Source organism: Anas acuta, chromosome 4 (genome assembly GCF_963932015.1).
Source record: "Anas acuta chromosome 4, bAnaAcu1.1, whole genome shotgun sequence".
Taxonomy (NCBI): domain Eukaryota; kingdom Metazoa; phylum Chordata; class Aves; order Anseriformes; family Anatidae; genus Anas; species Anas acuta.
In genome coordinates, this window is record NC_088982.1 from 41302429 (window position 1) to 41441809 (window position 139381).

The 139381-nt window shown below is 36.8% G+C and overlaps 1 protein-coding gene across 2 annotated transcripts; it reads left to right on the forward strand.

The window, feature by feature from the left end:
* The first annotated feature begins 47529 nt into the window (after nt 1-47529).
* Nucleotides 47530-119796, forward strand: HHIP (hedgehog interacting protein). Of its 2 annotated transcripts, XM_068680847.1 has the most exons (13): nt 47530-48329; nt 54764-54959; nt 62293-62449; nt 63036-63237; nt 98725-98876; nt 99319-99492; nt 100575-100718; nt 101630-101751; nt 103792-103915; nt 104609-104739; nt 105331-105412; nt 115672-115820; nt 118310-119796. In XM_068680847.1, the coding sequence occupies exons 1-13, from the start codon at nt 48063-48065 to the stop codon at nt 118501-118503; spliced, it is 2094 nt and encodes a 697-aa protein (XP_068536948.1). In that variant the 5' UTR covers nt 47530-48062; the 3' UTR covers nt 118504-119796. The 2 variants fall into 2 exon arrangements, with proteins under 2 accessions (XP_068536948.1, XP_068536949.1); XM_068680848.1 differs by lacking the exons at nt 47530-48329; nt 54764-54959 and adding an exon at nt 61468-61626.
* Nucleotides 119797-139381: the final 19585 nt, after the last annotated feature.

Sequence of the window (139381 nt, forward strand, 5' to 3'; positions counted from 1 at the left end):
TGTATCAGTCCATAGGTCTTTATTCAGATGGAGTCCAGACAGTGTTTTCAGATAATAAGCCTTCAATGTGAATATGTTTCCTCTTGAATAAGTAGCAAAGGTCAATGGGTATCTCCAAGGGGAAAAAGATGGCAAAGATGGAACTGCAACATAAGGTTTAAGAATCTCTCTGTCTTGAATTCGTATTCATGGAAAAATGGAAAAGCAAGGCTCAGAATATTAAGGAAATCATACTCTGCCCTCTTGTAATGCAGTGAAATGGTTCTTGTGTACACTAGAAAAGAACAGCAAACTTACTGGGCACTTTCAGCAAAATTCCTGTATCTTAATTACTGCTAAACAATTAAAGCAATGAGCAACAGACTTAATTTAAAATGAAAAGAAGATAGAAAATGCCTCATAGCTTCTTTTACAATCTCCCTGAAACCATGAAGACAGATATTAAAATACTTCCCCAAGTAAAATTAAAGAAAATGTCAGTTGACTTTTACAAGACTTTTTTTTTTTTCCCTGTATCATCAACAAAATAGCCAAAATAGCCATTATTTTTGTTGTTTCCTGCAACGCTGCTTGCTATGAACAAGGACCAGTAAAGCCCCCACCTGTATGTAAGGGCACAGCATGACCTCTCATTGGCATCTACCACATGGTACTATACTGATTGGTGGTGCTGGACAAACTACAGCTCCCCATTCTCACCAAATAGGTATACAAAGGTCTGCTTAGGGGGAAACGGTTATTTCAGTGCACCGCAGGAATGGCTCTCTTACATCAGGTAAAAGAACAACCCATGTCTCTCCTGCCCATGCCTCATGTAGTTGCTGCCACATTTAATTCTGCATTTAAATTCAAGACAGTCTCCAGTCACAGTTTGTCATTGTAGATCCCCTTTAGAGTAACTTAATGAACTTTTACTTACTATTTACAGCTAAGAAGTCATGATTAGATAATTTTCATTGGAGATTTCCTTTGAACCTCTTGGGCAGAGAAAAGTTTTATCGCAGATGTCAGTTTAATCCTCCTTCTCAGAAGTTACTGGGTTTTATACTCTTTGATCTTTTCTTCAGCATCATCCTCCCAGTAGCCCGGTGTCTAACATCCTTAATGGACGAGTCTCTAGCATTCTTAAAGTCCCTTCCTGCAGCCTCCAATGGAGATCAGCAAAATTCCTTGTGGGTAGCAGCTCTCTATTCTATCCCACCATTCCTCAACCAAATGCTGGCAGTCAGACAAATATTCATTCCATGGTGATTCCTAGCAAGCAACTTTATGGAAACTTTTGATGATAAATACCAACCATGAGTTTCATTTTCCACAATCCTATGTAGAAATACATGATTAACTCACCACTTTACCTAACAGTCTTCTCACCTTGCTTGCAAATATAAATTTAATTGCCAGATGCTAAGAGTTAAGTAGCTCTTATGTAAGAGCTAAGTAGCTGCATATCAGTAATAAGATTCAATAAAAATTAACCAGAACTCAGAAAAGAAGTGTGATACAGTGAAAAGAAGCTAAAACCATGATTCAGGAGTCTTTCATTCCAGAGGGAATTGCATGAAGCTGCCACAGGGGAGGTTCAGGCTGGATGTCAGGAAAACGTTCTTCACCGAGAGGGTGGTCAGGCACTGGAACGGGCTCCCCAGGGCAGTGGTCATGGCACCAAGCCTGACGGAGTTCAAGAAGCATTTGGACAACGCTCTCAGTCACATGGTTTGATTTTTGGGTGGTCCTGTATGGAGCCAGGAGTTGGACCCAATGATCCTTGTGGGTCTCTTCCAAGTCAGGATATTCTGTGATTCTGATTCTACATTCTAATCCTATCTCTATACCTGATATGCTAGATGAACTTCCTCATTTCTTGGCTCCCTCTTTTAGGATTTGTCTAGAGCATAAGTTCTGTACTATGGCTTAAATAGAAAACACTTATTTAACTGTTTTTTTTCAACTTTTCTGCTGTTTCCAAGACTGCATACAAAGTGACACAGCGTAAACAGGTCACAAATGAGTGGTAGAAGCTACAGAAACAGGCGATAGTGATTGGAAGAGATCGGCACTGTCACATTTGTGGTATTGCCCAAAAGCAAGGAAATTTTTCAAAAGGAAGCTGCTGGAGAAAAAGTCATCAAGGTGAGGTCATTCTGTAAGGACTGATTAAGCCAGTGGAAAGAGTGCTGCACTAAATGTATTTCTCCATATATTCATCAAATTCCACAAACACAGACTTTTCGGGGTTAGGTAATGTCTATTTAAGCCAATAGTTCTCAGTCATTTTAGATAGCAATATACTTCAAAATAGGTTTCAAGTACTAAAGCATCATTTTCCTGGTATAAAAGTCTTCAATCAGAAAGTATCTTATTTAAAAGTGAATGTCTTCTCTAATTTCCAGAAAGGCTATAAGCAAAGCTATAACACATATATAGTAAATGGATTTACATTTCAGTCTGATATGCCTGATAATCTTCTCCTTATAAAAGATCCTTTTCATAGTAGTGACTCAGGAACTGCTCTCAAAAAATCTACAACTTCTCCTTAATGGAGTTCTCCCACAAACTTTTGTTTGTTTCAGAGCATTTTAGTGACTCTTCACATTTTGCCATTAAAATTTATATTTATAGTGAAAATATGAAAAAATAGTATTTTAAGCCATTTTCAGAGGCAACGATCTTCACCAAATATTTCTTCTGATGTATAATCCTGAAGAAGGACCTAGTTAAACAAAATTGGAAGGTAACTAATAATCTCTTTTGACGAAGAAAGAATCTTATGTCTGAATTATGTTTTCCTCATGAGAGAGAAAATACTTGGTGATACAGTTTCTTTGGTGGTTTCAGAGAAGCTGAATCTCCAGAGTTTTTTTACAGTATTGTTTAATTTTACAAAATAGTAATTTTTAAAATGTGAGGAAAGTTTTTGATAAAAAAGGTTCATTCCGCAATTACCTCCACACTCCACTCCTGTGAATGTTTATAAGTTTAATATATTCTCATCCTTGAAAATTTCCTTTGTACCAACCACAATAAGTGTATTTGTGAAACAACTTCATTGGCCTGACAGAAGCTTAAGTCACAGTGGAGGTGATGCTAGATCTTTGGGAGGGAAAAAACAAGATTCCATTGCACTTGAGCATGACCTAGTGGCTGGTTCATTGAGTGGCATTTATGGTAGAAACAGAAAGACTACTTGTTTGCTCTCCAAGCAGCAGCGTAATTAATGTGTATGCAGCTGCTTATTGAGGATTGGATAAAAGGAAAAAATAGTGGCTTGGAATGAGGTGTGGAGATGCAAGACCCACACTCCCACAGAAATTAGCCAGTTGGGACTCATGTGCCTGGTGCTTGGACCCACCAAATGCACTCTATTTTGTGACTAAACAAAATGTTCTAACAGATTTTGCACTGAGGATCAAAATCTATACACTTTCTCATTCTTTCCAAAATATTTAATATAAGACCTACTTGAACTATATAAAGGCTTAATCGACTAAAAAAATAGACTTAATAGCACACAGTTAATATCGCTGTTAAACCAGAGGTTGGTATTTTTTATATTCTGTATTTAAGTTGTATACAATTCTAGTTAGACAAGTGAAAATTCTGCTAGTAAGATAAATGGTAAAACACAATACACAATCTATTTTATGTGTTCAAATCATACCTATAGTTTCCCCAGAAAGAGCGTACATGCGTTCTTTAAACCTATGAAATAGTTTCCTCAAAGTCAGCCAAGCTGTTACTGAACTTGAGTACCCTAGTTAAACTATCTGGTACATGAAGCAATTGACATATGTGCCTATTCAAGCTTTATTGATGCTACTTACACCATAAAAAATTAATGTGATTGCCTTCAATTTGGAAAACATTAGTTTGTCTTAACCATGAAATAACCCAATAGTATACTCTACACATTCAAGGCAATAAAATACAAAGCTGTTTGACCTATATTAGTCAAACCAAAACAGTAAATGGGAATATGTATTATGTTTTCATTACTAATTTTTAGCTAAATCCCTTGAAATGTAAAATAAACTCACATTACCGAAGCTGAAACAACTATAATACTGCTGTGTCAACAGATTTTGAATGCCTGTTGATGATGACTGACAGATACAGAAAGATAAATATTTCCAACATAAAATGTTGTAAGCCCCCCATCCTCTTTATCCATGTCTTATAATATCTAATTGGCTTCTGTACCTCTTCATTTTAGTGGTCAAACACTTAGACTTCCAGTCATTAAAAAAATTACTTAAATGGCCATTACATTGAGCTACCTCTCCAAGTACTCCTTGACAGTCATTCAACCACAAAACATTTGCCTTGCTATCCAAATCTGATTCCCAGTGAAGATGAAGATCTTTGTTCTGATCTACCCTTCTGTTCATTTTGCCATGTTCTCCCTTAATAAATCAAGAGGACTCAGAAAATGAATACATTTAATGGTTCAGTCACACTTGTCTATATTTTAGCAAGATACAGTTTGACCTCATGTTGACCCTTAGTTTGAAAACTCACAAGCAAAATGAGTAGCTGTATAATTCTGCTTATAAATCACTAAAACCCTGACCTATTACTTTGACTGTGAGCTCAGATTTTAATCTCAGAATTTTCTTTCAGGCTGCCAGAAAACACTTCATATTAACAGAAAATACACCATTATAGTGATTAGTATACTCCTTTCTGAGTAAACATGTGTCATTTTAAAAAGGACAGAACACGTTGGGAGCGAGTAAATATATTCCAAAAAGAACTAAAATAACATTGTCTTTGGTCCTGATTCCTGAATGGGACACATTGAAAGTCTGGGGAAAAAAAAAAAAGAAAAAAACAAACAACAAAACATTCACTATGTCATCTCCTGTTTAACTAATGAAAAAAATATCCTTAGTTGAGATAATTCTCCATAACACCACCCTACAGAGTTCATAAGTCAAATTTATATGCAGCCTTTTTGGATGAGCAAACTGCACAAGGCTACTTACTGTACACAGGCTGCAAATACGTCAAGGAAGGGAAAGGCAAGCCTACTGCACAAAGCCACATATGAAAGAGGAGAAACCTCCACAACAGGAAGTTGTGGAGCTGCCTGTGGGGTGGAAAGCTCATGGAACTAAACTCCATGCCACCCACACACTCAAGTTTTACTGGAGCCAGGTACAATATCTTGTATGATTTCCTTCTGTGTCAGTGCTCCAGTAGCTTTCCTGCACAGGCCTGCATGTATAAAGGACCTAGTCTGTTAATTTGCTTAGGGGATGAAGAGAAAGAGGAACATTTTGTGGTAAGGAATAATACCTTCATTTCCCTTCTCTCCCTCACTCTTTCCCCAACTATCATTTTGTTTTAGTTGGATTTGTTATAATGAAATAGCCGATACTCTTCTGCACAGAACATCCACAGCTATGTAACCCTCAGCAGTCTCCAGGTTTCATATGAACAGGATTAGATCAAACCAGCAAATCCATCTCAGTAAAGGAAACCCTAGGTGCCTGTGGTGACAGACCTATACTGACATTTAGGCACTGCATAGCTGTTACTAAAAGAGAGATGCCCACACCTGTGTTACCTGTATAGTCCCCTGTGGTTTTGCCCAGTTCCTCCACATCTTAAAGTATGCGCTCATTTGCTCTTTGAACCCAGGCTTAACTTGCAGTTGGTGGCAAGAATTAAAGATCACACTGTGCTTTTCCTTGTGCTGGACCCCCCATGCTTACAGTAAGGATGGCCTTCCAATACCTTGTTCACACTTCTTACCAGAAGACATACGAGTTCTTCTGCAGCAGAGCTAAATAACTGCAAAAGAATCCTGGTGTGTCCGCACAAAATCAGAGGGCTGTGTAGACCGCCCAAATAAGAGAACATCGGTGCTTTTGTGTAAATGCATGAAGCCTGGCTAACTTGTTCTATAGACCCTCACAACTGCTATTTACTTGAGCAAGTGGTTAGCTGGGCAGCCGTATGTCTTTCTGCTCTAAAAAGACAGTAGGAACAGAAAGAGGATGAGAAGAAAGCAACCGCAAATGAGCAAGAACTCTGATTCATGAATGAGAAAACACTGATCTTGGCAGTGTTACAAAAGTAATATTTTCACTAGAATGAACTGTTCTCAAACAATTTCTCCAATATGTTAGATACAAACAAGTTCTCCTTCAGTATTAGGCATGCATGTCTTCTCTTTCCACCTCTTTTTTTCAGTTCCAAAACCAAATTTATTGTGGCCAAAAGTTCTTTAAAAATCCCAGTCTCTGTTTGTATTTTAGCTATGTTTCTCTCTGATGGTATACCAGAGCAGTGACGCAGTACGGGATCTCATTCCAGAACAATATTTCTCTTTCTCTATCCTTCTCTTTTAATAGTCCCTTGCCATAGAGAAACTACTGGCAGTTAGTAAGTTTCTATGCCAGTAGTACTCAATTTTGGAAATGAATGAGATTTTCTTTGTCTCTCAGTGATATTAGTAACTCAAAAAATACTAATGCTTTGACAAACTCATAGTAACCAATAATATGTTATGGATTACTTAAACCACAAGTGAAACATAACTGCCTGTGGGAGGAAATGTGGCAATTGTTAAACAGTGGTTAGCTTCAGAAACACTTTTAAAGTTTAGACAAGAAGCAAAGAACCAAACTTAACTGAAACTAAAAAGGGGATGCACACAGGCAAATCTAACCTGGAGCCTGGCCATAATTAATCCCCCTGCTTTTGCAGATACAGTTTAATAACTCCATATGGTGAATGCCACCAGTTTAGACTTCTGAGGAAATCCAGATCAACTTGTTATCTAAAGGGATTCAATTCCAACTGTTTTCAGGGGAGACCGAATACAGCCCTGTATTAGGTGACTTACTTAGCTAGTGATTCAGATGACAGACCTGAAATTAGCACTGCTGCTCAAGGGCAGCCTGGGGGATCTCCACTTAAAGACTGTGTATGTAAAAATTATGTACTATTTCTTCATTGCCTTGGGAAGACAGAAGCACTAGCAGCAAACAGCTTCCTGTTGGATATCATTGGTGCAGGTGCTAATTACTTTTTGGGGTAGAGGGCTGGGGTAGAACTACTGGGGAAGTGCTCATACGCCACTGTTTTGGCTAATTCTTCACCACTGTATTAGGGAGCCATTACTAGAAACACTGTAATCCACGTAATGTTCTGGTCTAGCACTGAAAACAGGGTTCAAATTTCCTTGTTTTAAGGGAGAGCAGACGTTTTACCCTTCCTCCCCAAAATAAAAAGCACTTTAACAGTACTTAATGTTAAGAATATAAAATAAGGAACTTACAAAGCTAGCAATAAATATAGCCAGCAATTCAATTTCAGTGCTCAGAGGAACTAAACTGACAGCCCTGGCCTGCTACTGTCCTGTGTTATGCTACCTTATAGACAGCTTTAATACTAAGACTTTTGTCAATTAAAAATTTAAACAAACCAAAGCATTTATTACGATGGGAAGACTTTGTACTACGTTTAAAATATACATTGAATCCTGACACTGAAAAAATTCTAAATATCAGAATAATGACATCAAAAACTGCCACTCTTCTGAGATCATACAGAAACATCTAAATTATTTCCCAATTTCAAGACTTCCGAGATTCGTAGAAGCTCCATAAAGCAAGTATTTCTACTGAGAATGAATCTGCTGTCCTAAAAAACCATGACAAGAACCTGACTGTTAGCCATTATATTATACTGATAGCCAAAGTCTCTTTTCATTGCATACAATTTCCATGTATGACTTGAAAAACTTAGACACTAGGGTAAGTCTTAAAACATCTCTTGTAAGAAGACAATAACTCTAAAAATATTTTAGTGTAGTATAGTTTTTGAACACTGGGTTTTCATTGACACCTTCAGTTCAGCTCCATCCCTATCTTTTCTGTATCAATATTATCTTTAAATTGAAAATAAAGTGGCAGAATAGAATAGAGCAGAATAGTTCAGTTGGAAGGGACCTAGAAAGACCACCTATTCCAACTGTCTGACCACTTCAGGGCCAAAGAAAAGTTAAAGCGTGTCACTGAGGGCACTGTCCAAACGCCTCTTGAACAATGACAGGCCTCACCTGTTCAGGGGCACCAAGCACCTCCATAGGAAGCCTGATCCAGGGTTTGACCACACTCACAGTAAAGAAATGTTTCCTAATGTCCAGTCTGAACCTCCCCTGGGGCAGCTCTGCCCCATTCCCATGAGTCCTGTCATGGGAGACCAAGGGGCAGAGACCGGCACCTCGCTCTGTGCTTCCCCTTCTCAGGAGCTGCAGAGGGCAGGGAGGCCGCCTCTCGGCCTGCTTTGCGCCACACTGGGCAAACCCACATGTCCTCAGCCTCCTCACAGGACGTCCTTCCAGCCCTTCCACCTCCTTAGCTGCCTTCCTCTGGATGCTTTCAAGTACCTTAACACCCTTTTTATGCCGTGTGATTGTTTTGTAAGAAAAGAACATGTTCTGGCCCTATAGAATTCATAGTTTTAAGCCCCAGTCATGTAAATGATTTGGAGCAAGCAAACCTTTACGCCAAAATACTCTGAAGTAACTGTGAGACTCTGTTACATCATGACTCTACACTAAATATATCTGAAGCTTTACAAGATTTGAAGAGAACAGGACTATTAGAAAATTAGATGAAAATGGGCAAATGTGCCAGTATATATATACAACCTGAACATTTACTCTTTATTTATTTATTATGTATAAGTCTTTTAACTATATTTATGTGGGCAATATCAGGAAGTAAACCTTGGCAGAGGGAAGTTTTAGTGCCAATGACTTCAGCAGTTGGACACAAACTGAAAGGAGCAAAAGGTCAGTGAAAAAACGTGAGACCAAGAATGCAAAGAAATGCACAGTATTAAAACAGGATTTTAGAGAGTTGCCTGCTTGCCTGTCAGTGAATTTACATTGCCTTTGTTAAGATCCCCAACAATAGAAATCTCAGAGGTAAAAGCAAAAGAAGTTAGTATTGTCTTACTCTGCCCTTGAGTTAGCACTACATCACCCATATAACTACTAGTTGAGATTATGAGCTCTTTATATACACTAATAAGGAAATGACTGAATATTATAATTGAAAATCATTATTGTGAGATCCATGAAGTACAGGTTCTCAGAATTTTGGCTAGAGTCTTCCAATGTTGTATAACAGCGATCTACCACATATTTTCCTGGCTATGTAATAGCAAAATGAATGGTAATACTTGACATCACTGCAATTTAGCATTTTGCATTGCTGAACAATAAACATAGGGTAGAAAGTATGGCATAAATTCAAGAAGGAGTTTTGTTGTCTAGTTTCCATAGTATACTTAACACAGCAATCTCACTAGAAACTTCTGAAGAATAATAGCTAGCATCTCTATCCACAGGAATAGCTTGTGAAGTGTGTGAGCAAATTTAATGAAGCAGAAAAACGCATACAAAAACCTACAGACAGAAGTAAGAATCTTATTTGTCACTTCCTGACATTTCATATGCTATCATCATTACCCTTCTGATTATGCAAGTCCACTCAAGCAGTGTCTTGGATTAAAATTGTATTTTCCTGTATATGAAGTAAAATACATTGCACATGTGCCAAGTTTGTATCATTGTACATAGATTGCAAAGACCAACCTTGCACCTGCATCTCTTACACAACTGGACAAAATTCACTCCTGGACCTAATTTTCCACAATGGGCCAGGAAGGAATGAGTCAGACCATTATTTGGAGTATATTTCTAGTCATGTGATACAATAGGGACCAAGGGACACTCAGGAAATACAGTGGCTAGCTTGTACTTGCTCGTTGCAAGTTACTGCAAAATCATTAAGAAAGAGATGAGGTGGAAGTTATTGAAATTAGTTATTCTAATATTGGGAGTAGAAGTCTGGTCATTCAGGACACTAACAAGACTCTTCAGAAGTGAGACCTTCTGGAGCATATATCTTATAAGCTTTTGAGAATCATTTAACATACTGTGCAAGTCATTAATGGTCAATTCCTTCCAAGCACGAACAGAAAAGTCTAGAGACTGTAGCTATAGATTATACATACAAATGTAGGAAATAATGTTCTCATTCAGAAGGTCTTTTGAATAAAGGAAACAATTTGACAAAGTGATAAAGGCAACAGCAGATTACTTTATCTCTCTTTCTCTCTCCAAGCATACACATCCCAGGAGATTTTTTAATCACCAGAGCCTTTTAAGGTCTGAGTGTTTGTACGCTCTCTTCACTGAACCTGTTCCACTTTGCATTAACATCTAAAATTAAAGTGAGAAAAAGTGTTCCTACAGTCCCAGAGACTATGTGGAACTCAACAAGGAAGAGATGCCATTCCCTCCATGGCAATGGCAGTGCAGGTTCTCAGGCCCAGGAGGCAGGACCAAGCGAGCAATAACTGTTTTATAAATCCTGATGGGATGTTAGCACAAGCAATGTACCTAATTAGGTACAATGTACCTAATTTAGGACGGTCAAGACTCAGGCAATTCTAGACTTGAACAGAACAAATATTCAGAAGATTTTAGAGGGGAAAACTCAAGTGGATGGGAGTATTATACACTATTAACAGTAGCAAAAGCTAAGGGCTTTGACTATAAAAACTTCAGATTGAGTTAACAGAAGTGAGCTGCTAACAATAAGACCACAAGAAAATACAAAATGCTTTACAGGGTCAGAGAATGGTCCACCAAGGCCACTGTTCTGCTTTCAACAATGGTAGTAACAGATGCTATTTCATGAGAGTACTCAAGCCTGGTCCCTGTCTGTAGGTACCTTTTTTAAGGCCTTACTTAATGGCATTATCAATATTGCATGCTGTTATTTATTAAGTCAGAAGTTGGAAAGAAATCATGCATGATTCTAAAACACAAATCAATGTGTAGTACAAAGTAAAAGGATAGCTGTTTCCACTGAAACTTTGTGCGAGCAAAAATTAGCCTTATAAATATAAACATAAATATAAAAAATACAATCAAAGATTGATCTGGTAACAAATATTTGAAAAGCACCTACGTGAAAGCAGCAGGAATAGTTTAATAACTTCTGGGTCATAAAGATATACTTAAGTTCTGAACAAACAAATACACCCTGACTTAACTCATCTGTTATTGAAATCAATTGGGAATTCTTGTGAACATCCCACTTATAACAGAACAATTTCACCAGCCCATCCTTGTCTCCAAAAGCCAGAGTTCCAGTGCAGTAGCTTGGTGTTATGATTTAAATATTTCCATAAAACAAAATGTCAGAGGATTTTTTGACAGCAGAATATGTAGTGAAAATTGAAAACATGTTATAAACAGACTGAATAACTGTGTAATTATGATTTCCATGAAGACAGCTTGCAGGCTAGTTAGCATTTTAAAGATGCAGAAATAATAAATAATGGAATTGTTCATGTAATCGGTTCCCAATACAAACCTGTTCACGCAGATCCAAATGAAATATATCCAACATTTTATGCCATTTTTAAATCAGTATTTCTTAGCTTTTAATTCCATCTGCTTTATCAAAAAGCAGTAGAGTATGAAAATAGTCTATCAATGTGAATTCTTAAAATAGTGTGAAATGAACAGAATACTGTGGAACTTCCTGTTGAACAGATTAACAAGTGCAATTGGCAACACATGGGGGCACAGAATATTTTCCAACTAATGCTCGTTATAAACATACCACTTGCTTTTACATTCTGTCTCTGTAAAATCTGAATGCACTCTTCCTGGTCTGATCATGCAAGCATACATTCAGTGAGCTCTGCTGAATCAGAAACCTGGAGTTAAAGAATACTATATGCTATAAGGTGTAGTACAGAGAAACGCTTAAGGCTTTCTCTGCTATATTTTGAGTTGCCTTCTCCCCCTGAGAATCTATCTGTGTAGAAGATTTTACTTAGCTGAACTGTTAACAAGATGACATTGTTGGATTTGTTTGACCTGACTAATCTCACTCCCTTGCTCTTGGCAATGAACAAGGATCATCCTTAAGATGCTAGTTACAAATGATTACATTACATTGTTTAAAGATTTCTTTATTGCTAAGAATGAGTCTGCAATTTAATAAATTTAAGTTCTAGAAGAATTGTAGGAATGGAAAATAATGATCAAAGTTTACAGATATAAACTGATTATTCCAATGATGAACTGACTGCAAATTCTCAAGCCACCTTCCTTTCAATTTCAAAACAACCTCCTTCAAAATGATCACATAATTTTAGTGGATATAAGCCTTAGAAAAATTTTAACATCACTAAAATACTTTTTTTTTTCAAGCTTAAAATTATACATAACAATAAATAATTACCAGTGCTTATGCTCTTACACATGAAAGAGATGAGTTACGGTCTTTATTTCACTGCATGGAATTCTAATTTATGGTGCTGAGGTTGTTCAGGTGAATAATTTGGACTTATTACTATGTGCAGCACTTTGCTTTTAAAATACTGAAATAAATGAAAAGCATGTAACACCTTAATCCTGACATTTTATTAAGGCCATGAAATACCACAGAAAATGATGACTGGAAGGTGCAGCAAGAGGAGGCTGTAAAGTACCTGTCATGGTAGCATGCTGGTTTTTACACATCTCAGGAGATTCATTATACTCACAATAGCCTGTCCCTACCAGACCAACTTCCATATATCACCTTTTCCTACAGAGAGATGTCTGATCAACTGCAAATGCTATTTCTTTCTGTGAGATGATTCAGAATTAGATCCTCCTGTACTTATATGTGAAACCAAAAGCATAAATTAGGAGTGTTTGCATCAAAAGGTTCAGGTACTGAATTGATTAATCACAGAATTCAAGGGAGTTTTATAAATCAAGCCCTTTAGGCAATCACACCACAAATGTCTCTTAGGGACAATATAAAGGTGGCCATTGTTGTCCATCTGCCTCTGACAAGCACAGAGCAACTTGTCTTTTCATAGGCTTAGAATCATAGAACAGCTCAGGTTGGAAAGGACCTTAAAGATCATCTAATTCCAACCACGTGCCATGGGCAGGGATGCCACCCACTAGATCAGGTTGGCCAAGGCCCCATTCAGCCTGGCCTCGAACACCTCCAGAGATGTTACAGTACCTCACCACCCTTACAGTGAAGAATTCCCTCCTAATGTCTAGTCTAAATCTATCCTCTTTTAGTTTAAGACCATTCCCCTTTGCCTTATTATTATCTACAGGAGTAAAGAGTCCATCTCCTTCTTTTTTATAAGATCCCTTTAAGAATAGAAAGGGCACAATGAGGTCTCCCCAGAGCCATCTCTTCTCCAGGCTGAACATCCCCAACTCTCTTGGTCTTTCTTCATAGGAGAGGTGTTCCAGCCCTCTGATCATCTTTGTAGCCCTCCTCTGGACTCACTCTATTTTTTTAATTTTTTTTTACTTGAAAGCAAGAAAATGTGCAGGTACATATCACAATTAAAAACAGCTCTGTGCAAAACATGACAAGATATATCAGAGCACATAGGAGAAAAATATAGCATCCTGCCAGAGCCAAGAAATACCAAAAATATTCTGAGATACCCGAAGTACTTCTACACGGACCACCAATTTACGTATTTCACACATCTTCGATAAGGGGTTAGTGAATCAACAAAAATATATTCCAACAATTAGCTGTCAGATAACAGTTAAAAATGTGGTCAAGAAGTGATATCCCTTTGAAAGATGGGTGAGGAAAAGTAGAAAAACCTACCATTGTCCTAATGACAAGCCAAATGCAGCATGGAAACAGAATTTTCTCTTCCTATTGAGCAATGAAGAACAGGAATTTCTGCACCTTCTGGGCCTTTCTGAAGTTGAGAACAACTGCATCAGAGAACCTGAGCTGTCTGCTTTTACTCATTTGTATGTATTCTTTCAAGCTTCTTGTTACATTACAGCTTTGTGAGAAGTTGTCCTGGTTTCTGTTAGAACAGAATTAATTTTCTTCCTAGTAGCTGGTGGAATGCTGTGTTTTGGCTTAGAAGAGTTCTGATAACACCCCGATGCTTTAATTGTTGCAGAGCAGTGCTTATACTAAGCCAAGGACATCTCAGCCTTTTGCTCTGTCCTGCCAACGGGCAGGCTGGGGGTGCAGTAAGAGCTGGGAGGGGACAGACCCAGGACAGGTGACCCAAACTAGCCAAAGGGGTATTCCATACCATCTGACGTCATGCTAAACAATATATAGGGGTGGCTAGCCGGGGGGAGGGGGCTGGACTGCTCGGGGTTAGGCTGGGCATCGGTCAGCGAGTGGTGAGCAATTGCATTGTGCATCACTTGTTTGTACGTATTATTATTATTTTCCTATTATCACCATTGTATTATTATTATTGTTATTATTATTATTGTTATTATTATTTTCCTGTCTTATTAAACTGTCTTTATCTCAACTCACGGGCTTCACTTTCCATTTCTCTCCCCCGTCCCAGAGAGGGAGGGGAGAGGGTGAGCGAACGGCTGTGTGGTGTTTAGCTGCTGGCCGTGTTAAACCACGACAGAAGTAAAATGTGGCAACACCTTGGTTCATCTCCTTACCATGACAAAAAACAAATACAAAATGCATATATGATCAAAAAAAGATGTTCGGTTCTGCAAAATTGTGCTGACACATGGAAAGAAAATGTAAAATTTCATTTTAAAAATACTGTCTACCTTGGTTCAATGCTTTCACAACTTGCTTTTAAAATAACAGCAGGTATCAACAACAGCAAGACCTCTATCTCTACAGTGGTCATCCATTAGATGAACTGATATAAAAGTTGGAATGATTTATTACCAACATTGCCTTGATACTTAGTCAGAGTGATATCATAGTTTTAATAACATTTTCCTTCAGTTCCAAACTCCAATTATTCATTATAAAGGCATTCTGACAGAGATTAAAATCACACTCCATATCAATTGCTAATCTAAAGACTGCCTGACAGTGATTGGCTCAGTATTTCAAAACTCTTCTTAACAGCGGATACTAAACATAATGAGGTCATGATTTTTTTCATGCAAGATAATTATTCGTAGAGTATCTCCTTTATCAACACAAGGAAACAGATGAAAAGAGTTATACATGTTGGTAAATATTAATGGACTTAGGGTTCTAATTATATTTATGTCTCTCCAGAAGTGTTTCATTATGAAAGAATGACTAAAATTTGGTATACTAAAGCCCCTCATCTCTTAGTATCATGTATCCTGGTTAAGCCTGACAATTTTTCAGAAGTATTTTAAAGTAATTTTCTGTCACCTCAAAGAATCCGTTGTCAGTGGTGAATTCAAAACACCAAAAATTGTTTGTTTTAACGTAGAAGTTATTCCACCTCTCATTTGCATATTTTGTTATGTCCTTTTTAACTTCCAAATTTATAACAAAATGATAAATAGATTCTCCTAAGGGATTTATTTCAATTAAGCTTGGCTTCAGGGTGGTCCTTATTTCAGTCAAAACTAGAAAATTGATGCTTGATTTCCAAAGCAAAAGCCACACCAAGTTGCACAAAAATAATTCATTCTAACATTTTCCAGAGTTTCACTGATGTGTATTCATGGTATGTTCCATATTTTATTAATTGTTTATGTATTTTAGTTCTGTATTTTCAATGATCTATAAAAACTCTTTAAATGTGGCTACAAGAAATAGCACAGCACAGTCGACATGTCCTTTAATTTCTTTTTCTTCCAACATAAAATTTTTTTGGTGATACTTCTTTTAAGCTTATATGACTTTTCTTTTTTAAGAAAAAAATAAAAGTAATGCTGTTACAGAATACTACAAAGTATTCAAACCATTAATGTAAATACAATGAGAATAAACCATCAAAACTTTCTTTTTTAGTCAAGTATCACCAGAAAAAGAACAAGCATAAGGAATCATACTAGCAATTTTAAGAGATCAGAATACTGGAAATATAGTTTAATGTTTAAATAGAAAGGGAATGCAGAAGGTTTTCCAGCTTATTTTAAAACCGAACATTACATATCATGAAAATGTTTTTGAGGAACCATGATGGTTTTCAAATAATTTATGATGTTTCTAAAAATCTCATTTACTTCATATTTGTCACATAAGTAGATATCAGAAGTTACCCTTCCTGTTTCCTTCTGGTACAATATTTACAAATTTGTTGTAATCAGGAGCTCAGATTGGAAAATGCCAATGCAATAAAAACTACCTCAGCCTCTTCAGTCTCAATTGCATTGCAAGTGAAATAGTAACAGTTGAGACATACTAATACCTCTTCTTATGTAAAGTAAATATATTTGTTGAGATGCATTTTAATACATTATTTAATAATGTCACCTATTATATTTGCAAATCAGTCTTACTTGTCACCTGCAACCATTTGATGAAGGAAAGCCATCTGAAATTTGTCCTTCTTTAAAGAATAGTCACTTCTTCCCCAAAACGAAGAACATAAAGTTGCCACCAGAAATTGATATATATTGCACATGTTGCTGAATCCTCCTATCCTTCATCTACTAGGATAGCTCTGTATATGTAAGTGTTTCACTTGAGGTTGCACGTATATTTCTTTGTGAGCTCAGAGGTTGTCCAATCTTTTGGACCAACTTCTCTAATGTGGATTAAAGATGTTCAGCACTTTCAGAAAGCTATTGCTAGTTCCCTCATAGACAGTTCCAAAATGCTAGCAGGTACAAAGAGAATGAGAAGACAATAGTGTACAAAATATTTTATATAAAGGGCCATTCCTATGGCCAAATATAGCTAGTTTAGAGCTTTCATGGATCTTAAAAAATACTCTGTGGAGTTGTAGAAATATGTTTGAAAGTATACATAGTATACACATATACACAGTATGCACATTATGTATATGTACATACTTACTACTGACATGAAATATATTTGCTTTTTAGCAGCTGTGTCTCTGACTATCAATTCATAGCTTATTGTTTTGCATACTCACATAATTGCTTTATATCTTGGGGCAGGGGAATAGCAATTTCAGTCTCCTGCATCACTACATCTATACACATCTAAAGGTGACTGTCTGAAGTAATAGTGAATCCCACGATGGTCACAGAACATAGTAATACAAAGCAGCAATTCCTGTTCCTGTGATGACATCCCTTCTTTCTTTATGATGAAGCAAGTTAATTATATAGCTTTTTTTTTTTTTTTTTTTTTTTTTCTCTCTCTGCATCCTTTAGAAATTGTATTAGCTTCAGGAGAAAGCTTGGCAACATGAATGAAGTTGAGGTGACCAAAACCTTTTAGTTTTTTCTCTTACTGCTTTTAGATTAATTTTACTGAAGTTAGCACCATGTTTCATATTGGAAACACGTGGGTGCAAATGCTCATATTTGGACTTAAGCTAAAAACATATGAGTACAGTCAAAAAATTAAGCTTCCGAATGTGATCATTCACAAAACCAACTGATTTTATTTCCAACTTGTCACCCAGAAAAATGTATGCTGTATTTTAAAGAAATCAGGTTCTTCAAGTTTAAACATCATCATTCTAGAAAGTAATGGTAAGTTTTCAGAGAAAGGACTAACATAGAATTGCAGCATTTACTGGTGTCAAAGAAGTGATATTATCAGTTTATGTCTTGTCACAGTTTGTAGAACAATAAGCAAATTACTTGTTTATAATGTAGCCAAATAAATATTTATCTAACTTTTTGTCAGTTGAAATAGTCTTTCCAGGCATCTTCAATAATTTGATTTACCATGTAATACTCTTTCTGAAAGCAAATATGAAAGATGCTGAAGAAAGTATTAAAGACTTGAACAAATGTAGCATTTTTTGTGAAATGAACAAAACAGAACTTGTAAGTCATTTTCTGTTACTCCAATTTATTTCAAAAGCACAACATGAAGATTTGGAGTAAGAGATGCAAAACTCATGGATGTTGTAATGTTATTGCCTCAGAAAGTTCTTACTCAAAATAATCATGCTAGTCATGCTAGAATCTGCTAGTCATGAATAAAGAAACAGGCTTCAAGGAGTATTACTTACTGTTTGACATAACTATACATCAAGTTCCTGGACACTGGAGAAATGTTGTCTACCCTGGTAATTAGTAACTGCATGACATTACAAGCAGTAATTTCCATCAGTTCAATTTCAGCCAAAGGAAACAAGAATTACGTTTCCAGATAAAAATTAAAACAGTACCAGTGTGTCCTATGATATAAACAGAGCACGCTACAAGGCATGCTACAAGGAATGGATGATGTTGCACTCATGTCTCAAAACTAATCCTGAACAAAATAAGTCCCTTACAGTTCTTAATTACAATCTCAGAGCCCAGTCTAACAGGACTGAAGGCAATTATGACAAACATCAATTTAACTGGGAGAAGTAACATGCCCAAGATATGCTTTAAAATATTTTTCATGCCCTAGTTCCACATAAACCATACAATTATATGATCAGTAAGACTGTGTAAAATCAGTCCTCTTTGAGACATCAAGAAAGCTCAACAGGACAGAAGGCAGTGTACCCAAGTCAGTTATAAATATGCCAGAGGAATGGACCCCATTAAAATGAAAATGTTGTTTCAGCACCTCAAGCTATCTGCTCCCTCAACATCTACGTATAGAGGACACTCTCCATTTACCTCTCTCACTACACTTTGCATGCATAGTCCAGAACAAAAGTGCTCACCTTAGGAACTCTACCAGAGTACCTGTCTCAGCAGTGACCCAGACTAAATCATGCCAGTTCTATCTGCTTGCTACATGGGAGAGGTAATGGGCTGTCCTTCATCTTAGGTGTGCCTAAAACATCTTAATTGAAAAGCGCATTGCATTCTTACTGTACAGTTAGGATTCAAGTAGATGAGATGATTTGACTCAATATGAACAGAATATAGCTTTATATACTAAGACAGCTTTTTAAACTAAAACAGTAGGCCATTTTTAACTGCCAAATAAATCCCTTCTTTCTCCACTTACAATTTATTTCCCAGTCTTCCAATTCCAAGATGTGAATCATCACCAGAGTCTGATTTCCAGGCTCTTTCACTGGTCAACTCAGAGTCACAGCCCACCCCTACTTCTGAACAGAGCCACAGGCACTCTTTCTTCTCCCTAGCCCTTTGTTACTTCTGGACAATGCATAGCGCTTACATACATCCTTGTCTTACCCTGGTTTCTGCTGTTCCTTCCCTGTAGCAATTCCATATGAACTGGCGGTGAGCTCTGAGAGGAAACAAGTGGATGTAACCATTTGCCTAAGAGGGTTCTTGAAGGAAACTTGCTAATTAATACACAAACTCCTACGAACATCCTCCACTGACAACACAGAGAAAACCAAAATGATGGTCTGTATACAACTCTGTCCAATAACACAGGCAGGAAACTGAGATTAGCCACTTCACAGCAAAACATGCCACCTTGCTGACAACTCCAAGACACAAAAATCACGTAGGAGGGCCATGTATTTAGGACCAGCTGCTCCAGTTCATGATACACTGCCAGACAATCATCAGAAAGGTCAAGGACTTTAAAAGGTGTCACAGGAACTTATGCTACTTGGCTAGATGCCATAGGATAAAGTACACAAAAAAAAGGAGTAAATAGCATAGCCTGACTAGAATGAGGAAACTGCCTTTGAAACAGAAATTTGCAGCACTGTGTAAAGCCTACTGTGATGACTTAACTCCAGAAAAGGGACTCTTCATGCCATGGGTGGAAGAACGCATGAGAAAAAAGACTGAGGCCACAGAATGGTGTTTTTCCTATGTTTGATAAGCCTTCTCTTTCACGTAACATAAGAAATATCTGCAAAACAACATGAATGCAGGTAGCCACACAGTTTGCCCTATTTTATGTAGTTCAAAAAGATTTACGTTAACAGATAACGACAGCTTTCCCAGCATGACCATTGCCTCCTCCCATTCATTTCCAGGAAAGTATGTCTTTAGTAGCCTATTGTGAAGAATAGTTCTGGTGGATGATATGTTCATACTCCAAGGATAGGCAACAGAAGCTACTGTCTAATAAAATGTGCCTAGGAAATGATACCGTTGTACACATCACATTTTTGCTACCTGAGAGCAGATGAATAGAGCGGCAGAATAGCTGGAAATGTCTGCTGCCTGGAAAGCACTAGCAAAGATAAAACTATTGGAGAACTGTCCTTGGCTCAAGCATGTTTCATGGGCTGGAAACAGATTGTATGCAGATCCTAGAAAGGGCACACAGATGTATATAAAACAGAGGCTAGTACAAGAGATGGTAATTATATTCATACCATATGTCTACTACCGCATGACAAAGGCACAGCTGGGGTTAATGGAGCTTTCTAATATTTATTCAGATCCTGCTACACGTCCATGCCATCCTCAAAAAGTTGCCTGAAAAATCTTGTACAGCCAGACCTCAGTTTTCCAAGTCCCCAAGGAACTTGATTTGTTCCTCTTAATATTTACTAGCTTTTTTTTAATTTTCCAAGTATCCTACAGGCTATGGATTGGTCAATGTGGACTGATAGGCAGTACAGTTAAATAAGCCAGTGGACCAAGGGCAATATTCATCAAAGACTTTGATGGAGGTGGCCAAAGGCATCACAGAACTGAGGGTGGGCCTGTCCCACAACTAAGCACTGCATAGCCTCAGTCTACTCAGTAATTCTTTTCAATTCAAGCCTCCCCCATGAGGCTAAGAAAGCTGGAGTAGGTGGCCTGATGGTCCCCTGCCAAGTTTGTTTCCCCAGCTCCTCCAAATGACCAGACACAACTAAGGGGAAACATACTGGCTAAGTAAGTCTGGTTTCCTCTATCCTATTCACCCACCGGCCCTTTCTGTCCCATACTTCTGACCTCAGTTGAGTTTCTCTTGTATCCTGTCCTCCCACCCTGGTTGTCCCCTGTGTGCTTCACATCTTCCCCCTCATGTCCCTGATAAATCTATTGCTGTTTCCTAGTCTATCCCATCTCTCCTAACACATACTTTCTGTGCCTCTGCTCCAAATGTCTGCTAACCCAAAGGCCTGGATGAGCATGAGGGAATAATGGCTTTTATACTGGTGGGCGAGCCTTGTTCCCAGTTTGGGAGCCTTGGTTGTGATCTTCCTGGGTGGGCTAGTCATGACCCTGTCTTGACAAGAATTAAGGACTTTCCACATGGGTTGGGCAATATTTAGGCACGCGGCATGAGGGAAATGAATCAAAACAGGGATGGGTGGAGGACAGAAGGCTAAGTTGGCAGGGGAGAATCATATGAATCTGAGAAAAGCAACTGAGAAGGCCAGAGAACTTTATAAATCTAATTCTGGATGGCTATCAGATGAGTAGGGCACCCTTGGAAGGTGGATTAAGGAAAAGAGGAAAAAGGAAAGTAGATAACATGGCTGGCAAGGCTTAGCCACTGACCTTCACCTAACTAGCTAAATGAGAGAATCCTAAAGTTAATTTCAAGAATCTTTGGCAGGAAAGCAAATTACTCACTCAGCTGCATTGAAAGTATATAATCTTATCTTTTACATAATTTCTGCAACCCAGCTTCTTCATTGTACTCTTCAAGGTTTCTGGAAATTTGGTGCTTAGAAGTGAATTGCAGTTCTCCAGGTTAAATAAATACTATAATCTCCCTCTCTCCACCAAGATATAGAGAATGATTAAAATAACTAATTGTGATTGCATCTGTATTACATTCACCTGAGCAAGTACTGCCACTATGGCCCAGGAACTAATTTTAAACTTAGTATCAGTGAAAATAAAAATGTAAATGTTCGCTTTATAAGTATTTGCAACAGAAAATGGAATTTAAGCAAATTACAGCATGTATTTGACCAGGACACACAAGTAATAATGTATAACTTACCTGACCTCTACTAGACAAATAAAAAAAAAATTAAAAATATTTTTTTCAAACAGCAAGCCATACTATACTTTGTACCTATGATATGCTTTGTTACTGGCTTCAGTTTCAAATAACTATATTTAAGATCACTTCACTTGTTAATGCATATTCAGTAACAAAATTTTTATTTGGCAAAATTCTTGCTATTATTTTTCTGTTAGCTATTCATTTTGAAACATGTTACTATCAAGCAGGAATTAATCCACTTTATACTAAAAACCTGATAGTTTTTCTATGGACTCTTAAGAGAACTGGATTAGACCCATGGAGAAGAAACAATCCCTCCTCACTCCATGATAAACAGAACTGAATGTTTTGTTTCCTACAAACACTTCCCCTGATTATGCAGTACCCATTTACAACTTGTTAGTTCATTTTTTATTTCTCCATCCTCTCTAGAGCATGCTGTTCATCACAATTCAGGCACAGTTTCACAACTAGGATATTTCACAATCCACGTCCACGCTGCCACCAAAAGGGAAAGTTCTCTCTATTTCCTTGAGCCCTTGTCCCCTCCTTTGTGCCAGTACTAGGTTGCTGGGATCAGATAGATTGACTCTATTCAGCTGAAAACTACCAAAATTCATTAATTAGTTTTCAGGCAGATCAGCTCTCAGATCCAACCAATTACACAGCTGCATGAATGCTGGTGCCAGCAGAAGGCATTATAACCCATTGCCTGGAGCAGAAAAGTGGTGGGACAGTAGCAGAATAGACTTAAACTGGTTTACACCGATTGTGAAACTGCAGCCTCAAAATCACATGTAACATAACCGAACACGCTGATCACCATTTTCTTCAATAATGGGGACAGTAAATAAAACTGGAGCTAACACTGATCCAGGCAAAAGGGCACTTTGAATATTGCTAATATTCTGTCAATTAAATAGTTGTTAATGAGACAGGGCAAATCTCTAAGACTAGTTCTTAACATATGATTTTAAGAAGCACTATGTAACTTATTAAAATGCATACTATTCTATATTCATCTTTGTTTTGTAATCTTACTGAAAAGTGAACCTTTTAGATATATTTTTGCTCAGCTACTTTTTTCTGCTTCAAGCAATAAATATTTATACCTTCTTATTAATATTTATCTAACAACAAATGCTGGGATTGCTCTTTCATCATACATTGAAAATGTTGAATAAATTTTACCCTCATCATCTGTCAAGCCAGTTCCCTTAAAAATTATCATTACCACTACTATATGCATACTTGCTATATCCTTTATAAAAAATTGGGATACATATTGTTTTGATCAGTCCAATATTCGTTCATATATCCGTGAGCAGGCTTCATCTACTTCCTCACTGTCCATATGTTTTGCTTTATTTGCTTCCATTCATTTTAGCCCTACTGAAAAACCCAGCAGGTAAACATAGATGTTGGATATGTAAAATACGACAAACAAATCAAATAATTTAATTGAGTGAGAAACAGGACAGTAATTTTCTAGAAATGTACTATTCATATCTCTTGAAACTATTTTGCTCCTAAAATATTTTTTTTAAGTAGGTTCATATTCTTTTTTTCCCCTTTCTTTTTATGTTAACCATACAGTGCTCAAGATAGAGCATTTCCAGGGATTCACTACTGGCATCTGCTCAGCTCAGCTCTGGACTGTCAACTTTAGCCTGTCAATAATTTTAAATCAGCACCACAAAATGTTATTGCAGACCTCTGTAGAAAAATCAAAGTGAGTTTTCTCAAAGAATATTCAAGACTATTATCTGCTATTACATATTACTGAGGAGAAGTTTGTCCCATTAAAGTGATGAGATGAAGAAATCACTACCTTCCTTCTCTTAAATATCACACTCCTAGCTATTCCATCAAGATCCTTGACTTGCTTATCCCTCCCTTGGGCCCTCCAGACCACACTACCTTATACTTAAAAATGACAAAATTACTCGACAGTAACTGGCATACTTCTACTCTACCCAATTCCAGTACAAGCCTCCAAACTTCCACTGATATCACCATACTGCAATCAGGCATTAAAAAAAAAAAAAAAAAAAAAAAAAAAAAAAAAAAAAAACAGCAGAAAAGAGGCATTCTGGCTGTAGTTTTTCCATTTCACCTTAAAATGCCAGAAGTCATTTGTCACTCTTACAGAGTTACCTCATACATGTTCAAAGTCCGCCAAGTCTTTTTCACTATTATTTCCATCAGCCTTTTGATGTGATGACTAATCTGCTGCAAAATTACATGATGTAACACAATGGTTAAAAATAGTAAGGAATATCTTTGCTTTCTTTTATTGCCAGTCACTACTAGAGTTCTTCATGCCCTCACCTAACTTTGTGTTCCTCACAGCTTACAAAAGAAAATTTTATGTTGTTCAGTAAGACCAATTTGTTTGCTCACACCATACAGTATAAATATGCATGCATATGTATAATTATACACAACAAGACATTAAAAGAATATTAAGGCTACAACCTTAATTACTGAAAAGTTAGCAAATACTGGACTTAGGGTTGTTTGGTGCAACCCTACCTAAAATGTTAGAGCAACAGAGGCCTTACAAAAATCTCTGAAGAAATGAATAATTCTGCCTTTGGATGAGGATTTAAAATGTCTGCAGTAAGTAGGGCTTCAGGCCATGCATGATAAGGGTAAAGCAATATATTTAATAGCTGCTCATTAAGTGCATCCTGCATGAGGTAGGAATTCTGTGGAAAAATAGTGTAATCTCATAATTAAATGTAAACATATGAGGGACCAACTTTACTCCATCAAAAAAAGCTCCCAGGCTCTTTCTCCTTCTTTTTCTCCACATACAATCACAGTTCTTTTATCCCCACTGTCCATCCCTCTCTTCTCTTGTCCCAGTTCATTCCTTGTATTTATATATGCTTATTTATATATGTTTACCTGCCCCCCCCCCCCCGCCCCGCTTATGTCCCCAAAAGGCAACTCCTCTTCCATGTTTCCTGGGTTCTGCATGGAAGTATGAAGGAGCATATGCAACAGCTTCCCTGACCTGCTCCAGTGACTGGACCTAGATCCCTTCAGCTTAAAACACTGCAGGGATGTTTATGTACAAAGCAAGAGTTGTATTTAAGGTTACTGTCTAAAGAACAAAAAGGAAAGTATCATTTTCTTATAGCTTGTACTGAGCAACTTTTGGAACATGCAGTACTATGAGCTTGCTTAAAACAGCAGAAGTCATGCCTTAGTATGTGTTTGCCTGCTCTGAGCACTGTCAGATAAAATGTGTGTGGTCATGTAATTAAACATAGTGCATACACAGAAGCTCAAATCCATCTGCACAGGTCATGTTAACATATTAATTCCTATTACGTGCTTGCTGAACTTGACAACATCCACAGCATTATTTAAATATAGCTCACGTGTGTGTGTCTATGTCGGCATGTGATTTCTCTTATCATAAAATTGAATTCAAACAACAAATAAATAAATAAATAAATACTTAAAAGTATTTACAATAAAGCAAACTCATAGTAATGTGGCTTGACTGTATGACAGAAGAGAAAGACCTGATCTCTGCTTGACTAAAGGAGGAGGATAAAAAGAAAGAAAAGCAGGGCTGATAGGGGTAGTGCAGAGGTTCACAGGAAATCCCCAAACAAGCTATCATAGAACTAATAATGAACAGAAACCACTGGAATCAAATGGGCATGTGATATAGTTTTCCTTATTTCTGTCTGCAAGAAGGTAGATAGCAATGTCCTACAAACGCTGAAGTACAGAGATATTAGGTATTGAAATCATGCATAAAGAAAACTGATGGGTCTAAGGAAAAAAGAAGTGAAAGCATAATGTACTGGCCGTACTACCTAACAGCTTTCATGTTCTAAAATTCCATTTCTTATTCCTAAAGATTCCATTACCGTTAGACCAAATAACTTCATTTTTGTAAAGCAAACATAAGCACCATCCTATTAATATCCTGAATACCTTGTGGCTAAGAATGAGAAATTTTAGATGTGGACAAGAGCTGACTTAGAGTGAATGCTGCTGACAATTGTTTTACTGCATGATATTTGTTGACTCTGTAGCTAGGCGGTAAACAGTTCCTTTCCTGTGAAATTCTGAAATCTCAAAAATATTTCTGCTCCATGTTACAATTAACCTCAGAAGTTTCAAAGTTTTTCCATAAAATTAGAGCAAGGAAGACAGACTCAGTAATACCAAAGAAGCATCACTGTCTGCCTTTATTTTAGCATCAGAGCAGGGATTTAAAACTTGACCTTCTGTCACAGTGCCCCATTCATTTTTCATTCATTTTTTCTCTCTTCCTCATTCCCAATAAAAGTATTAACGAATTAGCATTTCCAGCGAAGATCATCATCATCACTGTATCATTTCCTACAGTTTTCACAGAAACAAAAAGGAAAAATAGCCAGAACTTTTGCTTGTTCTTCCTATACCAAGCAAAAAACAGTATGTCAAAAAGCAGTATGTCCAAAACCTTAATAGTTTGCTTGACAAAAATATAATTTTTTAAGCAACTTGATAATAATCACCTCATCTGTTCTAAGATGCAAGTAGTATAAGAATGCAAACCATGCTGTTGAATAAGATATTCAAATAAATCAACATGCTATTAGCAACTATTTCAAATATTTTATATTAAATTGGAAGTGAAGAAATCAGACTAACATTATCAGCCAAAAAAATTTACCAATCTTATGAATTTAAATTATTTAAGCCAGTTTCAACATTTGAAGAATTTTCCTACTCTCAGGGGAGGTATTAAGCATATATGCCCGTAATTCTCTGATTGCTGCTGCTGCTAGTCATCATTTAATTCCACCCAACTAAGATTTCGCTTAAAATCAAAATCATTTTATTCACTACAAATATCTCAAAATCAAACAGAAAAGAAACAATCTTATTAATTGCAGACAAACTAAAACAATGCATTTCCTTTAGGAGAAAGGGAGGCACCTGATTATCCAAATTATCACAACAGCAAACTGAACTAATTTACCTAGTAGCAAAGAGCACATAGCTGTTATTACAGCTTCCTGAAGCATTTGCAAACTGAGCTGAGCTGACTGAAACTAGTGTCTAGAGAGCAAAGAATATGACACAACAGGGAAAAGGGAATAGTACAAGCAGGGGGGGATAATAATAAACATTTGAATGCAATTTATAGAAGTATACAGTTCAGTACAGTTTATAGAATCATCTAGGTTGGAAAAGACCTTCAAGATTATCAAGTCCAACCATTGACCTGACTTACTGAGCTCCGTCACTAAACCACGTCCCTTAATGTCATGTTCACGTCTCCTAAATACCTCTGGGGGGATGGTGATTCCACCACTTCCCTGGGCAGCCTGTTCCAATGTTTGATCACCCTCTCTGTGAAAAATTCTTCCTAATGAAGAATTAGGACCAATCAATCTAGGCTGTTCAGATTCCTCTGCAAAACCTTCCTACCCTCAAGCAGATCAACAGTCCTGCCTAACCTGCTGGTGCCCACGAAATTACTGGGGGTGCACTTGATCCCCTGATCCAGATCACTGATAAGGATCATTTACATTTGGTGTGAGGAAAAACCCAGGGTCATACCGTGGCAAAGAGTTTGGTTATCTCCATTTCCCATCCTTCATACATTTTGGAGCTACTGTAATGCTGCACTGTTCCCAAAAGAAACATGATGATGAGAAACTTTAATGACCTTTATTTTATGTCAAGACTCAGATACACATTGAAAGTTTCAGCTGATTTTCTTTTTCCAGGAAAAAAAAAAAAAAAAAGTTTTCTTCTCCTAAAAACTCCTGTTCTATGGATAAATCTGGAAATGTCTGTACTGTTAGTCAAATGATGGTTAGTCAAATGATCTCTAGGAGTCTTCTAAACATATATGCCATTACACACTTTGATTTTATGATTTTAACCCCATTTCTGTAAAAGAACCAATAAAAAGGCTAAATTATACAGTTCTGCTTGTGTTAAAAAATTCTTACAGCTGTTTCACTGAGAGGGTCTTCAGCCTTCTTTCTCTGAAGAAAGGAATTAAAATCTGGCAGGATGTTTTTCACTGTCATTATGCAGTCTCACCCTGTTTGGACAAGCTATAAACTTCTGACAAATATCATGTTCAATGAAAGCCTGATAGTGGGTATCAAGAAACATCCCTTATGGAATCTGCCTTCCCATTTTGTCTTCCAGAACTGAACAGAGCTTTTTCTTGCAACAGCTCCTCATAGCTGCCAGAAACAATTATGGCACTGGGCACTGAGCAGTGGAACAGAAAAGAGGTGAACAGTCTTCCTGTGTTCTCAATGTTCCTCTTGTTACGCACACAACTCAGAAAAAGAATGACTTGAGTTGGAAGACAGTGTTCATAAGAAAATGAGTGAAAAGAGAATCAGTGTGGATGGGAGGGTTTGACAGCAGACAAAGGACTACCAGAAAAGATTGCTGTGAGATATGTTAATGGACAAGAGCAGAAAGGGCAAAGTAGTGGGAAAAGTGTGCAGAAAACTAATTAGTACAAATACTTCCCACAAGAACCTGAAAGAGGACACAGTTCTCAATTTTCAACATCCCTCTGCTGTAGGTATATGGTTGAGAAAGTCACTGCTAAATTGCATGCATCTTCTCTATGCTGTGGCCAAGCCACAAAAGACATTACAGCTTATGACTGTTGCCAGATACTCTATTTGAAGACATGCAAGAATCTGTGCTACAGGTCTGTAAAATCTCTGTTAATACCAATGTAGCAGTCCATATAGTTCCACCTAATGACAATTCTGTTTTTCAGGAAGGTCTTACTTTGTTTACTTTATTCTACCTTGTAAAACAGGATGGTACATTAAAATCTGTACAAAGTATGACACATGCTGCAGTCTTACTCAAAATTTAGAACATATCAGTATTAAGCTCACCTGTTCAACCTTTGATTCCTGTATGCATAATGACTTATTTTTTACATTAATATATTCTGTCCTGATTATTCCACAGTCAGGAAAGACACTGTTCCTGGAATGACTAAGACTTAAGCTTTGAATAAGGATATTTTTGTTAGACATTGGCCTCATTTGCTCCAGAAGGCAGATGGTGCCCTGGAAGCACCAGGCAAAATCAAAGATCAGTCCTGTCATCTGAATGTGAATTTAAAAGTCTGTTCAGCTGAACAGGAGGTGATCCAGGGGGAAGGAGCAGCACTATGGGTAATGAGGGAGTAGAGTCTGTCAAGAGAAAGACAAGAGAAGAGAAAGCAAGGTCTTACTAATGCAATGGAAGGCTGCTTTATTGGAACTGTGTTCTGCCTCTGAACTCTGCCAGAAGACGTGAGTTCTTACAACAGCAGCAGAAGTCAACAAGAGCTTTGTTTTTCACACTTCAAGCTCTATAAGCAGCTCCAAACCATATAAGCAATCAGGCCTAAAGTCTCCTAAATTCTAAGCAGTGGACATTCTTGACAAAGAGGATCTTTCAGTGTTTCAAGTACATGCATATTTCTGCAGGGACACAGACAGCAGATCATTTCACAAAATAAATTATTTTTTGTTTGCAGAGAACTCATTTAATATAGTAATAATCACGTAGAAAATCCCACATGGAAATTAGCTACTCAAAGCAGGGTTTGGCTAGAGGTCACAAACAAAGCAAAAGGGGAAAACATTAATTATGCAACCAAGAAGTTATGCTGTGTTGTCAACTCAATTGAGGTATATTTAACTGGAGCAACACAGTACCATATACGGACAGACAAGCTTGCTCTGAATGATATGCACTGCTTCCTTTGGGCCAAAACACCCTACTGCTCAACAGCTATGAAGATTAAACATTCCTGAATTCATTAAAGCAAACTTATTGTCCAGAATTTATTGACATTCCTGTAAATAACAGGTGTATGCTAGGAACTAGGATGTAGGGCTACAGGAACACAAAAGGAGTAAGACATCCCCAGCTCCCATGTGCATTAATGGGACCATCAGTTCTGAAGTAGCCAGGAGCATAGGGTTCTCAAATACTATTCCCTTTTTGCACATTTAGTTTGGAAGCAGATGAACCCTTAGCTCTTTAGCCTAAACTATAAGACGCTGCATCAGAACCCAGAACTGCACCATGTTTTACTTCCAACTTGAATAACTTTGGAGATACAGTATAGATTACAATTTTCACTTTCTCTTTTGGAGAGCTCATGAGATCCTTGTAACTCCTTGAATGCAGAGCTACACTTGAAGAGCACAACCAGCAACTGATTCAGTAACGCATGTCACTAGGACAGGACTGAATTCTGCTTCTTGCAGAAAGTTCTGAACTCACAGAATGTTAAACCTACGAAGCACTGTCTTCATGTCTGAGGATCGGATCATTAAGGTCCAGCCTGCACAGAAGTTGCTTACATGGGTCTTGGCTCAACTGAGGGACCACAAACGTTGTGTACTATGGAACCACTCAACATGATCTGAAGAGAATATTTCCTTCAGTGCAGCTGCAAAATACCATAAATAGGCATTCCCTCTGCTTCATTACAAAGAACAAAATCTCAGACTTGGCTCGGTAGATCATTTGCTTCACTTGTGGGAGAGAATCCCCTTCATTTCTTTCCTACCACCATGAACATGTAATAGAAGTAATATAAAGGAAAAATAAACCAACACATAATTTAAAGGAGAGGTCTACACTGCACTCATCTTTTCTGTCCTTACTTGTATCTGTAAAAAAGCTGACAGCTCCATGATGGAGGATTTTCCCTCCCCATATACTCTAAAAGAAAATTTAATGCACAGTAAGGAAGGGGACAGAACAGCATGAAAAAGCAGAGAGCTGCTGTAACCATTCCCTGTCCTACCTGATCCAAGCTAAGGAAGTTGTTTTTTTTTCCCTATCAAGTGGCTATTGCTTTGAACAGATTCACAGGTCATGAAAATTGTTTAGGTATATACATTATAAAGTAATAAGTGATATACATGCATGGTTCGATCAGATCCTGAGACAGCTTATACTTACTGTGCCTGTAACTATCCAAAGTACAGTACTGCCTGTTCTTTTTCCCTTATCATCTTTAAACTGCTATAAAACTGAATCATTCCCATGTTAAAATAACACTACTGTAATTAACCTCCAATATGCAATCTCTTCCCAGATAAAATGCTCCTTAGTTTTTTTTTAAAGAGAAATTTTTAATCCATTTTATTTTTCTCTTCCTTAAGAGAACAATTGAAAACAATTAACAGAGAAATATTTATTACTCTTCATTCTTTATGTATAAGTCCCACAGACACTGGTGAGAATTCTTCAGCACAGCAAGCATAGGCTACAGTACTATGTATTGTCTTCCTTTCTATCCATCTTCACCCCTAAGTTGGGTTTTCTCTAAAATGTTGCATGCTTTGTTTATCATAGAATCATAGAATCATAGAATATCCTGAGTTGGAAGGGACCCTTAAGGATCATCAAGTCCAACTCTTGACACCGCACAGGTCTACCCAAAAGTTCAGACCATGTGACTAAGTGCACAGTCCAATCTCTTCTTAAATCAATAGGGGTCAATAGGGGATAAGAGAACAAAGGGGTTTCAGAATAACTGCTAACTATTACAACTGCTGCATGTTTTATTTAAGGATACGCTTTTTTCATCTTTGTTTAATGAAACTCACAGTACTCAGGTGTGTGACACCATTTTCTTGCACAGCATTTCCAGAAAATGTGGCTTTCAAGCTGAAAAACATTCTGGCCACAAATGTTATGTCATCAAATTATTCACTTTGCTGGGAAACTACAGACGATGCATTGGTGTTACTGTCAGGTTTTCACCAAACAATACGCTCTGATAATGCACACCACCTAAAGATAACCTTTGCTAACCAAACAGGCATGACTAGCTTTTTATAAATGCTGAAGAAGATAATAAAATACAATTATATTGAAAGTTGATTCCTTGAGCATACTGCAATTGAAAAGCTTGTTACATTTTTATAGGATGACTACTCCAGCCATGGCAATGGCTGGCTAGATTCTTCCTGTGGCTGGGATTTCCCTATATGAGGGTAACAATTCTGTGAATGCATTTTTGTTCAGAAAATATGAATACAAGTAACAGAATCTAGACAAAAACTTTGGATACTATCACAAGGAAATTTTAAAATACTGAGAAACCATTATCTAATGGATAAGTATGACCTAAATTCCTCTAGTTGAATACTTTCTACTATCCAGACCAGGGAGAATTTAATCAGTGTGCACCATACCCCCTTTGAAGCCCACTGGCTTCCTAGCACTTCACTGTCTTATCAAGATAGTTTAGTGTCCTGCTTGAAATTACTTCAATGAATAGTGTGTCTGATACCCTCAGTTGGCTGGTTCTGCTGCCATTTCCATTGCTCCTGTTTTTTCCATCTTCTGTAAGAAAATAATCACTGCTTGTTCTCAGTTCTGTGCTACTTTTTCTGTTTTTCAACCTGTTCCAAATACTTGATGCAAGTCTTTATTGCCTCTGATTCACCATCTTTTCATACTTCACGTATGACCACATAGTTTCCTGGTCTTATTTCTCTGTTTATTTCTTTCACTAGCCTCTCCTTATCCTCCAGTGCCATTTCTTTCTCTATAAACATTGCCATGGACATGCATCCTACAACTAATAGCAACATTTTTTTTGCCTCTATGTAAGCTTTATCTATTTTTAAGTAAGCTGCCACACAGTCCTTCTACAACATCACCAACTGCAATTTTCAAGTAAAATCCAGTTTCACTAATGAATAATTAGCCATGAACAATTACGCTTTCTTTTTTTCTGTGGTTCTCATTTGATGCTTTTTTCAATTATTTGTTCCTGAACAAAAGCCTTCTCTGAAAGTTAGCTTATGTCTTAATTCCTTCAGCTGTTGTCTTCCCTTCCTCTCTTCTGTCATCATCAGTCATCTCTCAGATGTTAGATTAAATTAAGGGATAAAAAGATAAACAAAAAGAGGTGCAGGACAGAAAGCAAAGTGAATAGGGCAAAAAGAAACAGAAAAAGTCAGATTGAAAGATATACAGAGAAAATTAGAGAGGGGAAAAGGAACACCACAGACAAAGGTAAATCAGTATGAAAGACACCAGATGAGCATTAAAGAGGAAAAGAAGGAAAAGGAAAGAAAGACATAAGGAAAACATAGTAACTATAGATAGCATAAAGAGTAAGACAGAAGACAGTAAGAAAGAACAGACAGAGAGGAGACAGAAAACAAAGGAGATTAATCAAGACAAAAAAAAAAAAAAACAAAAAAAAAAAAACACCCTGGAGAGATGATCTGTATCAGAAATAAGGGATTTTTTTAACCAAAATTGGAGATGCAGAGTAGAATGGGGAACACTACAGACCAGTGTAGAGGGCCTAGGACAATAAACAGAAGAAATATTTCAAAATAAATGAGCACAGACTGAATAGAGCAGTTGTGCACTCTAAACAGGAAAGGGGTTATAAGTTATGAACATTAATCTGGTGTTTTCCTACAACTTAAAAGGTAGCAGGATGCTAAAAGGCATTAGTATAAAACTGAGATAATGTATTTTTTTTATGTTTCTACTATATGCTTTTTGATAACCCCACGTGCTACAGTGTTTTGAACCAGGATACTTAAACTGGCAGAGCTCTGCTGTCATCACTCAGTGATACATCGTTATAGTAAAAGTACACTCGGGTAAATTGCTCCTGATTGCTTATTTCAGTCTTTTGCCAAGCTGTAGTCTGTTCTGTTCCGGCTAAACATTATAAATATTTTTAATAGAAATGGAATACACGTCAAAAGACATGATATTATTGTTTTATGATGCACTGGTTAGAGCTCATGTTTAGTCATGCTCATTTTGCTACAGAATGGCTACTCTTGTACAACATAATGCAGTACGTGGGATAAGTTCAGCTTGTGTGATAACTTCTTATGAGGAATTGCATGTTCACAGATGCACTTAATTCAAGTGAGGTACCCACGTACATCTGAACATAGAATATTCTCCAACAAAAAGGTAAATAAACAATAGCTAAATTAAATCCTTTTGAATTGTATTGTCAATCAGACAAAATATAGTTGGTTTTTACACTGATTTCAATGCACTCTGCTTGGTTATTATCCTTATACTCATCTTGCCTAAGGAAAAAAGATAGAGTGAAGTGACAGAAAGCACATGTAGAAGTCAACTGCAAATCCAGTAATGGTACCATGAATTAATAATACTGTTTTTGTTGAGGTTGATACTGAAATTCTAATCAGCTCCAGCTGATCTGGGGCTTAGGTTTTCCTGTCAATCTAACCAGGAAAAACAATGGTGGACCAGCTTTTTTAGGTACAGGTGCTAGTTTGCACTTGTAGCAGCCCCTTTGAAGATTGTTTTAAAAGAACAGCTAGCCCCTCTAGACATTTGGCTATGCTCAGGAGAAAGGATAATTCTAGTCCCAATCTCTTTTTCTGTGTGGACATGGCACAACAGTTGGACTTTAAGCATGGTTATGTATCTGAGCAATAGGTAATATTTGCTTGTGAGGGCAGCGCATACCCTTACAGGCATTTCTTAGCTCCTCCTTGGCAAATGCAGCAGGCCAGATGGAATTGTTCCTTGGGCTGCCAGTTGGACCACCCTGGTTTGCACCAAACAGGATTTTAAAAAACCCAAGGGGATGGAAAAAGTCTGAAAATTAGCAACTAAAAATAAACAGGAAATGAAGGCAGAACTGTTTCACATGAAGGGCCATAAGTACATGAAATAGAGTTGTCCAGTTAAAATTATCAAAATGATGGATTTAAGCAAAAACATTGGGAACAGTGAAAATAATGCCAGGGCAGAGGGGAAAGGAAGAGTTCTATGTAAACAGAAAAAGCCCCTAAACAGCCACAGCTACAACAATGCTATCACTAGAACCATGCACGAATATCTCCAGCGAAAGGTAAAGGCATGTGTCCAGAAGTATAGAATTCTGAAGATCTGTAACATGTTAACTTTGACAAGATTCTTGTAACCTCCTTTGGAATCCTTATTTGTTAGAGCAGCTATGGTTTGTAGCTTCAATTGTTCTTCCTTGAAGGCATAGCTTTGAGGTGTTAAGACTCAGGCCCAGTAGACATTGGGAGCTTGTATTCTATCACTTCTGCTGTATAAGTGAGAGCAGTTAGACAGGAGAAAGTTGTCGCATGATAATAATAACAATAATAAACACTTTACTAGTTATCCAGTATCAGTTCTTAAGATGTAATGGATATTATTTTACCATGTGGATATAATATGCTGTCTGTCTGTGAAGACACATTATTTTCAATACACATTATTTAATGAAAATGTAATGCCAAATAGAAATAGTATCACCCATGATTTGATGTTACTGTTCAAATCTGGGAAAGTCAGAAGAATCTCTCAAAAATACAGGGCACAATCCTCTATTGCCAAGAGAAAACTTTGATGATCTACACTACCTTTTCCTTCCGTAGACTGCTACTGTAAAGAGCTATGAAACTCAATCAATAAAAATACAGAAAATAAAGTATAAACACATTATTTAAACATGGTACCATGTATGCTAATACTGAGATATTAAATAAAATACTGCAATATGCAACTCCTTTAGGTATTTTACTCCTCTAAGACCTTGAGATATGAAAGACTGCATTTTCTTATTCTGGAGTTTTACACAAATGTGGGCACTGGAGCACTTTTGTTATCTAAACAGTTCCCCAAAAAATTTAAACACAGTGAAGCACAATCAAGCCTTATCAGATAGATTATTAAGTAGGACTTGCTAGGATACTTAAACTGCTAATGAAAACAACATATGCAGCACATGTTTGTGCAGCAGGCTAGAAGCTTTAAAACGTCTTCCTGCCCTGCAAAGTGAACTCTACTGAATAACACTTTGTTCCTGGGGGGGGGAAAGGGATATTTCTTTCCTGCAGGACATATGGAATGTGAAGCATCCAGGACAGCAATGGAGAAGTATCACTTTGGAGTTCTTTGGATTTGGTGAACTCTCCCTACAGTTAAGGCCAGCAAAACAGCCAAAGTTCTAGGTATTTCCATGGCATCTTTAAGTCACCACTTTTTTAGGCGGCTGTCTCTTAAGTGGTGCCACAGAAATGACAGTGATCTTTATCTCTTAGTGAATGTGCTTGTGTACCAAAGCTTTTAATTTTACCAGTGGAACAGCTTGAGATTCCTTTTTCTAAGTCCTAATGCTACAAGTACAATCTGAAAAGGATGCTACATTTTTCTGGTTCACTTGCCTTACTGGTAATAATAATATTACTATATTTGGAATTTAAAGCAACAAATATAGTAATTCAGTACAATAGAGTCTGGTTAGCAAAGAAGGCATTGTAAGACCGTCAAAGATGGTGGACAGAAACTGGATCCCCCTTCGGATGGCAGGATTAAACTATACCATCAGGATTAAACCATACCACTACACTTTCATGTTCTAAAAGAATAATGCACAAGATGGAGCACAAGTCAATTTTTTGTTGTTTCAAAGGTATGGTTTTGCCTTTCAAAGGTGACAGCACTGAAGGGTCTTTACAGAAAGAACCTGGGGCAGATTCCAACGTAGTAGAAGTTATCATAACTGAAATCAACAGACAAGACGGTTTCAAACAGCTGATGAGCCTCCTCTTCTTTTTTTAGGAGTGGATTTTGAATATGGTCAGAAAAGGATCACAGAAAGTCCCGTCACAGATTTTCCATGCTTCATACTTGTCTCTGCTAAAGGTTTTAGCAAATGTGCTACTGATTTTAACAAGACACAGCTATTTTTACTTCTTTAATTGTTAGAGCATGAACACTTCAAAAGCTTAGAATTTTTCAATTTTTAGTAACTTAGAAAATTTTAATCTCTTAGAGATGTAAAGGGGTATGATTTCTTCTTCCAAATTTAAAATTCACTTTAGAATCTGGACAAGCAATAAGTAAACGATTGAATGTATTCATTTATAATTTCCCTTTTTTCATTACATGACATCTTTGCTCATTTACTTTGAATTATTTATAGCACAAAACCAAGAAATAACCATTCTGAATATTGTCTGTAGGTCAGAGCTCACACCAGAGTTCAACAAGTCTCAGTTGCTACCTACTTAGGTTTAGTAACAGAAGGAAGCATGTATTTTCTCCATATACAACACTAATAAATGTTACTTCTACAATCTCTGTACTTCCACAGTTTCTTTAAAATATAGTCTAATATTTCTCTGTTGACTACCATAATATGAATTAGATGACAAAATCAAATGTAGATTGCTGCTGTGCAAGGCAACATATAAACAAATACAGATTACAGATGGTGGATTCAGTTCCAAGAGGCTTAAAAGAAAAGGCTAGAAATATATTAAACTGGCAGATAATAAAGACTCTGAGAATAATTGTATTCAGCTATTTCATTATGTGCCTTATTCCAGTATCATCACTGTAATCAGTAAATTTCCCAAAGCTAGGTGATTCAGACAGTTTCATCCATAATTCAAAAATTATTTTTGATGCACATTGTACCAGAAACTCAATATGGGTTTTACAAATAGCCTTCTGTAGCAATACCTGCATTTTTTAATTGTCAACTAAAGTTTTTTAGTGAAAACTAATTACCCATTCTCAGTATGAAACATCGATGGATTTGGCGGTGGAATCATACTTGGGTGGCAGCACTCCTCACCATCTCAGCCAAAATTCACACAGCCAAGGGTGTTGGCTACCTGTAAAACAGTGATATCATCATTTCCAATTGTCTCCTTTCTAGAGATATGTAAACAAAATTATAGTGTCAAGCAGTATGGCTCTTAGCAAAGCTTTACTTCCACAAGTAAAGTAAATTCAAGAAATCAAACTCCAGAATATTTTACCTGTTTGGAAAATGAAAAATTATGCCTACCAAAACAAAAGAATTTTTATAAGTCACTTGAACAGGAATACTTGAGTATTCACTTGCTTCTGACATATATTGATCTAACAGAACCTCAGCTACTTTTCACCAGGTTGATAATAGACATTACAAAATGTTTATGAATATGCAGACTCGTAAAGCATTAAACCTGTATGACAAAGCATATATATGTCTCAGGTTTTGTTGCTTTGCGTTAGAACAGAACACGATACTGATGAAAAATGCATGTTTATCACATATAACAATTTAATAACATAAACTGCAGTGCTACAGTTCTTTTCTACTTTATGGAGTGTCACAGACAGTAAGTGCCTTTATCTTACATGCCAAATGAAGCAATGAAACATTCATTATTCTCATTTAAACATTGTGGAAAGCTCCAGCATAGCCTGGTTAAGCCAACTTCCAGGAAGACCTTAGTATGGCAGCTAGAATACCAGAAAGATATCCTATTATAAACAGTACTTAGCACTTACGTAGTGCTTTGCATTTTCACAATACTTCCCAAACAAGCAAGTATTGTGCTCACTGTACAAGTAAGGTCACTGAAACAGAACATCCTTCTATGGGAAAGGTTAAAAAATAAATGTTTTCTCAAATAAGAATTAAGAGTACATGGCAAATGGGTTCTGTTTCAGAGCTAACCAGAAGCCATGGTTTCCTTGATTGTTCAGAAGTTAAGTGGCATGTAAACCAATTTCATTGTCCTATCAATGCATGACTGAAAGCATTCCATATTAATGTAATATTAATAACAAGTATAACAATGAAAAAAGTACATAACTAAACAGATACTGTAGGTGATCATTGCTCTCACAAGGAATAAAGTGTCAAAGTGCTGTCCTGCTCAAGTTTGGGCCTGGGCTAGATGGTCATAAATAACAAGGCAATGATCAAGAGGTCTGAAAAATTAAGGGAAACAGGTACAGCAGGCTCTAGAATAAGTCATGACTGAGATGACAAAGCATTTCTGACAGAACCTTGATTTCTTTATTCACCTTTCCTTCTCAGTTTTGTCATTAATTGTTATCCATTATTTTTTTATACTTTTGAGTGCTAGCCTAATTTTCCTTCTGTTAGTAACATTTTATTTTCTTCAAAGAAAAGGCTTTTATCCTAGTTCTACCCATCAGTGGGTGAATTTCTGGCTACTTTAAAAAAATTATGTCAAAGAGGATATTTAGTCCACTAAAATGTTACATCTTTTCAGAACTCCACCTCATCCTAGTGGCCGTAGGTAGGTGGATCTCAAGACACAGTGTGGAATCCTATTTGAGAAATCTCTAAATCAAAGATCAGTAAGAAACAAAAGAAGTAACGGACTGTTTGCCTGTCAAAATGTTTTCCTAGAAGTGTCCCTTGTGTGTCTTACATGACTCCCTCCTTGTAGCAAACCAGAAGGATAAATAACTCATAATTGCTACCTCATTTGCTTGAAATCACATTTTTCCATCATATTAAAAACAACTATCAAAACTTTTAAAAACTGTTTCTAACAAACAAACAAACAAAAACTGGCTACTCTAGAATTATTACCTGTCCACTCAGCTATGTCAAAACAATTCAATTCTGCAGATTTCCAGACAAGTTCACTGATTTCTTGGTACAACAGCACTCTCAGGGAACATACAGCTGTCACTTAGAAGCGTTACCCGAAGTTTTGCCTGTACAGATTACCTACTCCTGAGACAAATGAGGGCCCTTGATGTTAAAGTTCAAACCATTTGGAAAGCCATGCTTGGTGGAGCGATACACAAGCCTCCCTGAAGAGCCGAGTATTTGGTGTGAGGCTATATAAAAAACTCATCGGTCCGGAGAGAAGAGCCTCCACAATCCCTCAGTTCCTTCAAGCTGCCAGAGGCACAGAATGTCCTCAGGGCCTTCCACCATTATGTGTAGTCAGATAAGTTTATCAGAAACAGTTCCACTGAAAGTACAATGCTAGCAACTCAGACTTAATATTAGAAAAACAATAACTGTTAGAAATATTCCTTATGAACTGTCAACTGACTCTTGAATGCCACTAGAAACATATTTGGTTCCCACCCACACTTGACTGTTTGGCTAACAAAATTCACCAACTAGTCCTGCAAACTATGTATTTCCATACCAAAATACAGTACAGTTGATGGGTCTCAAAACTGGCTGATTATAATCCTTTTTGGAAGTCAACACTGAGCTGCTATATCATACCTAAGAGGTGACCTCTACCTACTAATCCTATCCCAGACACACAAAGTAATTTGTAACTTTGTACCATCCCTGGAATGCTATGATTCCTATCTTAAATCATCATTCAGGTCCCACCCTAAAGAGTCATATGGGGAGTAGGAAAGGTCAAAATGCTAGAATCAATCACTCTAAATCATGTTTTTGCCAGAGTCAGAACCAAACCTTTGCAGGAAGGGTTAAGTGCAGTCTGTTTGCATCATTCAAACAACATCTACTCTGCAGTGACCATTCCTAGGGAAATTAGGGATTCCCTCACATCTGTAACAAATTACATGAAGCAGTACAGCTCATCCTTAAAGTTCATTTGATAGTGATTGTAATACATGCCTTAAGGTTAGGATGCAATGCTTAACTCAATCACTTGATTATACACAGAATTTCAAATCCTGTAGAAGCTAGGCTGCATACAAAAATTAGGGGATTAAGGGCAGCTCACCTGGACTTCTGGGCCTTTATTATTTGTATCTTACCACAGGTCGACCACATTCATGCAGAGAATACTACAAAATGAACTGTATATCTTATACCTTGTATTATTTTGAAATGCTCTATTCATTAGGAGATCCCAACTGTTGCTCCCTATTCCAGGAAATGGCCCATATTGAATGTGTTCAACGTGTCCAGTAGAACTGAAAGATACAGAAGTCGGATTTTCTTCTTGATACAGCATTGTAACATTATTATGACAGAAGCGAACATGAATGATCAGTGCATCTATCACTGAGGACTCTCAGGTTCCCCAAGGAATGCTTCCATGTTGTGCTAAAGCAATGAGCTCTTCTTCTATGTATTAACTTTGATCCCTGAAGATAGAGATGATAACAATGAGCTGGTGTACTGGTCACTCCTGACAGAGTCTTGTTATTCCTCGCGCTTTGTTCTTCAGTTCTGGTAATAAAAACACCTCCAGCTCAGTTTGTGGCTGTCTGACATTTCCTGCCCTATGTGCCTGCCTGCATGAGGAAAACTTGAGAGAATTGGACTGCAAGTGCACATAGAAGGTGCAGCCTATTCTTTTGCAAACCACAGCCTCTCTAAGAGAGAAACACAACATAGACTGGAAGAAGTTTTCTATTAGACCTGTCCAGGAACATACGGTTTGAACATCTGCTGCTGTCTCTCCTTATCCTGCATCTTTTTTTTTTTTTTTAATATATTTTGGCCTTAAGTTCAGTCCAAGTTCATCTGGCATCCACATCAGTTTACATCTACATCCAAGGATCTTCATTGTCCATACATCTTCCAGTCAAATCAAAGAAATGATTCACACATCACCACCTGTGTGGGAACCTACCACCTACTTAGATTCATTTCTCACCAAAGTTAACGAAATCTTCATGTCAAGGTTTAGAAGAGCATACATGGTCCAACCTGTCTTTGACAACCACATTCCTGGCAAAATAATATCAGCCTGCAGAGCCAGAAGTTCCAAGATTTAGTGGCTGGACAGTGCTCTCCACACATAAAGTGGCTTTATAACCACATTCTAACTCGTAGCCAAACTGGAGTCTGTATTTCATTTTAATTACAACTATGTTAAGCACCACTTCTAGTCAAAGGCTGACTATTGTAAATAATCGAAGATCTACGTGCTTGAAATTTACTGTGCATCTCAGGCGTAGGAGAGAGGGCAAGCAGGCCAAGCTCAGTCACTTGAATGATGGGCTCCCAAAAAACCAGCCTCCATAAGAATTAGCTGTTTACAAAATCACCTGCTTCTTCCAGCTTTTCTTGTGCGTGACTGGGACTCAGACTATAGCTCTAATCCTCTCCAGGCTGATCTCATACAGTCAGGATTTAGGCTGCTGACAAAATGCTCACAATGCCCCTTAGTGAAGCATAATAGAAAAGCCTTTAAGGGTAAAATTTGTAACCTCAGGTCAGCGCAGGCTAAATGGACACTTCAGAAAGATGGCACTAGGTATGTGCTACACTGGCACAGACTATACAGCCCAGGAGTGTGCATAAACCTCCAGAAGTATGCGTGATGCAAGAAGTGTGAGGTAGTTTTCGGCACCATCCTGAAATCATTCAACATGAGCCAAAAACACTGACTTCGAGCATGGCGTTAGCATGCTCAAAAGAGAACGCTCATGAGAATGACTGCTAGGTACAGGGGCACCTTCCTGTGTATGCCAAGGGACTTGGCAGTTCTGAGAATGATATGTTGAGAAACATATTTGTTTGAGATGAACTCCCTGCTTTCCTAAAGACAAATTATGCAACTGAATTAGATAAATCCTTCTTCTAAAAGCTAAATTACATGTATGAATGGAACATACATTGTCTAGGAAAATAAATGACAGATGGTTACCAATTCCACTGTTATTTCCCACCTGTGGGGAAAAATGTTTTTTACTGTTTGGAAAGTAGCCTTGAAAAGCACAGCTTATACAGAATATACGTTCTGTATGCAGCAATGCAGCACATGGTGCCTTAGCACATACTGTGTGAAAGCTACTGTGAAGAATTTCCCAAACCAAAGCTTCTATATCAAATATGAACTGATTCACATCAATTTATGTAACAGAGTGAACTGCACATGCACTGCACCACCACGGAGAAAATCTGTGAAATCCTATCTGACATGCCAGTCATTGAGCTACTCAGCAGAGTTTTGTGACTGCTTGGTTTTAACGCTGCCGGGCTATCATTTCCAGCCCTGCCCTCGGCAAGCAACAAATCTTATGAGGCAGAAGTATATAGGCCCACTATTTAGCTCTGTCATGCACGATATTGCTTATTCAGAAAGACCTTTACCTCTTTGATAACTCTTGAAAGCATTTCAGAGTTTCCTCGATTGCCATCTTATACAAAGCGTTCTTAGAGGACGTAAGGACACCCCAAGCTCTGGAGCAAGGGATGGCATACACATGGCTGGTAAACTGCAATCGGCAGTGGGGTTATTACAGTCCCTGCTAAGAAAGACTTTTTTTTTTTCCACAGCGGCTTCTTTTGTCTCTTTGTAACAAACATAAATAGAGACATGTTGTTGAGGTGAATTACAGCAGGTAGTAAAAGTATGCAGACCATAGGCAAGCGGGCCTCTTGAGTCTTCATTCCTTCACAAAATGGTTTGCTTTATCTGCCTTCTAGTTAGCCTAGCTTATGTTGCAAAATTGAACGCAGGTAATTGAAGGTTTGTGTTAGCAGCTGACGTGATGTGCTAAAATAATCTGTACTTCATATTCCCTGATGGGCCAATCAAGTGGAGTTAACATCAGCCAAATACTGCTTTTGTACCCTGACAGGACTCAGGTTTTTTTGAAGTCATGTTCAGAGACCAGACACGTTGGTTTATAGTCCCAAATGGTCCAGGTGGCTTCAGCTGGTTTAGAGGATTTCTGTTAAGAGCCATGGGGAACTCTGTGGTAAAGACATACCCTAAAAACTTGTCTGTGACTGTCTGGGCACCTATTTTCCCATAAAAAATATCCTTGCAAGTCCTGTTCATTCATGTTACACCAGCTTTCACACCTCGTATTTGTGGTATGCAAAGACAAGCAACATGTTATTCTCAACACCATGAAATGATGTGGGCTGTAGTATATGGTGGAGAGAACCAACCAGAAATGTTCTGACCAAACTGAAAATTTCTGTTACATCACAAGCAGAAACATAAGCAAAAAAATAATGGTTTTATAAACTTCTGACTAACCGCAAGATGCTTTAATGAAACCACTCCAGCAGTCTTCCTTCTTCATTACCAGGGGAGCTGCTATGGCAAATGGACTTGAAGAGTTCACAGCTGTGGGGAACTCCTGCCATAAAGACTGTCCCAGAGTCAGGGCTTCCTGATATTCCAGCTCCCTGCCCTGAAGCCACAGGAACCCTCACCCCGGTGATGCAGCAGAGAGCCAGAAAAAACTCTCAGCTTCACTTCTAACAGGACTCTCAGCACAGTCAGGCTTTTACCCAAAAAAAAGCCAGAAGCACAGAAGCTCAGACTGCCAAACCTTGAAATTCCTGCCCAAGTTCTCACTCCAAATTTCCAGATTCCTGGGTCTCTGTCCATCCAGTTGACAGGGAAACAGGGAGCTGGGACCATTAACTTTCAGAAGCCACAGCTTAGGCAGAAGCCTCTGATCCTGGACTCTCAAGCTCAGCTTTGTTTCAAAGTTATCTAAATGAATTTTCTGACTGCTTTAGAAAGATTGTTCTGCTTTCCTTTCTGAGTGAAAGATACAAAATTCAAAGTTTAATGCTTTTTTTTTTTTTTCTCAGAATTTATTCTGGAATTGGAACACTAACTTTGAGCGTATACACTAGGGAATCCATGACTGAGTGTTTCTCACACTGTGGTTTCTCTGATGCAGAATTTGCTGTGATACACACTGGCCCCAACAAGAAGATGAATAAATAAGCTATAAAGTAGAATCACACATCCCACAGTTTAGGGAGAGTGTTTTAAATAACACGTATAATGTTATAAAGGACTCACTGAAAAGTGCGCTGTTGATGAGCTATGGAGAGATTCCACTCTCATTTCATCTGACAGTGAATTCACCTGATAATGAAAGCTTTTTATCTTAAAATAACTGGCAAGACAGAACTGTGTTTGAGAAGTCCAACTCAGCTAAAGCAAAAGCAGAGCCACTCTCCAAGAGCTGAAGTCCACCTGCTTCACCCAGTGAAATGTCCCCGATGGTGGCGGGGGTGCAACCTTCCTGTACCAGTGTCTTAAATACTGCACTTTCTCAGATGCAAACTAAGGTGAGCATTGGTTTGTCTCCTAGCCTGCTCCAATGCTGCAGAACTCCAGAACTCCACCTCATGGCACGCTAAGTATTATCCATCAGTGTGGAAGGCTAGAATGTAGCCTTGCTTTCACTGCTGAGACGAAAAAACCTGTACTGTTAAACTTACACAGCTTAGCTGTAAAGTGAGGTGACCGTACACAAAGTTCTTGTGTGAATCACAAAAATACCTAAAGGTGTACTGCCAGACAACATCTGCTGGCGGTTTAGGAATAAATGTGGTGCTACCAATTACTTCCATCAGGCACAATCCTCATCATGCCATTAGATCCCTTCACTCAGCTTCTGCTCCTACCTGTAAACTTAGATGATAACTGCACTTCTCAAAACTGACACTAGTTGCTCCACATATTTTCTCTTCTGTTCAAAATACTAAGGACTTCACTAACTTTAAATCCGAAAGCAGATATCTTGGTACATTTAAATTCTCTTGCAAAATATTTATGACAATCTGAATTCAACTACTGAGCCACATAAGTTAAAAAGAACAAACACAATTGAAAAATAGTAACTGGTAAGTTCAAGCATATGTCACTGTCTTAGCCTTATGTTGTTATTTGAAGGGTATTCTGACACATTTGACTCATGCTATACAGATACCATGATGTATTACGATATAGACAATAATAAACATAGTAAAGGTAATGGTATAAATAAGCACAGTCTGCTTATCTCCTGGATAAAACTAGAAGAAAATCTAGCTATGTTCCAATACCACAGCAGTAGTAGCTTCCTTTTAACTTGCTATCCTTCTCACACATAACTGTAGCATAACTGGAAGATTCTCGCCTACATCCTAGAAACAAATTACAGAGTTTATTCACCTCTACTTATGGCATTACCATGTTTAATTATTTCCAGTAATGAAGTTCACATGACAGAATCCAGGTTGCATTAAAAGACTGATGTGTTTATTAACCATATTTCCTATGTATATGTTTCCACTTCCTAAGTATTCCCTTATCTCTGTTTATCAGAGGTTGAGAGACACCTGAAGCTGACACTCTGGAATGGCATATACTAATACTGACCTTAACTTTGCATTATTAAAAAGGTTTATAAATAAATTCCTATACCAACCAGCTTGAAAAAATATATATGACTTTCTTAAAGAAGCTGTCATGAACTTTTTTGAAGTGTGGAAAGGAACATAAGAGTAAATTATGTCTTCTTGCACAAAACCCCAAGAATCAGCATTTTCTATTCAGAGCTTATAAAGAACATTCAACCTTCTTCAAGTCTTACTTATACACCTTTATATCCCTCTATCACTACAGAGCTTCAAGTTTTGAGCACTTCATGTTATACCAGGTCAATAGACATTGGCCATTCCACAGAATTTCTGTGTAAAACTTCTGTGTGGAATCTGACCTTCACAAGCTGACAGCTCTTTCCTAGCTCTGTAACTTCCCATTTCAGGAAATCATTCTCTATTTAATTACTACACCTCAAACTCACCTCCTCTGAGAACCAGTACAGGTATACATAGAAACGGATATTTACGCAGGCAGCACTTGAAGGAAGAAGAAATGTTATTTACTAATAGCTGCGTTACTTTGATCATATAGATTTATATTCCTCACTCCCTTTTTCCTCCAGAGAGACGGGACCTGTGAGGATCGGGCAGCAACTGCTCAACAGACACTTTCACTGAACATTTGTTTTTTCAAGAGGGTATCTGCCCCACAGTCACTTCTTTCCACTCAGTTCCACTTTCCCATTCCAGTAAGGGAGAAGCAATGCAAAATCCGTTTGAAAAGTCTGACCACCTGCCTACCCGGGGAAAGAGGCAGTCGGACCTTCAGCTGCATACTTCTGCCACTACAGTTCTGCCAGCATAATCCTCCGTGGGGAGACTGCTTGGGAATAAAAATGACTTCTGATATCGCTGCTCTGCTTTTCACCAGAATCACTTTCCTTTCAGAACAACCTATGTAATAACCCAGTAAATGTGGCACGGCTCTTGTGGTGTAGTCACATTGCTACCGTTCTGCCAGCCAGGCCGCTCACGGGACACGATCCCCCAGTGCCAAGCAGGGCTTTTTTCAAAAACAACAAGGCAGGACAGCTGAATCACCACCAGTGCTGGCGATGCTCTAAGGGTGCCACGCTGACTTCACCCACCAACACGAGTGCTGGGGCCACGCTGTCCCAGAGCCCCTACAGCCCGTACCCGCAATCGCTGCACTCGGTGTGGCTCAGGCCCTGGTCGGGAACGGTTTTTTTTGGCCAAACGAGTCAGCAGCAAGTCAAGTGGCGGTCATGAGTTCAGGAGCCAGCAGCCTCCAAGAAACGTACTGAGTGCGAGGGGACAGATCTTTATGGATCTTTATGTCTACACAACGCTTTACCTGAGGTACTCCTTGTCCATGCCAAAATTTAGTCCGATTTAGCTCACAGCGGGCTGCTTAGGAGTTCAAGACTACACCTGAAGAGATTCAGCTACACGTGAGGCGCACAGTGACGGCCCCTGGCGCCCTGAGCAGCGCCGCTGCCCGTGAGGAGCTGCCCGCAGCCTCCTCTGCCCTTCCCCTTCCCCAGGAGCCGTGAGGAGTTTCTCCTCAGCGCCAGCTCCGCCGCCGCCCGCTCCCCCCGAGGTGGCTGCACCTGCCCCGGGTGGGGCCGCCCCCCGGGCTCTCCCCGTGCCCCGCTGCCCGCCGGGGGGGCGCCCCTCGGGGCTCGGCGGCCGAGACCCACCTCGGGCGGCCGTTACGGGCCGGCGGTTGCCGGGCGGCCGTTGCCGCTGCCGGGCGTGGCGCCGCCGCCTGCCCCCCGGGCCGGCCGCGCCCCCGCGCCGCTCGCTCCCTGCCCGGCTGCGCGGCTCGGCGCGGCGCGGCGCGGCCGGTGGCGGCGGGTGACGTGCAGGGCGCGCGGTGGCAGCACCTCCCCGCGCGCGGCTTAAAAAGAAGAAGAAAAGAGGGAGCGAAACATGAGAGCCCCGCTGAGCCGCGGCCGGCAGCGGACGGGGCATCGCCCGGCACGGCCACCGCCGCCCCGCCGCGGGGACACCCTTCCTATGGGACGGCGACTGAGGGGCTGCCGCCGCCCGCTGCCCGGCCCGCCCCGAGCCCCGGCGCCTCGGCGCGGCAGCGGCCGCTGCTGCTGAACCTGTGCCGCCCGCGCGGCTCCTCCCGCCCGCCGCCGAGCATCCCGTCCTCCCGGCGCGGCGCGGCGCGGCTCGGCTCGGGGGTCCGCGCCCCCCCTTGGGTTCTTTGGTTTGGGTTTTTTGTGTTTTTATTTTTATTTTTTTAATTATTATTTTTTTGCCCTCCTCGGAGCGCGGCCGCAGGCTTCCCCCTCGTGCGGGAGGGAGGGAGGTGTTTTCCCGGCCCGAAGTGCAAAGCAAAGTCAGTGGGATTCCCCTCCTTCCCCCCTCGCCCCCCCACCCCCACCCCACCCCCCTTTTTTTTTTTTTTTTTTTGGGTGCATCCACGCGCTCCCTCAGGCATGATGCTCAAGATGCTGCCGTTTAAGCTGCTGCTGGTGGCCGTGGTGCTGTGCTTCTTCGAGGGGGATGCCAAGTTCGGGGAGAGCGGCGCCCGCAGGAGAAGGTGCCTCAACGGGACCCCGCCGCGCCGGCTGAAGAAGCGCGACCGGCGGCTGCTGGCCCCGGAGGCGCCGGGCGGCGGGGAGGCGATGTGCCGCGGCCTCTACCCGCGCCTCTCCTGCTGCCCCCGCGCTGACACGCCGGGGCTGCTGCACGCCGACACCAAGGTAGGCGCCACCTGAGGACTCGCGGCTGCTTCGGCGGGCCGGGGGGTGCCGAGTTTGGCTTGCCCCGGCGCTAACCTGACGGGGCGGGTGGCCCCGGGGGCTGCCCACGGGTGCGCAGGGCAGCGGCGGGGCTGGGAGGTGGCTTGGCGGCGCTTTGCGGTTTATTTTGCTGGGGTTTCCAAAGTAAAAAAAAAAAAAGGGGGAGAAAGGAACAGCGGTGCCCGCTTCCCCCCGCGTGTATTCGGGCAGGTCTGGGGTGGGAGCGCGGCGCGGGGACGAGCCGGGGGTGCCGGCGCCAGGTGCCGGCCGCCCCTCCTTCCCCCGCTACCTGGCGGCCTCCCGGAGCCGCCGTCATGCGGAGGGAGGGAGGGAGAGGCCGGGCGGGAGGCACCTCCTCTGCCCGCCCGGCCGCTCCGCTCCGCTCCGCGCAGCGCCCGGCGCCGTGCCCCCGTCCTCCCGCGGCCGGGCAGCGGCATTAGGAAGCGCTGCACGTGAAATCAACAATCAGGTGTCTTTTTTTTTTTTTCTTTTTCTTTTTCTTTCCTCTCTTTTTCCCTTCCTTTTCCATCCCGGTTTAAGGTTTAATTAAGAATTCCTCGGTTACAACTCTGTAGTTGTCAAGGTCTGCGAGACTCTTGGAAAACTTGCGTTTCAGGCTTGCTGGCCCAGGCATAATAAAAAAAATGCCCAGCCTGAATCGAATTTTTATGCTCGGTTCACGGTAGATTTCACTCCATTCTCATGTAAACAGCTTCTACGAATCAACATATGTGTCTGGGTGGTATCTCTCACTTTGTTTTGTAACAAAAAGCCATATTGCATCATTTAATTTGCTCAAGTCATGCAAATAGGAAAAAATCAATAGGACAAAAAGGGGTCGACTTATCCTCCTCCCCACTAAACTGCTGCCCACACACAGAGTCCTGTTGCTTATGGCAAAAGAATAACAACAACACCATTGTGTTTGTTAGTTGGTTCACTAATGGGTGAAACTGGAGAACATCATTCTCCTTCAGTCCCCAGCTCTGTCCAAATGTTCATGCCTTTTGAGGGAGCATTTGTCCTACCCCCTCTATTCCCAGATGAGTGAGAACTGTCTTACTGCAGGTTTTCAGCTGCAGATCTCTCTTTATTCATACCATATGCAGCAGCAGTTTGAGATTCAAGGCAGATATATTTCTTCATGTTGTCTAGAGACAGTGTCATTAAGCTCCTGTGTGATAATTGAATTAAACTATAAACTAACCACACGCAGATAACCTGAAAGATCTAGCAGAGGAAAAGAAAAAGAGAAGAAAAAAAAAGAAAGGAAAAAAAAAAAAGAAGTAGAAGAAGAAAAGAACAAGGGCTGGAAAATATGTCCTTAATTCACCCTGTTTGTAATGGCTCAGTGGCATATAGGCTTCTGAGATTATTCAATGCTTGGAGACCCTTGTAGTAAGTGGCTCAATGCAGTAAACTGGAAGCTGCATTTCAGTAACTTCTCAATCTCCAGGCAGTTGAATGGTTTGCCCTCTTCTTAGTATCACTTGAAAATATCTCTTAATTCCCTTTGGATTTCTTTGGGCTAACAGTACTCAAAACCTCACATAAACGTCAGGTGTTAACCGTATATGCCACACTAGTTATTTCTGAGCTGTCAAAACTCTTTTTTTAAACATTGGTTGGACTTTTTAAGGAATATAATTTTACAGGATTTTAAAATCAGATGATTTTTCACTATAGATTAACGTTTATGAAACTCTCACATCTGCTTTATCATGTCAATATCTGTTTGGGAAAAATGTCAAAATATGTCACTTATACTTTGCAGAATGAGGTGGTCTTCCATAAGGGACATGGCAAACTATTACGGAATACACATGGATGGACCTTTTCAAAAAGCACATTTATAAAACTCTAGTCTACTACAGTTCAAACAATAGCTTATTTAAATGCAGTACTCCATCATATATCTATACATAGGATGGAGTGGCTATGACAGTAACAGAAATGCGAATGCTAGCTTCTTTAAAGACAAAGAGTCAAGCATGCTCAGTAGATGTCTTCATTTTCATAAGAGCTTCTTGGTTAAGATGCTGGGTCTTTGAGAATTTTTGACCAAATTATTGATCTGTGTTTATAATGAAAATGCTACCGTTGCCTGTGGTTTTGGGAGCAGAAATGGAGCTACCATAATAAGCAGATACCACACTGCACTGCCTCAAGTAAGATTTTTACATACTCTTGTTGACATTTAACTCTCTGTCTTCTAGTTCACTGCACTATCTATCCCCTTGATTAGGAAGGACTAATACATCCCGGTCAAATATTGTAATATCAGTTTTTCTAAAAGTCTGCTTACAGCCCGACAGGCAAAGAAGTCCTCCCTACCTTGGATGGCTTCACAGCCAAGGCTGTCAAGGAATGGGTGAAAAGTAATTGTTTTCAAGTGTGCCCTTTTACAATCATTTGTTTGCTCTGGCTCTTTCACGAACAAAGGCTATTGTTGAACACATCCAACTAAACAAATAACTCATCTTGGGGTCCCTTTAACAGCTGCCTTAGTACAATGATCTATTTACATATTACCCTAAAATTGAAACCGAACTCTTTAATGACATAATCCAGTTCTATAATACAGAAGAAGCATATGTTCAGCCCAACAGCTGAACAATCTCGTAAGCATATGATTTTTAGACATAAATGTGTGTATATCTAATACAGCTTAGTGCAATGACTTATTTCACTGTGGGTTGATTATTTTTTTTTTTCTGTTAACATCAAAATTATACTGCCTTTCTCAGACTAGATATGACAGGGTACACAAAACAGATGACTATATTCAATGTAAAGAATTTCTGTTTACTGTACCTTCCTCTGTTTCTTCTTCTTTGCACTATTCTTTTTGTTGATGATAAACCAATTTTGTATGCTATACTGTCCTGCACATTCCAGGATTTATCTTACCTTGAGTCTACCAGTTTTACATTCATGTGGCTAGAGATTAAAGGATGATCTTACAGATGTTGTAAATTAGTCAGCAGCAGGCATAATCATTATTAGGCATGTTGCAATAAATGTTTGGAAGTTTTACATATTTTCCAGAGCACAGTTAGTTTAAACCACTGTAGTTTGATGGTTTCACACACGACTTTAAAAATTGAAGCAGGAAATTAGTTTACATTTCTTCAAAAGACCAAAGCCATTGTCAACTGTAAGGTCATTCTCAAAGTAGAGATCCAGCAGAAGAAGCTTCATTCAATAAGTATTTCAGCTTTCACTTAAAAACGATTTAATATACTCCAGGATAAATACGTTATCGATTTGTTGTCCTATCTCTGAGCCAGTACAGTTATACATCAGACCTCACACAGAGCAAATGTTACCACCCGATTTTGCTTGAGCATTCTAAAAGTTAAATAACATACTTGATTTTCAGATAATTGATTGACTCTGATTCCTTAATCTTCCGATTAGCTATTATATGACCAAGATTCATTCCAGAAATGACATGAGGGGGTGAATTCCTGTGGTTAATTCCTGGATAGCAGCTGCTCAGGGGGATTAGGATCCTTTTGTCTTAACTTTGAGGACTGAAATGTTGGCAAGCATTTCTTCTCCTGTATCACCAGGCAACGTCAATTACGTTTTCCACAAGAAACAGTAAATTAGCTTTGCTATCCTGTATTTTTTTTTTTCTGTTCACAATTCTTTCTTTCTGGAGACTTCCAGCAGAAGTAACAGAAGTAGTAGAATTTTATATCAGCATCACTGTGGAGTTAATTCAATAAACACACCGAATATTTACTAGTAATACCTAATGTTTACTTGTACTTCTAAACATACCATCGTACTGCTACCGCAAGAAAGCCTACTGCCTGAGATCAACCCACTGATGAAAAAAATGAGACTCTTGCAAAGCAGGTGATACTACTGAATATAGGCAAGTATTTGTAAGAGTCTGTAGTCAGGTGTGCTTTCCTTTGGTGGAAACACCAAAATTGGTCATTTCATCCTTACTAAGGAAACCTCCCAGCTTCTTAGTGACATAAAGTTCTTTAAAAATAGCATTTATGGATAGTGCTTTCAATCATCTCCTATTGGCTCCAGACTTTGTCCTATTTGGCAATGATTTGACTGAATTGTATAAGCTACTTCCCATCAGAACAATAGGTACCTAGTCAGGATGCCATCCTCCCCCTTAAGAAGGTCCAGCTCATGCAGCATATTGCCTCAGCAGTGTGGAGTTCTGCAAGACCTCTGTGAAGTCCGTTCTCTACTACCAGAGAATATTTTGTTCAAAATTATAATTATTATTTATTTTGGTCATACCTTATTGTAGTTATCATTATATTTTTAGTTCTTGTCCTTGAGGCATTTTTCCCAAATCTGCCATATCTAGAACAACACCTGAAACTCAAGAACTAAGACCATGTTCCACTAATAGTTCTGCAGCTGTGGCCCAAATAAGATATCTAGCAAAAAGAATGTTGGATTTTTTTTTCAGGAGAGAAGGAGCTGGGGCTGTGGAAAGAATTCCGTGGTGAATTCAGGGTAAAGGCAAACTTTTCACTGTGCATGCAACACGCAATTAATTCATTAGTCTTCAAGCTTAAGACAAATGATAAGCCCTTGCCAAAAAACATGTGAAACAGTGTGAGTCCCAAGAAGACCTGAAGGGAGATGATAAACCGTACATATTAGTCACATTACTTAATTGCAGGTGCTATGATGATGAGGATGAACTAAGAACAGATAGTGTAAAGAACAGAGCATGTATTGCATTTAATGATCCCAGCAAATCTGGAGGAATTATATTTGAAGCCAATGGTAGCTCTTCTACATTAAGGTTAGAGGCCAAATGGCGTTCTTCTAATCAGGGTTCTAACTTAGCCATGAAACTTCACTACACGTTTCAGATGGCCTTTTGACAATATATGGTTAAGACTGAATTTTCCTGGAAAGAGCTTACCTTTTAAATTAATGTTCCTTTAATTAGGATTTTTTTAACTATACAGGCCATATGTTGTATTTTATTTTGAATGCATAGCTGTTTAAAACAACAGGGAGGGCATTTCTCTTAAATGTTTTGTGCTCATATAATTATGATCTGTAAATAAAATGAGTTCAGGACCGTTACCAAAGCGCTGCATCCCAGAAGACCGACAACCTATGAGACAGCATACTACAACATATCAAGAGTCTTCATGTATTAAATAACAATTTTTATCCAAAATAATTTAGATGATTCCTATCAATGTTATGTTGCAAGGGAATGACACATTGTAAAGTCATGCTACAAATCAACTCAGAGATATGAACTACTGCAAAACTGTTCTGATATTTTCAAATGCAAAATTTACAAATATTTACAAATTTTACAGAATACAAATACTTACAGCATTAATATTTCTTAAAATAAGCGTCTTACAGTCTTTGTTTATAACTGTGCTAAACAAACTGTAAAAAGAACCTGAGCTTTGTTTTTGTATTGGATCAGATTCAGTCCCTCTCAACTGAGAACACATTTCCCATTATCCACCATTGGGATGAATGATCAAAAAACAATCCATGTGGTTAACAATAGATTAACAAAGTGCACTGCATTCAAAGACTAATAAAGACAACTATGCTGTTTTCTATTATTTTTCACGATTTGATGACATTGCGCTCCTTAGGCTCCTGTGTTTACTTAAACACATCATCAATCGTGGTTTAGTGCTTCTTCAAGTACTATGCGTAATATATGCTCTTTTTTCAGGACAAACTTACACTTTCAATATTGAGACAAATTAAGATGCTATGGACAAATTCTGTTTTTTCATTTATGAAATGTTTGAAAACATACAGCTTTTCCCACCACCAAGTATTTTGCACTACAGACTGTAAAAAAGGAAAGCAGCATTTAAAACAAGTCAAGGCACCTGCAGAACTCTAATGCAATCACTTCAGTAGCTGGACTGTGGCATAGTTCAAGATACATCAAGATATGGTTTCCTTGATGTGTTTTGGTTGTAGAATTGCAGCTTTTAGTCTCTATATATTTGCATAGGTCACCCTACAAGTTATGTTTTTAAGTATTTCTCATTAGTGGGCAGATGGCCTGCTGCTGTAGCTCCTCATACAAATCATTGCTGTAGCTCAGAGATTGCCTATGCGATACGAGATTGCAGGCTTGAGTCCATAAAATAATTTGACTACTATTGTTCTTCTCTGGGAAAGAGAAGCTAACACTTGACATCTCACTGTTCTAATGGCATATTGCACATTTCATAGTAAAATTTTTTGCGCTTGATTCTTCTGGAATGGTGACGAGAAACATGATGCATTTATACTAACTGTACTGGTTCTGTTAGCCTTATTTATTACATTGGATCATGAAATCTTTTTTTGTGTGTGTAAGATGGGGAAACAGGTCATGTGTTTATTTGTCTCTGGTTTGTGGCTTGCAGATACTTTCTGTTACGAACAACACAGAATGTGCGAAGCTACTGGAGGAAATCAAATGTGCACACTGCTCACCTCATGCCCAGAATCTGTTCCACTCACCTGAGAAAGGGGAAACATCTGAAAGAGAGCTAACTCTTCCCTACCTGTGCAAAGACTATTGTAAAGAATTCTATTATACTTGCAGAGGTCACATACCAGGTAAAGCCTATAACAAAATACGGAACTAAAGGATGTCTGCTTTGAAATGTTGATATTGCCTGAGCAGTCGTAGATCCAGGTCTTTAGCTAAATAAAATCACCATTGATATCAAGGAGATTTTGCCTAAGCAAAAACAGAATAGCTCAGGGCGTCCAGGGTGATTTTTACATGGGGAGGTAAACATTTTGAGCACTTTCTTGCCACCTTCCTATTAAACTCTCCATGAAAAACTACCCATAAAACTCAGGATTACTTTTTGTCAAAGGCCCCTGAAAATATCTGAAAATATTACCTCTACTGCTATGCTACTGTGGTCATTCAAATCATGTAAACAATTATCTGGCCATCCAAAAGGCTGTTCTAAAGGACATACAGCTTTAAGATGCAAGAAAGAAAGGATGCTGGTTGTCCTCTGTAGACTCTACAAGCTGATGAGTAAAGTGTTTTTTCTGGGTTTGTTACCCTAGAAACTGGTGTATTTTTCCACAGAGTTTAAAGCCCATTGAAATCAAAGGGAGCTATTTGATAGACTTCTGTGATCTTTGAATCAGTTCCAACATGCTGTTAACAACCAAATTCTTAACTAACCTAACACTTCCTCACTGCAGTCAGTAGAGTTAGCTGGACATAACATAACCAAAACCAGAATTTGACCGGTGTTGTCTAGGGCAGTCACCAAATGTGTGCTATCACTTGTAACTAAATCAACAAAATAACCACAGAAGATGGTTCTTTTAGAAATACTGTCGTAATACACTATTATATTAAATAACATCTTTGGTATTCTCAATAGTAAATTATTTATATGTTTAAGGCTGTCATTTTTAAACTATGCTTTTTTCCTTTTCCAAACACTACTTATAAATAATGTCACACAGGAGAAAATAATTAAACTGCTAAGATTTTTTTACTAGCAACACAGACTGGAAAGCAGAGTTAATAAGGATGTGAAAAATGAATTTGTGAATAGTCATTTTTGACATATGAACGGAGCTTTGTAATAGAACATAAACATATTTGAGTAAAGGGGATAGTTTAAGTGGATGAGATTTGGAGGAGGGTTTTTTAATTGCGTGTGTACAGCGTGTACTTGTTTTCTCTGAAATCCCAAGAGTGCAGGGATTTTTTGCAGCCTTCTTTTATTGGCTTGAGAAAACATTTTGAATTGACTTACTTTTTCCCTTTACTGTGGTTTAACATGTATCTCAACCCATTCAAATATGAAAATATTATTATTGTCTTTATAAACTAAGGGATGTTTCTAAGGCTTTCTTAAACCAGCTGTTTCTTGCTCTTTATCACATTCTCCAAAGCAAAGCAGAATAGGTCACAGTTGCCAAGACTGCCTGCTGAACAGCGATAATAGATTAGATATTCTAAATGTTTGGCCCATATAAGAAGTCAGCACAAAGACTTTTTTTTTTTTGACACGAGTTTGTAACTAATGCAAATGATTAGCATATTCAGCAGAGCAAGTCCCTCATAGTTGTTTTGTGAAACTCTCTGTTTCTGAGGGAACAATTTTTTTAATTGGAAAAAGTGAAAGGGTGAAAAGGGAGAAAAAATGAGGAGAAGTAGAGAGGGAAAGAGAAAGAGAAAGAGAAAGGGCTGAGCAGCACAGGAGCTATAGCCACAGGAACCTCACTCCTCAGATCAACATATGTGGTGACGAATGACAAATTTATTTTTCTACAAAGTTTGTGTATATGTAAAACTGCTGAAGTGCATCAAGATGTCAAGTGCTTTTTGTGACCACCCAGGTTGCCTTGAAAGATAACCAGATGAAAGCATAACTTTAGCACTGGACAGAGCACTGTGCTTTGCAGAAAAAGAGCTTACATACTTTAGCATCAGTTAATATAGGATTTTTCCTACATCAATCAGATGCTAATAATCTTTCTATATAGTGGTTCTGAAAGTGGGCAGAACTAAAAACAAGTTGTTGTGTCCTTGCATCACCAGCAGAGATGATTTAGTTAGTTTTCTGATTGGTACACATGGTTCTTGATGCCTATACCAGTATTTCATGAAGGTATTAAGATTCATGTCATGCTTTTTGAGAAGACGGCTTATAGGGTTTTAATATAGTATAATAGGCACTCTAAAATATGAATAATTATAAAGACAGCTTATTTGTGTTTTATGTTTTACTTGTGAGACCCATATATCCCTAATATTTATTGCAAAATAAATAAAAATAAAAATAAAAATTATGAAAGCTATGTTTTCAGTTTAGCCTAGAGGATTAAACAAAGAGTTGGAAATTAACATGCCCCGAACTGGAGGTCTCTGCCAATGATTCACTGTGCATTTGTTAAAAACTCAAATAATTACTTTTCCTCCATTAAGGAGTGCTAATTGTTTCTGAACACCAATACAAAGGACTTTAAGGAAATTGCTGACTACAAAAATAATTTTAGCCCCGAAGCCCTAATTTTAGCATAAGTTAGAAATTTTAATAGTGATTCAAGATAGCAAGCATCTTTTCTAGAACTGAAATTTTCACAGTACACATTAACCAAGAAGACTGAGAAATTATACATATTTTTTTTTGATGAGTTAGCTCCAGAAATTCATTTATTGTTCTTTTTACATTTGCAAAGATGAAAACTGTAAGTAGATTCTTGGTTCATTCTTTTGAAGATAGGAGTCTGCCCACCAGTTATGACTGTATCAGACCTCTTTAGCAATTTTGAATATCCAAAGAATAAGTGGACCAATTCTTGAATTCTTGAAAACTGAAGCAGAACAAGAAGAATAGCTGTTAGGATTTTATGGATCTGTTACTGCAGGAGGGTGCAATGTTTCACAAAATGTCTGAATATAGAACTTCTCTGCTTCATCCTGGCTGACTCTTCTCATTATTTCTCATCCAATCATTACTGCGAACCTCGGTTTCAGCGATTACTGATGAGGAGCTGGAGTTAATGAAGTCTCTTTAAACAACAGGAATTTTAAGTTTTGCAAGGTCAGAAGAGAAGACTGTCTAATATTTGTTATTAATACGGTCACGTAAAGAAAGGCATGGCTGATTCTCCCTTTCAGCATGAGCAGAAACTTGATTTGTGCCAGTGGAAGCAACATATTCTAAGCAACAAACGTGTGGCCCTGCCACCCGAGGATATTGGACAAATTTTGAACGATGTGCTCTCCATTATTTCCATTTGAAGAAATGGATTCCAGATGATGGTGTGTGAATCCAGATTCAGGCCCAGATCTGAACGCAGTCATTGCCAGAAGAGATGCTAGATAAGAATTTTTTAACTCCAAACAGGAGCACCTCGGCCCCAAATGGTAGAAGTCTTCTGAGAAGTTCTGCAGGCCACTGAACACTTCCTGAAGTTCTAATGTAGTCAGCTAATAACCATAGTCAACACAGTCAACTATTTCTGAAGAGAAAAATAGTAGTGTTGCTGCTGCTAATAAGAGCAGCAGGGAGATTAACCCTGGCACTGCCTTTGTGCAGGCACATGCAATGTGTCAGTGTGACAAGAGGGCCATTAATTGCTTCAAAACCAGTAGGAAGTGATGTGAACTACCACCAAGCCTGTTATGTTTCGAAAAATTTTTTTTTTGTGAAAAAATTCACATCTAGCTGTCGGAAATGCAAACCAGGAAAAAAAAAACAAAACAAAACAAAAAAACAGGCAAAGGCCTCATCTATACAATACAGAACTGTATGCTTAAGGTCAACAATGTAGCAGGAATAAAGTAGGTGAGCGTGATTTCCATATGCTCTCTAAGCAGGTGCAGGTCTGTGCAAACAAGTGGATGATATTCAATCCTGTGTGCTGTGCAAATGAGGGAGTGAATGCTAACTTCCCTTGTCGTAAAGATCAAGACAACTGCTACAATTAAGTTGTATATCAGAAAGAAGAGGCAAGGTGATGGTCAAGCAGGGAATTTAGCAAAGCAGAATTTAGTGAAGGTAGGATAGGAATAACAAGATACACTGTGAGGAATAACTGACCACAAATACTTGTGGAGAGAGGAAGTAAGGATCATATGAGAGCAAAAGTTCTTTGAAAAAGTTTGAAATCATGCACCTGATCCCTGAAGATTTTAACAAATAACACAGAAAGACTTCACTGTAACTGCCTTAACTGATATGTTTGTTTCTCAAAAACTGTTCGACTCTGGCTTGCAAGATATTTGAAAAGCGTAGAAATGCAAGCCTATGCAAAATCCAACAAATACAACACTTAAACATTGTGTTTAATTTTCCTTTGTGATTTAAGTTTTCCTTTTTAACACAGGAACTGCTCTGTCAACACACGGAATTGGTAGGAAATTTGTAATGATATGCATTACTCCTTTAAAATAAAGTAATATGTTCGGAAATTCACACAGGACTAAATGTCACCATCTCTATTGGGCATAGCTCTCGTAGAGGCAGTGACCGAGCTGTATCTGAATAAACTCTGCCTGAGAAAAACAATATTTTTCCCCCCCAGATAATTCCAGTGCTTAGGGGCGCTTGTCATGGACCATTCTTCTGGACATTGTACAAACACTGAAGAAAATGGCAACCTCTCAACTAAAGACCTCACAAATTAAGAATAATAAAGAAAACATTAAATAGTTACTATCAGATAGGAAAGTAGAAGCATCTTTTTTTAACTGTCTTTACTGAAACTGTATGGTGAATCTAGCATATAGAACACAGAAACGATTTTTTTGGTAGCTTACTGTTTTTTTATAGAACAAAATTCCATCCTTAATGCACAGGTGAAACTGTATTTACAGAGGTCACATTCCTTCCAATAATGCAACAATTTAGCGATTTACAGACTGATTTTCATAGTTTAATTCAAACCTGTTTTTAAGAACGTTTCTAAGGAAATCGGAATGTAAGTCTTATCTTTTTTCAGACCTGCTGATGGGTTTGCCAAATAGCAGAAACTATAGCCCACTGTAGTGCAAGATGTACCTAAATGCATGATAAAATATTTCATAAAGAAAACAGATTAGTCTTACATGCAAGAAAAGGCATTGCTTAATGCATTACTCAATTGAGTTTGCATCTGATTGTTATTTGAAATGCACATGTACTAAGTAAACAATAAGATCATTATATGCTCTCAGTTTTTCAGACTAAAGGTAAAATTCCAGCCAAGAGTAGTTTATTTGTAATAAATAGTAGATTATATACTTAGACAATTCTAGAAATTCTCAGAAATTGTACACCTCTAATCCACTGTTGCATTTTCTGTAATGATCTCCTTTGCCTAGAGAAAGAAATCACTGAAGAGAAAACTATGTATTCTTAAGTCAAATAATTCAACACCAAGATTGTAGATTACCTTTGATTTTGGCATTATATCTACAAAGCCTTGGAATACCAGTCCATGATTATATCAGAGTTCCTCTTCAGTTGTTCCACTTGAAATTGTATCTCACATTTTCTCCAAATAACTACTATAAATTAAAACCAGCTCCTCAGAGATGATATTTACTGAAGCTCAAATCATGGTAATTAAACTTTTATACCACAACACACTACCATGTGTTTCCAGATACTATTTTATAGAAGCCAAAGGCAGGCTTTGTCATGTTATTTGTCCAATATTTTTAAAGGAAGATGCATATGAAAAGAAGTATAGTTGGGTGGGAAAGGCTTTCCACTCCACAAAAATTCTGGGATCTAAAAAATTTTCCTATTCCACATAAGGAAGAAATTGAACTCTTTCGAAATTTTCCATGAAGAAAGCCACAGAGAGACCACCCCAGGATAGCTAATAAAGCGGTTGTTAGGACATTTACTTGGGAAATGGGAGACTTAGGGTCAAACTCTTGCCTGACAGATGAGGGGCATTGACCTGAATATTCCTCTTCCTAATGAAACACCCTAATTACAAGACATTGGAGTATAGTGATATGAGCTTTGCTGTCTGTTTCTCTCTTTTTCATTTAGACCAGAAGTTTCATCTTGGACCAGAAACAGCATTTTAACTAAAATTTTGTCAAAACTGATAACGTTTCTGAAAAACCTTTGCTTTTAAGAAATTGGCATTTTCCAAAGAATCACAGCTGTCCCTGATCAGCTCTTATTGTACGTTGTAAGCCAGAGGTTTTATGGGCAAGATCTATGGATTACTGCATTATTCACAAGTGGTAAAGCCATGCATAAATTAGGCCTCTAATTCCAATTAAGTGCTAATTTTGTGTATTCCATCAGTTAGGTCTTGGACTGTAGTACATCCTAACACTGTGCCAATAACGCTAAGAGCAATAAAGGTGTCTTAAGACACATTGTATTAACATCTGTTTTAGTAAAACAGTGCATATGTAACTAGCCAAATTCTATCTTAGATTCAATATTAATGATTAAAAACTGGATGGAAATTACTAGAAAAAAGTTTTTGGACAGAAAGATATTTTTGCTGTCATTAAACATAGCATAGTATCTGCAGTGGCAGGGATTTTCCTCAAAGGCTTTTGTTTTACCAACATCTTGTTTCCCTTGTCTTCAAACTCCCTCCCATTTTAACCTAAAACCTAAAGACCACCCTTCATCCAAGCCAGCTTAAAGCCAGCTCCAATGCAGCATGAGACACGTCCCTTTTCTCAGGGTTGGGGGCCGAGGAAGTAGACGTTGCGATGGGACACTGCCTTCACCCACGGCACTGTCAGGAGTCAACCAGAGGCCAGCTGCATGTCAACAAGGTGCAGTTTTAAGCAGTACTTCTTGCTTTCTGAGACAACTAATTATTCACCTCTCCGACTGATGTCTGGTGCCAGCATTCCACAAAGTCTTTACTGCATGTCTTTTACAGAAGTTTTTACCAAAGTTTTTACTACAAGCCACCTTTTTGTTATTAAATCAGGGAAGAGTTACCATTTTCATTATATTTTGGGGATGACAGAGAGTAGCAAAAGATACTGAGTTCTGCTAAAGCAATATAAAAGCGATAAGATGCGAAGCTTAAAGCAAGAAAAAAGTTAAATGAAAGTTGCTCAAGCTATTTTACAGCATATATTACACTTCATTAGTAGGGTTAAAATCAGGAAAAAATATATGACAGCCTTAACTCTGAACTTTGTCCCTTCATTTTTTTTAATGAGTAACTGTAGTGTCATTTTGAGTTAATTGTTTTTTTTCTTATTTATGCACACTGAAAATAAAGTTTACTACAGATACAAATTAAAAACTATAAAAGGTAATAGTCAGTTTGTATTTATTCAGAGCAGGCCTTTTTTGAAGATAGTACTTTGTTTAAAACCACTTATTTTTCCACTCAGAATATAATCTATTTAAAGATTAGTTTGACGGCACAAAACTGCAGACATGACAACACACTAAATATTTGTATGCTCTTTTGCATTTTTAAGGTTTTCTCCAAACTACAGCTGATGAGTTTTGCTTTTACTATGCAAGAAAAGATGGTGGTGTATGCTTTCCAGATTTTCCAAGAAAACAAGTGCGAGGGCCAGCTTCTAACTCCCTGGACCACATGGAAGAATATGACAAAGAGGAAGAGATCAGCAGGTTCATAAAGATAAATGCTGTTTAATCTGAAAAAAAAAAAACAAAAACAAAAACCAAAGCCTGTGGTTTTCACAGTGAACCAGCTCAGTCTGTGCTTATGCTCAGCAGCTGTGTTTTCCAGATGGTACTTTCTTTGGCTGCAGCTAGCGTACGTCCAAAGAGAAAGTTACATTAGCTTCAATATTGCAGTAACATTCAGTAACATTTGATATTTAAGTTACTAATAAGGTGTTAATAGACTTTCAAAGCCAAATTTTGGCAAATTGTGGAATTGCTGGAATGTACTGTAGAATTTTTCTATTTATAAATTGTTTTCTCTTTTACCATGTTTTAGCTATTCCTCTACATTTTACATTTAAAATGACTTAAATTTCTCTTGTATACAAGCCAAATTTTGCTTGAGTGAAGCATAAATTCATTTTCAGTATTATCTGTGTGCATACATTCAAGGAAACAATTTATTCTGAATTGTATGACTGTGTTTGTACTATCATTACAGAGCAGTCATTTTATCTTTTAGGGACATTGTTGTGTCATGGTTACGACAAAGAAGAAATTTCTCACTGTTTTTTTCAATTTTTTTTAGAAAACACAAGCACAACTGCTTCTGTATTCAAGAGGTTGTGAGTGGACTAAGGCAGCCTGTTGGAGCAGTACATTGTGGGGATGGATCTCATCGCCTCTTTATACTTGAAAAAGAAGGATACGTGAAGATTTTCAGTCCTGAAGGAGACATAATCAAGGAACCTTTTTTGGATATACACAAGCTTGTTCAGAGTGGAATAAAGGTTGGAATTTTTACTTATCTCTTTCTGTTTATATTTTAGCCTGTATATGGGGAATAAGGGAAGGAACTTTTATTCAGAAATTATTTTAATTTACATAATAAAAAGAAGAGTAAGGACAACAGTCACTACAGCTCTATCTGGCAAAGAAATGAAAACTCTTCCTTAATTCACAAAGAGAAAAGATAGCAACTGTCTTCACATTTTTATCTTTCCCTTCATTTTTTCCTCACTTCAAATTTGGAAGAAACTATGCAACACCGGCAACATGTAGCATTATGTTTGTATTTTCACCCTATGTGCTCATTTCTACTGAATTTGGTTGAGTTTCACTGTGATTCCAGTGGGAGCAAGTTTGGCCTGGAGCATCACCTGACCTGTGGGTGCTCGGTGAGGCCCCGGGAGCCAGGGACAGGAGAGGGCCTGGGGAACACTTGGGGATGCTGGGAGAGGGGCAGGGCTGCTCGCTGTCTTTGATGGGAGGCTGCCACCAAACAGTTCATATTTGAGATGCTCATAAAAAGTCACTGACACTAAATTTGAACATGTGGGTGGATTGGTGAAGCAGCATTTGTGATGCTTAATGGCTAGACTGCTTCTGGCTTTCATGGTCAAGGGTGTGATTGTGAATGGGCAATGATGGGAATCCATACGAGGGTGGAGATAAGAAATCAAATCTAGGTATGGGGTGACTTCTACTGGAAAACTCCTAAGTATATTGGCTGATATTTTAGTCATGAAATGTCTTAAGTGTTGTTCCATGATGATTTCTTGTCACATTTTACAGTGGTAATACAAGTAAAATGCAGATATAAACAACAAATTTAAATTGTAACGAGGTTTTGTATAGATCAGTCACAATCTGATGTCATAGATGAAAGGTATACTGACATACTATTGACACAGTAATTTTAAATAATACTTGTGGCAAACTATATTCAAGATATTTAAAATGCATAGCACATGCTAACTCGTTATTTTGTATTTCAGCTATAAGATCACTAAACTAATTTAAGATAGCCTTTTCTGAGGGAAATGGTTTTCTTCTATGCCGAAACAAGAGATAAATGGAATATATTACACTTTTTAAAGGAAAAGAAGCAATTTATATGACACTGTGATTTCTTGAACACTTCCCTTTCTGCCTTTTGCCATTATGTCCAAGATACCAAACCAAAAGAGATCCTGTGAGGGATCTTTTTGAAAACCAATTTAAAGCTGATTTGTATTTTTTATGTGAAAATTCTGATAGCTCTTGCTTGTGAAAAACTGACACTGAAACTTTCTGCAGAACTTCTTTCAGCCCCAAATAAACCTTCCTTGAGGAAGCTTTTCCAGCTGGAACTCAGAAGCAAGACTAAATGCAAAACTGATTTTCCATGCTTCTGAATAGGCAATAGCCTAGTTGGGAAGACCCTCAACAGCTACCCTCCAATTCAGACACAACTTCTTGTTCTGTTTTAAATCAGTGATCTGATCTTTTTAGTCTTTACTACCCTAACCATTATATAATACTCTAAAGTGAATCTGTTTCAACTGTAACATTTTGTGTAAATAATGTGATGTTCTTTTAGCTAGAAAGTCTAATTCAGTTCCCTCAGATAACAGTCCAGTGGTTAAGGATAATTGTATTGCAGTGTTTAATGCAGGCTGGCAAGAATAGAGGCTCTATGTACTTCACAGATAAGGAGAAAGGGAATGTGCCTAGAAGCAAAACACCAGCTTTTAAGTAGAAAGAGGAATGGAAAAGAATTTGAGGAATTAGTACATTATATAAAATAGTAAATAAATAAATAGAATAAAACAAAAACCACATAACCCAAATGCTTTTTTTAAAACAAGGGTTCTCAAACATTTTTATGTTTATCCCCTGCAGCCTGATTGCTATAATTATTGTCCTTTACCTACAAGGATACAAGACCACTTTGATGAAAGTAACAATTGGTCAAACATTGGAACAGGCTTCCTAGAAAGGTGGTTCAAGCCCCAGGCCAGTCAATGTTCAAGAGGCATTTGGACAATGCCCTCAATGATACACCTTAACTTTTGGTTGGCCCTGAAGTGGTCAGACAGGTGGACTAGGGGATCTTTCTAGGTCCTTTCCAACTGAACTATTCTGTTCTGTTTTATTCTATTCTGTTCTATTCTATTCTATTCTGTTCTGTTCTGTTCTGTTCTATTCTATTCTATTCTATTCTATTCTATTCTAATTATTTTATCAAAATAAAGTACTTGATGGAAATTTGATTTTATTTGCCTTTTATACAGTTTAAAACTAGAAATTGGTAATGGAGAATACTATGTGGATAGACAATTCTCTAGCTGGCAGTGCAGATAGTCTGCAGCAATTTACAAAGACACCATGCAAAACATTGCATCCACATGCAAGGTGTGCGAATCACAGAATGTCTTCTCTGTGTCTAGTTCAGACATGCTTCTAATGTAAAGTAGATTAAGTTGTATGCATACATTTTGCCCAATATGCCTTATTCTCATATAGCAACGCAAGTGAAAAAGTAAAATGAAATTAACAAAGTTTTAGTTGCCCCCAAAGTCCTTTAGTTGTCAAACTCTGGCCCATATGTTGCAGTGAAATGTTTTGCCAAGGTAACATGTTGTGTATTTTTTTAATTCTCTCTTCATTTACACACATTCATAGATGTTAATCCAAACATCTAGTCAGTTCCTGTGTAACATCATCCACACAACATTATTCCTGACTTAACATCAAGACTGTTCACTGAAATAAACAAAAACTCTTCTCCTTTTTTCAAAGCTTGGAGCAATCTTAGCAAGACAAGGCAAATTATTCCTTTTCCGTAAAAATATGGAGTTAGGACTTTAAGTGTGTAATTTTTCTTTTATATCCCATATTAAAGGTAGCAGTTTCTTTCCATTTTGTACTTGTATGTGAAGTACTAACAAACACTTAACTCTACTGACAATAGTCAAATATTTTTTCAAACTTTCTTAGATGTCAGTTGTGTCCAGTAAATAAAAACAAAAATACAGCTATGGTTGAATGACAGGTAATATAAACTGATACCTCTGAAAAGTGTTTTGGACAGCTATCCCAAGAAGATACTTCTTGTGTTGATGGATGGAGTAAAATAGTGGTGGATGACTTTCTCTTTTTTTTTTTTTTTTTTCTAATGTCAAGAGGAAATTTTGGGGTGATAAAATCATTACATTGTCACAGAGCACCAAGTCTGTTGCATCATGATTTTCCAAAAAATATTCTTAAAACTATCTTCAGACAGATATAAACAAAAATAAGATATATCCTTCATAAAATAATGTTGGCCTTTAGTTCTGACCTCATTAACATCACTTCCCTCATCACAGCACTGGCAGTCAGATAAGGAAGGAAACAGCATACCAAGAAAAGAGGAAGAGAAGGGACTGCATTGTGTAGGATTCAGCCATGATACTGTCATAAAATGATGCTATTTTGTCTCTGTAGTGGAACTAATGGTCCCTGTGTTGATTAAATTAATTTGGAACCCCGATGTAGCTGCAGATGAGCTCCATAGGCTTCTTCCCTGGTTTTCCTAACCTAAGCACACAGATAGGATTACGTAGAGTTGTTCCTTGGCAGTGAAGTGCTCCTGTGAAGGTGCAATTTAGGAATAGTCCTATCCTATTCCATGTGAATATAAATGGAAATTAAGTAAGAAGAGCGGCAAAACCTGATGTATGTTTTATTGTTCCATTAACTTCCAATAGCCATTGAAGTCATTGGGATCTCTACATAAAAATCACTGTTGCAACAAAACCTATTGGCAGGTGATTCTTGGCAGGTGATTCAATTTTTAGAATTTCAAGTAAAAGAGAAGAAGTGCCAATTTTATGTGTTGTCAGCATCTCAGAGGAATTAGTGCAAACATGTAGAAGTACTTCATAAGAGAGATGCCTTGATGATTGTATTTTGTTCTTCCTGGATATCCTACTAGCAGAAATTAGATGCAGAATCCCTTAAAAAAAATGTTCTGAAGCTCTAAGAAACAATTCTTCTTTGCACATCTCCCAGTTGCTAATCCCTCTTGACAGCACAGTTATCAGGGATGCCTTTTTGATCTTTTATTTTTCAACTGAGTTGTTGGAACACATGGATGGATCTTAATCAAGAAGTTGCTAATTCAGCATCTTTGGCCCTCCCCAACTTATTTTAGGTCACACTGGCTACATAAGTGGTGCACTACATGCAGATGGATTAGGCACTTGGCCAAGTCCCTCCTGTCACTTTCGGCCTTTTCTTCTCTATCTCAAGAATGTGGTGAAAAGGAGGGAGCTGTGTACCTCAGTCTTGCCCCAAAGGTGAGTAAAGACATAAGGGGCATGCACCTGTAACTTGAATCTAGGACATCCATCTGGGCTCAAACATTTAGGAATATATATTCCAGCAAAGTAAAGAAAATACTCTCTGATTGCATCACCTGTGCCCACTGACATTGCAAAGTACCCTCAATATGTGGCATATATGAAGGGGAATAGGGTAAGCATTACTTGAAAAAATAACCATACTCTAAAAGTCAGCTTCCTTGATCTGTTGAATTTACTTCACCATTATGTTAAGGTGAAGACAGGTGTCAGTCACACAGCAATACTCTACAGTTGTTCCTTCAAAATTATGTAGGAAAGACAATTTTAATATGAAAACATTATTATTATTATTATTATTATTATTATTATTATTATTATTATTATTATTATTATTATTATTATTATTATTATTATTATTATTATTATTATTATTATTATTATTATTATTATTTTGGACTGACTTTCACCGCAGTTTTCTTTGTCTTAAATTATTCCCAAGTAGAACGGAGGTGTAAAGTTTGTGTGAAAAGCTGTTGAATTAATAATGGTAGTACTTTGATTTCACAGGTGTTTAAGGAACCCTTAATTAGCTTTCACGAAAAAGTCTTGATTATCTGAATATATTGTCAAAATGTTGAACAAAATAATTAAATGCATCAAGCAAATAGGAATTTAGCCCATAATATATTCAGCAGAAAAAAAATAAAAATACATCAAAATATTTGAAATATTTGAATTTAATGAGCTGTAGCAAAGCTGAACATGTTATTATCAGATCAGTCCCCTTGTACTGCAGAGTATATCTAACTTACAGAAAAATGCTGAAAAATGCACTAGCAGCTCTCCAAATTTCCTTACTCCTGTGGCTGTATTTTATGTTATTAACCATATTATTTCCTTAGATATTGAAGCCATCAGATCAGTAGAAGCCACCATAAAATGTAGCATAACCTATTACATTAATTTTCACTCACTCTCTTGTCTCCTGAGCTCAATAACATATATTGGTCTAAAGTATATTGTTTGGAAAGCATCCAAGAGTGATTTGGCAACAAAAAAGGAAGAGCCTACTGCTTCTCCTAGGAGTCACACACTGTAATCACCCATCAATATACTTTCTGAAAAGCTAAGTGCCTTTAGGGCTATCATTGTAGAGAGCTTCGTCCAGTCATTAAAGCTTTTTTGTGGTCCTTCCCTACAATCATTCCACTTTTTCAACATCCTTTTAAAATGAAGGACCTCAGAATCATACACAAGAGCCAAGTTTACATCTCATGACCATCAATGGTAAGATTAGGTCCCTGTTATCTACTTGGTACTTTCCTATTTATAAATCCACTGACTGAATTAGTTCTTGAAGTACAGTATTTCACTTGGGCTTCATGTTCATTGCTTGTCATTTCTGATCCTTAAGTAATTTTGAGTATACTGTTACTGTTGTTGCCTGTAACTGTAGATGTTGTGTTGTTCTGGCGTGTATCTGCTGTCTGTGGGGTCACAGATTATACAGCCAGCAAGGAGGGCTGCAATTTGTTGGCCTTTGCAAACATGGTTCCTAGAGTAGAAACCCTTGCAAAATGGGGTAAAAACTTAAAACTGCCCTTATGGAACTACCACTTTTACTTGTGTAGGGATTTTTTTTCTCTCTTGAACTAGTAAAGTGTTCATAGTTCATCTCATGGGCATATTGTGATAAATGGCAAAGGCTTTGAGGAAGGAAAGGGCAGGGCAGGAGAAGGAAGGGAAGGGAGAAGGGACAGAAAACCTCAGTGAAATAGGATTGAAGATTAATGTTAAGAATACTTGACTCCTTGACTTCAGTCACCTTCTCTGCTCTAAGACTATGGTTTTCCTAGTCACAAGCACTTAATTTTTAACAGAAACTTCCCCTAAATCCTAAGCCACATTAACCTTTTTATTTTATCTTACTTTCAAATAATCAGTAAAACTAACTTTGTGTGTTTTTTTATCTCCAAAGTTTTTTAAATTCCTATATAATTCCTTGTAAATATTTTAACAGCCAGTTCTCTTTACAATGAAAATATGTAGAAATATCAACAACCATTATTTTAAGTGTATGCACATGCATAGCAAGTTTCTGAGTAACAGTCTCAAGAACAGTTATAAGTAAGATATATTCCTTACTGTATGTTGGTTGTTTTTTATAACAGAGCACAATTACTTGCAGTCCTACAAAGTCTTACTCATAGGTGATCCAGTGATTCAGACAGGAATTGTCTATGAGTGGATATACAGGAAAGGATTTTCAAGGTGATGCAATGAGGAGTGGCATGGAACATGCAGTAAACCCATTTTCCATAATTTTCAGGGACAGTATAAGACTATGAAAGTAGCCCTTCAGGTACTAAATCTGCTAACTGTGATGCTAAAACATCAGTTATTCCAGAGCTTCTCAGGGTGAAATGAGTACCTTGTCACCATAGGCAGCTTTTTGCAGGAATGCAGGATTAGTAGTGAAACTTTTACTATGCCTTCAAGTGCGTTTGCATCACAACATAACTTTTAATTACATAATTACACATTACTCAGATCATTCAGTATAAAATGCAAATCAAAACACAGAAAAGAAAATACTACTACCTCCAGCACTGACACAACATATTTCATGGAGCTTACGATAGGTTGCAGTGCCTCTGCAGTGAGGGGTGCTGCTACAGAAAACTACAAGAAACTAGTGATAACATTTATTTAAACCTTAGTGTGTGAATACAATCAGATTGACTGTATTATTTGCTAAATTCTGTGCTCAATTTTATCATTTCTAAAGCCTCCTACACATTACTCTTGAGACTGGATATATACAATTTTTCATCATGTTGAGGCACAAAACCTCACTTAGCGCATACGTTGTCCATCAGTATAGACAGGATTTATGTTACTGACAAAAGACACAATTCATAGTAATCCTCCCTTGTACACAAATTAATTTTAATGAATTTATTTTCTTCTAAATTCTTGTGTGGATTAAGATGTAATCAATGAAGCTTTCTTAAGCTTCATCTTTGCCTTGACACCACAGAACAAGCTGGGCTCTGCTTCATTAAGCAATAGTTTATACTCCTGGCAAAGGTTATCTTCTGCCATCTATTCCCTGGAAAGCTAAATTTATAGTGGCTACTAAATTTGTGACCAATTACTCTCAAACAGGGGATTATTTTGGTGCATGGAATGAAAAGGGTGTATTTCTCTCCAGACTTTAGGACTGGGAGGAGGATTGGGAGATCCTATCTAAATTTTTTCCTTCTGCAACCCAGTGGGCCTGCAACTTTTCAGAGTTATTCAGAAGCATTGTCTATGAAAACTCTGGAAAGTAAACCCACTTCGGTCTACCAGACCAAGCTTACATCTCTCTACAAAGAACATGGATAGTCTTCTAAAATAATAATGTTATAGTATAGAATATAAATATGACATATATCCTGTTATGGGTAGTGTAAGATTTAATTTTCATTTCATTCTAGAATAAATTCCACCTATGCTAAGTGTAAATTCTATTTGCTGTCTTTTTCCTCTACTCCTAACAGAGAATAATTAAATAGTAAGTCGGGTTAAGATACGTGAGTAGGCCCAGGCAGAGTGGCAAAGGAAATAATATTATTGGCATAGAAGAATGATAAGTTCTGGGGTATTCTTTGGTTTCTTGGAACTCCTATTTCAGAGTAATGTAATGGCAGGCTCTGGAATGTCTTTGGTGAGAAGCTGAAATGCTGTGTTGTACATGGTGCTGCTTTTCTTCTGAGGCTGGGCAAAAAATGATATGGCAATCATTATACACCTCAATTTTCGACTAGGAGACTGCAGGTTGGGAAGTGACGAAGGCTGTTCTTCAGCACAGGACTTATATGTGAAGTCATCTGGGGTCACAGGACACAGCAGTTTCTCATTCATTCAAGAGGCCAGAACAGATTCGGCCAGACTTGTAACACACAGACAGACAGCATGTCTGTGGCCACACCTCATCTGTGACCTGCCCACTAGGAATCACACAATTAGTTAGTTTTAAATATGTTACCATAATTTGGGTAGAAGGCTAGGAAACAAATAATGGTTGAGTTGTACATATGCCCAAATTTCAAAGTAAAGGACATAAACAAGCCAAAACCAGTGTCCTTGTTTATGATGACCTTAAACATTAATGAAATAGTCAAATGCACACAGCACAACGCTTAACAGCCTGCACGAGAATTCAGCCTTCTCCATTAAAAGGATTTTTTTTCTTTATTAGTCATAAGTCCTTTTTATAATTACGATTTTGAGAGGTTGATAATACTTTTGTGAGGACTTAATATACTTCCAACTGCATTCAGAAACTGTAAAATACAGTCAGTGTTTTAACTGAGGACTGCATAATGACCGTGAAATATGCCTGAATTTCCCATTAACCATTTGTAGATTTTGGTTCTAATCCTAAAGGGTGCACAATAGTCCTCTGAAAGAGGCTGTTATCTTATCATGATATAGCTATGTCGCCTGCAAGGAAAATAAAGATTCTTACAATTCTGTAAAGCATGCGCCAAATGCTCTAGAGGCATCTATTTTTGTGTGAGAGAATGAAGTAGATAACCATACCCAAGCTAGCAGTTGTGGAACAGTGCAGCAGTGACTCTCAGGTTGTAAGCTGACCAGATGAAGAATTGCCAGTTTATTCTAAGAAAATTTGAATCAACAAAACATAATTGTTTCTGTTGATTTTGGGTAGCGTGTCTTAGATTTGAGGAGCTGAGAGGGGAAAGAAGATAATACTTTATCATTTTACATGCACATGTGTAGATTTTAATGTTCTGTGTTTCCTTGAGAGGAATCCCATGGTGCCAATTAACCTAACTTATTCCAAAACAATTCTCTGTTTGGAAAGAATAATTTTCATTGTGGGTGTTCCATGAAATTGTATGCCTCATACCCTGTTATTACTGAGATGTGTGTAGTGCAATTGAGAGTGCCAGTTTCTTTTCCATGCACTGTATAGATTATAGCTGTATCCCACACACAGTGCTAGATAATCCCTACTTTAATTTTGTTATGTGTACAAATCCTTTTTGAACATTTAGCGGTTTTAAAAATGTAAAAATCCATCATCTTATGAAACTGCATTTGTTAAAACCAAAAGCTGAATTTAGAAGTGATCAAAACCAATGAGAAACATGGTAATTATCTAATTAAAAGAAAATTATTGCATTTGCTGAAATATAACAGGCAGATCATGATATCCAACACAAAATGGCAAAGAAGGAATAAAGTTACGCAGAAAATTCCGTGGTTTTTAGCCAACACAGTTTCAACCACATGTTTTTCTTTAATGGGAGGAGGCTTAACAGTCCACTAAGGCTCCAAGATTCATCATCCCTTTAAGCTCTTGGACACCCCAAATTCTGTAATGAGGTTCTTGAATACGGATTGGAGCTCTCAGAAACAGTACCCAGTGTCCTTGGGACTTCTGTGTACCTTCCTGTCCATCAGAGCTATGTGATTCCCTCTGGTGTTATACCCCTTATACTATGCCTTATAGAAAACAGGTCATTTCTTTGTCTTCAGAGAGAACCAGAGTTGAATAACATACATGCTTTCATAGTTAATACAGCCCAACTGCTCTGCCTACATGTACTTCTCCCAGATGCCACAGAACAATTTTCCTCTATATCCTCTTACACGTTTTCTCACAAGCTTTTAAGTCCTATTCCTTAGACAGGCTCAGCAAGTTGAACTGCAGGAGGAACACTTCCTTCAATGGATCACTGCTATATTATCATGTTTTCCACCCATTTTATCCCCTTTGCAGTTAAAATTGGACAAAGTGATCTGTCCTTAATTTAATGGTTTGCATATAATTTTAGTTTTAAAAAAGTCAGAACTAATTTTTCCCATTACTGAAAAAAAAAATCCTCCAGAAGATGAAACTACTTAGTAGCTGACACTTATTTTTGTCAGCCCTGTCAGTGTCTGCCTGTATTCTCATATTGCTGGAATTTTAAAAGAAATTATTCCATAAATCTCAATAAAGTAATATTCTCTCTTAGATTTAATTTGGAAAATGGAATATACGATCTGTGGGAGAGAGGTCTGCAAAATACTTTCAACCATTTGTTTTTAATTTACAGCAGATATTTTTTAAAACCTTGATCTATCTTCACTGGCATTGAATCTCAGTCCCTACAGCTGAATTGCAGCAACTTTAATTTATGTAATAATCATTACTTCTATGCTAACTGAATGCCCTGAAAGAGGGAGTAGTTCACCAAAGGCTTTTATATTTTGTCATTCCTAAAAAATCTGTGAATTTCTATCAGCTAGATTCTCAACAGCCCAGAGACAACATACCAGAAGTGCTAATAGATGAATGGATCTGAGTCACATTGGTAGTATGAAGAAGAGATTTTTTTTTTTAATATCAGACTACGTAAGAAAAGTAGTACTTAAATTTGAACTACCCATATAATTTTTGGAAGTGTAATCAGTTTTCATGAGAAACCATGTTAGAAGGAAGTTAGCTCCTTTAAGGTCATCATTTCAAGCTCTTCCTTATAGAAAACATATACCTCTCCCTTACATTTTGAATGCTTAATTGCGCGTTATAAATGTTAAATAATATTGTACACTTCATAGCAGCCTAGCTGAAGATGTAAAAAAGCACTATTGACTGCTTATCAGGTATAAAACATAGTCTAGGTACATTAATGCAGACAATAAAACCTTGAATGCTTTACAGATCTAGCTAAATAGAATTTCAGTCGAGAAGAAAGGTAATGCACAATGTTGGCAGGATCCATTACTGCAATTTTGCTCCCCTGTTACTGTCTTACAGGATATGATGGGACAATATTGCTACAGTGACTTTTTGAGGGAAGGAGCAAGAATCAGTGGTCTCATCTAAAAAGCATGTGTGTGCATGTGTAAATAAGTCAGTAAGATCAAATAAAACTTAACAAGCCACCTATGAGATTACACAAATTTGCCCCTACAGTTACTTACAGGTCACTGAAACAGTATACAGCCCTGCCAAACAGAGTGGAGTTCCAAATGTTGTTTCAAAAGTTTGAATCAACAGGTAAGTCCCAAAGCAGCAAATATTAGGGAACTGCCTAATAGAAACTGGTCTCTTGTCAGTTTTTACCCCCTCCACTAGTCTGCCCCTCGCAAGGGTAAATTAGAACCATTTGGCAGCCAGTCGCCATGTTTCTCCAAAGGCCTGTGTGGTGGGGAAGGTCACAGACTAAAATGGATAAATCCCTATATTTCTGAATGTAAAAAACAAACAAACAAAAAAATCAGTTAGTTTAGAAGTAAATTAAGTGCTTGAAGAAGAAGCATTCAAAACTGTGTTTTTGTTGTAGTTTAATATGCCAGTATTTTGCAGCTTGCAACATTTTGCATTTCTTCTAGGGATACCTTCTCCTTATGAATTGCATAGACCTTATAATAATTTCACTTATGAAATAATGTGTTAAGTATATGAATATATGTTGTGCAGTTTAAAGAACAAACAGAGCATAGTTATAAGACTATTTTGTACAAAATCTATATGCATTTTATCAATTTGCATAAAATTAATTGTATTTTACTCTCTGCATAAATATTTCAACTTCCAGGAAGTATTCTAAGTGAAAAACACTGACAAATGTCTAAGGGAAATTAGTTTAATTAGCTACTTACTAACCAGTAGCTTCTGAATCACTTTATATGAATGGTTTAAAAAAATGCATGAAAGAAACTACTACTCTACTATCAATTGTAGAGCTATTAAAAGTTAAAAATTTATCTTTTTATAAGATCTGAGAATTCCTACCTTTGTTCAAAGGAAAAAAAAAAAAAAAGAACCTTTTATTACTGGTGAACAATTTAGAAGGCAAAATTAGACGCAATTAACTAGAATCCTTAGTACTGAATTTGATTTCTTTCTTAGGTGCTGTAATTCATAAAAATACCAATTATTGACGTTTTCATAAGAAATGAAGAGCATATCTGATTCACGTTTGATATAATAGATATGTACTAAAGAAAAGGTTTTGGAAAACAAAAAAGAAAAAAAAACTCCAAAAATGAAGCACCAGATTTCAAAAAACTCTGCAATGTACCAATTTGTTAGCAAATGTATATTTAGCAGTAACCAGTGACAAAATAGAGTACAAAAGACATTTCTTGTATTATAGTATCATTCTGTCTGAAGCATTTACAGAAGCTCCTACTCTTCCATTATGTTTCCTTGGGTTTTGTGTTAATTGTTCTATCCATTTGCAAAAAGTAGAATAGAGCTTTTTTAATGCTGTTCTCAACTACACAATTCTTCATTTGATCAAAAACTGGTGGAATTAGGGTTTGTGTTTAACTGATTAAAGGTCTAAGCCATGATACTCTGTGTTTCAGTTCTAGCTGTTTGAAACTTTATCGTCTTAATTTTGAAACTGAACATACACTGTGTTGTTCTAATTGCACTGGCTTTTTGAAAAGAACTTTGTACTGGATTCAGCCAAGTTAAAGGGTTTCCAAGATCATGGTCTTGGCTCAGGATAAATGGAGCCAATGAGCTAAACAAATTCCTGCTTTCTTGGTTCTTATAGTACTAGAAAAATGGAAAGAGTGGAATACTTTTACTGCTTTATAAAAGTGAAACAATCCTGGAAACTGCAAAAACTTTAAGTTAACTGTGTTTATGTCAGCAAGACACACCGATTCAGAAATTATTTTTAGCTTTCTTTGGAAACATGAACCATAAGTTACAACATTAATGAAGCAAAAATTTCTCACTTGGCAAATCTAAGTAAAGGTTACATTTAAGAGTAATCACATTTGGACTTAAAACAATAAAGAAATTTAGTCTATTACAAATAGTAGTGTTCGTGTAACATGTAATAGTAATAGCTGTCTCGTACTGTGCTGAATGAGAATACACATCTCTGTTTCAACTTCTGTTACAGAGAATGCTTTTCTAATGAGTGAGATTTTAAAATTGGGATTGAAATAAATGAGTAATGGAAAAAAAAAAAAAAGGGACTTCTAATCAGGAAAACAGTGTACATTCTTTCAAAGTCATGTTTATAAGTTCAGAGAAGCAGTGGATCTAGTTCAAAGACAAACCCTATTTCAATCTGCTATTCAGAATTACCATATAGTTCATTACCAACTTTTGTTTACAGTTGAATCTTAGCCTAACAACAACTGGGATACATTGCTGGACACTGTAATGTGCTTTCAGTTGTAAGGTGTCACAATTTCTATTTACTACAGATCATGAAATCATTGATTTACAGTTTGGGTTTCAGGTTTACGTGGGAAAAAAATAATAACATAATGAACCAACAGCTGTTTCAATGGGCTTAGGCTCTCAGAATCAGTAATTTGTATGTGTTGACTTTACATAATCAGAGGATATTTAAACTGTAAGCATTCATGCTGAACAAACCTGAATTTCAACACTGAGTTAGGTGTGTAACTGACCTACTAAATATACAGATTGATTAATGCACACAGAACAAATTCTGAATTTACAAAACTCTATGTGGTTTCACTGACAATTAAGCCCTTTAGACTTCTTACACTCTTAAAAGTGCATTGAATAAACAAATATTTCCTGGTGACTTGTTCATGTATATCACAGGCACATATTTTTAGCCTTCTCAGTATATTACTGGAATAACGTGCAGACACCAAAGACAATCACTTGTTACAAAAATTCTTGGAATACTGAAAGGGAGAATCTACTCTTGATGCAAGTCTTGAGTAAACACATGAGTTGATTCAGGAAGTTAACGTGGTTGAGCCACTAAATAAAAGTGACCATAATATAATTAACTTCAACATCCTCCCGTGGGATCCTACCATGAGGTAATAATATTACAGTACTTTTCAAAAAAGGAAGATTTTTATATTGAGGAAGTTAGAAATAGCCTGAAGGGGAAAGTTAGGAAATTAAAATCCGTAGAAGCAGCATGGAGGTTGTTTAAAAGTACCTTATTAGACTCAGAGAAAGTATGTATATACTGGAACAATTAGGAATCAAGAAGGTGAGAAATATAGCAAGGTACAAGGGAATGTTCAGGCCCCCCAAAAATAATAATCCTATAATAAAATGGAAATCCAACTCAAGCGACACTAATAGAGCAGAATATAAATTAAGAACACCAGAGTAAGGGTTATATCCTGCCATTGTTTCACTGGCAAAGTAAGTAGGAGTTTCCCATAAACATTTATGGTAGAACAACATTCTGAGGTTTGAGAGGAAATTTAAAGAACAAATGGGGAAAAATATAAAGAAATTTTTAATAAATTGTGATAAAAGAAGAACTTCCTTAGCCTAGATGACGGTCTTTGGCAGAGGCTACTTAACTAGACTAACAGAGTATAAAAGCAAAAGATAAAGCTGGATTTCCTTGCATAAGAGAGACTAGGAAAGACAAACCCTATAGTTTGTGTTTAACGTTTTCTGTTTCTCTAACTGTGGGATGACATGAAGAAAGGAGAGAGATAGAAGTGGTGGAAAACACCCAAAAAATAAGTGCTGTAAAGGAAATTAAAACTGAAAATCAGAGATAACAAAGTTGTACTAATTATTTTTACAAAAAAATAACCAATATCTGTGAGCTTGGCTATACAAGAGCTCTGAAGATCATCTCATAGACTACAAAGAAATGAGAACCTAGAAAAGCCCTGCATGAGAAAAATTCAGGGAATTGTAAAATTAAGTCAGAAAAGCATCTTAAGTGTTAATTTGCTGCCACAAACATAATTCTGTCAAAGAATTAGTAAGATAATGAAGAATAACATAGTTTAGATTTTTATAAGTTTTTATACAGTGTCTCTGAATAAAGAAGTATAAGAACGTGCTAGTTATGATTCAGAATGCACTCAGGAAGAACAGCTCTATACTAATGCCTCACACGGGCCTCCAGAATTGGCATACTGACAAATCAGGAGGTGAAAAACAAATAGAAGAAATAATTGACAGATATCTTGGAAATAAATAAAAAATGCATAATCAAGGCTTCTTTTTCTAGAAATTGGGTAGTACTTCTCAGTACGCTCACTAATGATTTGAAGAGTTCATGATTAACTAGGTGGCAGAATTTGCTGGTGATACAAGTTTAGTATACGTTCGTAAGAAGTCTAGAGAAATTTTATAAATCTAGGTCATGAAATGCAACACTACATTCAGTATAACGTACCTCAGGAAGAATCTTTAAACACACACAGAGTTCTCACCTTATTGTATTCACTCCTGAAAAACATTTGAGAAGCATGAATGACAACTCAGGGTAGCTACCCAACTACAAAAAAAGCAGATATTAAGCAGTATAAAATAGGGTTTGAAGTACTTTGGAGAATGAACACTGTCGCTACACAATCAGCAGCATGTTCAGGAGTTCAGCAAGACTCAGTAAGTTAGCTAGGGTTAAAAAGGGTTCTTGTTTAATGCATATAAAAATATAAGTTGGAAAAAAAATAAGATCTACCAGAAATGGGTAAAGTAATGAATTTCAGAGAAGGCAATATTGCATTTTTATTCTCATTTTCACTGATGAAAAGTTTAACAAATGGAAATGTCACTGATAAAAGGAATGACACTTAAGCAACATAATCACTTTTCTGTTAAATGCTGCTGCTTTGATAGTTTTGATTCAACACCAATTAACGAAAGATTTGCTTTTAGCTTTCTTACTATCATAATTTACTGTCCCGTTGTCTAAAAAAAATACAGTGGCCATTGTAGGCTTCCTGTTAGGGAATCAGGTCATATGTCAATAAAAAAAAATCTATGATTCTATAAAAACTGGCTGCAAGGAGGTCCTAGCTCTGCTAGTATCATAGTCTATACAACTATCAATCACCTTTAATACGTGCTTCAGATTCCTTGTCTGGAATGTTTCTTTTTTTCTTTTTTTTTCTGTGGGGAGCAAAATTAAGACCTCTCAAAATTATTTTTTATGAGAAACTCTGAATATTCTGCAAAGCTGGGTGACTTGGGAACTCATTTAGGCTGCCAGACCCACATCTAAAGTCTGCATTATATGAGGGTTAGATGCAACAGTAAGCATTTCCAAGGCTATCAACTGTGACTAGGAACTGTCAAGAAATACTTCTGGGGACAGTTGTAAAATTGTAAAATACTGGACACAATATACAGTAAGATACATGAAATTCAGAGAAGCAGCTCCAAAGGCACATATAAGTCAATGCTCTTAAAGAGACCTGCTGTCCTACTGTGTGCAAGAAATTAAATATTGTTTGGTAAAAGAGACTCATTGCTGATTGAGGAAGTTATTCAGCATATGCAAGTTACAGATTGTAGTCCCTGCCATGAATTTCTTGCAGAATTCCTCTTTTACTGTTAAGGAAACTGTTGTTCAGAAAGCTTCTCAGGTCAAGAGTAGAAATTCTAGTAAAAACAGTAAAAAAAAAAAAAAAAGTCTAGTACACCATAACTACTATAACTAATAACTTGATAGATTAAGTCTTTACATGGGTTAGGTGAACTGGAAGTGTAGCCATCTAGTTTGAATCAGGAGGTACTGGGATATTAGGTATTCATGTGTCTTCTACTCTGGGACTATCAGAACTCTGGTAACAGTTGCAAACAATAGCCAAAATCAGTAACTCTTTGACTGACTAGGATTTTCCAACAATAGCTACCACAGAAATGTTTTGCCAAAAATCCTAGACCATCACTAGTAATTATCTGTACTGGGTGCTATACTTTACTGCTCCACTTGCAAAGCAGGCTCCAAAAGTCTCCTTTTGCCAGGCTGAACAAACACTGATCTTTTGGTCTGTCCACGTTGGAAAAATGCTCCAGCCTCTGCCACCCTTCACTGACCTCATACTGGTGTATCAGTATCATTCTGCTGCTGCGGAGCCTACATAAACCAATGCAGTACTCTAGGTGCAGACAATGAGTGCAGAGTAGTGGGAGGGCCATCACATGCTCTACTGGTTGTGCTCTTGTTACTACAGCCCAGGAGGGTGTTGGTCTTCTCTGCTGTCAGGCACACCGCTGGCTGATGTTCAGTCTGCTGAGACCCCAAAGTCCCTTTCAGCAGAGCCACTCCTCTGCCTGCATTGATGCAAATAGAATAGGATTTGAAAAAGAAAAAGGAAAGTGCAGAAATCTGTATCTGTAGTCCAAAAACATTCCTTCTCTATATTACCTTGCAGCCAGAAGTAGTTCTTCCCCACTTCAATGAAGGTTGAGCTTTCTCATTAAAGTCTTAATCTAAGTTAGCCTCCCCTGAGATGTCTTTCTTAGCCTTCTGTCCCTCTTCCTGCTTAAAATCCCATCCAGCTGATTTAATCACTTTAAGATAGACAGCTGTTGCTCCGTATCAGACTGGCTCCTCTCTCTCATAAGGGTTTTAATTTTTTTTTTCAAAAAATGATACTCAAATAAGATTTGCAAGTGTACAGAAGTACATAGCACCTCAGAAATAACAGATGTTGTTCTGCTGTTGACTTACTGGCTGCCAGCTGTACAAGTACATAGAAGGGTGTGACAGAAGCCTCACCACTGCGAGCATTTCCACTGAAGAGTGTCTTTTAAGGGGTTGATTTTCAGAACTCTTAATCACTGCTGTAACCAGATACTTAGACTTGAATATTTATTATATACATAAGGCATTAAATACTTATGGTTGATTTATAGCTTGGGTTAGGATGTTATTTTTGAATAAGCCATATAAAGTACCTTCAATCCTGTCCATTCAGACACTCATGAGGCAGACTCCAAAATCATGAAATTGGCTTAAAAGCCATGTGCTTAAAAAATCCATTTGGAAACAAGGGGAGTGGAAATTCACTGCATTCTCACTCTTTCACTTGATTTGTGTTCTCAAACTTCTTCCTGCAATCATGAAGTCTGAAAGTTTCAAATTAAATAGCTGAAAACCTACTGCAATGTTTTATTCTAACTTCAGCTTTCAAGAAAATGCTTTGCAAGACTTGTAATATAATTGCAAGCATTGGCTACACTACATACTAAGATGTGCACACACATCTACGTAGCTGAAAATTCCACAACATAATGAAATATTAGTTGTAATTAACAAGAGACTGGATTGCTGAGGTTCTGTGGCATGCCTTCAAAAGTTTGAGTGCACATTCCTTCCATACACTCAACTCTGATGAAGTTCATGAGTCCTTCATGCACTGAGACTGTGGGAAGAGAGCATATGAGCAGAGAAACCTACTGGTTTTCTGGAGAACGTTTGTGTTGTCTTTTTTTTTTAATCTTCGTAAGAGAAAGGGCAATTTTTATATTATACTTGTTACATTTCATGTGTCCCTGGGAGATTTTCCTCTATCAGTTCCAAGAACAATTGTAAGGAAACATTTTTGAGTTTATGAATTTGTGGAGGAAGTGAATTTATGACTTTTTAAATATATATAAGTTTTGTTTGTATTCTCCAGCAAATATACAAATTGTGTATAACCTGTCATTTTTTTTTCAGTAGTCATTGTTCTTTTTCTTCCAAGGGAATATGATTTTCATAACTCAGTGAAGCACTTTTAATTCTCATGTACCTCATATTTCTAAAGAAGAAATTATTCAGGAGCTGGACTCCATGATCCTTACGGGTCCCTTCCAACTCAGGATACTCTATGATTCTATGAATATTTTAGCTATTTTAACTATTTTGCTTTAAGGAAACGTGCCATTCAGTTCTTGAGTATAGATTGTAAATGGATTAATTCCTTATTTCTTTTTTTTTGGGAGGTGGTGGCATAATACTAAATTTTGGCATTTGAAGCATTTGTAGAAGGAAACATTTATCAGAGAATAATGAATTAAACTATCACAACATTCTGACACTAATCATTTTTTCTACTTTGAATTTGAATAACTGTCATGTTTAGCTAATAGCCTTTCAGTAGACACCAAGAGTAAACAATGACACCATTTAAAACAGATGCCCAAGTCTTCGCAGAGAAAAAAAATAAAACAGTAATAATGAGCAATATTTTCATAACTTTCAAGTTTGTATTAAGTATTACAATGGCTTATTTTGAAAAGGTTATCAGGGGTGTTAGGATTAAATAGGTAGAAGTCATCTGTGTACTGCTTATTTCTGAAAAATAGTAATGAAAGGTATAATTCTAGTTGATAAATTCATTTAAAATGAGTTCAGTTAGTACTTATTTGTCTAGCTTGAAAGTTAAGGAGAAACGAGCTGTTAAGCCCATCATGGTATAGACCAGAATAGCAGAGATGGTCTTGGCAAGGCAGCGGGGATCCATGTCTCACCAACCTCTCTCCTGTTCCTCTGCTCCTTTCTTGGAGAGATGGCTCAGACATCACCGGCCTTCATCTGGGAAAGGACACAGTGGACAAAAGGCAGAAGGAGCAAGACTGTGCGTTCCACAAATGGAACAAGACTCGTTTTATGTCACCTTTGTCACCACCTATGCATGTTATTAGCATATGATTTGCATAGAATTGCAATAATATTGTGGTACTGATCTAATTCCTGTCACCAATAGAGCAATGGTGAAATGAAATTACCATTTTAAAATTGTGGAAAACTTAAGAATGAAAAAGGAATATGAAAGGCAGTGGCTGGCTATTTTATAAACAGTATTCTAATTAATGTAAACATAACACTAAGATTTGTAAATGTGAGTTAGTGTTTGTGGTCAGCCTGGGACTAGTTTTCAGGAAATATTGATCCCTCTTTCTATATATAGTTCCTATGCACTTTTAGCTTCTTTAAATTAAACCTTAAAAACAAGGAATAATTTTTAGAAATGTCCTTTAATGCTTAACATCTGAAAGCAGAAGCAACAAAACATGAGTCAGGGGCTATTCTGAAACATTTTTATAGTTTGAGTGATTATAACCCTCTGCAGGTCAAACTATGATAAATAAACATACATCATATGGAAGGCACTATTGTTTCCTGTGTAAAACAATTATGATGATGCTTACTTATTTTTAAAGAGAACATCACAGAAAAACTTTTTTTTTTTTTTCATGTGAGCACTCAGGCTTTATCAAAACAAGACTGAAACTGTGGTTGTTACAGGTGATTACATTTTTGACAAATTGCTACTGCCGTACTCCTATCATTCCTGGCATGATGCTATTATTTTTAATTCTTCAAACAACTTACAAAGATGGCTTAACTTCAGAAAAATTTTCTTAATGGAATCCATTCCACCCAGAAGGTGTTCTCTCTAACAAATGGGAAACATCACTAAATTTAACCCAAAGTTTGAGCAATGGAAAGCTACATAGATGATGTCAGACATTACAAATATTATTTGTACTTGCTAGTTTACTTCAAGGGAAATTATGAGAATGACATCATAATGATGACTGACTAATTTTTATTAGTGTTTTCTCTCCAAAACTCTAGACTTACAGTTATAAAGAAAAACAGCTTGTAAAATGCTGTACCTGTTATTCTTTTCTATCATTTTATGATTTTCTTATTTGTAAAAGATGTTAGTATTTAAAAATCCCATAGATCAGTTCTTATTCTAGTCATTTGACATATCAAATTTTTTTTGTCGAAAAGAATTTGTGTTATTTGATGCTCATAAAAGATAGGAAATGACCACATCTTCTTTTAAATTAATTGCTGCTTGGGTTGGCCCGTGAACCTATAAACTCTGCTGGAATAGTTGTAACCTAATTTCTTGACAACAATCGCTTACTATGGAAATGAATTATGCTGATGAAGGGGTGATGACCAGCCTAGGAATAATGATATGTTTCTTCAGTCAGCAAAGGCAAATCACAGGGTGCCAGAGCTTTAGAAACACACAAAATCCACAGAACCAGTGTAATTCTGTTTTACAGCAAAAATGCAGTAATCCAAGTAATCCATTTAATGGACAGTTTTGCTGAGGACCACTTACCAACAAATACTGTATCAGCTCCAGCTCTGAAGGGCTGCTTAGGCTTTTTATGTTATCTTCAGAGCTGGAGACAGCAGTAGACAGGGAGACCAACAGAACATTATCTCCCACAGCAAGGTAAGGAACATTATTTTCTAAATAAGTCCAAATGAAGGGCATCCCTACAAAAGTATTGTGAGGGTCATCAATGGACACGACATGATGATTCAAGACAGTAGAGACTCCATAACTTAAATCTGGTTGTTGGCACAGCAACCCAAAGGTTGTCTCCTGTGGAGAACTCCCCTCCCTGTACTTACGAACTTTCCACCAATGGATTGCGTTCTTAGGTTCTTTGCTGAGGACAAGATTAGGCCATAATACCAGGTAGAGACAAACCTCCATGACCATATCTGTCTTTATTGCATGACCACATGTTAGTATATTCCTCCACATACTTATGTCTCATTAAGCAGGGTGTTTGTATTTGACTTTGAAGGCAATGGATTTATCAAAATGCTTATGATTGAGCATGTCCGTAGGGGTTTCACGTACTAGGACCTTTGTATATCTAAGAACACTTGTTTTCACAATAAATGAATATTTATGGTGTCAAAGTGTTCACACAAATTAGGGTGCTTAAAATACTGTGCTCTAATGGAGTCTTCACATTCATGCATTATTTCAATATGCAAAATCCAGGGATGAATTCAGCATCAATAATCACTGACAGACCTATGTTTAGGATTTAGACTCTTGGAGTTAAATGATGCATTTGTAGTTTCAACTCCCATGTAAATATACATAACTATATGGATTAAGTGTGCAAAGACAAGGTTGAAAACATGACTCTATGGCTGAGACCAAACACTACTGGTAAAGCAGCTGTACTGATATGAGAAATTACCCCCTCTCAGTGTTCTCTCTTGCCTCAGCTTAGACTGAGTAAACGTGCAACTGCTTCCACTTCATTTCAGTGCAAAGTGAATAAAGCTCAGCAAAGAAGGTGGTATCTTCATATAGCACTACAAAATTTTGCCTCCAGGGAATCCAGCAACATCTTGGGTAAATGATATGTATTTGAGTTCAAAGACATCCCAAAACAAGAGGTCTAGATAGTGGCCACGGCATCATTCATCTCAACACTGGAAGTTAGTTCTGAGAATGATTTGCAGAGCTCGTCTACAAAGATGGAAGAGCTTCTACATACCAACAGTAGAAGGATATATGAGACAAAGAATGCTGCCCTAATGAACTCTATTTGCAAATGAATTTCAGGGTAAGCATAAATGATCTGTAATAGATAATAAACAGCTAATCATAACATCACACATATCGCATCAATTAATATAGATACATGTATTAACCCCCTTATATATGTATGACATAGCATTCTATTTTATCAAGGATTCAAAGGGATTAGACTTAATTTGTTATTTTAGTACACTATACCTTTAAATTGTTGACATATAAGTTGTATAAATAGAAACACTATAAATCTCTTAAAAAATGTACCATAAATTTTTTATGTATGACCTTTAAGTAACAGCAGTCTGTTGCATAACTCTGCAGGGGAAGTCACATGGTGGAAACCTCATATTTCCTTAAATTTATGGTTGTTTCTTGGTGGTCTAAAAGACTTTTTTTTAAAAAAAAAAAAAAAGTTCCCTTTCAAAGTTGTAATCTTAGTAAATTGTTTAATGTTTGGTCTAATGCAGTTCAATGTAAGTTCTTATTTAGATTTATGATAGGAAATATATAACGTCAGATACCAATGAAGCCTGGCTAATAAAGTCAGGGATACCAGTGTTATGTTTCATTATAATGATGTGAAGATAATGCCTTTAGCTGCATAACCACCACATTAGCTACAGACCATAAAGAAATCTTTATGAAATCACAGGGTCAGATTCATTAAGAGAAAAATCTCAATTTTTTCCAGTCATTTCCCTCCCCCCAATCAGAAGCATTCTTGATTGGTAAAATCCCTCATCACTATTGTATCAGATCTCATTTACTGGCACCAAAAGTCATCTAAACTCCAAAGAATCAGCTGCCACATGGTACACTGTTTTAGCACCAGAAAAAAAAAAAAATCTGTGGAATTTGCGCACGTGCCTGAATACTTGATGAATTAGGGCTTTATGAAGCAAAATTTTGTACTAAGGTAATTATCATTTCCATTACATAGAGGAAATTTGACTCTTTACTACTCCAGTGGAGACTCAGAACAGTGTTATCAGCATCAACAGAAAAAGCCTGCTTCAAGTTAAAACATGCAAGTGAACACAAGTTGCAAGAACAAGAAGAAGAAATTATTAGTGGTTTTCCACCTCCACCAAAATCCTCAGGATCCAAAACACGAATTTACAACGCTTGGCAGAATAAAAATTAAACCCCTCTCAGAAATGTCAATATTTAACATAAATAGTATGACCATAATTTAATGAGTTCTTTAAAAAAAAAAAAAGCACATACGTGAAATGCACATCCTTCAAAACTATGTTTCCCCAACATTGGAATTCAACATCCTAGGCCTAAGAATGTTAAGTTATTCTATACAATAAAATAAGTTATTTTAGGTAGTTCAAACACCATTTATCTAAGTCTTATGATATGCAAATCAAGCATGTATGCACGGTTTGTATCTGTTCACTTAAGCCTTTTGGGTTAACAAGAAAGAATCAAATTTGATGAGAATTTGGGGACAATTATAGGGACAATTTATATATATATATATATATATATAAATATAGGGAGAATTTGGGGAAATTATAGGGACAAGCAACTCCGTGTTCACGTAAATGCTGGATGCATGTGTATGTTTATATGTGTATGTAGTGAGCATATGTATAAGCATAAACAACTTGGAAAATTCAAGCCTTGTACAGGCATAAATTCTCACCTGAGAGGCAGATGTGCACATGTTCCATAGCAGATAGAAATGAAAGCAATGCTTTGAGTACAGCCTAGCAAAGTTAGAACTAGTAATAACACAATTCTATAATGAAGGCAAAAGTACTAATAATTCATTTTGAAAGAACAAGGAATGGATTTACCATCAAGTCAGGTATTCATTGTCTATTAACTAGCAAGCACCGAACTCAACACTGCTGGTCTGCTCAAACTTGAAGCTGTAATGAACTCTGCAATGGGCTGCTATTCCCATCTCCAGCCTGCCTGCTTCGTCAGGTAGCCTGTACCAACCTGAATGTAATCCATCAGTCAAGAGATATGCAATGGTGCACCATCGGTGCATTAATAACATTTTATTCTATTGACCTTGATCATTCTGTCCAAAGATCTTGGGTGCTACGCAGGTTCAATACATATTAAGAATGGATGGAAAATAAAAGATTCAAACTGGCCACTTTGATTTTCCATCCTTTTTTGCATTGTGCCTTGCAGGTAAGCACTAAAACGATGAATACATCTTAAATAAGTGCCTTCAGCAGTGTTTGGCAGTGATAAAAATAATCCTGTGCAGGTATGTCAAACATCTGCTGAAAAACAAATGAAGACCAAAGATACAATAACAGACAGTTTACTGTCATGGTATGAGCACTGCTCAGTTAAGGAACAGGTAACCTCTGTAATGAGTGTCTTTGAACCTGTTACAGGATTAATCCAGGATCTTGATAGACATGAAAAACATGAAAAACTTTTATTTCCAATAACTTCCTTTAAAAAGAGCATTTAGAGACTGGACTTAGAGAAAGGATGATAGTACTCCTGGCTAGTCTGGAGAAGTCTAATGTGCACCAAAAAGAGAGCCTGGAACTTTTTCCTGCCCATGCAAGGCATTCATTAGCCTCACAAATAACCGAAAAATCAGCACTGCTAGGGCTTTCACAAGTAGATGAGGGTGTCAAGGGAGCGGCAAAAATCCATCCCGCAGGCAGCGAGTCTCAGGAACCTCAGAATGCTGGCAGTGGCTTCGTTAGAAACCAGAAAGCTTTCCTATGCCAAGAACAGACACTAAAATCTCAGACAGTTAATGCAAGAACAGGATAGAGAGGAGTGAGAATATTCTGAGATTTTGAAAACATACTCTCACCAAGTGTGGACTGAAAGGTTCTCAGGATGGGCCAAATGAAATATTCCATTTCAGTGTTGACATTCTTTTAACTAAAACTAATTTCCAAACTGAAAACAACCCACCAAAATAATCCAAATTCCCATTTTTACAAATATTAGAACTGGATGTTTCAACAATTTCAAAACTATTCTTTTTTTCTCAAAATATAACTTATCACAAGCAAACCTCCCTTTCTATCTGGGAACACAGTGGCTTAGTCAAATCAGCATTTTCAAACACAGCCTTTACTCAGAAAGCTCCTGACCACTTACACTGAAAATATTTTTCATAATAATTTACTGGTTGTCTTAGGACAACTGAATTCTGCAGTTCTGTGTCTGCATCAACTATTGACGCACATAAACATATTCCTCTAATTATTCCATATGCATGCAATGCCTCACCCTATTTCATTTTTATAACTGTGCATGCTTAACGCATTCCTTCTCTGCAATGTCCAAAACTATCTTTGCATTCTCAACAAGAAACATATTTCTCATTCACACATCTTGGGCCAAACCCAGATGGTATTAGTTTCCTACAAGGGTATTTCCTGTATGTCTGAATTGTCAACACGGCTGTGGATTGCCATCATTCTCCTCTTATGTACAGATTCTAGTCATGAAGAGCAAACCGTATATCCTCCACCACCCTGGTTTTTCCATTTGGCACATTTCATAAAAATATTCATGTCTGTCTTCAAATTATTAATATTTTTGTACAATTTTAGTTGAGAAGTACAGACAAGATCTATATGAGCGATCCACAAAAATACTTGATTATTTTGGCTTGCCCTGATGCTCACAAAATGTTGGTGAAAAAATCTGGATTTCTCTGGATTTATTTACTGCTTATTTTCATGTTGCTGGCAAATTACATATACTTTTTAAGACCTACTGAAAGAACTCAAATTATTGATTACTTGAGTCAGTATTTGAAATCCAAGCTTTTTGCTAAGCTACAACAATTTAGGTAACTTGCATGATAGCCCTTCTGCCCTCTCCCTGGCTGCCCATCCCTGAAGCGCTGCTAGGCCAATGGGATTGGCAAGATAACAGTGAGAAAAATGCTTAGATGGTACCCAGAGAATGTGAATGCTTTTTTTTTTTTTTTTTTGGTCCTTAGCTCCCATTCAGTACTTTTTCAGGAACACAAGGGTGCGGTCACTTAAGTATGTTTTTGACACAGATACAAAACATGATGCGCATGTACAGTTTTTGTTGAAAAAAGATGAAATAATAGCTTTTTTTTTTTTTCCTGTCTGCCTTTGCATCAGGACTCCAGCAAGTGCAATCCTTATATTTCAAGCAGTTTGATTTCAGGCAACAAATACTCTTCTGCTGTGCTAGCATGTGGAAGCTTAAAACTCAGTAGCAGATGCTGGATTTCTAAATTTCTTTTCTGTTTGCATTTGTGCCAATAATATAAGATTGTTTACTGTTTGAAACAACTGAATGGACAAAGAACACAGGTATAAACAAATTAAAATTGGAGTAAATAGACATAACAGTTGTCTAGACTTCATACAGTAGATCTGTTGTATGTCTGATGGTAAAATGTTGAAGAATACTTACAGAGCTTCTAAGAATGAAAATTCTGATTTTGTCTATTATGTTTAGCATAATCATCTACTGAGAAAACCAGTAACATATGCAACCAGCATTTGCTTTGAAGATATGACACGTCATTATCAAAACTATGCTGGATGCTGATGCTAAATATAGGCTGAAATATCCCTTTCCATGCACCCGGATTTCAGCAGTCCAAAAGTTCCTTGGATGTTAGGGAACAGAATAGCATTTGGTTTATCTCTAGAATTTGAACACACATTCTTTGGCAACTGAAAAATAGTGATGTGTTCCCATTTTCTGTGCCTGCAGGAAAGCCTCACACTCTTCCATGGTGGTTCTGTCTTGAGAGAATCCAAGACAAGCGGAGAGGTGCAAGATAAGCATCCATTACAGTTATCCTTTCATATGCTTCCTGTCTCTGTCCCATGTTTTTAAGGCACCTGAACTTTTCTGCTATGAATTGCCTTCAATTTCCCAATCAAAAAATATTCAGATAATAAGATTTTCCAGTTTCTAAAAATAAAAAGAAAGGCATTGTGAGCTGTCTTAAAGAAAACACTATCCTACCTTTGTTACATAGCTTCAGAGCCTAAAAGAAATCTGCTAAAGAAATAACCTTCAGTGAAGAAGACCTTTGTATTGTACATTGTAGATTAGTATCAGTTTTATAAGCCACAGAAATCACTCTTCTCTTAAAACAGTGACAGCCATACTCATAAGGACCACAGTTAAATCAAGGTTATGTTGCAAATATGAGTGATTACTGTAGTAATGTAGTAAGACATGGGGTGTATGTAAAGAAGTGCCTCTAGTCTCTATTATACTCTGGCAAATGGTGCCTTCTTTAAGGTGCGTGTGTTTTTTTTCTTTTTTTCTTTGGCAAGATGCAGACTGCTAGCAACTTACTTTTACAACTCACTGAGCAAGTTTTAATACACATTAGCATACATACAACAGCAAAGATATGGGAACCCATCTAAATGTAAATCTGTAGCTTTTCCCTTCTAGTTGGGTGTGGTTTGCTGCTTTCTACCCCTGCCTCACAGTATTTAAATATATACCTCATACGAGTGCAGCATTCCCCTTGCTATGAGAAAAGGCAAGTACCTGCTTTAACAGACAACAGTTCACTACCAAGAGCCACAGGAGAAAGGCCGAATTGTTTGCAAGACAGAATAATGTCATCAGGGCATCTTTCCATTTGCATCTCTCTTTTTTTGAAACTAGTTATTTTTTAATGTCTACAATTAGACAGATCAACATTTCTGGTTTTAATTTAATGCAGAGAGTATGATAATTACTGTTATTCTGTTCTGAATTATATCCCTAAATTTCCATATAAAGTGGTCACGGTAAAACAGCATGAATTTGTTTTCAATTATCGGAGTATAGAATTTGTTGTAGGTTGGTTCATTTTACATAAGCACTGTCAAATTTGCTATGTGTCACCATACATCCTCTTTTTTTTCCCTCTCTCAGCACAAAAAGTCTTACAACTCAGTTTGAAGTGCTGTAGACTTTTTTGTGGACACTTACGAAAAGTCTTACTTTAGCAGCCTAGGGAGATCTTCGCAGCATTGTAAGATTTCTTTTCATGTCATATTTTTATCTCCAGCAATGACGAAAGCAGCACTGATCTTCTGAAATGTCATGCCATTTAAAAGCATCTTATCTATTGAATTATAATTCTTAACAAAGTTTTTTTTGACAGTTCTCTGTCATTAGATTCTATGTTTTAAGCAAAAAGGAGATTTTATGAAATGTGCTATTGAAAAATGAAGATATGTTTTAGATACATAGTCAAGGAATGAGAACATGAGACTACCCAAGGAGATGGCTCAGAGGACCATGGTCAAATAAAAGAATTGGTAGAACAGTAAATCACCAATAGGATTAATTGGTATTGTTTATGTGTCTACAGAAATAATGTTTGGTGGCATTAAAACGGTTTTAAAACATTAAAACTCAAAGTTAGAAAAGAAAGAAAAAAAACCTTTCTTGATTGGAAGAGGTCACAGTACTGGTGAACAAAAAAAAAAAAAAGATTATTAGCATTTTGTCATCATGTGATGTATTTGTGAAAGCTAATGTAATGTAGTCTGTTTTCTTTGGGGTATCATCTGAACCCATTTTATTGAACTATCCACTGATAAATAGTGGCAAAATTTGCCTTTATCACAGAAGGTGTGTAAAGTCTAGAAGAAACAGAAAGAACAAGAAAAAATGGAAAGGTCATCAAGTCTTTTCTCCCAACTAATAAAGGATTTTTCTAGTCAATAAATTTCTTAATACTTACTGCACCCTTGTTCACTTGAACGAAGCTTTATCACTTTCCTAGAAGGCTGGTTCTACAGCACAAAGACCAAACCAATGCAGCTAAAAAGCTGTTAGGAGAAGACAGTCTACAGTGGAAGAATACCGAACATGAAAAGTACAGGAGAGGAGACAGGCCAACTGACTAACTAAATAAATAAATAATGACCAGAAAATGGAGGAGTGCCAGGGAAATAAGAAGGAGTATGCTTATTTTTTACCTTCCCTTAGTGGCCTCCACTGGTGAACCACTCACTGAATTGCTGGTGGAATGCAAAGCTTCCTTGAAAATAAATCCAGCTGGGGACAGAGGTGGAATCACCACCTGTGTTCCCAGAGGATGAATGCTGCTTACAGCTCAAGAGGCCTCTGTGGTGCAGGAAAGTGTGTAATTCACACCTTCTTGAGCCAGCTTTACTGAATGCAATAATCATCTGGTCTTTATTTGAATCTCCCTCTTCCGGGACTGATTTCCACTGTCTTCTGTTATTCCAATTCTCCTAAAGTAGTACAGTACATAAAGTTTCCCAGTCCAGATGCAGACCTCACATGGGCTCATGGCCACCTCCTTGCAAGCACACTCACAGTCGTATGTCACTCTGCCCAAAACCTCTCAATTATTGGCTGGCTTTTGGCAGTCTCAAAGCTTTTAGCTGCTTCTAACCAATAATTGGGAGAGTTGTCAAAGCAGGATTCATGTCTTACTAGAAGAGTGTGAAGGAGGCAAGCTGTGGGTTTGTGTTGGGGTGGTATCTGCATTTATAAGTTTCATATACTTTCTTTAGGAGGACGGGAAGAAAGAATTGTGTTATCACGGGACAAGGATTTTCATTTGGATTAAACTAAAGACTTGCCCAGCAGTACAGCAAACTCTGGAGTTGAGGAATTAAAAAAAAGAAAAAAAAAAAAAAAAGGACTGTGAAAGGTCCTGCATTTAGTGGCTGGCTTCTTGAAAGGACTATGGAGGTAAGGAAAAGGAAAAAATGATCAAGGCCATGTCGAAATTTTGTATTTGCTGCAACAAAAGTAAGAAGAAAGTAAGAATTCAGTTCTAAGTTTCAGTGCTACCTTTAGATCTTTAACCATTTTTACTTATTTCTGTTCAAGTCACTTCTGTTCTCGTCACTCCAGTGTTTTCCTTTGCTGAAAAATTATCCTGCATAATAAATACACATGCATAATTCCTGTAAATGGGTGCTCTGACTTTTCCCCAGTTCCAGAAAAGCCCCACTCAAAATCCGTGCAGAATTATGTTTATGTATCGTCATCTTACTACCTTTTGATAGGCACTAGAGGAGTGGAATTTCATTATTTTATTGGAGATTTCAATTTTCCTGTAAAAAAATGAGCTTTTTAATGACACTGAAGACATCAGAGCAGAAAACCTCCTTTTTGTGGAGGGTACACTTTGGCCATCATCATTTTTCAGCCAAATCCTGCCCTGCACATAACTGGACAAAAACCAGCTTTTGCTTCAGTAGAACTTGTGCTTAAACTCAAATATGGCCCTTTTTCCTGTTTAAATATAAATGTAAAGCATTTCTGTATCTAAAACTGTTTTAAATTGAAGTATTAAAACAGTGCATTGGTTAAATCAGTTAAAAATATTGCTAATATTTTTTTACAAAAAATCCTTAGATAACGGCAAAGCCCATTAAAAAAAAAAAACAAACCTGCAGCACAACAGGAAAAAGGAAATGCTTTGGAGATAGGGTCTAGTGTATATACACTATACTCAGCCATGACATCAGTGTAATTATTTTTCCCTAAGGTAAATGTCTTATGTTACAAATTCTTCCCTTGCAAGAGGCCTCAGGCCCCACAGATGTTCAGATAGCAAAGCACTTGAGTTTTCAACACCCAAGAGGTCTATGGGAGCTCCACTGCTGTACCATAGCTACAGCCCAACCAGTTTCTGCTTTTCTCATTCTATATTTCTTGTCCTCTTTCACCTGTCAGAGAGAACTCCTCGTCTTTCTCAAAATAGTTGATAAAGCTTTGAAAGGCAAGGTGTGCCCTTGCAGCAAACCTTTTTTCTAGTTTCTACTTTTGCTGTAGTCAAATTTCCATCCTGTGTTGGAGCCAAATTTCCAAAACATGTCGATTAAGCAAATAATTGCCTCTGAGAAAAATACTTGACATTGATCTTCAGCTCTATAGTAAGGTCCAGTAAAGGAAGGTTCAAATAAGCTGAGATCCTTTTGGGATCTCCTAATTAGAAATCTATTTGAAGAGTTCATATGGTACAGTCTGATTTAGATGTTCCATGACCTCTTCCCCATGTCCTTAACAAATAAAACTCCTTAAGATCAAACACGTGGTAATGTATGTTATGGTATTTATTACATAGGAAATAAAGTAAATGAAGGGTGATCAAACTGCCTGAACTAGTTACCCAGCATTTATTTTATAACAGTAGATGAAAACAAATGATATAAAGACATTAAAGTTAATATTTTACACCACCAATGATAATGATCCGTAATATATATATTTGAAGCATGTTTTAAAAGGCACTTTAAGCCTTTTTAAAGAGCTGCTACTCATTTACAACATGAATGTGGGATTGTGTAAATGAAAAAGATATTATGTATAAATATCACAATTTTATATGAATGAATGAATTGTGAAATCTATTTTAAAGGAATACTCTGAATCTGCTACCCATATTGTTTACTATGAAGCCATACAGAATAATGAAAATAAATTGATATGTCTGGTTTGCATACTAAAATGAAGTATTATTAAGGTTACTTGATTAAGGGTCATGCTTAAAATATGATCTACTTTAAATGAGCTAGTTAGCAATACCAGTTAAAATACTCCCATGTATTATTATATATACTATAGGAAATAATACATTTATTGGTACAATGAAATGCCATCATCTCTTAAGAATAACTGCAGCATGTGTTTCTGTATTAAAGTATAATACCTTAATAACACTTCAGTATATAACACCAGTACATAATATCACTACTTATGGGTGAAATATAGGGCTAACATAATGTAGGTAACCAACCATTGGAAAATAAAAAATAAATAAACATTTTAAGTTCAATGCTTACAATTAATCTTTTACCCAGCTTCATACTGACTTACAATAATGTAATTCTGATTAAAATATTTGTCATCCTAAATTAGATCAAACTAGTTTTTTTAAAAATGTGTTTTCCTTAGCTGAAGTTTATAATCTGGCCTAAGGAAAATCAGTTCTGAAACAAATATAGGATCGATGCAAAATCTGCAATTACCATGAGTAGAAAAGAGTTCAAGGTAAAGAACTTCATAGGCAGACATTGGAAGTGTGAGCTTCCAGGTTTAGTTATGATAAGAGATTGCACAGGGATCTAAGTCACAGTCTGAATAATAAATCTTCATTTCAGCCAACCATCATTCTTTGTTTTCAGCAGACACCCCAATGGAATAACAAGATATGTCTCATTCTTCTCTCCCTTCCTTATATAACTGTTAAAGGTTATTCCTTCAAACAGTGTAGTGCGGAATGTCCTACAAGTTAATATGTCATGTACAGATTTTTGGTGCTGGTTTCACCCAAGGGGAAACTTAAAAAGTGAAGGATGCCAGGAGGTTGTTAAGATGTCAAGAGAAAGATACAGAAGTTGGACATGTGGTATCCAATTCTAAAAAGCCACAAATGAAATATAAAGGCTGGGTTGCTGGTTTCACAACATCAGAAATCTATCATTTAATTTCATAATTAAATAAATTAAATAACTAAAAATAATAACGAGAATAATTCTGCAAGGGAAAATCTGAAATTTGGTATACAATTACTCAGTTTGACAGTACTGAAATGAACGCTCCTAATGGATTTTACAAGCTATCTGTCAATTATCACAACTTAAGAGATACAACACTATGGAAAGCTATACACTTTCTCACACAATAGGGATCATTTCAAAAGCTATGGAAATTGTGGCAGTGATGAAATTGGAAACAACAGGTTTTTCAATTAGTAATAATGTGGAAAATCCACATGAACAATTGTTTTCCAAACCCAGAAAAAAATTAGTATGGAAAAAGCTAGATTTCTAATTGACTGTAAGTCACCTAATGGCTTGATGCTGCACAGATTTCCATGTCTTAGAGGAATGTTTCAAAAGTTTTTATTAAATGCTATAGTAAATTGACTTTTTAGAGTACAGTGGGATTGGCTGACTTTGAAAAACAGAAAGCAACATGACTTTTCAGGAAGTATAAATGCATTCTAGATACAAAGAAAGTAATATATTGCAGTCTGCTGGAATAATGCAAAACAGAAATTAGTAGAAATACTGTCCTGATCCTATGAATGCAACTGGCCATACTAACTACCTCACAGGTCTTGTGGTTCATTCATTTGTCAAGTTCTTGCTTCATGTGTACTTCATTAAAAGCTCTTAATTCAATTTTCACCTGTTTGCTCTATCAACAACTTCACTTTCACAGTGAGACTGCTCCCATGACATCAAGTGCTAAATAAAATCCTCAGCTTAATAACGGAATGATCTTCTCTTACTAATACTTGCAATAACTCACCTTGAATGGCAGGCCTAGTGTGACTCATTGACATTCCTGGGCCCTTAAATGACTCAAAATCAACTCTCAGGAGAAGAAATAGGACTGTCTTTGTCTGGGCACAACAGATAGAAACATTCATCAGGAAACTTTGCAATACGCCTTACTGTTCCCAAAGCAACAGATTTGCCTCTGTTTGCTTCAGACTTTATCTGAGTAACTTGGTCAAAACTCTTAGAAACTTATGTAATAATATCTACAATCAGTTCAGACTCAGCTGCAGGATTGTTTTTGGCTTGTAAAGGAGAAAGAGCTAGATTACCAGTCTCTTCATCCACAATGACTGCAACTGATTTGGCAGCTCTAACTAGACTTTCAAAACTAACCTTTCTGATAACCCCCTGAAACTAAACTTTTTAAGCAAACAAATTAGCAAATTTTGTCTGCCTCTAAATTAGGAGGATTCAGATTTCATTGCACAAATCTCTTTGTATGGAAATCTCTTGACCTATTTACATCTCCGTTTCAGAATCATGTTTCTTGTTGGTTGTTGTGATTAAATAGGAAGCATGGCTATCATGTTGAATTAAAATAAATTAAAGCTGTGCACTTTCCCAATTAGGCCTTTTGTGGGACATCTTTCATCAGGAAGACAGGCCCATCCATCAGTCTGAATTGCAAATACATTTTAAAAGCTTCATTCTCTCTTATAATTTAAAATTTCATAATTAGTTATCATGGGTGTGGTAGAGTTGCAAAATGTTGTGTGCTTATGTGTACAGTTGGAGTGCTCAAATCTATAACAGAGTCACTGGTTTTGAGAGGTTGGCAAACCCTGAGTTAAACTCCAGAACAACTGTCGGCTTGTGAATAATCACATATGCAAACTGAATTTGAATTGTTAATTAAATATTCTGTTTTATTTCTATGCCTCAGCTTCCCTCCCCTATATTACCTCTGGAGAAACAAATGAAGTTAAATTTTGTTCTTAGTTTATACAACTAAAATTTTAGTCATAGTAATATTTGATACTTTTTTAGAAGCCAAAGGAGAAAATTGCCTTCTATTTAAGTACACGGGGTTTTTGCATTGTCACAGTACATTACATAGATCTGATGTTTAACGTATAACTGTACTAATCTTTGTGGCAAATGTAATAACAAAAGAAAGTTGTTTGGAGATTTTTCTATTTTTATTTAAAAAAAAAATAACAAAAACGTTTCTATTGAAGGACCACATGTAAAAACTATGGTTTCTCTGCACGGAGACCAAGGCTGCTTATTACCTACAGTATACTAGCTATGATGAACAGACCACCATAGTTGTGACAACTGATGTTGCTGCCTCCAGGGTAAAACAAAGGTTTACATATTACACAAGCAATTTAACTGTTTTCTAAACATATTGCCAAGACAGTGGGAGTTGGCAGCCAGCACTGTGTTTTAGGTTTTGGATACTTGGATTAGAACTGACTGCTGATTATAGACCTTTTTATTTGTCCTCTACGAATTACAAGCAACCTAGTAACCCAGCAAAGAATCCTTTGCAGCACTTAAACTTGTCTTCATGGCTTCCCAAAGATTACATACACAAATCACTCCACAAAAGTGGTGCAAGAGACTTGTGCATAGATAACTACATAAGACAATTGTCTTGTTCTAACTCTTAAAGAGTTCTCCAAAGTGAAATGTTTTATAATCCTTTTTGTGCAGTAGTCAGGAAAGAAATAAAAGAGTTTGGGCAGAGATTATCCACAAGAAAGAAACTTTTTTTTGGGTTCCAGCTGCAACACAATAAGGAACATAATTAACTTCACAATTCTTTGTGTTTTTCATTTGACTGCAGGGAGGAGATGAAAGAGGACTGTTAAGCCTTGCATTCCATCCCAATTACAAGAAAAATGGAAAGCTGTATGTGTCTTATACCACCAACCAAGAACGGTGGGCTATTGGACCTCATGATCACATCCTTAGGGTCGTAGAATACACGGTATCCAGGTATCATTAGAAGTCTAAAATTCACAAATTTTGTATTTATCAGCAATCTTCTTCAATTTTGTGTATCCTATTTCTAAAATGAACTCAGACTTACATGTACAAAGCACATACTTGGGCACTTGCAGAAAAATTATTGCTGATATTTATTTCAAACAGTATTTTTGGAATACCAGTAAGCATAATGATTTATGCTTTTTAAGACTTCTTTTTAATTATTCTGTCATTATAAAATTATATTTATTTCCTACTTGTGTATGGACAGCAAAATAATTTTTGTGAATGCTGAAAAATTAAATTTCTCAGAAATTATTGTTGGGCATTTTTTTTACCAAGTTAAAACATCCGCCTCTTAAAGTATAATTTGAATGACTCCAGTTTATTTTTAGAAAGAAAACTTATGATAGTGAGCTGTGAAAACTGTTTTCATATCTTTGTATTGCAGGAAAAACCCACACCAAGTTGATATGAGAACAGCAAGAGTGTTTTTAGAAGTAGCAGAACTACATCGAAAACACCTAGGAGGACAGCTTCTGTTTGGCCCAGATGGCTTCCTATACATCTTTCTTGGAGATGGCATGATTACTCTAGATGATATGGAAGAGATGGATGGATTAAGGTACAAAAACCACCAATGTATAGATTTATGTGGTCTTCTCTTTTTGCACAGTATTTCGGTCAGAAACAAAAATGATCAACAGTTGTCAGCACAAATCTTACACTTTCTTTACTGCATTACCTCAGTATTTTCAACTCCTGAATTTAGCAGTTAATTTTCAGAACAGTCTTACTACTTAGAAACATCTTGTAGTTGTGTGCTATCAGACCCCATAAATACTGGGTTTCATCATCACCAGTACATGTAATTCTATTTAAACAGCAGTTAGACTTCTTTTTTTTTTACAAACTATTATTCTATGAACAGGACAACTTTATTGAGCAAATGTTCTAACAGACACATACCAGAGTCAATAACAACACTGTATCCCTTAGGAAAATGTCTAGAGAATTTATGAAGCAATCCTGCTTTGGTTCTACCTATACAGTTTTCTCAACCAGCTTTGACCCTGTTTTATTACATTATAGAATCATAGAATGATTTGGATTTGAAGGGACCTTAAAGATGATTCAGTTCCAACTCCTATGCCAGGGGCAGGGATACCTTTCACTAGATCAGGTTGCCCAAAGCCCTATCCTATGTTAGAGTTGCAAAGTGTTGGCCCAATATTGCTTTAGTTTAGAGAAAGCGTGATACTGAGCCTTTACAGACCTAAAAGTAGTTGCTATGCTCAAAGGCTTCTTTGGTTCAGCAGAATAGCAGGTGCTCCTGAACCTTACAGTGAGGATATCCTTAACACCAAGACCAGAGAGTAATTATTTTAAATTAATATAGAATAAGGGGGGTGACTGAAACAGATGCTGTGATACAGAAAGTTATTCTTGTTATCACGTTGCTCCCCAGCAGAATGGTCAGAGGAGTTCTAGTATAGATATAACGAGGCAACATGTTGGCCAAAATTAATCTTTGATGGGTTCTGCTACAATTCTTAGGACTCTCACATACCATAAAAGACCAGTCTGGACATGAATATTAAGTAAAGTACATGGTTTCTTTTGCTGGTTCACTGTAGTATTATATGGGTTAAATATACTAGGAAAATACTTTCAAAAGACAATTATTTTATCCTCCAACTTTCTCAGTGATTTTACAGGTTCTGTATTACGCCTTGACGTAAATACTGACCTGTGCAGTGTCCCTTATTCCATACCACGGAGCAACCCACATTTTAATAGCACAAACCAACCTCCAGAAATCTTTGCACATGGACTCCACAATCCAGGCCGGTAAGTAAATTACAGTTAAATTGAATTACTCTGGAGCAGGTACCGTTTTCAGCCAGAAGTAGTTTACCTAGTCTGGTAACAAAATTTTCATGATAAAGGCACTCATGAACCTTTTTAACAGCCACTCCTCCATCTTCACATATATGTCACAGTTAGAAACAAATGTGTATTGGAAAAGGGGAAGGAAGGAGAAGAGAATGCACAGCTATTGCAAGTCAAGACAGAAATGGAAGAAACAACGTACTGGCTTTTTTTTTTTTTCCCTCTATATTTTTTTCTTTATGAAACACGAGAACTTAAAGCAGAGAGCTGGTAAAACACAGCTGGGATGGGAATCTGAGAAATTAGAACAGTAGAATCTTGATTGAGAAAAAAAGGCACATAGAAAACAAATGAGAACATCTGGTGAAATCTAAACAATAACAAGGAGGAGAGCAACACTTTAACTAAACAACACATAATTCAGCAAATTAGGTGGGTGGTAGTACTGAAGTGACATTTAAAGTCATGGTTTAAAAAAATCAGAAATTCAGAAGCTGTTCAGACAAGAGTTGACCATCAGACTTCTTAAAAATCAAAAATTTCTACACCATGTAAGTCAACTCATTTAGTTTGGTTAAAGTATTGCTTATTTCCAGCATTGTTGAGCAGAGCAGATTCCAGCACTAGGTAAAAGTATAGTTTTAGTCCATGTTATATAAAAATTGTGCAGGGATGGGAAAGATATTCTCTCTTATATTCAAATCTGATGCATCTCTCAGATATTTTGGCTCATTATGAAGCAGGTCCCTCAAATGCATATAAGCCACAATGAAACAGTAATCCCTCAAAATGTGACACTTCACACTATTGAAGCCGTTCTACTGAATCCATGTATCTCATGAATTTTCTTCTATTGTCTTGTCTTACAGCTGTGCTGTGGATCGCCATCCAACAGATGTAAACATCAATTTAACAATACTTTGCTCAGATTCAAATGGAAAGAACAGATCTTCAGCAAGAATCTTACAGATAATAAAGGGTAAAGACTATGGTAAGTTCCATCCAGGGTAAAGCTACTGGGAATAGTAGGCTTCTCTGACTATGGAATAATAAATAGAAAACAGAAAACAATAAAGGACTGTAAAGCCATGAGAACTAACTTACTGCATAGTCAGGATAGGTAACCTACGTAAGACAGAATATATGAAAGTACAGTACAAGCAGATAAAAGATGAAAGATGAAACAAAATTTAAATGACTGAACTTTGTTCTTGTTTTTGCAGAATATCATGTAAATAAGATTCAAGAAATATGCTAGTTGCTAGTCTCTCTAAGATCTTACTGTAATTGCAAATGATGGCTCATAAAGAAAAGATTTTGGAATATCAGGAAGTGATGAAAATGTATTCTTAGTCATTCACAAATAACCTTTTAAGGTACAGAATGGAAATCTCATGTAATGTGCCTCCTATAATGGAAAAAATGAGATAGACAACAACAGAACAAAACCAAACAGGGAAATGACTGAGCTCTGTTTAAATGTTACTAAAAATGAACAACTTAGAGAAATGCACTATGCTACTACTTCATAATAAAAGACTAGTTTAGATTGCAATAGAATAAACATACTCAATTAGGAACTTAAAATTTTGGAATGTTTTATGTGCTCTCTGAATCAGTATGATTGCCACTCACAATTTTAATTTAATGTTTAACTCTGATACCTACTAAAATCACTTGCTTGTTCAGGGAAGCCAGATGGTAGTTACTCTGAGCTATCCCCTGCCTTGGTTGACCATTTCCCAGCTTCTAAATACATGGTGGTAAAAGGTGGTAAGTTTCAAAGGTGTTTAAAGGGATCGAGGACTGACATATTTCCTGGAACATAATGTTTTCAGGTTTTATTCACATCTCCAGTTCTTCCACCTGTACTGTACTTAAAAGCAAAGCAGTTGCACTGGCTAGTAGCACAGTCTCAACGTGTAATGCAATTGTTCTACTTTAGTTATTGCATGTATTTTCTGTGTGCATTTTATAAAAGCCAAACCAAAGAATAATATTTGGTAAACCACTGCTCCAATGGAATTTTGACTGCATCTTTATTGTAGAGTAAACTAAGCAATATTGTGTCTATCCAGAACAGCTTGCCAATATTAATACTAGGCTGTGGGTTGACTGCTTAAATAAAAAGAGCTCATCATCCTTTTCTCCCACATTTAAAATTTCAGCTCTTTCTCATGTAGAATAATCTAGGAAATTCATTTATCAAAGACCTGCAGACAGTACTCCAACTAAAAATAAAGTTCCTATGAAACAAAAAAGTCTGTTGGCTGTGGCTTTAATTTAAAGTTATGAAGTTAGGATTTCAATTTGAGCCTGCTTTTACCCTAAGCAATATTTGATTGCATGCATAGGAACATTTGCATTGAAACTTCCTCAAAGACATGATTTGATGTGACTAAACTCTGCAGTTCTGAAAAAAAAAAAAAAAGTGTAGGAACTGAAATTATAATAGCAGCAGGAAAAATTACCATAAGTAGATACATCCAGCAATACTAATGTTTTATGGGAAGTAAGAGACAAACTGTATTTAAAACTGTGATTTTGAAAGACTTTCTCAAACCATTGAATAGCTTTGAAAATAAGTTCTGCTGAAAATCACAGGAATTCATGCTCTTAGGTACTGGTAAAAAATCTGAGCACCCTTTTCAGTGAAGGGGGTTTAATTATATTCCTGACATTCAAGAGATCTATTCTGTAGACTGTATTGACACAAAAAAGTTAATAGCTGTAATCACATTAACTTCAATGGAAGTCTGACCTAATCCTGATACAGTTTTATTCTCTTGGCTTGTGCATGGAAGAAGGTAATTATAGTGTCTCCTATCTAAATCCCTAACTCATTGTTTCACACACAGCTTTTGTTGCAATGTTCTGATTTTCCTAATGCTTTCTTTCCAGCTACACATCTTGAATTTTAAAGTACATTTAAAGAGAATTAACCTATTTCTTGAAGTAATAATACTTTTCATAAATATGAATCAAAATATGAAACTGCATATGATCTAATGCTATGGTAGTTCCTTTTTAGAAAGTGAGCCTTCACTTTTAGAATTCAAACCATTCAGCAGTGGAGCCTTGGTTGGTGGATTTGTCTATCGAGGTTGCCAGTCTGAAAGACTCTACGGAAGTTATGTATTTGGAGACCGCAATGGGTAGGTTTCTTATAATCTCAGCCTTAAACAAAAGTGAACATAAGGTGTATTTAGTTATGAGCTTCTTGTATAAAAGAACAGCAACAATCATTTTAAATTGTGTCACTTTGCCCATGTAGCAATGTGACGATACAGATTAAATTCAAGATTTGGAAATCAAACAGCATGACATTCTAATGAATGGCAGCATACATAACATGTCTAATCCTTGGAATAAAGTACAGACAAAGACACTAACATCACAGCTTTCTAAAGATTTTAGTTCTACAAACACTTACATATATCATTTACATTATAATGGGAATAAATGTTAATCATGGAATTGTTTGCCAAACAGGTCTAAATGATGAGATAAGGAGAACTTCTGGGGTTTTATGGAAACATCATTGATGGAGCAAAAGAATTATTTTTAAATAAATGGGTATAGTTTTCCCATGCCAAATAGCTCAGTATTCACAAATGATTATCTATAGTATGGCTTGAACCCAATTTTGCAATGTTTAAATGAAAGGAAGGGAAATGCTATGCTTTTTAAACATCTGAAAAATAACAGGCAGGAAATAAGATGTGATGAACTGCATATATGCATCTATGGAGCTTTTTCCTGTAAATGTGTACTTATTTATATGGACAGTGAAAAATCTATATTTAAAATGTAATATAACAATTTCTTTTATGTATTTTTGAATATAGAAATTTTTTAACACTGCAACAGAATCCTGCAACTAAACAGTGGCAAGAGAAACCCCTCTGTCTTGGCAACAGCGGTTCATGTAGAGGTTTCTTTTCAGGCCCTGTCTTGGGATTTGGCGAAGACGAATTAGGTAAATAGAAAAAACTATGTTATTAAATTATAAGTCTTATCAGTATTGCCTGCTAAGCTATTAAAAATCATAGTAAATGTTTCAAAAGAAGAAATCTGAAGGCTAGCTCTCCTTTGCCAAAGCTTTCTTCGCTGCTGTTTCAGCTACACCTTACCAGCTGTGTAAGAAGAATTGAGAAGAGAAAGGGTTGTTGGAAGGGTCAAAGGTCCTTATTTTCTCTCACATTCTTTGAACCATGTCACTCACTATGACACAACTCATATGCCTGTTTTAATTCCCCATGTTACAGATGGATCCCTCTTTATAATTCCCCAATTATATATTTTATGAATATGTATGAACAATATGAAATATATATGAACAATATGAAATAGAAAACATTAATGATAAAGTATATTTTGCATTTTAGCATCAATTTGGGAAAAGTGCTTATTTAAATTTTCAGGTAGCAATGATTCTGTTGTATATTTCAGTAAGGTGAGTTGTCTCCCAAGTGTTTTTTAACCTCATCTTGCAAACACATCTAGATCACAAAAACGTTTGACATCTTAGGAAAGAGGAACAATTTCATTGTGTGGTTTTCTTTAACAGGTGAGATTTACATATTATCAAGCAGTAAAAGTATGACGCAGTCTCACAATGGAAAGCTCTACAAGATCATTGACCCGAAAAGGTGAGCATTGCACTACTCCCTAAGATCAATCTTCCTTTCAACAGGTTAAAACCCAAAAGGTAAGTGTAGTTCTTTCATGTAGCTGTATTGTGCAATACTTACATTAAATAAGAAGGAAAATTCTTAGTGCAGGGGTTTCCTAAAAGCCAATGTACCATCAGCAGCAAACTAAATAGATTCACTAAAAGTAGTCACTGTCTCATAGAAAGTGACTTTCTGAACAGTAGAAGTGTAGCCACCACTAATTTTTACTCTTCAACGTTATGATAAATGCTGCCCACTTTCCCTCTTAGATTCACATTCTTTGTATATTTTCTTAGAAGTTTAGACACATTTAAAGTGCAACTATATGGACCGGTAAGGGTAAAAGATGCTTCTGGTAGTTCTGAAACCGAATGCCTTGTAGGTACCACAGAGGTTATACAGGGTCTATGGAAGGCAGAATGCTGGAATTCCCCCTAGTGCTGCTGCTGCCTTAGCTGCCACTGCAGTGTGACAGTTCACAAAGGGAGCTGGCTAAAAAGGTTAGTGCTGGCTGACAATATCTACTCTGCATACTGAAAAGCTACTACAGAAATAATTTGACGGTACTAGCTTTAGGTCAGTAATTTCTTTGGCTACTACCTGGTCAGTTCCAGTCTCACTTCCTCACAATTTCAGTTTTGCCATAAGTAAACTTATCTGAGGGACAAATTCATTCTTTCCCAAACATCTCTGGTGTTGTATAGGAGACACCACCAACTGAGAAGTACACAGAGGACTGAATCGTCAGCAGGTGTGCATTGTTATTGCTTACTAGGTTTCAAGATCCTTCCACATTCCAGCACTCACCTGTCTCTCCTTAGGGAGGTTTGGAGCACAAAGAGAGAATCTAAGGAAGGAAAACTTCTGTCCTTGGACTGTGTGCCAAAAATACACTCAAGTCATTAACATTTCTTAAATCTACTTATTTCTTAATGTTCTCGTGTTCTTCATTAACTTTTCTTAAACCACAGCTTATGAATCACACCCAAATGATTTATAAGATGCTGAATTAATATGATCAGTACAGTTATTTAAACTAATTTACCAGCTGTAAAATGAGAATAAATGAAAATTACCAAACCAGAATTTCTTGAGGTCTGATCACCTTCAAGATCTTTGCAGAGCAGCTACAGCCATGGAAATACCAGGGGACATGGAAAGACTGCACAAAGCCAGTCCCATACGCAGTCCAGTGTGCCCAGCAGTAATAAGAGAAAGTGACTAGCAGACACTTACTTTGGCTGGTGAAATACCACTTTCTTCATGATGGATCATTCTGCTCCATCAGACCAAGTTCACGGCGTATAAAGCTACCACATGCATCCTGCAAAAGCATCAAAAATTAACACAAAATTAAAGAGCCAACAGAAATAAATTCTGTTAAAATAATTAATTTGACCTCATCATTCCCATGAGAACAACCTAGATTAGTATGTCTATTAGTTCAGTACCTACTTCAGCATGTTTATCCTTTAACATCACATACGGACATCATTACTGATTTTGCTGTTGACTGTTTAAGAGAGGAATTTGTTTTCTTGTCAGAATTTAAATTCTAAAAATTCTTATGGAACAACATGTGAAATCAATAATAAACCCATGAAACTGGGTGCACACTGTTCTGTAAATTACAGTAGAGTTTCAGAGTTTTTTGATTCTGCTACCCAAACCTATGGCAACTAGTTTGGAAGCAGATGTTACCGCAGGTTAGTGCAGTCTGTCAGTCAAGGTTATTATGTATGTTTTATTTATGCTTTCTGGTATTAAAAACATTGTTTTAGAACAAAACTTGCCATTCTTATTGGGATTGTTTAGTCTGTTGGTATATGGTTTTAAGTGAATTTTACACCCTAAATCCACTATTAGTATCTAATTACATGGGGCTGCCTTGTTTGACCTCGGCTTTTTGTTCTTGTTACCTCTTCCAGTAGGGTGGTCTTCAGCTGACATACCTGAAAGGCCAGACCTCCCATTGCTGCACTCACGGTTGGCTGTTTTCATGTATGGAAAAGGGTCAAGACTGTGTTTGGTTACTGGTGAAAGTAACCAGAAAACTATAAAATACTTTTGTAAATTGGCATACCTTTGAAATTAAACAGACTGTGGCAAAGGGATATAGTTTTTGGTAACACTTTCTAGAAACATGGGACAATTTTCATTCAGCCAAAGTTTTGAGTTTCGCTGTTTTTTAATCTCATACTATTGATGATTTTTAAGTGCAAGATGACTAATTACTTCCACAAAAGAGCATAGCAGCTCTACTTACCATTTCATGCTGATTTCACGTTACACTTATAAACAATTTAAAAATTCCATGGCTTTGACAAATGTTCATGTAACGCTTTATTAGCAAAATAGTAATTGTTAATCACATGCTAATACCTTTTGCATACTGTTATTTTGCTTTGCTGTTTAATGCCTTCCTCATGTTACATACCATACAACTACATCAAAAAAAAAGTGCAAACCCTAGCACAGTGAACTTTCTAAAACATAAAGTGAAGATGCTACAAGTTGGCTATGCGCATCAGGTATACAGTCATCAAGGTATTGATTTGTCACATCGTAGAAATTCATTACTAACATAACAAAGTCCAGTGAGGGGTGGCCCTGGCAGACTAATCTATTTGCAGAGTGAGCCTTCCATGCATGGGACAGTGCAGAATACAATTATCATTCCTTGTGGTGACCCCTTGCTGGAAATTTAAAACTTCATGCAAAAAACAATCTTCTGCTAGTGCTTATAAGCTGCTATAAGAGTACGTAATTACTCTTTTATTCTAAATAATAAATGTTATATAGAGGTGCAGGATTTTGTTTCTTTTGATCTTTGTAGGAAACCACTGCGTAAGCAAACTTGTTCTCAAACATAACTGTGAGCCTGATTTCTTCATCTCAAACAGAGCTTAAGAAACCTATTATTTTGATATTGCTAGCAGTAGAAAATTTTCAAAAGAGATAGCATGTTTAAAACATTAGAAGATCAGAGAATGAGAGTAATCCAGAGAACCTTTTGCATGAAGCTTCAATAATTAGCAATAGGAAGGTCCTTTCCTAAAACAATCCTTCAGATGTGATAAACATTAGGTGTTAAACTGAGGTGGTATATGAAAATTGATTATTAATAGGATCAACGCAGAGGTTCTGAATCCCTCCATCAAGGCAGTTTGAAACAGAATACAAGGTACCACGGGAAACCTCTTTTTAGTTCCTCACCCCTCCAACAGGTCTCCAAATACTTTACATCAGTAACTAAATATCCTCCCGTGAAAAGCCCAGAATTAAATAATCCTTCTCTTCAAAGCAAGGTTGCTATAATGACACATTGGTGTGTGGGAACTATCAGGCAATGCCGTGATAAGTCAAAAAAAGAAAAATTAAAAACAAATTAAAGACCAGGCGTATGACACATATATTACCTAATACCACAACTGAATACAGTGGAGAACATAGGTAATACCATATTTAGCTCTCAGATTGCAGGAGATGAGGGAAACCTTAAAGATTACAAACATTTAATATTAGGTAAATTGGTTAAACCAACAGACTAAAATTTCCTAAGTTAAAACTATGCCTCTGAAAAATATAGCTATTAGTTGATGACTATCAAAAAATGCTACGTTGTGAGAAGTAAAACACTTTCAAGGGCTAGGAATGAATGAGAAAATATTTATGTTAAAAAAAGAGAAAATTATTGGGTAAACAGTGATATAGAACATGTATATAAGCCCAAATATTCTTGTTAGTCAGTAACAGAGAAAATAGGAGACAAACCTATTAGGAAAGAAAATGTAGCATGAGAGTAGAAAATTAAATGTAGGCAGTACTAAAAATGCATATTTAAATAAAAAATATCTGTTGATAATGTTTAAATTATAGCTGATACAAACTTATTACCAGCTGTTATATGAAAACCATAGGGGGGAAAAAAAAGGAAAGATAGAAAGAAAATAAACTTTGGAAGTTGGGAAGTTGGCAGAACAGTGACAGTTTGGCTTTTTAAGTCTTCTGTTAGAATACTTACACTATGATCATGTTCACTTCTAAGCAAATTCTAGATAAAATGAAAAAGATTCAGAGAAGAATAGTCAAAGTGACAGACAATGCAAGAGATTTCTGTTTAAAAGATGAGACTAAAACCAGAGAAGCTAGAAGGACACTCATGCACCGCTGTAATCCCTATGAAGTTACAAGTTTTTGCCACTGCCTATACCACGACTCCAAAGCCGAAGAATAACTGTTTTGACCAGCATGGCTCACTGGAGCTAGCAGCTAATATTTACAAAAGAAGGCGGAGCTTAGTAAGTTTCCTTGCACGTGTAAGAATTCCTCTTCCTCTCCATATGTTTAACACCTTATAGATCTGGATTTCAATATGTTTTGTATCAACAGCCAGAATAGCTGCTTTCCGCTGGATTGAAACTTGAACTTGATTCAAACCATCTCCCTCCTCTTTCATGCCCCTCCAGAGTATGTAATTCCATTTATCATCCTTTCCATCACCACTGTTGGGATATCCACTACCAGAGTCTTTCCAAACAGAATGATTTCAAACATTAAGGGACTCTATCTAGGCTATATCTCATGTTGACATTGTTCAGGCTTTTTACAAGAATGGTTGTGATTTTACTTTTTAGCATGAGTCAGGAGAGTTAGATGGTAAGATGTAAGAGCAGCATTTATGAAAGTGTAGCCTTCTTGAAGACTTTAATTACTATAGAAATGGCAAGTCAGAAACATACAGCACTAGACTAATCTGCATCAACATTGTTCTGATGGGTTATAGAAATATTGTGAAGCTACTACTTAAAGCTGACTGTCGAATGAGCCAATTTTGTTGTTGAATGCTCTCACCAACCCAGGTGGGCCATGTGATTTCTTTCTGTTCAGAAAGTTACTATCCCTTAAGTCATTTGAGGGAATGGAAAGCCAGAATTAATGTCTAATTATGTTTAGTTTAGCCATAGCATGCAAAATTCTTATCTCATTTACCTACCCACATGCAGTTACTATTCCCATAAGAGACACTAAAGAGAAATTAGAGCTTTTTGCGAATACCAGTCTAGAGAGTTTCACTTTACAGAAGTACTTCACAAAAACTCCTTTGTAACCACGATGGAAAAACCTAAGGATTTTTTTCAATCACATCACAGCTCACTGACTGTAAAAGTTTTTGTTTTGGTTTGGGATTTTTTTCCATTTTTCTAAGTCTTTCTAGCGCTGGCTATTAAGGAGTTCTCACTTTTTATCACTTTATAAGGAAAAAAAACAGCTCAGTTTATCTTTTGCTTATTTTCTGGAGCCTGCAGGAAGCCTCTGCCATCCTAAAGAAAGTCATACATAATAGAGCAGCTTTAGCCCAGTAAGCCAGTCTTTCCCAATTCATCAGTCAAAGTGTTATGCAAGTGGCCCCCTAAATTGATAAATTCCCACAGTGCCTGTTGACCCAGCTGCCAAGTGCTCATGCAGCAGGTGTTGTTTTCATGACCACCCTGACAGTAATACAAACTGTTTAGCAGTTGCATTGACCTCTTAGCTATTAACATTGATACAGGCTTCACTAGGGACTAGTTTTCAAACATGACAGAATTTCTTAAGACTAGAGGTCATGAACAAGTATACCATATAAGAATAAATTTGATATGCTGCTGAGTTTAAATCTTAAAAGCTGTGAGTTTTTTCCACATTATTCCCATGTAGTAAATCTGGAGACAAGTAACGAGCTTTTGGCATCTCTCCCAGGACTAAAGGTATACTTTTTAATTTTAGAAACTGTACCTGAAGAGATGCTATATTTATTCTATGACAAGTAGTAAATTACAGTGAAGTAAAATTATTTTTTCTTGACATTTTCCCTTATAAAGGAAAAAAAATAAACTAGCGCACAAGCTTTGGTGATATACTTAGGCATCTTTCTGATACCTAGTATCTTGTGTGCAGCTAATTGAAGTATAATGTTCTTCCACATATTTTGTACCACAATCAGGATTTCTATGGCCACGTCTCTTGTTCGAATTCGAACATCCAGGAATTTTGTCTCTTTTTCTGTTGTGTTTTTTTTTCTTCGCTTTAGCAGGATAGTAGAGATTTTCAATATAGTGTCAAAGGCCTGATGGAGGAATTATGCTGTGTTCAGTACCATTGTATTACTGCTGAATTTGACCCTCCATTTGCATTGATTCCATATGTCTGAGTTACAGGCTGGTGCATACAACAAGCACATCACTGCACGCTTAGTGGAGCTGGGAAAAGCTGGAGGAAGGAAAGCATGGAGTTCTAAGCAATTATATGATGAACCCTAATCTAATAGAGCACGTCAGACTTTTGTATGCCTCGAAACTAACAGTAGAGTCTACTTTCCTACACCAGCTGCAGTAACATAGTCAGAATAATTTTATGTATTGCACAGTCAGGAATTCTCAGTTCACTAACCATGGCAGTGAAGGGACCCAGCAAGGGCCCCAGCCCCCAGTACAACTTCTCCTCCATGTTCCATACATTTAGAGTTGTTACACAGTTTCATGAAAGCATGTTTTAACAAGCAAGATATACTGTACTGTACTGTATATATGAACAGCTCTTTAAGATAACTAGAATTGTACAGACCATATAAATAGTCATTATCAGCTACATTTTTGGCTGACTTTCTGCGGACCAAATACTGCTTACTGTAAGAGTAATCAAGCTGTACCCTTTAGAGTTTTATAGATTGAGGGAGACAAGTAACAAAATTCTCTCCAGCCCATGGTGTGGCTACATCTATTCCCCTCCATTTTCCACGTCAAGAGACAGAGTGAAGCACTAGTTGTATAAACAAAATCATACGCTGTCTAAGTGCTGGAAAGATCAAGTCCCGGCAGTCAGTTTCGAGATTTATGTTATCTTTGTGAGATTCAGTTCAAAACACTTACACTGAGCCTGAAAATTTCCACCCCTTTAAGCCTTAAGAATGCAAAGTGTAAGTATTGTGGGGCAGAGACTTTCTCATGATATGTGTTTGTACCAGAATGGCATTCAAATCCTGAGAAAGAAGTGTGGCTTTTCCCATAGTACAAATAAGGAAAAACAGTAATTCTTCTCACACACAAAAAGGATTCTGCTGCAGCTGCATTTGTATTACTCTTCTCCTAAGGCACTCTGCCAACCAGAATTTTTTCCATCTTTGTTTCTACTCCACCCCACCTTTAATAAATATTATCCAAGGCTGATGAGTGCAAGTTATTGATTGATGGTAGAATAAAAGGCAAGGTTATATTCACAAGCACCACGAGCATTAGAAAGCTTTAAATCATAAAAGTGGCCAGCCATGCTGTGCTGGATACAAAAAAAAAAAAAAAAAAAAAAAAAAGTATGATTTCTGCCTCCCTCATGAAATATGAATAGAAAGAACCCAAATATTCCAGCACTATCATAGATAAATAGTTTGCATCTATTAAGAAAATAAATCATTGTCTTCATAAATAAAATACCTCTGTGACTTGTGAGGTCGTTTTTTGCTGAAGATATACCGCTGGAGCTCTTTTCTAAGAGATGCTCCAGGAACCTGAAGTTATTCTTCCTGCTGAACACCATACTGTACTTGTATTTGAGCAAGAAAAAGAGAAGACTCCGTTTAAAACAACCTGAAAGAAATGGGCTTTGAGACAGATGAATTAAAAAATGTTGCCTGCTATGCAGATGGTTGTAAAGAAATCAACACAAATTTACACCTTTCTTTTCCACACGTAGCAATTAGAAGACAGATTCTTTTTACTTTAAACCTCAGTAAGTCTCAACTGAAAATCTTGTCATTTTGTACAGCTCTTTCCAAAACAGTGCTGTCTGTGAAACTCACATATAATTTTTAAGTGTAGGAACTTACCTAACCAGATCATATGTAATGCACTCATTACTATAGAAGTGAAATTCCTTACAGGTCCAAAAAAAAAAAAAAAAAAGCATTTTATTTAAAAGACAGCTGTGGAAATACATGAACACAAAAAAGGGTTTCAAATGTGCTGCACGAAAGGTGTCAAAGCATACTTCAAAGACCTTAAATAATACGGGAGCTTGAATCTGATTCTCAAAAGTGCTTTTGAAATCAGAACTTGGTGCTACACTGAAAGATGCAGCTACACATTCTTTCTGTCCTTAATGTCATTGGGCAACCAGTTCTGAATGGATGTTTAAATAATCATCTTAGCAATTAAGCCTGAGCAGAGAAAGTGCTAGGGTGAAACAAACCAGTGATCCTGTACTCTATTATTCTGTTTCAAAGAAGAATGCAAGAAACTCTGTAATGTACCATTAAAAAGCTGCATGCCAAAATAGGGTAAAAATATAAGTCTAGTCAGCTAATAAGGGAATCCTGTGACATTAGGTATATGTGCTTATTTTTCTTACAAATTTTTACCCTATCTAATAATACTTGAATGGTCCCATTGTGCTTAGAAATATCTTTTTAAAATGCTGCTAGAACATGGGCTTCGTTGATACCTTAGAAGCCGTGGGTTCAACTAGTTCATTTTATTTTCTTGAGCTTAATTTTTTTCCTCAATAGTTCTGACATTGAAATGGGAAGTAAACAAGAATCCCCAATTTTCCTCCTGTTTTTTTTTTTTTTTTTCCACCATTGTTTTCCACATACTAATTTCCACATTGTTCTCCACCCTTTCTTTCTCGTACTCCAAAGACTATCAAGATCTTTCACTTTGCTCACAGAGGGGTTTCAGTCTAGAATTTTAATATTTGATAGGGTAGCCAGTACACAAGTTGCTATTCCAGCTACTTGCATATAGCTGGGGGTTTAATACTTATGTTAGTACTCTTCTATTCTGTTCTTACTATCTTGTACAATTTTGTTTTGTTTTCTTTGAATTCTAGCTGGACACTTAGCCAAGGTTTCACTGAGCTCTCCATAAATCTGGTAGAATCTTCTTCCTAAAAATTTCAAGTTTAGGAATGCATGGCAGTAGTTCAAACTATTTCTTTGACAATGAGTCATTTTGTATTTGTCAGTAATTAACTTAATTTGCCATTACAATTCCATTCAGTTACTTGTTTAGAACTCTTGGGAGATCCTGACATTCTTTTATTAATTTATTGCTGTGCAATCAAACCCACACTGCAGACAAATCATGATACCTGTCCCTGGAACCTGTAGCTTTGTGGTGATCCTATCAGTCTCTAGCTGCTGAATTCAAATCACAAACAAAATAAGTGATCAGCATGATGACAAGCAGCTCAATTCAAAAACCATGTAAAAAAGGCTTTGTAATTCTATCAACAGTTAAGACAGACTTAAGTTAAAGTGCTACAGCTACTGCATTTTTAAGGAATATAATGCTGTGCTTTTGTAAATAAAAAAGCTACTGGACATCCAAAATATCTCATAGGACAAAAAATATTTTATAGGTCATCTGGCCCAACACCTTGCCCAATCAGGAACACCTACAGCAGGTTGTCCAGGTGGGTTTTGAACAGCTCCAAAGTGGAAGCTGTTCCCACAACTTCTCTGGGCAACCTGTGCCAGTGCTGTTACCCTTAGTGAAAGTGTTCCCTGGAAGCAAGAGAGCTTTTCATGTTTATTACAAACATTTACTGTGGGCCTGCCTGCCTGAAGTCAACACCTTGAGTACCGTAAGAAATCTGCTGAGAGGCAATTCAGTTCCCAACTGAATATATAGAGATACATGCTGCCCATGATTAGATCTTCGGGATGCTCTTTTTACCATGCTCACGCTTCAGGAAGTTTCAAGGACTATTATTTAATCTTGTAAAAGACCTCTGAAGGCAGTTATATGAAGGAATAGCACGTAACACCGTATTTTTCTGCAATGTAACATACCATCTTTATTTTACTGGTGTCCTGGAGAAAAGAAAAAAAAAAAAGAAAAAAAAGTCCTCTAAGAACACCGATTTACACTGCTGATAATAGCATGAGAATCAGGCCTTCAATAAAAAAGTAAAGTTTGTATTCTATGTTCATTGCCAGTATCTTTCTAAACACAAGGAAATGAATGTCCTTCATGATAAAGTATGCACGTTTCCAACTAAGAGCATTAAATGAGATTTGGATTTTTCTTTTGTATCAATATACTTTCTGTGGAAAGCTGTACACGTTCCAATAGAAGCCACTTAAAACAACTATAATAATACTGAGTGAAAATTACAACTTTCAATTTCATGTGCAAAAGCAGTTTTTCTCCTTGACCCTGACTTTTAACTATATGCTTGGTTCGTATATTTTTATACAGGCCTTTAGTCCCTGAAGAATGCAAAAGAACAGCTCAGTCTGCACAGACACTGACATCTGAATGCTCAAGGCACTGTCGGAATGGGCACTGCACTCCCACAGGAAAATGCTGCTGTAATCAAGGCTGGGAAGGAGAGTTCTGCAGAGCTGGTTTGTATATAGATTCATAGCAACAAGTGAATAAAGCAATGACATGGCATAATTTGCTTTTAATAATTTGCTAGGAGAAATTTTCATTGACAGTTAGTCCTCAGACATCATAAAAGAGATACTGATCTCATGAGGTGTAGGAGCAGAATAAGTCTTTAGGTGAGTCCAACAGTTAAAATCAAAATGTCTCATGCAATGGGAACCGCTTCAGAATGCAGATAAGAGCAGAAGTATGACAGACAGCGGCATTCTTATTTTTATACCAATTCTGTAAAATAAAAGGAAGTGCAATCAATAATATTGATTGCTCCACTGTTGGACATGGAGCTCCTGCCTGCAATCTTATACTATCTGTGTCAAATAGGAGTACCTGGTCAGGAAAGATACTAAAATCAGGCCTGCAGGCCACTATTGCATATTTTGCACATAGTGAATTAATACAACTAACTTAGTTTTGGTACATTCTTAGTTTTGATCCTAAAGACTAAAATGAGAATTCTAGAGAATTCTGTGCACAACTTGTCACAAAGCAGCTAATAATTGGAAAGTAATTGTGATCCAACATAAATAACTGTGGTGCTTTCATTAAGTCTCATCTTGTTGCTGTAGCTGTCTTTGAAGAGTCACTTGAAAAAGTGGCAGTGATCAAACCTGATGGATGGCAAATGTGATGTATGCCACCAAAGGGGAGAGAGGAACGAACAAGTGACCTTGAGTGCCACAGTTGTGCTATCAGTGTCTCACAGAGACTGTGCTTACTGTGGCTGAGCCACGTAACTCTGGCCTAACAGATCACCCAGAGCAAGCCTGAGAACCAGAAGCTGCTATTAGTGTATTAGCACAGTCTTCTGACTCATATTTGCTCAGAGTTTGACCAGATGTCAATATGCAGAGGTATAACAAAAGAGGAAAAGAATTGTAGAGTAAGACAAAGCAAGGATCTGGCAATGGACCCCAGGATACTTCAGGTTGGAAAGGCACTCAGGAGGGCCCTGCTGAGGTTGACATGCAGCCCTTACAGACTGGAGTGTAAATTCCAGCAGCCTTGCAGTTCTTACTGATGAGCAGGAGTGACGTAGTTTGGGTTGAAATGCAATGGATGAAATCGCTCACTATATATCCTACTGACAAGATGCATAAGCCGAGAATCACACAGCTGTGCAAGAAAAGCAGGCTGGAGAAATGCTATCTGGCAATCCAGCCAGATAGCCCAGCTTCGGTTGTTCCCACTTGTCAGTCAGATATTGCCTAGATTTGGAGAATGAGTTCCATTCTACAGCCCTTATCCAAGTGGAATTCAAAGCAAAAAACATCTCCAGTGTGACCATAAATGTGTCTTGAATAATCTGTTTTGTTTAAAAACTTATTGTTCTTTGATAGATAGTTTGTTAGATACAGGTTTGCACAAGAAAGCTGCAAAAAAACATGTAGACTAAGGAGTTTTCATCATTGTATCCCACACAGCACTTAGCAGAGGTGTTCTAGCTTGAATCTCAAGCTATAAACATAATATAAGTAAGAAAAAATAGTTACAAGGCATCAGTTTCCATCTAAGGTAATTAAGAAATTCATGAATAATGAAACTTGATTTGTATAGTGTATTTTAAATCTTTGTAAATAGATATTGTAGCTTTCCTGTATCACAGTGCAGTGACTGTGCCATAGAAGAGACCACTTTAAAAACTGGAAGTTATGAATACTGTTTTTGCTAACATTGACTACAACTTGATATAGCATTTAAATCTGAAAACCTTGGGCAAGATGATTGACCTAGAACTCTACTGGTAAATTGTCAAATATCGACTAAAGAGATAGGGTGAATCTTCCAAGCTTAACTGATAAAAGCCGTGTAAAATATATTCTTGTTCTTTTTTTTAATGGTAATTCAGTTTTATTCCAAGATTAAGTTATTCAGGAGCCAAACAGGCACCATTTTGTGCCTCAATTGCATAGTACAGAACTCTGCATGTACAGAGTAAGAAGTTTATCTATGATATAGTTCTTGCCAGTTTGGATGTGGTCAGGTGCTGATATGTCTCTACAACTTCAGTAATTTTTTGGCTTGCCATCATAAGAAATGAGATGACGTAGGCCACCACTATCTAAACTTCTAGCAATTTTGCATGTCTTCTTTTAAGTCATATGATATTTGAAGCCTAAAATCTTTTGAGTTGAGTCGCCAATGCACTCTAAAATCCCACCCAAATACGGGAATCATATATTTTCAAAAATTTGCTATTTGATTTTCACAGTCTGTCCTGGGAGATACTCTAACAGACATAAAAAAAATACTTCCTCTCCCTACTATTCTACAACTTTAAAAAATACAGTTTTGAAACATCCAATATTTCATCCTTTCTATTTTGTTTTTAATTTATGTGCTTTACCATTATAAGTTCAGAGAAGTAGTTCTTAATGAATACATATTGTATCTTTTTGCTTTGTGATACTTGAAAGAAATTAGAAAACTGCTCTTTTTTTACCCACAGCAAAGTGTGACCCGGCGTGTCGACATGGAGGTGTCTGTGTAAGGCCCAATAAATGCTTATGTAAAAAAGGCTATCTCGGCCCCCAGTGTGAACAAGTGGATAGAAACATCCGAAGAGTGACAAGGGCAGGTATTCTTGATCAGATCCTAGACATGACATCCTATTTGCTGGACCTAACCAGCTATATTGTATAGTTTCTGGGACTATTTGGAAACTACACTTTCAACGGGCATTTGTTTTGAATCCTGTCATTTTTAAAAGACGGTTGGTTATCCCGCAACAAAGAACGGTGATTTGATTTACTTTATTAATTTAAATATAGTATCCAGAAATGTGCCAATAAATTTGTTGTATGTGTGTAAATATTCCTGTACATCCCCACTGATGTACAGATACCCAATACATGCACGCATACACGGGCAGGCACTATCACAAATACGGTTTTACAGGTAGTGGAATTTTTTTTATGTACATTTCTTCATGAGAAATAGTTTACAAAGCAATTCCACTGCAAACCACAATTTCGTCAAAGGACTTTCCTGACGTCATTTTGGATTCACTGACATCCCAGAAACCTTGTGTCTGCAACTGCCTGATTATAGCAATAAGAGAGCAGTTTGGAACCATCACTGTATAAACTGCTGGACTTAATGAAATCCAGTTGTAACAGTTTTTAAGGCGAAATGATCTACGTTATGAGAGAATATTTCAGATCTCCTTAATGCATTCCTATCTAGGCAATTCATTGTAAGACTGTAACCTTCACCTTCATCAATGTAACTCTATTACAGAATGTTACGCATTTCTTTATCTAGCATAGATGCAAAAATCTGGTTATCGCAGCTTAATATCAAGATTGTTTCGAGTGTTTAATAATTAAATTATACTCGCATATTTCAAAACCAGTCATCCTAGAAGGTCTGCTTTTTATCATATATTTTATTTAACAATGGGCACTGGGTTCATGTTACATATTTATATTATTTTATTTTATTTTATTTTTATAATATAGACATCACCTAGATGAGACAGCTTTGCCATGTCCTGTATAATACTAAAGTTACATTTTTCACCAACTTAATTGGAAAGACGGGGAAAGAGAGAGCAAACACACTCTTTATTGTGTTGTGGATCTAATCTAGAAATGTATCCTTGTGTCAACTTGTATTCATTTACGACGGATGAAAAAACAACCACCAACCAGTCCTAATAAAATTCCAGCACATGTTAGAAGTGTTCATAAAGTGATTTTCACTATAACAGGACGGGCCAGATTATACATGATTAGACTGCTACAGATTTCACACTGAATGGAACTTCACTGGACAAAAGCTCACATTAGCACGTGTTGGCTGTGTAAGATGTCACTTGTACAAAACGTATAACAATTATTGCCAAATATGGTTTTAAATGTAAATGTTCCTTGAAGAGCTAACATAAAATTGAATTTTTGTAAATGTATCAATAAATATGGTGTACATGCTCTAGTCAGGTTTTCTAAAGTATTAATATTCTAATTAGATATATCTTCAGAATCGGTGCCCTGTTATGCCCAGAGCTGGCGAGCTCTGAGACGTTATTGGCAGTTTCTTTGTTCACTGTTTTCTAGCTATCAGATTTCCTTTGCACTACCTGGCTTTTATAAAACTTGCCTGTAAAAAAAGAGTAGAGTAGCCACAGCATGCACACGCTAATGGTTCTTACACGCAGCTACTCATGCGTCAACAGTTTACAACACTTTAGGCAATAACTTATAGCATATTCTAGCCATATTACTCTCTAGTAGCAAAATTCTCTTTCCAGGGTAGTGACATGTAATGAATTTTCCTTTATGGAAAGTTGTCAGCCTTCATTTAATAAATATTAAATCTTTAAGTACAGCAAAACTGTTACTTGTATTTATCTCTATTCAGTATTCCTGCTGAGAGGAACAGAAAATTACACTTGCCTTCCATATATGTTTGCTTGGGTTTCTAGTGACCTCATGCCAAATGGAAATTGGTTGAGAGATCTTGGTTAAGTGCTTAGTGAACAATGGTCTGCATTAAAAAGTGCATGCATAATTTTGCACAATGTAGATTCAACTGACAGTCCATTGAAAGACGTCTCAGGATTAAATGAGCATGAAGACCAAATTGCCCTCTCACCCCAGAAAAGGGTGGTCCCTTATAGTCACACCAACACTTCATTGGCTAAGCAGTGTGACCAATCTTAAAATGAACCCTGCAGTAGCATCTGTAGGTTAATAGCAGCTCTTTGTCTCCACTGCTTTCTGCCTTTAGTCTTTTTCCTGAATTCCATCACAAAAAGTTTTACAATTAAAAAATGTCCTGACAACCATTTTTGTAAATTGACCTTACCATCTAATCTTCCCTTATTCAACGTGGGTGACAAAAATGTGAACTTCTCATGAATGAGCCAGCTGTCTAAATCTGTCAGATAGTGCAGTTTTATTGCACTCTTCATAATCAGCAAAGCAAGAAAGTCACTCAAGTATTTTTGCAACATTTAAATATCTGACAGAGATAACATCTTTAACACTTTCTTTAATGAATATATTAAAAAAAATATACCCCACTTTAGTTCATAATACTCTCAACAACTGGCCAGGGAGATATGTGATAGTTCATTTCTCACTGCTTCGTTCCTAGAGACTAAAAAAAAAATTAAAAAAAAAATGTGGGCTGTACCACCTAAATTGAAGATCCCCAGTAATGTATATTCTATAGTCATGTAAATAGCCAGTATATGCCACAGTTGTGAAAAGAAGGGATAACATACAGTTCATCTTCATAATAAAGACAATTTAGTTTACTAGTGGAATCAGAAAATTAAACTTCATTAAAGGTTAAGAATTAAATCCAGAGCTCATTCAAATCAATGGCATAAAAAAAACCCTCTCATCAACTGCACTGCAGCCACAAAATCACTTTTAAAACTGAGGCAAATATTTCAGTTGATTTCTTAAAAAAAAATAAAATGTTTCAGTCTTTCAATCAAAAATTCAAAACTAAGAAGTAATCTAAGTGAAGAATAGAGAGAAAGGGGAAATAGCTTATGGAAAGTGTTCTGCTTCATTTTTAAATCATCTTTTGTATCATGTGAAAGCAGGCATCTGCTTTAAGCCCACATGGATACATAGGAAGTCCCAGTGGAAAAGAAGTATTCTCAAAAAAAAAGACACAAAAATCCCAACTGCTTATTTATCAAAAGAAATTATACTATTAAAAAGAGTGAGTAAACCCCAGGCCTAACCACCCAAGATGCTAATATAAAAAGGGCAACTGCCGTAATTGCCCTGAGAATTGGCATACAAAAAAAAAAAAAAAAAAAAAAAGGTTTGTAGAAAGCCTGTTGCCAGTTAGGTCATTCTACAGCCATTCTCACACAATCTCTGCGAGTGTCCCAGAATAAAACTGAGCTTATAAATGAAACTAGATAAATGAGGCAATTAGATAAGGGCCTCCAGAAAGGATTTTATGTATGTGTTCAAGTTGTCTCTGCCTCTGTCTCTCTCTCTCCTAATCTTTTATTCCATTCACTTATTCCTTTATTGTGAGATACTGCCCTCTCTGTGTCCCAATACATGGTACATTTCAAGCATTCTTTCAGGCTTTCTACTGTTAAAAAAAGAATAAATATACCTGTTGCAAAAAAAGTAATTCTATTCCTGATGTATGCTAGTTTTCAACCCTCATTTTATTATTTCAGGATGGTAAACCTTCATCCTTCTCTTTTTAAGATGCTACCGATCAGAAAAAAAGGCATATTATTTGAATATAAGGAGAAACGTTCTTAGTCCATAGATAAGTATTGAGACAAAAAGATGCAAAATCAGCTCCAAATTGGTTTACTCCATTTCAGAAAAACAAACAAACAAACTATCAAAAAAACATTAAGCACACTTTTCTAATGTTTCCATTAAGAAATATTATCCCAAACCCTTCCCCTCAAGGAAACGTATTTCTTCTATTAACAGTCAGGGACACAGATACAGACTCCTTGTACCTTTAAAGCCTCACAAGTTATTCTGTTTCATGCATCCAAAGTATAAGCTAGGTATAAATAAGAATATAAGTTCTATATTGGCAACCATGACAGCTCTTTGTTTATCTCCTTTTGTTCACTTCTCTACATTTCAGTTTTGTACCTCCTTCCTTCCTAGAACTATAGCAAAGATCAATAATTGGTTGCTGCAGGTGTTGCTTTTTCTTTCTCTCTTTTTTTTTTTTTTTTCCCAAACTGTATATATGCATCAAAGGGACTTCCCAGTAGACTGAGTTTATTATCTTTTGATTGCCCCACAGAATCTTGTCATTTTATAGTGACTTCTAATGCCATAGTTTGGCTGGAGACTGGCCATTAACTGTGTATAACGATTCAGAAGTAACAGCCTCCAGCTGCTCAGCATCAGCTATACTGAAGATGGAAGAAGGGAGAAAGCATTGTTCACTATACAGTCACTGACTGCACTGTTCAGAAAGTTACCAATTTCAATACAGTAACCAGATGCCTCAAGTAAAAAGCAGAACAACATTCCCAAGATGATGAAATGTTGCTTTTCATTATACTCTTTCTCTAATTTGGGATCAGAAATGAGGACTTTTTCATGTACAAATATGCAAAAGTGAGATTCTAAAAACACTTCAGCTCAAGTAATCTTTCACAGGTGTGGAGTCCCATTAAAATAAAAATACTCATATGTGTGATTTCTACATGCATCTATGAAATGGGCATTTAGAAGATTGGGCCCACATGGAAAAAAAAGTTCTGCGGACATCCTGCTCTGCTTAGTTTTCCTTAACTGCATAAATCCTTTAAAAGATGCTGAAGTATTTTAATCTACTATCCTTTATTTTAACTGTGTATCAGTTCAGTTAGGAATAATACCATATTGATCTTCTGGCCAGGGTGATTAGTGTCTTAGAAGAAAGGGAAGGGAGTCATGAAGTAAATCGAAACTAACTTTTCCCTTTTCATTATACTAAAAAATGACCAACATTTCACATTTGTCAAATTAAAAAATATATGTATTATCACTAAGAACTTTGCCAAAAAGGCAGTCAACATCTTAAATTTATTCTGACCCAAATTTGCAGTAAAGACCTACCAAATAATCTGAATTTGGGCTACAAAAACCTGATAAATATTTCCATTAATTTCACAGAAAAATGATGTTGAAACGCTAAAAAAAGTTTTGCTAAAATTTTCCTTGCTTTCAAAAGGGTAGCAATTCAGTGAAATACTACTAGCTTACTTTACAGGATATAGGTGTGAAACAGCAGAAGCTACCTGAAAGCTCAGTGCAGGATTACCTCAAACTTTCTTTGAGAGCCCAGCTTGATGTCCATTGATGTCAACTGAAAATCTCCAATTGACTTCGTTAATTATAGGATAATGTCCTTCAAAGATGGACACTTAGCTGGCAGAAGAACTTCGCTACAGACATCACTGCACCCATTGCCTCTCTGTCAGCATCTGTAGTCATTAGATTCACTCAGGTTTTCCAGAGTAAGACTGCAGTTTCAGGCCTGTCTTTAAGTAGTGAGCATATCCGATCCTGTTGAGTTTCCTTACAGGTACTGCCAACTGCTACACAAAGCATCCTGTTAAATCTGCCAAACGTTTTGTTACTTCTTCAAAAGCGCTGAGCAATTAACTCACATCTCTTCTCTTTCACACGTATGTGCGTATTTCAAATGTTTAAGTGTATGCCACTAAGCAGGAAAGGAATTTAAATAAGTCAGTGGTCCCATTTTATGAAATAGACATAATAAGACAGGGCCCCAGAGTGCCCCCACAGAGGGGATGGATCCCAGTGCTCACAGACATCAATGGATGAGTTCCTGCAACTGTTCTGAGTCCAGTATTACAAAGGCTCCATTCAACATACAGCATATTTTCAAACCTTTCTTCACATGTTAAATACGAGTGGGTAATATTTCAATCAAGACTGTACCTTAATCCAACAAAAAATTTTGTTCCCATCCTTACTAATAAAAATGGCAATACTGAAAGCGATGACACTACTCAAAGTAGTGAAATAACAGATGTAAGCAAGTGCAGGATTAGACTTGAGTAGGTATTCTACAGGCAAAGGATCTATCTGCTTGCCTTTGTACTCATTGACTTCAATTACGGCTGTGCACTAGGGATTTATCATGATGTAAAATACACAACAGAAAACAATATGCCAATTCTGTATAGATTTACACTGTGTAGATTGACTAATCGGACAGTATTAGTAATGCCTTATCTTCCATATGGGAAACATTACAATTTTATAGCTCTGTATAAATAGTTCAATGGACACATCAACCTTTTTCCTTCAGTTCACTTATGAGTTACTAATAATTACTAATTTGGTCTACATATTGGGAAAGGATTATCGTGTTATCCCCTAACCCAAATAAAACTCTCACAGGTTTCCATGGGAGCTTTTTCTTTACTTTATACTGTACAGTTTGATTTGAAAGCCAAGTAGCACACCTGCTTACCAGAACTCCACGCACCAAAGCCACATAATTCTAGTGATCATTTCATGCCATAGGAAGTCACAAAAATTACTATTTTATATAATATCAATTTAATGTGTGTTTTTGCCTACTGCATACTGTACACACACTGGCTTCCACAACCAAAAATATCGGAAATTATTGCTAAGAATGTGCTCAAACAGCAAGTCGCATTGTTGGAAAAGAGTTTTATTTCTATGATAAAAAAAAACAACTTTCCATCTGTTACAAGTGATCAGTAGGGTGCCACATATCATATAGTTAAGTTCCATTTACAATAAATGAGATGTCCCCATTTATTTTCATTTTGAAATTAAAAGAAAAGTGAAAAAATCTTTCAATAAAAAATGTTTAAATTCCTGGAAATTTCAGAAAGAAGGTGCCAGCTAAAGCATGTGAATATATGCGGTGGCTGCATTCATAATCTTTTTGAGTGGGAAGAAAGCAGAGAGGTGGCTGTTTGGTTTTTGTGTACTTGTGTGTAGGATGCATTTTGTTGTACAAGAAAAAGGAGGTTTGCATGATGAGGCAGTGACAACCAAATCCCATTTGCTGAATGCTCCTAAGAGGAGTCACTAAAAGAAAAACACTCTAGGTGGAGTCAACTTTGGTGTGCAAAATGCTCTAAATTCCTATCAGGATATACTGAGACCAGAAACCATCTGGTATGAAGTCACCAGATATATCTTGTAGTGGTCACCGTTAATACCAGAAGCAGTAATTCTACCCTGTGAATTATCCAGAAATGCTATTAGCTGTCCCCCACAAAATATACTACAGAATGAAAACTTCAATTCCCTTTTGAGAACAATTAGATTTTAATGGGAGCCAAGCAGGAAAGGAAAAGGAAATAACAAAAATCTGTCACTTGAGAACATAACTGTTCTGATATTCCTCTGTTCAAGTAGTTTTATTTTATAGTAGCCATCAGGTACTGTATGTACATTTGAAATGTGGGAAACTAGTTTAGAAAATACCATTCAAACTATGTTTAATTATCTTCTACAGACTGTACTATACTACTAAGCATATACAGGCACCAATCTAGCAGAGCACTGGAACACACAAGTAATTTTAAGCATATGAATCTCACTGAAGTCATGTGCTTAACATTATTAATATAATTAAGTGCTTTCTTGGTTTGAGACCTTACAAGCCTTTGCAGGTCTACCTATGTAGATTACGTATGCTATATGTGTATTCTTTTTAGGGAGACAGCATGGCTGAAGTTCAAAGCAAGAGAATTCAGTTACTGCGTGTCACAAATTCTATATAACCTTAAATAATTGCATCTTTGTGTCTCCACTCTCCATCTAAAAATTAGTGAAACCAATCTTTGTAAAGCGCTTTGAGCTCTTCAAATGAAAAGTGCTATAAAAAGTACAAATTATTATTATATTATTGAACACCATGTATGTATACACACTATTATGTAATATATAATATATGTATAATGCATATAAATTCTAACAAATGTATTTGTGTAATATCTGAGAAATGGAACAGTTGTATCCGGAAGTGATAAATGCATAGAGTTGGATTTATTGTTAATCTGTGGATTTAATGATTTTTTAGACAAAAGGATGTTTAAGTGTATAATTGCTTTTCTTAATTTAATATATTTATGTAAATGCATGCCTGAAGTTCTGGATAGATAGTTATTCTGTGTCCCTTAAGCTAATAAAATATATTAAACTTTATCTTACAATATAAGGTATATGTGCTGCTTTATTTTTTTCTTTAATATTTTTCATTATGACTAAATGCATAATTTAAATTCATGACAATTTTAATTTTAAATCGGCTCTTTGATCTTTGCAGTAAAAGCTAAATGCCAGCATTTTATATATTCTTTGAAATGTACCCTAGTTTTATTTATATAAATTCTAAGATGCTTTTATAAAATGTGACTGAACACTGCTATTATTCTTGGAATGGGAAGTTTGGAATGGGGTTTCCTGTTTGCTTCTGGATAAATGAGAGCAAAAAGACCTCCATCTTGAAAAGATACCTGTTTCATTGCAAGCAGTATGTGAACGGACAGACAGCTTGAACAAGGGAATTTCCAGTACAGGCTTTTTGAGTATATATATGTTGAAGAACTAGTTCAGTACATACCAGAGAAACACTGGAGGTTATTTCTTTGCTTTCTTTATTTAATATCTTCAGAGAAGATTCTCTCTGCAGAGAAGCAAGTCATCAGATAAATATATGTTAAATTCAGATGTATCATTTCCAGTGATTTAAGTAAGGGTCACAAAAAATGAAAGTAATACTGGATTCTTTCCATTTCTCCCCATCTCAAGTAACAGGTTCTGTTCCTTTGAATCAACAGCTAAGCATATCAGTGGGAGCAGGATCACTCTCTCTCTCTCTCTCTCTATATATATACATATGTGTTTTTTTTATGTCGGAACATTTAATCAGGACACATAATTGCAAACTGCACTTGTAACTTATACCTGTGAGAGTTTAAATGGGGAGCACTAAAGAACCAAGGGTTTCTTTTCAGCTAGTTATACCACTAGTGATACAGAATGGTGGCCAGCCAGAGAACTAAGATCCAAGGAAAATTTGAACTTCACCCAAATTTGAGGATATTTGGAAACTGTATTTTACTTCAGTTTCTCAATGAATAAATACATCAGTTGCAGCAATAATTTTTTAAACACATCTTCATAAAGAGATTAATTTTTGTAATTTGAAGAAGGGCTCAGAACAAGAAAACAGCCAAAAGATGGCAAATAAAAAAGAACAAAGAAATCAACAAGGATTGTTTTATCTTTTCAGTGGGATCTACATATTCATGTAGAAAGTAAAAGAATCCTGCGAGGTATAGTACATAATTGTAAAAAAATACAGTACAGCATGTAGTTCTGGTGACATCATGAGTCATTTCAGTTTGTTCTTATAATTTATTAAGACATTATGAAAACCCACTGACATATTTATAAGCCTTGGAATTAACAGCTACCTTTCATTTCTTTTACAACACATAACACATGAATGTTATATAAAGAATTATATATACTCAACCATGCACAGCAAGATTGTAATTCTATCTAGAGCTTCTGATGACATCCTAAATATAAAGGGCTAAATTCTGTTCTGCTGTTAGACGAATTAGATGAAATATTGGACCCCCGAATGTGGCTTGTGTGGTTTGTCAGTGTCATCACAACTTTCAAACTGAATTCAGTCCTTAAATGCACAATTCTGAAGCATTTCATTTTAGTAATGTAGTCACTAATAATATCTTTGCTTCAGTATTTAACCACTGTCCCCAAAATATATACTTCAAATTAGCTTCTCTCATTTTATTACATTCTCTTTATTTCCACATATAGCTCCATTCTTTAATTCTTTTGTTCTTATTTGTTCTCTTATAGAGACATTCTGCTCCATTCCATTGCAATAAATTTACTAAATACTTACAAGTTTTTAAGAAGATTGATTATGGCATAAGTGGTTGTTTTTTTCCGTTTTAACAAAAATACTAAGTAAGAGATCAACTCCTGTTTTAACTCAAAATTAAAAATGCACCACAAGCAAGTAGGGTAGAATCTTTAAAATGCCAATGAATCATTTTGGTCTATGTGGTTACATTTATTTATTTTGGGGGAAGGGTTGGTTTGAGTCATGTTTGATGACATGTCTACATATGACATACATCTCTGGCAGAATTGGGCAAAGTGGGACATAGCTTTGGTTTTGAAAAACCTCACTGAACACTGGCTTTCTTGTTTGGTTGGTTTGGGGTGGTTTCTGTTTTTTTTTTAATTTTTTTTTCTGAGATTTTGTCTTTCAAAGCTAGGCTGGCTTTTGTCTGATATCCAAAATTTTGGGCTGAAACAGTTGAATGAAGGATTCCTATCCTGGTTGAACATTCAGCATTTAAAATTTATCTTTTATTACTTAGGAGATTTCCAACTGTCACTCATCTTACATTAATACAAATTTGCTGATATCAGTACCATCATTGTACTTCCCACAATGAAGCCAGTGTCATTGTACTAGCAGAATTCGCTCCATTTACACACACACTTCTAAATGTTTCATCGTTCACTATGTAGGTTTGATTACTCGGAGATGGATTAACTGAGGAAAGGAATGTAAGAGTTGAATGCTGGTCCTCTCCATTAGCAGTATGCTCTCCCTTCAATATTAGAAAAATGAAATTTGGTGATATATATGCAAGCAATTTCCACCTCAGGGAAGGGGAACATATGTGTGAATCGAAAGGCTGCATTTGGTTCATGAGATTTATAAAGAAGAGATCTAAACTCAACAAACACTTAGGCAGTAGAATTAGTGCTTTCCTGGTCAGATGAATAGAACAGGTGCAGACCTAGCTCTCAGGTCTTTAAACTGCACCAGCCCAAATAAATTACAGCTATAGAGTGTGTTTAGCAATTTCAAGCAAACATTAGAAATGCAATGCCCATGGTGCAGATAAAGTGCTTATGAAAAAGGTAGACGCAACATCTGTACTGGCATGGAACGTCTGTTCTAAAGTAATAGCTGCAAAATACCTCCTATAAAGCATAAGACTGTTAGTACAGCTGCAGCTTTTAATAGCTATTGAATTTCTTGATCAGGGAGGCAGATCCAGAGCAAGGGAAATGGACAAGTGAAACTATAAACGGCTATTTTACACCTATGAATGTAATATCAAATAAATGTGGTCGAAGTCATTTTTATTTTTTTAAGAAATTCTTCTCTAGAGAGCCTCATGATAGATCTTGCCTAGGAAGCTATCAGAAGGCACTTATGTCAGCTTGAAAACTGAGGTTTTCAAGATGCATAGCTGTGCAGTCTACATATACCTGTTGCTTGTTATATCTGTAACAGAAATATGCAGCTACACACACATGCGTAATACCCCATGCATTGTGTGTATGCTTACTCAAAACCATTTGGTTTTACATTAGCGTAAATGAGGAATGTAAAGGTACTTAATCAACTGTGTTTTTTTGTTTTTGTATTTTTTTTTCAAGATGGTTATGCAGGAGGAAAATTGTCTTGAAGTGTCTGAGTTGCACGGAGACTTGAACAGAAGCACCAGGAATCAACCAGGAAACTCATTACCATATTAGCTTATCAAAATTATTCCAGAGAATACATCTGTCTGACACGTTCTGAGTTTTCTTTAAATACATGACTAGAAAGATTAATGTCTAAGAGGTCGCCTGTGAACTACTAGAATCATACTGATTTTGCATTTATAATTATTGCTTTTTGTTTTTGATGGAAGTGGAATTATCAGGGCTTTAGCTCACAGATAAACAGTGAGCAAACTATGCACTGTTGATGTCTGGTCTACTCAAAGTAAGTCCCAGGCATGCAAATCCTTCAGAATCCCAAACAACAAAATAATCTGCCCAATTTCCAGTACTACTAAAATTTTCTGGCACCCAAATTCACTACATACCTTTTAATCTGGCTAGATTTTTTTCTGGCTGGAATACATCCTCAGAAGTACCTGAACAATGTGGAGGTTGAACAATGAGGATGGTTATCTCCTCCTAATAGCAAGCCAGGATAAGACATATAACAGCCAAGGCTTGCTTGAGACCTTGGAGAATCCTGAAAAAGTTAGTCATCGTCAGCACCTCAATTAACTTCATGGGTGGTGGTGCCAGTTCACTGATAAGAACACTGCTATAGAAAGAGGTGGATCTAAACTCCTCTGGTTACTTCCCAAGAAATTGCTTTGACTGCCATCCTTCTGGCTGAATCAAAGATACAAAGCACCCAGAAATGATAAAAATCGGTGTCAAAAGAAGAGAGAGAGGAACAGTCAGAATCTTCTCACCTTGAAAGCTTATCAGAAAGTAGAAAGGCCTAATGTTCTGCTCCTAAAATAGTTCTGCTCAAAAATTCAGTTATATGCACTCCAGGAAGCAAGAAGTTCTTCCTCTTCCAACTGAGAGTCAAACTCCCTTTTCTGCCTCTGTGATCTTTTACTGACTCCATATTGGTCCATTTTCAACATGCAACTCTGAAAATACTTTTTTTCCTTCATTTATCTCTTAACTGTGGCGGAGCATTTCTTTGAAATCTCCAAGAAGTTTTGCAAAAGAATTTAGGGACGTGGCCCAAAGTGTATGTTTACAGGGAATAATCCGTGTTTTTTAATTATTTACTGCTATCCTATGATAAAAGCCCGTTCTTATCACAGGCACAGATTTACGAAGAAGAGAGAACTAAAAAGAAGAAAAAAATCACATAGACTGTTAAGACAGCCCCAACATAAAAAATTATCACCTGAGAGCTAGAAATTATTTCTTTTGTTTTTCAAAATCCTCCTGACAAAAAAACCTCGGGGTGTAAATTCAGATCTGTTGATGTTCATAGGAGTTCTGCCTGTGATTTTGGTGGTGCCAGCACACCAACCCACTCTAACAGTCTTCAGGAAGGCAAGTTTAGAGGGTAATGGGGTTGTGAGCTTCATTGGTGTATGGCTAACTTACCACTGTGAGTTTCAAACTTCAGCTCCCTCACAAATAAATATCCCTATGAAAAGCTCAAATTGAAAGATTTGTCAGATTTTGAGATTGAAACGTTAAAAAAAAAAAAAAAAAGGAAAAAAAGAATCCTTTCTTGCATCTTTCCAAAAGGTAAAAGAAAATGCTTAAGTGTTTCTATCTTAGGAAAGGAAATGAAAGTGAAGATATGTTGTTGTTGAAAACTTTAGTGACTACTGAGTTGTAGAGATCTGTGAGATAGCTTTAAGTCAGCTTGAGTATGAGCAGCATTCCAGCAGTGAAATCAGGAAGTCTAAAGAAGCACAGAAACATCTGAGAGGAGCCTATGAAGCTTCACACAACTATTTTTACCTGCGGACCACTCTCCTAAACTGCTTACTGACTTGTCACTCAGAAATTTCCACAATGTACTGCAGTCACTATTTACTGCAGTGTAGACACAGCTGAAAAATCATCTTTAGTATCATTACTGCCTTAAGTAAAACCTTCCACAGATCAGAAGATTATCACTCATATTGCAGGGGAAAAACTGACACTGAAATAATTATTTCTGGTAGCAGTGGCAGGAGAAAAACATTGAGCTGGCTTTATTTTTGTTTAGACAATCTGCTGGTAGACAACTAGCATACAGAAAACACGAAGCCAAAAAATCTTTGGGGCACTAGTTTCCATGCTTAGAGCCCATCACGATGCTAATGTAAATAGTCATTCATTCAGTTGGTAAGCTCCATCCATTTCTGATGCTTAATTCTGTACAAAGAAGCAAACTGTTTCACAACAGTAATGAATAATACCAAATCTATGCAATTATGCTGTCATTTTAATGAAGAGAGACTACAGAATGGTGGTCAGACTCGTATCCTGCTATCCAACAGCTATTTGCATCTGACCGCTCTGTGTGCCTAGGAACTGGTGAGAACATCACTTCCTATCTGTGAGAAAAACAATTTCCTGACATTTGAGTATGGACACAGTATGCATAATCTGGAATGCATTCCACTAGAAAGAACTTTCAGTGGGATAAGCTACACTGCCCCTGTACAATTGAGATAGCATCTCTTGATTTTATTTATTATTTTTTTCCCCCCTATGGACTTCAGATTTATTAGGGCTAGAAATGCATCTTCAAGTACAGAATCATCATAATAACCATTTTGTATCTATATGGACTAAACACATAATACACACACAAAATCTTCTCAAATTTTGAAGCTACCTGCATTTCAACCTGCTACCTTGCATTTCAACCACATGGACAGGTTAGCTATTACTACTAATCTCCTGCTTTTTAATGAGGTCATAAAAGCATAAGGTTTGGCCTTCTTTCTGTCAATCCATGGTGACCAAATATTCTAAACATTGTTTTGGCTACAGTGCAGCTTCGCGCACCCTGCACATAAACTGCTTAGCACAAAACAGAAAAGGGATCTGCAGGTCCATTTTCTGCCACTGACAAGTGAAAAGAAAGATAAGGTTCTGACAGATCAAAGGACTAACTGAATTGGATCAGAGTTGTACACAAGAGGAAATCCCTCTTAAAACTTTGCATGCATAATAATTATATTTATTTGTAATATGGAAAATCCTTCAGCATCAACTTATTTTTGTTCTGTACTTGAACAAAATTCTCCTAAGCCCTTGCTATGTGCATGGACTAGTTTAAGTTACATTGTAAACAACGCAGAAACTGAACACCATTTACTGCTGTGTTTGTCCAGCACCTAATACCTAATGATAACTGAAGGTCCTCCTCAAAAAAACATACAAAACAGAGTAACATGGATCTGTCATGATGGATAGCCAGGGTATGGTTATATTTTGTATTAAAGCATAATGTTGCCTTTGGTCCTCACTTGCATAGAGCCTGACTAACATCCTAAGTTTAAATTGTACCTGGAGAAGGTAGTCACATCTAACAAAAATTCTTCAAATAAACAGTGACGGAAACATCTGGAAGCTGCTATTCAAACTGAAAAGTTATACAACACTCTGCAGAGGATGCTACTTCGTACAGTATCCAACTCTTAAGACCATGACATCACAGATGGGAAATGAAAAGACTGTACCAAAGCTATTTTGCATCCAAAAACCAAAAAAGTTAAGAATCAAACTTACTTTTTTTTTCATTTTGTTTTTATCAAGGAATGACATAAGAATTTCCAAATAATATGCAGGGGAATAGTTTATTAACAGGAATGGAATAAACCCCTAAGAACAGGGATTAGGAACTGATTTTTTAAATCATTTGCATGGGAAATTGATTTCTGAACCACCCTGAAACCCTGGCTTTTATTTCCCAGTCCTCCAAACCACCCTACTTGCCAACTTTAAAAATATAAGCAGTTGGAATGAGCACACAGCATCTGCTTCTGGAGTTAAAAGCTTCACCTGTACATTATTTTCAGAATCAGTTCTCAATAATAGAAAGATTTTTTTCACTTTTGATTTCGTAGTAAGATGTGAGAATCTGTACAGTGTTCAAGTATAAAATGTAATTTTCAAAGTCACACAGCATAAGAAGTGTTTACGTTACTTTAGACATATTGCTCACTTACAGTAATTTTTTCTTCTTCTCTCTTGATTAGTCCGTATCCAAACACCTAAGCAGCCCAAATATGAATGTGAATAGATAAGCTAAAATCTGAGAATTTCAGGAGTGGTGAAGTATATGCTTTCACCTCTCCCCCTTCTGAAAGCGTCAAATGCTTAGTTCCATGGAAATGGAACATATTTTCTCATTACATTAATTAATGGGTCTGCTTGGGTGGTATAATTCAGTATAAATTTCCTTTAGTATTCTGTCATACCTAAAAAGGATCTTATATTTGTGATGTCTTTAAATTTTTATGACTTCTACTCTGTTTAGTCTGTGTGTAATCCTTCTTTTGAAACCTAATGTCCTAGAAAATCTGCAGGTTTTTCTCAAAACTGGCACACTCTCTAGTTTATAGCCATTTCTTCTTAGAACTCCATGCAAGTCCTTAAGGTGTAGTTCACAGCTCAGGGAATTTATGATTACATCGTCAATGTAAACTAAAGCACTGTGATATATTAAAACTGACAAGATGCTGTTCATTAATCTCTGAAATATGGCCAGGTGTGATGTAATTAAGAGAGGCTTCCAACTAAGAGATGCCTAACACAGCTCCTAGCTCAGCTTGATGGTGGCTTCCTTTACCTCATCTGGGAGAAGGACTGCCTGGGTGGGGACTGTCAGTGGAAGTGTAATTTCAGAAGAATGTGGTTTGGGGAAAATGAGACAGGGTAATCCCTTTTCATGCCAGTTTCTCAAATAGTTCAGCTTCTGCTTTCCTTTCATTTCCAGGGTAGAACACTAACTCAGTAGTCTTGTAGTGAACCACAGCTTCCCAAGGAAATAGTTTGATGGGCTGGAGGTACATTCTTGTATATGAAAAAGAGGAGCACTCCAAGTGCTGGACTCTAAACAGTAAGAGTAAGCAATGGCACACTCTGAACACAAAATCGCAAGTGCTGCAGTTTACACATGCTTTGTGTCTTGATCAAAACAAGACTTTAATTTGATTATGATAGCTTTATGTTTTTTTTTGTTTTGTTTTTTTACTTTTTTATGAATAGTTGTACTGTTTCAATACAAAAAGGGAAAAATCAGAAGAGACAAAATATAAGGAGAAGCTCAACATTTCCACATCATTAATTCAAACTTCAAGCAAATTAATAAATAGTATTGCCTAATTTGATTTCATTAACAGTTTATGTGAAAAATATATTGAATAAGACTTTGACTTTTGAATAAAGGCTTTGAAACTCGTCCCTGCCACAATAACAGAAGAGACTTTGTCAGCTAAAGTTGTATTCCCGAGTTGAAAAAAAAACAAACATTTTCTCCCAATACTGAAATAAAATGTGAAAATCAGTTTTTACACAGTCCACGATGTAGCATTTAGCGTCCATGTAACATTGACGTCCAAATCCTAAAATAATTTACAGTCACTAAATAACTTTGCTCTCTGTAAATCATAACCAAGCAAGCTATTCAAGAGTGTAGAACCGGTTGATTTTCACAGACATTACCTATGTGATCAATTTCATCCAGCTACAAAGGATATCTTTTGTGATGTACGTAGTTTCTACACTACTTCCAATCTTGGGACAAAAGACTGCTCTCCTGGGAAAAACAGGGCTTGAGTAGCCTTCATTCTACCATCCAGAATCTCTTGAAAGAATGTGGAACAAGACTATGCCTTTGCATTTTCTTCTTACCAAGAAGAAATCACAAGGAGAAGGTTCCTCTTCTTAACTTCCAGATTACTTTCATCTTTGTATCCAACTATGTACTACTTGAAGCCACTTGTATATTATGTATAGTATTATTATATATATATATACACATTCTTATTATTATATTATACCATACTATAATGTAATAGTATATTATGTAGTAGCAGTGTTTGTGAGTCCTGTCTAGTTTACAGAGTTATCCAGGCCCTTAAATAAGCCTTATTCCTTTTTATCCAAATTCAAATATTAGTACTGTATGACTCTTCTATGTCATTTGTTAGAATGTATGCCTCCTTCTCTCAACAGTTCTACCCTACCATGCATGACCCCAATCACCAAACACTATCGTTAAAAGAAAAGCGACATAAGCAAGTAGATACTAATACATTGGAATTCATCTGCAGAGAAATATTGTATCTAAAATCTTAAACTTGTAATGTATTTACAACATTTGTACTCAGTATTTTATATTATTTTCTGTAAATATTCTGGCATTTTACTTCAAGAAGGAATTTGGGGGGGGGGGGGGGGGGGGGGAACAGATACTCATGAACAATCCTAGAAAGTAAATCATTGAACAAGAAACCAGGCTCTCAGAGCTGTATTCATCAATTGCATTAGAAACGTCTCTTATTGGCCGTTATCTATCAAACTAAACCCGACTAAGATAACAAATAAGTACTGCACTTTATTGGTTGATTAACTATGCATCTCTTACTTAACTACATTAATTGAATGAAATGGAAAAAAAAAAAAAAGACTCATTTCAACTCCTATCTTAAATCTTGATAATCACTTTGAACTTACTCACAAATAGAGAGAAAAAAAAAAAAAAAGATAAAATATCTCCTAGTAAGAATTCCCTTAGCAATGGTCAAGGTACTGAGGCAACTTCTTGAGTTAACATCACATTCAATCAGTTTCAGCCTTGGAAGATAACTCAGCACATGTTCTTGCTTTTGCTAGAGTTGTAACACTTGTGTAAAGTTATCCCACAAAGCTCTATGCAGAGCCATCTCAGTCTTTTCTCAGAGTGTTTTCTATTACAGAAAAGGCATCTGGCAAATAAAGAAATATTTCCTGTTAGCTAAATATTGGAGAAAGCAGTAATTATGTAATAAAAGTATTCCAAAGCTGACACTGTACTGGCCATATTTTGACGTGTCATTTTTGCAGCTTTCATCAGATTTCTCATACTTCAAGACTATAAGGATGAAATTTAAATTATTATGATGCCTAGCCAACAGTATTCTTTAAACTACTGAACTTTGTGTGCCTTTGTCAGTACTGATGCTACAGGCATTAAAAAACTCTTTAGACCAAAGCATGATGTAAATCTTTGGTCAATAATCTCAGGTAAAGGTGGACTCAACATGAAAACAGATGATAGAACAAGTCTTTAGATTCAAAATCCATTACTCATATACCCCATCAAGAAAATACTACACTGACAGTTTTAGCCATCAGAATGAAAATTATCCAAACTATTTGCAGTCTTAGCTGCAATGATTACTTATTTAATTTCATTAGGTTTCAGATGATAGACTGTAAATTATTTTTAACCTAATGCAAATTTGTTGTTATCCTTCTAATATTAACCTGATTTCCATTAAAATGATAATGGAAGCCTGTGAAGTTCATGTTAATTGCATATCAAGTTGTTTTTTTTTATTATTATTTATAGATGTTCGTATCTACTAGAAGGGATTTAACAAAATTCCACTTTAAATTGCTATTAACAAATGATATTGCAGGAATTTTAAAGCTGACATATTACTATTTGAAGTCTATTTAATTTTACACAAACATTAAGATTTGTATTTTGAGACACTATTCAAATGTTGAATTACACACAGTGGAAATAATGCAAGAGTTAATCTGAGTCAACCTTCGGATATAAAAGTTCGCTGATTTAATAAAATCTACCCCCCTTAGAGCATGTATTCTTATATTTTGTATGTATTTCCATGATCTTTACGAATCACCTTCAGCAAAATTATGTTTCAATGTTTGTGTACTTACCATCAACTCTATAAAAATAAAGCATTAGGCAATAGCCCAGAATACAACAGATTACTGTAACCAATTATGCTGGTAGTCAGGAAAGGCATTCACTGTTGATGGTCTTGGAGATCACCAGAAATACCATTCACCTCTTAAGAATTTGACTGCTGTCCCAGATCCCAGATGGAAGAAGACAAAACTTCTATGAAATTCCAAGAATTCCAAGTCTCTCAAAAATGTGACAGTGCCCTGTCAAAATCTTTTTAAGGCTACAGTGTTTTCAATATGGTTGGCCAACGAACCTTAATCTCATCCATAGATGGTAATTAAGATTTAACTAATTAAATCTCAATAGCTACTACAATTATTTTACAGATGCTTTATGCACATAAATGAATAGCAAGTCAATACTGCCTCCTGCACATAAACTCTACTGTTTATACCAGAAATAAACAGTGTTCCTTGAGAGGATGGCCATTAGGACTAACATGTCTCTTTTCTATTTCTCTTCTGCACTTCATACCAAAAAGGTTCTGGGTTAATTTTTCTATTCTTAAATTAAATATTCACATTCAAAATTGATATCTATATATCACATTCCACCCAAAGTTTCAGGTAACTCTGAAAGGGCTAACTTATTCTCTAAACATATAAGAAATGTCTGTTCCATCTGGCAGAAAAGTAATAAAAAAAAAAAAAAGCGGCACATTGAATTTGAACCTGATTTTCGATGTTCACTCTTCTTGCCTCTGAAAATACATTTCTGCTGCTAGAAAAATACGAATATAGTTACTGAATAAAAAACTTGACATATGAAAAATATACAGTAAAATATTGCACAGTACATCGGGAAAAAAACGTGATTGAAACTACTCAATAACTTTTTCTTTCTCTTTCTTATTAACCAATACACTGTTATATATGTGCTCACAGAAAGATTTCAAAGGACGATCACTATTTATTTGAAAGGAATAAGTTTTCTATGCAGAAGCCTGTTCCACTCCACCCTGCAGTTTCTTCACAGCACAGCTGCTTGATTTTTGGAAAAATGTTCAAAATATTTATTCATTTGTGCTTGCGCACTGCACTATTCTTCATGATAAGTTTAATATGAAACCTCAGGTGAACCTGAAGGCTTTTCTAAACATCTGTGGAAGTTTGTCATACCTATGCCCACAAACTATTTGCCTGTTGAAATATCCAAAAGCTGTCACGGTCTTTAAAAAAGCTGGCTTCTACTGAAACAGGATCCTTCCCTAAACAGAGTGGGAGGTTAACCAGTTTCATTCTATCTGCTTCTTTTCTTTGATTTTATCTTTTAATATTAATATTCTTAAGACCACCCATCAGCTAAGTTGTTTAACAAAACTTACTCCTGAGTTATCTGATCAACAACTGGCGTGAGGTATAACTTCCTAAAAAGATGTATATATTTTAAGGTAATTACTTAATTACATTCTTGTATAATGGATCATTATATTTCACTTCTTTTTTTTTCCTATAAATACTTAAAACAATATGGTGCATATTAGTTCAAGTTTAAGCCAGTGTGACAATTTAGCATAGAGACTTGATTCAGAAAGATACTTAATGCTAAGTAGTTCTATTCAGCTTCATTTGCAAGTAGCAATCCTCAAATTTCTTACATCTAGAACTACTTACAAATAAATTCATCCTCTCTGAAATTTGCAAACTTAACTCAATGTGATTAAAAAAAAATCCTATCTTTGTGCAAGATCCACTCAATTATCTAAAGCTGGAGAAGTATGAAGTGGACTATTTTGAAAAATTCTGTGCAAAACAAA

What these genes read in the sequence shown, in the direction of transcription:
- HHIP (XM_068680847.1), top strand. Translation starts at nt 48,063, where the DNA reads ATGATGCTCAAGATGCTGCCGTTTAAGCTGCTGCTGGTGGCCGTGGTG. An exon ending in GTAGAATACACGGTATCCAG is followed by an intron (nt 98,877 to 99,318) that starts GTATCATTAGAA and finishes TTTGTATTGCAG; the next exon opens with GAAAAACCCACACCAAGTTG. An exon ending in AGGAGAGTTCTGCAGAGCTG is followed by an intron (nt 115,821 to 118,309) that starts GTTTGTATATAG and finishes TTTTACCCACAG; the next exon opens with CAAAGTGTGACCCGGCGTGT.